Source organism: Camponotus floridanus, unplaced genomic scaffold (genome assembly GCF_003227725.1).
Source record: "Camponotus floridanus strain SB8 unplaced genomic scaffold, Cflo_v7.5 scaffold36, whole genome shotgun sequence".
NCBI lineage: Eukaryota > Metazoa > Arthropoda > Insecta > Hymenoptera > Formicidae > Camponotus > Camponotus floridanus.
In genome coordinates this window covers 2026169-2170347 of record NW_020229503.1, presented here as the reverse complement: position 1 = coordinate 2170347, position 144179 = coordinate 2026169, and the positions used below count along the sequence as shown (strand labels likewise).

The 144179-nt window shown below is 33.6% G+C and overlaps 8 protein-coding genes and 2 long non-coding RNA genes across 16 annotated transcripts; 4 read left to right on the top strand and 6 right to left on the bottom strand.

The window, feature by feature from the left end:
• Window positions 1-55980: 55980 nt before the first annotated feature.
• Window positions 55981-60096, bottom strand: LOC105251737. Of its 3 annotated transcripts, none has more exons than XR_889225.3 (7): window positions 58994-60096; window positions 58505-58899; window positions 58287-58409; window positions 57583-57908; window positions 57179-57308; window positions 56867-57038; window positions 55981-56558 (listed from the first exon to the last, which is right to left on the bottom strand). It is a non-coding gene; the product is annotated as an uncharacterized LOC105251737 (long non-coding RNA). The 3 variants fall into 3 exon arrangements; XR_889226.3 differs by having other exon boundaries at window positions 55982-56558; window positions 57278-57308; XR_889224.3 differs by lacking the exon at window positions 57179-57308 and having other exon boundaries at window positions 55985-56558.
• A 124-nt stretch (window positions 60097-60220) lies between these two features.
• LOC105251738 lies at window positions 60221-73289 on the bottom strand. Its single transcript, XM_011258718.3, has 9 exons — window positions 72946-73289; window positions 72102-72311; window positions 68106-72034; window positions 67891-68037; window positions 67645-67775; window positions 63408-63616; window positions 63129-63320; window positions 60436-60603; window positions 60221-60366 (listed from the first exon to the last, which is right to left on the bottom strand). The coding sequence occupies exons 1-9, from the start codon at window positions 72988-72990 to the stop codon at window positions 60307-60309; spliced, it is 5091 nt and encodes a 1696-aa protein (XP_011257020.1). The 5' UTR covers window positions 72991-73289; the 3' UTR covers window positions 60221-60306.
• A 4351-nt stretch (window positions 73290-77640) lies between these two features.
• LOC105251740 (pentatricopeptide repeat-containing protein PFL1605w-like) lies at window positions 77641-80847 on the top strand. Its single transcript, XM_011258720.2, has 10 exons — window positions 77641-77776; window positions 77893-78023; window positions 78110-78209; window positions 78367-78500; window positions 78630-78767; window positions 78995-79030; window positions 79198-79389; window positions 79646-79862; window positions 80058-80195; window positions 80267-80847. Exons 1-10 carry the CDS (start codon window positions 77641-77643, stop codon window positions 80428-80430), a joined length of 1386 nt encoding a protein of 461 aa, XP_011257022.2. The 3' UTR covers window positions 80431-80847.
• A 2622-nt stretch (window positions 80848-83469) lies between these two features.
• Window positions 83470-84414, bottom strand: LOC105251739 (glycosylphosphatidylinositol anchor biosynthesis protein 11). Its single transcript, XM_011258719.3, has one exon. The coding sequence runs from the start codon at window positions 84247-84249 to the stop codon at window positions 83551-83553; it is 699 nt and encodes a 232-aa protein (XP_011257021.1). The 5' UTR covers window positions 84250-84414; the 3' UTR covers window positions 83470-83550.
• A 1624-nt stretch (window positions 84415-86038) lies between these two features.
• On the top strand, window positions 86039-89788 carry LOC112638742. Its single transcript, XR_003123147.1, has 2 exons — window positions 86039-86356; window positions 89653-89788. It is a non-coding gene; the product is annotated as an uncharacterized LOC112638742 (long non-coding RNA).
• Window positions 88323-90339, bottom strand: LOC112638740. 3 transcript variants are annotated; one of them, XR_003123146.1, is made up of 6 exons: window positions 89872-90339; window positions 89539-89711; window positions 89328-89458; window positions 89086-89241; window positions 88851-88984; window positions 88323-88721 (listed from the first exon to the last, which is right to left on the bottom strand). XR_003123146.1 is itself a non-coding variant. In XM_025410936.1 (6 exons), exons 2-5 carry the CDS (start codon window positions 89708-89710, stop codon window positions 88973-88975), a joined length of 471 nt encoding a protein of 156 aa, XP_025266721.1. In that variant the 5' UTR covers window position 89711; window positions 89819-90339; the 3' UTR covers window positions 88323-88721; window positions 88851-88972. The 3 variants fall into 3 exon arrangements, 2 of the variants coding, with proteins under 2 accessions (XP_025266721.1, XP_025266720.1); XM_025410936.1 differs by having other exon boundaries at window positions 89819-90339; XM_025410935.1 differs by having other exon boundaries at window positions 90058-90339.
• A 235-nt stretch (window positions 90340-90574) lies between these two features.
• LOC112638741 (protein ALP1-like) lies at window positions 90575-91941 on the top strand. Its single transcript, XM_025410937.1, has 2 exons — window positions 90575-91155; window positions 91259-91941. Exons 1-2 carry the CDS (start codon window positions 90984-90986, stop codon window positions 91537-91539), a joined length of 453 nt encoding a protein of 150 aa, XP_025266722.1. The 5' UTR covers window positions 90575-90983; the 3' UTR covers window positions 91540-91941.
• Window positions 91942-92584: 643 nt separating this feature from the next.
• On the bottom strand, window positions 92585-94335 carry LOC105255777. The gene is made up of 4 exons (XM_011265268.3): window positions 93867-94335; window positions 93408-93567; window positions 93109-93263; window positions 92585-93024 (listed from the first exon to the last, which is right to left on the bottom strand). Exons 1-4 carry the CDS (start codon window positions 94027-94029, stop codon window positions 92669-92671), a joined length of 834 nt encoding a protein of 277 aa, XP_011263570.2. The 5' UTR covers window positions 94030-94335; the 3' UTR covers window positions 92585-92668.
• A 17299-nt stretch (window positions 94336-111634) lies between these two features.
• LOC105253461 (coiled-coil domain-containing protein 58) lies at window positions 111635-112976 on the top strand. 2 transcript variants are annotated; one of them, XM_020028177.2, is made up of 2 exons: window positions 111635-111979; window positions 112539-112976. In XM_020028177.2, the coding sequence occupies exons 1-2, from the start codon at window positions 111940-111942 to the stop codon at window positions 112943-112945; spliced, it is 447 nt and encodes a 148-aa protein (XP_019883736.1). In that variant the 5' UTR covers window positions 111635-111939; the 3' UTR covers window positions 112946-112976. The 2 variants fall into 2 exon arrangements, with proteins under 2 accessions (XP_019883736.1, XP_011259824.1); XM_011261522.3 differs by having other exon boundaries at window positions 111649-111984; window positions 112544-112975.
• A 2053-nt stretch (window positions 112977-115029) lies between these two features.
• Window positions 115030-119999, bottom strand: LOC112638749 (UPF0389 protein GA21628-like). 2 transcript variants are annotated; one of them, XM_025410958.1, is made up of 4 exons: window positions 119021-119108; window positions 118276-118424; window positions 116061-116154; window positions 115030-115716 (listed from the first exon to the last, which is right to left on the bottom strand). In XM_025410958.1, the coding sequence occupies exons 2-4, from the start codon at window positions 118421-118423 to the stop codon at window positions 115527-115529; spliced, it is 432 nt and encodes a 143-aa protein (XP_025266743.1). In that variant the 5' UTR covers window position 118424; window positions 119021-119108; the 3' UTR covers window positions 115030-115526. The 2 variants fall into 2 exon arrangements, with proteins under 2 accessions (XP_025266743.1, XP_025266742.1); XM_025410957.1 differs by lacking the exon at window positions 119021-119108 and adding an exon at window positions 119816-119999 and having other exon boundaries at window positions 115031-115716.
• Window positions 120000-144179: the final 24180 nt, after the last annotated feature.

Genomic DNA, 144179 nt, shown 5'->3' with positions numbered 1-144179 from the left:
ATTAAAAATATTCTACAAATATGTCTCATACTGGGGAAATAGATGCGTTGTCTAGACAAATAGGAAACATGAGCGTAGCCAACGATACAAGCGCCAATCATAGACCTAGTATACTGTACCATATGTAAGCTTGCGCGACGCAGCCGAGACAATTCTCCCATTCGATGGAAAAAATATGCCAGTATCACAATTCGCTAACAGCTGCTTACATGCAAAAAATATGGTCTCTCCCGGAGCAGAATATGGTTTGGTACAAATGATTAACAACAAATTAGTAGGACCTGCTTTAAGAGTGACTTTAAGTGAATATAACGATATAGAATCTTTGTTATAAAAACTAGATTTGCACCTGTTTATTCTTCATCATAATTACACGGAGAACTTTCTAAAGTAACACAACATCCAGATGAATCTGTGGTGGATTATGGTAGCCACGTATCAATTCTATTGCAACAATTGAAATCCTGTTATCAGACCGAAAATCCGAACCAAGCGATCCAATTTACTAATTCTGCAGAAGCTAATGCCATCAAAAATTTCTTAACAGGATTAAAAACTGACATATATACTAGACTTTATCCGCGTGAACCTGTCAGTCTAAATCATGCTATTGAAACTGCCATAAAGGCTGAAGCTGAATATAATGAATATGCACAAAGAATGAAAATTACTGAGGGACTTATGCAATTAATACGCTGTAATAATTGTCTGGGATATGGACATAATGCTTATTCATGTAGCACCATTAATCCACTAGCTCAAGTAACTCATGTCCAATGGCAATCTAAAGTTTGTACATTATATAAAAATTCAGGACATACACGTGCAGAATGCAGAACCCCTCAATCAAGAGGCTTAAATTATCGAAACACTCCGATAAACAATATGAATCGAAATATGAATTATAATCAAGTAAATTAACAAAATCATACAGCTTTCAGAAATTTTAATTTAGTATACTGTTATTGTAAAATATCAGGACATAGCATTGAACAGTGCAGAAAAAGATAATAATGATCCACGAAATCAACTAACTCGATCCAACAATCAAGAAATTCGAATTAGAGAAGGTCAGGGAAACAGGGAGCGGATGCAGCGAAATGGCGCAACGCTGAAGGAACGCCCGCGAATGCGCTTAGTGATTCCCGAACAAACTCACGAAGAAGCGCAAGAATAAACCTCGTGTGTAACAAAGTCGGTAAACCACCTTCCGTCATTTTACCCAGCAAAGATTTGATAGAGGAACGTGCTAAATTTATGATAGATACTGGGGTTCTGACATAAATTTGATAAAGAAGAATTCTCTTCATGAGAAGATGTTTATTGATAATAAAGTCGTATTTGAATTACGCGGAATAATAAAAGGTCGAACTCGCACGTTAGGCGTAGTTAAAATACGCATTTTCGGCACCGACACGTTTCATGTAGTTCCAGACGACTTTCCGATTCAACAGAACGGAATCCTGGGCACAGAATTCTTCAAAAATCAACGAGCAACAATCGACTACCCGAAGTAGTTGCCAGTCTAGTTGTAAACGGAATTCCATATTACGTGAGTCGTTTGATAAGTTTGGTAAATTTCCGTGAAATTGCGCCACAATTTTGCAAGTTTTGAGACAATCTATTTTTTCGACAGTTAAAAAATTAGAATCTCGTTGGACCAAGTGTATAGACCTCAATGGAGACTATGTTGAGAAATAACGTAGATTTTGTTTTGCAATGTGTTTTACTTGCTTTTTTATCAAATTTATCAAACGACCCTCGTATTTTCATAGTGATGAAACTGTCATGATCCCAGCACGAACACGGAAACAAATTTTCATACGAGTAGCTAATCCTGAAATAAAAAACGGATATGTTCCGAAATTAGATGCAGGTGTACTTAGATAACGCCGTCGCACAGTGAATGGAACTACGTAAAAATGCGGACATAAGTTCAAAAAAATTTTTTTTTATATCCAGTTTTTAATTGCAAATTTGATTACTTCAAATATCATAGAAATTGTATATAATCTTCATTTTGAAATATATTGTTATAATCGGTGCGTAAAATGACTTGGAACATTACGAGTTTCATGATTCTATGTTTTCATCAATTTAGTTGTCTACTTTCAAGGCAGTATAGTTTTTTCTACTTACTATATTAACATACTAATTTTTATACATCGAATGGACTATTCTTTTACTTAAAAAAAGTCCATATCCGAAAAAAATAATATAATTTAAGGTTTGATAACCAATGTTATTATGTTTCGAAGAAAATTCCGATAGCTAAATTATAAAATAACTTCATGAATCCGCGTCGAGTCTTAACTGCTCCTTTTCTATTACATGTTTTTCTATCACATGATTTCCTATGTTTTATAAAATAACTTTAAAAAAAAATCTTATAATATTGTTATAGTCTCGCAGACTATAACGTATTTAAATATTAGTACCTATATATAATTAAAATAAGTGTCAGCATGAAATATTGTTGGGAAATGCGGCAGCCTGATAGAATCACTGCCTCAGCGATCCAAGCATAAGAACGTTCACCCGGAAGCACGAAAACGCTAACGAAGGAATTCAACTTTGAACTTCCTTCGTTAGCACTTGGACTTTGGACGACCCGGAAAAACCTCCATGACCATACATGGTCATGTCGCCGGGCGATCCCCTCCAAAAATCCCCAAAATTGAGGGAATAAAAGCCGTCCACCGCGGATCCGCGGCGGACAGTCATAAACAGTGAATCTATAGTCAGAGTAGTGCGCAAAGACTAACCATTAAATTGCAACGAGAACCATTGATAAGACACAGTGCGAATCCAAGGGCTAGCCGCCAAACCGTGCTACGAAGCTCCCGACATAATTATTAACCACGAACGATCCAGGAAAGGACGACATTAAGGCTTGAAAAAACCGACTAAAGATAAGGAAAAAACAAGTATATTCTGTATAATAAATTTCTGTTGTTATATAATTGGAGCGATTATTTTCCTTCCCCGGCTACCCCACACCCTGTGCCGCGCCGGGCACATCTTGGTGGCAGCGGTGGGATAGCCGAGATCGAGGACTGTAGTAAAACTCCTTAACTCCTGCAACAGAAAAGAAAACACAGAATTAATAAATCAAATAGAGCCACTGCTATACTAAAGCAGATAGACTTAAACACGGTAACACGTAACATATACGTACGACAGTGATAAAAAAGAAATCACGGCCAAGCAGCTGAAAGGAAACACCAGCGCTCAAGGACCAACGTCGATCAAGGCAACGCAACGCAGACGGACAACGCATCACCGACGGACAACGCGGAACAACAACGATCCAGCAGCGTCAGCAGTCGAGCGACCGAATAGCAACCCGATACGCGACCATGCGAGCCATTGTACTACTAATGTAAGTCAAAATTTACAATTAAATGTCGGAGCCAACAAAGCGAGTTAGGTTTCAAAACCCGCGATTTCTAAGCGAGCCAACGCAATTAGAGAATAGGTCAGGACTTGTACCACCGATACAAGTAGCGAAAGAAGCTGTCCGCGACATACGAGATAGCGTGCGAAAAAATTTAGAAAATTATTATCCGAGTTCTGAGTCACCCGAAGCGCGTAATATTGATCCGAACAAAACGGATCACGCGTTAATCAAGTAACATTCAGAAGAAATTATTCGCCATTATCCGTCGACCTTAGTATTTTAAATCCGGGAGGAAATATGAACCACGAAGCTGTTGAAAGAGAAATCGAGCGCATGCAAGCGCAACAAGCCGAACAAGGTGCTGCCGTGACCCATGAGGATGTCGGCGTCCACCCGGCCGAGGGCACAAGTAATATCTTGTTAGAAGAACTCATACAAAACTTTCGCGAAATGCAGGTAGAAATAATAAACCTACGCGAACAAATGCACAATATGCTTACTAATCGAGGAAATACAAATGAAACACGAGTAAATTCAGACGACGTCCGCCTCGATATAACATACGGCCGCACTGAAAGAGATATAAGAAATAGACGCAGCATCGCCCCGCACTACTTACCATTAAAAGAAGCGCGAATAATGATTCTCGAGTTTGACGGAACATCGCGACATAAATTACAAGAATTTCTGAACGCTTGTACATACGCGGTACAAAACATTAATCCCGCGGATGAAGAGTCATTAATGCAAGCAATTCTGTATACTAAGCTAAAAGGAAAAGCTATGCAAGATTTTGAAACGCGAGACGTACAAACCTTCGAAGAATTGAAGTAACAACTCGAACCTTGTTATCAGGCGAAACAAAGCACGACGCACTTACAGATCGAATTCAACTCTTTGAAACAAAAATCAAGTGACAGTGCTTACGCTTTCGGACAGCGTGTCGATTTAATAGCCATGAAATTATACGAATCCATGGTGGAAGGAGAGGAACGACCCTCTACCTTTAAAAGGGCAATCCAGGAAACGATTAAAAAACAAGCTTTAATAAATTATCAAATTGGACTGCGAGAAGAATTAAAGACTCTCGTATGTTCACAAAGGTATACCACGCTCCAGAAAGCGATAAACGGCGCGAGCATGGAAGAAAAACTCATTGGACCAACAGGCACCCGAGCTTATAATTTCGCAAATAAAAATAAAAATGACAATAAACCAACGCGAGCGAATAGAGATCCGAATATTCAATGCTTTAAATGCGGAAAAAATGGACATTACGGACGCGACTGTCGAAACAGTAAATTTACGTTACCAAAACCAGAAAAAAATTCGCGAGTAAATACCGTGAATAAATTTTGCAAGCATTGTAAAAAGACAGGACACACCCGTGAGGAATGTTGGAATTTGAACGGACATCCTAAAGTAAATAACACTAAAAACCGTGATTCCAAGTCAATTAATAAAATAAAGCATAAAGAAAGCATGCGTGAGCAAAAAACTCCGCATAGACAGAGAAAAAAGAGCACTGACTCCTCAAGCGATAGCGAAGGAGAAGAGGAGGAAGCGAGAAAGAAACAACCGCGACCTGCCTCAGAATATCGCATAACACATGTTAAAAATACGCACACGTCAGCCAAAAATGAGCTGCTGCAAGTATCATTACCGATCCGTGAAGCAAAGGGCGAAACGATAAACATGCTGTACGATTCCGGATCAACAATTTCTCTAATTAAATTAAAAAATTTGAAGGACGATACACCTATATATGAAAAGAAAATTGCGCTCACAGGAATCAGTGGACATAGGATATATACACTAGGGAAAATGTACGCGACAATTATAATCAACAAACGTGCCATCCAGCATGCATTTTATGTCGTAAAGGATGACATAGCAATAGAACATGAAGGAATCCTAGGAATAGATTTTCTTAAAAAACAAACGGCAACCTGCGATTATAAACGAAATCAAATAAAAACAAAGGATAGCATATTAAAATTGCATCCATGCAGAAAAATAACTCTGAAACCACGTAGCGAAACAATTATCAAAGCAGCTGTAAACCAGAATCAAATAGGAATAGTCCGTACAAGCGAAACAGCGCCAGGAGTATATATTGGAAGCTGCCTAGTAGAACCAAACAATTTTGCATGTCCTGTAAGTATAATGAACACAACGGACAATACCATTGAATTGGCAACCCCCATAGTCACACTGGAGGACATGGAGGAAAACATAAAAGAGATAAATACCATAGAGACGGGAAGAAAAATAAAAAATGCTATATCCCGTAAGCAGCAAATTTGACAATTATTGCGAACGCAGCATCTAAACGCAGAAGAGAGGCGGACACTCTTTAAAATCTGCGAGGAATACAGTGACGTTTTCCACTTAGAGGGAGAACCACTGACATGCACCGCGACGGTAGAGCATGAAATAAACACACGTGCTGATACCGCACCGGTAAACGTGAGACTATATCGCTTGCCAGAAAAACATAAGACAGAAGTCAATCAGCAAATAAATGAAATGTTGAAAAACGAAATCATTAGGACTAGCACAAGTCAATGGAATGCACCACTGTTAGTAGTGCCGAAAAAGATGGACGCATCTGGAAAACCGAAACTCCGAGTGGTAATAGATTTCCGGAAGCTAAATGAGCTAACGATAGGCGATTCATTTCCTTTGCCAAACATAACTGACATTCTGGATCAGCTAGGAAATGCGAAATATTTTACTACATTAGATTTAGCATCAGGATATCATCAAATTCCGATGACTGAACGAGATAAAATGAAAACAGCTTTTTCCACTCCCTACGGTCATTACGAATTTAATCGAATGCCGTTCGGATTAAAAAATGCGCCAGCAACATTTCAAAGATTAATGAATTCCGTTCTAACAGGAATACAAGGACTCAGATGCTTAGTTTATCGACGATATCGAGATATACGGATCGAGTCTAGACGATCATAACAAGCGACTTAAAGAAGTGTTGCAACGACTGCGAAAATTTAATTTAAAGCTACAGCCAGATAAATGCGAATTTTTTCGCAAAGAAGTAATTTGCTTGGGACATATTATTTCTGAAAACGGAATAGCTCCAGACCCTTCGAAATTAACAGCAATAAGAGAATTTCCGACGCCAAAAAAAATCAAGGATATTCAATCCTTTATAGGACTAGCAGGATACTATAGGAAATTTATTGAAAGTTTCTCGCGAATCGCTAAGCCACTCACAAAATTAACAAAAAAAACAGAGAAATTCGAGTGGACAATGGAACAGCAAGCAGCATTCGAAACATTAAAGGAAAAATTGATGACTGCACCAGTGCTGAAATATCCTGATTTCGCGGAAGAATTTATTGTGACCACCGATGCATCCGACTATGCGATCGGAGCGGTGTTATCACAAGGAAAAGTGGGCAACGACCGATTGCTTACGCCAGCAGAATACTGGCAAAGGCGGAGCAAAATTATAATACTATAGAAAAGGAATTATTAGCAATCGTATGGGCTGTTAAACATTTTAGACCATACGTATATGGAACGAAATTTAAAATTGTAACCGATCACAAACCACTAATATGGTTATTTAATGTAAACGACCCCGGATCTAGATTGATCCGATGGAGATTGAAACTTGAAGAATATGATTATGAAATAATTCATAAAGCCGGACGAGCGAACGCAAACGCCGACGCGCTAAGTCGCAACGCAATACCCGGAACATCCATAGAAAAGGATGAAGAAATTCTGAAGGTAGAAGAGGAAGAAGAAGAAGCAGATACTGATAATATAAAAATATATACAGAGGAAGAGAAGCAACAAATATTATCAGAATATCATGATGCACCTGTAGGAGGGCATCAGGGAATCGAACGAACAATCAAAAGAATCCGATTAAAACACAATTGGAAAGGTTTAACAAAAGATGTCGAACAATACATCGCAAAGTGCGAATCTTGTCAAAAAAATAAATTATCGAGAAAAAACAAAGTCCCTTTAATAATTACTGACGCCAAGTAAATCATTCGAAAAATGCGCATTAGATATAGTCGGACCATTAACTGTCACTAATAATGGAAATAAATATTTAATGACTTTCCAAGACAATTTAACTAAACTTAGTAAAGCAATTCCGATTCCGAATCAAGAAGCAAACACCATTAGTAAAGAATTTGTTACAAAAATAATACTCGAGCACGGGATACCGGAAAAAATTTTAACAGATCAAGGAACGAATTTCCTTAGCGAAATATTTAAGAATACTTGTAAACTATTGAAAATAAATAAAATACAAACAACTGCGTATCACCCGGAAAGTAACGGCGCATTAGAACGATCGCATCGAACATTAACAGAGTATCTAAGACATTATATAAATGAGGACCAAACTGATTGGGACGAATGGATACCGTTCGCAATGTTCACATATAACACAACGCCGCACACCGCTACAGGGTATACACCCTTCGAGTTAATATACGGACATCAAACAGAAATTCCGACAGCGCTAACTAAACCGCCTAAACCGACGTACAATTACGATGATTACGCGCAAGAATAAAAAGAAAGACTACGTGCAACTAATCAGCTTGCGAAAGAACATTTAAAAGAAGAAAAATTTAAAGCAAAAAAGCAGTATGATAAAAGTACAAAGGAAGCACATTTTAAAATAGGCGACAAAGTATTGATTTACGACGAAACTCTGCGACGAGGAAGATCAAAGAAATTAGAATCGTTATGGACTGGGCCATATATGATCTTAGAAAAAAATTCAGACGTAAATTACACCGTAAAAACGGGAAGAAAAACCGTGCACATAAATAAATTAAAATTATTCATAGAAAATTAAAGGAAAAAATGAATAAAACTTATCGAGAAGGAGGCTGCAGCACATCGCTACGGCCTGCGCAGCGCTTACAGGCCAGCCGCCAAAAGCTGCGACGCTCCAGCTGCCGCTGGAAACGAAGACGGGCCCACAGCCCAGGAAGATCCAATGGTTTCCAGGGCACCTTCAAACGGACCTGTCGAGTGCCGGTGGATAAATCCACCCGCACCGACAAACCATATGGTCCCCGTGAATATACACGGTCACAAGCTTGACCGAAGGGTTCAGGAAGTGATACCCTTTCATCAGCGGGCACTCGCGACGTCAACTCAATAAAATCCAACAGACACTCCTCATTAATAAACTTTTCTAAAATCGTACACATGATAAAAAAAAGAGAGAGAAGCAAAAAATAACCTTTCACGTTGAAATATAACAAGAAAGTGACAGCAAAGAATAAGCTAACCGCGGAGTTAGTCAAGAAAAGTAATAGATAAGAAAGAAGAAAACGCAAGGAAGACATAATATAATACCTAAAATATATAATTACAGAATACTGACGCTGGGAATCAACCCCGTCCGTACCAAGAAAGACGAAACCCGTCTTCCGTTCGAAGTGGCGGAATTTGATAACACGCCAGGAATATATTATGAAAAAATTGGAAACCTGCATCAAACCAACCGAATGTGGAAGCTAATTATTAAATTAGATATAACTGAACTAAATGATAGAACATGGCAAGTAAACCAATACATCGAACAAACAAGCAAAATGTGCACCGAGGCTAATTTCGAAAGAAGCATCCAACGAACTTGCGAGAATCTTAAAAAAATAATTAATAACGATGCTAATACCTTAGCTAAAATAATAAAATTGATAAATACTTTATATAAGGCTCGAACGAATAAACGTAGAGGTCTAATCGATGGAATAGGTTCGATAACGAAAACTTTATTCGGAATTATGGATGCGAACGATAGAAAATTAATAGACGAACAAATACAGTTGTTACAAAATAATCAGCAAACATTGGAACACGCCGCGAAAAATCAAATCAAAGTCCTGAACACCGCTATAATTCATTTAAATAAATTAGAGAATATATTAGATTATATCGGTAAATTAATGAACCACTACATTAGGGAATACACTACGCGCGAGGAAATAGACGAACATTTCACCATAATCATAGCAATGATAAACGATTTAATTAGGGATGCAAAAGACATTTTAGAATATCTTACATATGTACGTAAGGGCACAATACATCCTTTGTTAACGCCGATAAATGAAATTATTCTACATTTAAAAGAAGCGATAGTATAGTTACCGCAAGGAGAATATTTTCCTTTTCAAATAAAAAACGACGAATGGCTAACGATCGAAAATTATATAAAAGTAAGCGCGTATTGCGAGAAAACAAGCATATACACAATCTTAAAATTTCCATTAATTACACAACCAATGTTTGACATCTTAAATGTAATTCCCTTACCGACACCTAACTACGAAAATAATTCTATACATACGGAAGTAGCTAATAAATTGATTGCTGTAAATATTAGGTGTACAACTCTGCTTCCGCCGTTTTTTTTCCGAAATTCGAGGCTTTATTGTAAAAAACTAGTTATACATTTATGATTCAAAGTATTGTCCATCGCTGGCCACTACTTTCTCTCATCTTTCGGGCAGTGTATGAATCTTGCGTCGAAAAAATTGATCATATTTTGAGGCGATCCATGAATCGATCCAATTTTTTACTTCTTCATAAGACTGGAAGTGCTGGTCAGCCAGACCGTGTGCCATTGATCGAAACAAGTGATAATCAGAGAGAGCAACATCTGAACAATACAGCGGGTGGGGTAGGACTTCCCATTTCAACGTTTTCAAGTATGTCTTGACCACTTTCGTAACATGGGGTCGAGCATTGTCATGCTGCAAAATCACTTTATCGTGTCTCTCGTTGTATTGCGGCCGTTTGTCTTTCAATGCTCGGCTCAAACGCATCAATTGCGTTCGATACCGATCGCCTATGATTGTTTCAGTCGGTTTTAACAGCTTAATACAATCTTCTTTCTTCCACCGCTATGTCGGTCTTCGACGTCAAAATCACTGTTCTTGAAGTGTTGAAACCACTCACGACACGTTCTTTCACTAATAGAAGCCTCACCATAAGTATCTGAGAGCATTCGATGAGCCTCAGCCGCAGATTTCTTCATATTGAAGCAGAAAATTAAAACCTCCCGCAAATGACGAGAATTTGGCTCGTACACAGACATTTTCAATTGAGAATAACTTTATGATGGAGACACAAATCGACTAATGTTTCTATGGGGTTATGTTGACAGATGTCCAAGTATATTGTATGACATCTTTGATCTATTTATTTCGACCACCACCTACCGCTAAAGCGATCTAGAAAAAAACGGCGAAAGCAAAGTTGTACACCTAATAAAGAAACACGTACCTATCTAATTCTAAGAAAACAAGATTTAAACGAGTGTACAAATAATAATAATTTATATATATGCGAAAAGAATCAACCGATCTATCATGTTAACGAAAATACACCGTGCGAAGCGAAAATTTATGTACAAGGACAAAACTATCGAAATCAATGTAATATAGGTCATAAGAAAGCGATTCACGCAATATGGATCACATTACAACAGCCGCACTCCTGGTTATATTCGACTTCATTCGAGCAACATATTACGATAAAATGTAATGATCATCCTGAATATAAAAAGATAATAAAAAACACAGGTCGAATTACGTTATATGATAACTGTAAACTAACTACAGACATGACGATACAGACAGAAACGATTACGTATAATACAAATATAGAAACATTTTTACCAGAATTTAATATAACGATCACAGAAATTAACGACACACAAAATCACGATTACGAATTTAAAAAAATTATAAATAATCCATTAGAATTAAAAGGATTAAGTAAAAAACTAGAAGAAATTAATGACAACTTAAATAATAACGACACCTAACTTTTTTAAACAAAAGCAATTTATTTATACAACAGCCTCTAGCGGAATAACTATTTTAATCGTTATAACATTAATAACATGGATAATTATCCAACATAGGAAAAGAAAACCTAAACAACCAGCTGTTATTACCTTAGTAGACGAAATTGACAAATCGTATAGAATGCCTAAACCAATATTGAAAAGAAATAAAAGCACACGGTTTTAAAAACAAAAAGGGTATAAGCTAGATATAAGAAACGATGTTGTAATCAACATTGTAAAACGGGAAAAAAACATTATATCATTCAATCATCATATCATATTCAATTTGTATTATAGAAAAACTTCATTTAAACCTCCGTTTTTCTTTTTTAACGGGGAAAGGATGTTATAGTCTCGCAGACTATAACCTATTTAAATATTAGTACCTATATATAATTAAAATAAGTGTCAGCATGAAATATTGTTGGGAAATGCGGCAGCCTGATAGAATCGCTGCCTCAGCGATGCCAAGCGTAAGAACGTTCACCCGGAAGCGTGAAAACGCTAACGAAGGAATTCAACTTTGAACTTCCTTCACTTAGCACTTGGACTTTGGACGACCCGGAAAAACCTCCATGACCATACATGGTCATGTCGCCGGGCGATCCCCTCCAAAAATCCCCAAAATTGAGGGAATAAAAGCCGTCCACCGCGGATCCGCGGCGGACAGTCATAAACAGTGAATCTATAGTCAGAGTAGTGCGCGAAGACTAACCATTAAATTGTGCAACGAGAACAACCGTTGATAAGACATAGTGCGAATCCGAGGGCTAGCCGCCAAACCGTGCTACGAAGCTCCCAACATAATTACTAATCACGAACGATCCAGGAAAGGACGACATTAAGGCTTGAAAAAACCGACTAAAGATAAGGAAAAAACAAGTATATTCTGTATAATAAATTTCTGTTGTTATATAATTGGAGCGATTATTTTCCTTCCCCGGCTACCCCACACCCTGTGCCGCGCTGGGCACAACAATATCTTAAACTTTGACTTGTCAGATTTGATTAAAGGAGTGTTCTACTTCATGAAATGACATGTTTTAGCTGCTCCTATCTGCTACCTTGAAAGATATATTACAAAAAGAGAGAGGGCACCTCGAGAAAATCTAAAAAAAAAAATGTAACAGACGCGGATAATACTATTGACTACTTTTGTTCTTATTAAATTAATGAATGACCTGATGTTGTGTGAAAATTCAAATCCATCAACTTCATATTAAAATCAATGAACTTAGTATTGTCGATGTCGTCCGATAAAAGTCGAATTCGTTCATGAAAATCCAGAAATTAAAAAAAAAACGAAAGAATACAAAAAGAAACAACAAAACTATTACTCACAAAATGTGATAATATTGTTGTAAATTACGAAATGTTGTTCACTATGGTTGATTGGTAAAATGTGTGTAGCTTTATAAGATATAAATATTATCTTGTTCCATATGTTATCTTTGAGGCAAAATCTTCTAAGATAAATGATATCAACAAAGTACTTCATAAAACTATTGATGTCAATGCATATAATTATGGAATTTCTTCACGGAAGTCTTCACGCAAGACCGTGCAATCTTTTTACGTAATATATTGGTTACCAGTAATGTTGGCGCGATATTTATATAAATTTTTAAAAATTGTTGTTTAATACAATATTGCATTCAATAATTATTTAAATTGGTTAGGTATACACTTCATAATTGTGTGTGCATAATTATTTCAATCTAGTTGTATTTAATTGTTATATCATTATTACAAGTATGATGTCCGCTCTTTCCTATGTTTCAACCCACTGTGCGTCGTATCCAATCATCACGGAATTGCATATCTATATGTTATAAATTCAGATGAGGATATAAAGTTAGCGATCCCTACAGTAAAACTATATCCGTTTGAGGAAACAAAGAATAACAAAGAAATAAAGGAAATCAACGAATCCGAGTCAAGAGAATCTAGAATCACGAGTCAATAAAATATTGCAATTACTACATCTCGATCATTTAAACGAAAAAGAAAGAGTAAATGTCATTAACTTGGTAACGTAAAATAAGGAAAGATTCCATTTACCAGGAGAAGCTTTAGGTCCACTGACGTAGACGTTTGCCGCGGGCCCTCGTGATTCCCTGCTTTATGAACTAAATAGCGATCATTTCGCAAGACTTTCACTACGGTATATGGACCCAAATACCTCGACGAAAATTTCATTCCAGGTCCGGATTGCGTACGCTTGATCGTCCTCGTTATATTTTTTAGATTCTTTGCGCTTTTTGTTAAAATTCTTGCGATTTTCTTGTTGGATCTTCAATATATTCTCCTTCGCTCGCAATCGCAACTCGTCTCTTTCGTCTTGTACAGCGTCCAGTATCTCTGATTCGATTAACTCTCTGATTCGCAAATCGTTCTTCAATCGCATTTGTACGCCGAATAATAACTTGGATGGCGAAAATCCGGTGCTTCTACTCACGGTCGAATTTAAATATTGCTGCGCTGCATCTAACTGCTTAAACCACTCGTCGGGCTTAGGAGCGGCCAACTTAGTCAGCAACGGTATCAAGGTTCGATTTATTCTCTCGACTTGCCCGTTCGCACGCGGTACGCCTGTAGTAATGAGAACATGCTCGATGCCCTCCCGCCTACAATATTCTTCGAAGTCATTCGCGGTAAATGCGGTACCTCTGTCCGAAATTATTCTCCTCGGGTTACCGAACACTGCCGATTGTGTTTTAAGTCGCGCAATTACCTCGGCCGTACCCGTACTTTTCGTAGCATAAAACCATACGAATTTGCTAAACGCATCCACTACGACGAGAATATGCTTATAATTTTTCCTTGTGGAAGGGGTGCGGTTCCAAATGATCTATATGATAACAATCTAGCGGTAAATCTCCCTTCTCTATCGTATGCAGCCAACCCTCCTGTTTTCCTTGCTTACGCTCGGCCAGAACGCAGTCAATACAATTACGAATTACTTTTTCGATTTTCGTACGCATACCTCCAAACCAATAATCCTTTTTCACTAATTGCTCAGTTCTATTAACAGCGAAATGTCCCCTATCGTGTGCGCGTTTTATTATTTGCGACTGCATAGCTTTCGGTACTACCAGCCGCACATCGCCATCGACCTCCTTAAACAATAGTCCGCTTCGCATAACCGTCGATTATTTTCTTTAATCTTTTTTTAACCTTTTCTTAACCTAATAATCACTCCTTCATCGCTCTCGTCTACAATTAAAACAGATCGAATAGGATTACGACTAAGCGTGTCTACATGAACCATGCTCTTTCCCGGACGATGTTCTATTGTATATGTAAATTCTTCCAGGAGTAATGCCCACCTAGCTACCCTAACACACAATTCTTTTTTTTCATCGTTAATGCGAACGCACGACAATCAGTCACAATTTTAAAATGTATTCCGAGTAAATAGACCCTAAATTTTTTCAGCGCTCTAACTATCGCTAAAACTTCTAACTTGTAACTTGAGTACTTTTCCTCCGCCGCCGTCGTTTTACCGCTCATGTAATACACGGGATGCAACAACTGATCCACGCTATCGCGCTGCAATAATATCGCCCCATACCCATGCATCGATGCATCCGTATGCAGCTCGGTCTCACGATCTGAGCGATAAAGTATCAGCACAGGATCAGCACCCAAGGCCGTCTTCAATTGATAAAATGCGGATCTCTCGTCTCTGTCAAATACAAATTTTGCATTCGCCTTTAGCAGGTTCGTCAACGGACGGGCAATCTTAGAATATCCCGCTATAAATTTCCTGAAATATCCCGTCAGACCCAAGAAACTCTGTATTTGCTTAATGTTTCTAGGTTCTGGATATCGCATTACGGCCTTTGTTTTACGCTCCGACGGACGAACCGAACCGTTCTCTATAACATACCCTAAATAATCTACTCGAGTCGTTAAAAAAGAGCATTTATTCCAATTAATAATCAAACCGAATCGAGACGCTATTTCCAACACAATCTTCAGTCGCTCTATTCCGATTTCGCAATTCTCAGATGGAATAATTAGATCGTCCATGTACGTCAATACGATTTTATTTTTAATAAGATCACTGAATATAACGTTAATAAATCTCTGAAATACAGCGGGCGAGTTACATAATCCGAATGGCGCTCTAAGGAATTCGTACTGGCCGTCCGGTATAATGAACGACGTGTATTTGCGACTATCTTTATCCAATAAAACATGGAAAAATCTATTTTTAAGATCGAGTGTTGTAAATATTCTGGCGTCTTGCAACATATCAAGCTGATCCTCAATTAAAGGAAGAGGATACCGGTCTTTTACTATTTTTTTATTAATTTGTCGGTAATCTACGCAAAGTCGCGTCGTTCCGTCTTTCTTTCTCACTAAGACTACCGGACTGGCGTATTTCGATATCCAAGGCTGCACTATACCGTCGCGTACCCACTGTTCCACGTGCGCATTTACTTCGGCCTTTTCCGATGGCGATAAACGTCGCGCTCTCTGATAGACGGGTTCATCGTCTTTAACAATGATAGTCATTTTGATATTTACATCGCACGTTCTTTCGGGATTGTATTTCTCGACAATTCTTTCGACTTCGTGTCTTTGTTCTATATTTATTATGTGTGATACATCGACTCTATTTACCTCGCAATTATAATCAACATGTAGGACTTCAGAAATACTGTTTTGGTTTTGAGTGTTATTGACCTTCGTGATTAAAATATTACCTTCCTTCGCGGATAATTCTACTGTATTTAGGAAATCCGTTCCAATCAACATTTCGTGCTGCAAGAGACTATCTGAAATTACATTAATTTTAATAGGATACGCATATTCGTCAATAACGATGTTAGTACAAAATTTGCCCAATGTTTGATAATTACTTAATCCTACGTCACGAAAATGTATTTCATTTTGCCGCAAGCGCGGCGCATCTATTTTAAGATATTTATCGGCGCGCATTAGACTGAGATCGCTACCCGTATCAATCAGCGCAGTTACCTCGCATCCCTCGATTATTACATTTTTATAATATTTTTTACGAACCGCTTGATTCACCACGCAAGTGTCTCTCACCGATATTTGTTTTTTCGGGCATTGTGACGCGATGTGTCCATATCCATGACATTCAAAACACTTCATGCCCTTGTCTTTTGTCGGGCAATCCACAGCCAGATGAAGCTGTCACTGAGCCACAAGAATGACATCTTTTTTTAACAGCGTCCCCCTTCGCCACATTCTTATGCTCCGTTTCGCCAGCTCTAATAAATCGTCCTTTGCCGCCACTCCTTGCAACCGCGCCGCCATCCGTCCTCTCTCGCGTCGCACCCTTTTTCCGCAGGGTAATTTTTTCAAATGCTTCGAGAAGGGCTGTCGTCGTCTGAAATCTTTGTATTCGTGCTTGATCTCGTAACGAAACGTCTGGGATACCATCGATCAGATAATCGATTACTTCATCGGAGTCGACAGGCACGTGATTTGCAAGAATCATCTTTTTATGGAAATATTCGCTGAACGCCTCCCCTCTCCTCCAAGTGCATTCATCGAACCTCCTTCGCCTCACCGCCTTGCTTAGTCGATGAAAAAACATGCCTCGCAACTGAGAAATCCTCGCGTTAAGAAATCCTCAAATTGTGCGTCTATCAACTCGGGCTTCGAATGAAACCATTCGCTCGCTTTTCCCTTCAGTCTTGAACCCATCAACAACTTCGCCTGGCTATCATCAAGCTTAAAGGCCTTCAACAATCGCATTTGTTTCTCCCATCTCTCATATGATTCGCTGCTCCCGTCGAATTGACCGAGAAGATCCGCTATAGCCAATATACTAACTTGACTGCACCTGACTACTTGTCGATTCACTTGCCACCGACGCCGCCTCCATGCGTTCGTCCTCGATACGGCCCCATTGCTGGGCCTCACGCAACATCTCTATCTCGCGACGTGCCAACGCAAGCTCCCGCTCTCTCAATGCAGCTTCTCTGCGCATCAAATTTAATTCTCGCTCATACTGCGCTTGAAGCTCTCGGGCATTCGTCGTATTAGCCACGTACGAGTCGTCGTCCGTCGCTCGCGTCTCGTGACTCTCCTCCTCGGCGTCCTCCATCCATCCACCGGACGGATCATGCTCTATCAATCGCGTAAACAACTCGGCTTTCGTTCCTGCTGAGTCCATTCCCAACGCCGTCAACTTATCTTTCAATTTTGCAATGTAAAATCACGCGCGGACTTCATTATCCTGACTCTCTCCAATATTATGCCAGTCTACACGAATTAATGCAACACAGCTCAATACCGATCAACGCGAATCGCAATTTCAATAGTTCAAAGAAATTCAAATAATAACGTTCTTTCTCACGGTCACTTGTATTTTATCACTCAATGTCAGCAACCCAAACACTTTCGGCAACTTTTGAAAATTTGACCGATTATGTTCTCTACGCAACGTCTCACTACGCGACTAATTTAATTATTTTTGGCTTACTTAGTTTATCCAAATCCCGGCTGAGCCCTCAAGTTTGTCGACTTCTTCATCGGCATGAGCCGTTTTGAATAATTTTTTGGAGAGGTAACAATCGAATCACTCGAGACTTTTAATTAAACAAATGAATATGTATATATATATTTATAAAGAAAAACGGATCAATTAGTATTATAATTAATGAACAATAATTATCGCGCCTTTAACAACTATCTTACGACACCCTTCAATTTCTTCGCAACTTTACTCGGTCAGGTCTTTGTCTCGACTGACTTATTCGATTCTCGCATCCGCGCTTCTGACCTCGTCTTACCGTTAGATTTTAAAATTATAACAGCCACCGAACTGTTGTCAAAACACACTGCTTGTCGCTAAGACAATTAACGCGTCATCATCGAGCGGGCTTCGGAGGACATTCGCGCAAAATATAATTATTCCACAAGTGTATAAATACTATATTAAATAATGAAAAATATAATTGAAATCTTTTACATGTTCTGATACAAATATATTTCAATTATTTAAATAGAAGTAATAGAGCTCTATACATTTCGATTTACTTCACATTCTTCTCAATGGTTCAAATTAAAAACAAACCAGCTCTTTTTTTGACGTTATTTTTATGTATTAATATTAAACTTATTTTTCGTCTGGTGTTCTACAACTTTTTCATTATAATAAATTTCTAATACAATATCATGTTTTGTTTTATACATCTATGTTATACATTATATAATCGATAAATTTAGGCAAAAAATAAACCATAAATTATGGATGTAATATACAAAAAAGGAACAAAATGTCAGAATTATTAAGATAAATTATCAATTACAAATATACACGCAACGCAAACGTTTCGATCTGTTCCAGATCCTTCTCAATGCTGACATAATAGAAATTACAAAGATATAAATACAAATGTAAAAGATCGCTCGCGAATAATAACGTTCGCAGAATTTGAATCTAAATACAATAACAAAATTCGAATTAATGAAAAAAGTCGGCGCAAATAAAATATTCGTCAGAGTAGCGGAAATTACAATAATAAAATCGGAATACATGGTAGAGAAAATTAAATTTATAACGTTCGGATGGAAAGATATAGATATGGATATGCCCACATGTCGGCATGTTACTCACCAGGTATATACACAGAGATCGCAACTGTGTAAGAAAGAAAGCATTGAAAAACGATGGTATGCGAGTAAAGGACAGAGATCCGCACGCTATCCACACTTTGTATAAAGATTTTTAATTTTGCAAATTAATAAATCCCAAGCAAAGTAAACCTGGAAACTCTGAAAAATAAAAATGAGCAGAGCAACACGCGTTCATGCAATACATATCACATAAAAAGAAAAATTGAAAATTACAAGAGAAGAGAAAAAATTAATGTGAGAAAGCGATAATTGAGGCAAATCAATAGATGCAGCTTATTAAGAAAAATTACATACAAGCAGTAGAGAAGCCCGTCAAATAAACGACAGAAAAAATGAAGGAAAGAGAGCAATTACACTGATCAATTATAAGAAGCATGTAACTCATCCAAGACAACGAGACGTACTGAACTGCGCGATATTGTAGCAAAGCTGCCAGATCTCCGCCGCAAGCAACGTGCAACATCTTGTGGAGGGGATAACGGGGATGTGAGCGTAACGTACGTGTGAGCTCAGCGCTTCTCCGAGCACGTACGTTACGTTCACATCCCCGTTATCCCCTTCACAAGATGTTGCACGTTGCTTGCGGCGGAGATCTGGCAGCTTTGTATTGTAGTGCCTCGGCTCACGATGACGGTAGGAGGGGAGGGGGGAAGGAAATTCAGGAACGGATAATGTATGAGAATAGTAATTTGAAATCGTAGGAAATAAAAGATGATTTATGATCTGAAGGATTTAATAATTGGAAGATAACATTTGTCGAATTTTTCTGTGTCATTTTGAACATTCAAGCCATTGTCTTGTCGTGTAATGTGAATCATTTCTGAAATAATTCTCCTAAGAAATGAAGGATCTTGGTTCAAAATTTTGACATGAAAATTCGTGTCTCTCCAGTCTATGATGGGACAAGACTGATAGATATTTTGTAGATCGATCAATATTCGATCAATGCTCGCGGACGCGAGTCGCCTGCTGGTCTGCCCCACGTAAGAAGCGGAGCAATTATTGCAACAAATTTTGTATACAATATTAAAATGTTTATCTATCGGTAATGGATCCTTATGCGTTTTTATGAAACGATTCAGTTTGTTAGACACGACATAAGCAAGAGATTTATCTAGTTTTGCAGCAATTTCTTTAAAATGCTCGGAGACACCTTTTATGTATGCTATCACAAAGAACGACTTTTTACATTTGTATTTATATCTTTGTAATTTCTATTATGTCAGCATTGAGAAGGATCTGGAACAGATCGAAACGTTTGCGTTGCGTGTATATTTGTAATTGATAATTTATCTTAATAATTCTGACATTTTGTTCCTTTTTTGTATATTACATCCATAATTTGTGGTTTATTTTTTCCTAAATTTATCGATTATATTTCATTTAGATTTTATCTTTAAAACCACTGTATCAATTGATTAATTTTCCTTTATTTTATATATTATAATTTTATACGATAGTGTATCTATAGTTTTTTTATTTTTGTGTCTATTGTGGTTACTTAATCATACTAATAGTTTTTTCATTATTATTATTATTATATTACACAATTATATACACAACGTAATCAATATTTTGTTTCATCATACCAAATGTAAAAGTATTATAATACTTTTCTTACAATTTAAATTATTAAGAAAAAATAGATCGAAATGTCTAGATTTCCATTTTTATTTATTGTAATGTACTATATAGCATGAGGTATCTATTAATTTATGAGTTATTAATTTGTAAAAAATTATATGTTATATGAAAGTTATTACATATAAAAAAATTGAATGATTTTGAGCTGATTATGTATTATATTTATTTCTTATAAGCAGAAATTTATAACTTTTAAATAAAATGTAAAATTTTCCAATATTAAAATTTATATTTGTATAAAATTTTTATATATTCGCTGAACAAATTATTATTATTATTATTGTTACTTTAACAAAATTGTTTTTTTCACATTTAAAAAACAAAAAATTAAATATAAATTTCTTTATGTACATAATTTTTAACAAATTTGTTATTTCGTTGATTACCAAGATAAACTTTTAATGCTTGCCAAGAACGAACTCGCGAAAAAGCAACATAAAGTTGTCCATGATTAAAAACATCTTTGCGAAGATCTAATCCAATTCTATCAAACGTCTGTCCTTATGATTTATTAATCGTCATGGCAAAAGCTAATTTTATTGGAAATTGTCTTCTGGAAAAAGTAAAAGGAAATACATTTTCGTAATATAACGTTATACGATTCAAAAAAACAATGTCTCCCGATTTGTCACCTAAAATCTTACATTTTAATAAATGATCTGTAAGCTCTATAATCATTAATCTAGTGCCATTACAAAGACCTTCATTGATATTTAAATTTCTAATTAACATAATAATACTATTTGATCTTAAACGTAATTCAAGAGGAGGAAGAGACGATGGAGATAAACTATTTAAATATTTTGGTAACAATGTTTCACTCATGTCACCATTGTCATTATTTACAACAGTGTCTACACTTGTATAAATTTGTTCATCATTTATATCTAATAATTCCACAATTTTCTTATTAATTTCATCTACATCAACATTTCTTGCAGAAAGTATGGCACATTTAGACATTTTAACAAACTCTTTTTTTCTTATAAATCACCTTATATATCTTCCACAATTAATAGACGCTATATAACATTCAGAATTTGTATATTATCATTAAGATCATTTAATGTACCATCTCCAACATTCAATAAAAACTTTACAAATTCAATTTCTTCTGAAAGAACTCGCATATTTTGTATTAAAGAGAATTTTACGAAATGCTTCCAAAAAGAACTAAATTTAATAGAATTAATTTAATAGATTTACAATTTCACTTCGAGTAGCATGTACTTTAATAGGCAAAAGTTGTCTAAAATCACCACCTAATAAAACAATTTTTCCACCGAAAGGAATATCATTATTCATAATATCACGTAATGTTCGATCCATTATTTCTAAAGCATATCGTGGTGCCATTGGTGCTTCATTCCAAATAAAAATATCAATTTCTTTTAAATATTGAGCTTCTTTTGATTGGATTTTAATAGTTGATGATGAATCATCAAATAATGGAACTAGTAATCCAAATATCTTATGAACTGTTTTTCCAAAAGATAATAATGTAGCTGTAATACCCGTAAATGCCATTGTACATACACGTTTATTTTTAATTCTAGCTAAATAATAGATAGTTGTGTATATATATGTTTTACCTGATCCATCTGGACCATCAATATAAAAACAATTATTTAAGGTAATATTATTGTTTAATTCATTTAATAATATAAGATCGACGATCTTTCTGCTTATTATTTAATTGTTTATATTGTTTGGTGCCTACCCACACAGCACAAATGACTGTTTGTCGACTAATAGTCGACTTTTTTCAGTCGACTTAAAGTCACCTGTTAAAGTCGACATTCAGCCGACTATTTCCAGGATGATTTTTGTCGACTTTAAATTGTCTGACTTTAAGTCAACAATTTAAAGTCGACAAAAATTATACTAGAAATAGTCGGCTAAATGTCGACTTCGAAAGTCAAAAGTTGACGCGTAGTGCGCGCGTGACATGCGATCGCCGCGATTTCATCCTTTCGATCGTCTCTGTGTGTGTGTGCCCATTGTGCCTCCCGCGTGCCGGCTTTTTGTTCCAACTGTGCAATATTTATCAAGGTAATGTCCTTCTTTCATAATTAATATTATAGCATAAAATATTAAAGGATATCAGAGATATATTGTATATACATATGTAAATTTTATATGTAATAATTCGTGATATGTACAATTATGTACAAGTGAGGTTAGAATCGTCCTCTTTCTTCTCTATTGAGTTTCCGTGTATCTGTAATTAGTAACAGTATTTTTATTTTCAGCTTATCTTGTGCAATAGAGGCGGTGCTAATTCTGCAGTCTTATTGTTAGCCGAAACAAAATATCTGCATGAAGCAGTACGAAAGACGAAGCGCCGGCGAATTTGATTATTGATTATTGAGCGAAGCAGCACGTACGATACATAATCAAGGTAATTTACATTTCTAATTTTTTATTTAAATAATTTGAAAACACAATATAAATAACAAAGTGCCGTAACGGTCATTGCTAGGTCTTAGTGTTGATATTTATTGTGTGATTGTATATACCTTTTTAAGAGTTCACTAAACTGCACGCCAAATATGTTTTTAATCATAACAGCTCCAAGTTGAATTAATAGTAATATCTTTATTTATTTGAAAGTAACTTTATTTATTTGAAAATCAATTTAATAATTAATGATGCTAACTTGCATCGAAATGTGAAAACCCATCCTTCCCCCTAAAAAAAACTGTAAAGAAATTATTGCAAAAAATAATACCTCAGCCAGGAGAAAAATCTATTCGGTGCACAGTTTAATGAACTTGAAAAGATATATATAAAATCACACAATAAATATTACATTATCAAGGAGAATCCTGCAGTAGCTAATTGCCGATTTTATTAAAATTTTAATACAATTTAATGGATTTGATAGTATTCACTAAAACATTTTATTAAGCAGTAAAGCTCCAGGTGCCATTATTCAAGCATTCTCGAGAAAATGAAGATTTCCAGCACCTATATAGTACCGTTATGGAAAAGTGATTGTTGAATCAATGATGTAGCGTTAAAACGTTGATTGTTATGAGCTCGGAGTTCCAGGTTCTGTCCTCGAAAACATTTTGTTTCATTTAAATCTTATATTTTTAAATTGTTATATACAATTTTTTAATCATTTTTAATTATTTAATATAAAATGTTATTTTTTTAAAAATCACGGAATTTAAAGATGTTCTTCTGTTAATAATTAAATTAAAATTTTTTATGAATACAAAAAATATATTTGCTTTACTGTAACAAATGTTTGAATGAATACTACACACCCATAAAATGTTATTAAAATCGGTAATCAGAAACTGCCAAGTTTCCCTTAGATCTAGCTACGACCGTTAAGGCACTTCATTTATATTGTGTTTTCACACTGTCGGTCGAATAAATTCTTTATTTGGTAAGTCGATTGTCCATTTGTTCTATTTTGTATATTTCACGTTTTTGTAAATGAATAATTATTTTAGTTTAATATTTACATTTTTGATAACCATAGATATTTCATCATAAAAAGAAACATCATACATATACATAAAAATTCCCTTTTATTAAATATGCAATAATTCAAAAAATTTATTCATTTAAAAGTTTATGCAACATGAAATAAAAAAGAAATAATCTAATATTCATAGTTGATTCTTATTTCAAGACTATCTTAAATATTTTAAGATGTTAATATAGTTATTATATCAGATTGATTAATGACATCTTTAGATAGTACTTAAGACGGTCTTAAATATAAGAATCGACTGTGAATACTGGCCTGAAAATACATATTTCATATCTGCAAAATGAGCTTAATAGATACTATTTACAAATGTTATTCTTAAAAATAGGAATTATATGTATATATGCATATATGCATATATGTACACACACACACACACACACACACACACACACATATGTAAATAGTATATATTTCCTATTTTTAAGAATTATAATTAATGCAAGTATATGTAACAATTTATATGTAATATATATAATATAAATACCCTATATATATATATATATATATATATATATATATATATAGGGTATTTATATTATATATATATACGGTGGGCCATTTTAATCGATGCACTCGAATATCTCGAAAACAGCACTCTTCAGAAAGAAATGTTTCAAACAAAAATTGTAGGGTGTGAAGGGGGACATAAGATGGTAGCATTGGTTTGACCTTAGAAAGTCATTTGAAGGTCACATAAAAGTCACCTTCAATTTCTTAAATTGAACCCACTATTTTTCATTACATATTCTTGTAGCTTATCTCAAGAGCTTTCCAAAACACTACAGACAAATGTTTTTTCATTAAGTACTTTTTGAGTTATAAGGCTTCAAAGTTTGCAATACTTCGATATAAAATGCAAAATATCTCGTAAAATATTTAGTTTTCGGTAGTCTTACCCTAATACTTTTATGCACAGGATAATGAGACAAAACTATTGGTGCAAAGAAAACGTATGATTGTTTATAATAAAAAATGTATAATTTGCAATGCACTTTGGGTTCAATTTAAGAAATTGAAGGTGACTTTTATGTGACCTTCAAATGACTTTCCAAGGTCAAACCAATGCTACCATCTTATGTCCCCCTTCACACCCTACAATTTTTGTTTGAAACATTTCTTTCTGAAGAGTGCTGTTTTCGAGATATTCGAGTGCATCGATTAAAATGGCCCACCGTGTATATAACAGTAACATTATATCCATCTTAAAATTTTGCAGTAATGTAAATATAACACATATTGTTATATTGATCAGTGTCGATTGGGGTGTGGCTAAAAAAATATTGTCATAATTTTTATATTAATAAAAAGAAATTATTTGTTGAGTTGTTAAATATTGTATTCTAGTTTTTACAATATGTGATTGAACTTTTCGACGTAAAATATAAAACTTCTTGCAAACTATTTTTTTATTTCATTCTTTATTTTTTTTTATGTATAGAAAATGTATCAGTACTTTATTGCAAGCAAATATTTACTTTTTTTTATAAACTTGGTGTAATACTTTTATGATATAACACTTTACCAGAATATGTGTGTTACAGAATCAATTCTATTTTTAAGAAAGCAGACTATGATTTTTATATTATATTGGAAGATACTGTTTTTTCCAAAACCGGATTTTCTATGTGGAACAAAAAAATTATAGACCTCATTTCGGACCGCACTATATTCCAAGTGATTCACTCAGTTCTCCAAAGAATCGAGAACCTTATGCTTACACGATCGAAAAATTCAACATAATATAAATAACATATTATAAAAATAAAATTTGAATATTTTAAGAACAAAACGTTTCTGCCCATTCGGATTTGTGATATTCGACTTCATTTAGTATGTACTATATGTCTGTACTATATATCTGTAAAAAACTGATCAAATTCGGAGATGAATCGCATACGAAAATCTTGCCCAAAGCATCTAATAATATTTTTATTTTTTACATGAAATAATATTATGTGTGCAATGTGCATGTGTACAATAATATCATGTGTGCAATGTGCATGTGTACAATAATATGATGTGTGCAATGTGTATGTGCGCAATAATGTCATGTGTGCAATAATTTCATGTGTGCAATGAGCATGTGTGCAATAAAGTCGTTAGTGGAAAGTGTTAACATGATTTTCTTATTTTATGTGTGCAATAATGTCATGTGTGTAATGTGCATGTGAACAATAATGTCATGTGTGCAATGTGTATGTGTGCAATAATGTCATGTGTGCAATCATATTTTTGTTTCATAATTTTTTTCGTGTGTGCAATAATACATGTAAACAATCAAGATGTAGACAATCGGGAATGTTGGCAAAAGAAGCTGTCGGCAAAATGTTGTGCGCAAACAAAGCAGTTGGCAATCGGGAATGTAGGCAAACGGGACCTTCCCCGCTTGGCGTAGGTTTAAAAAATAATTGCTAGCACTTCTTAATTCTAAAAAAAGTGGCCACCGCTAAAATTAAAAAATTATTTTTAAAAAAATATTTAAAGGCCGGATCTATCGTTAAAACCTATCAAATCGGTGAATACTTTGCGAGAACTGTCTGGAATTCGGAAAAACATAGCAAACTTATCCCTTCCCTAACTTTCCTATTTTCGCGAATTTTCAATATTCTATATTAACAGTCCCAGAGAATACAAACGAAATGAAAGGAGTATAAATGTATATAAATGTATACAAATAATTACGAAGCAACACCTATTTTCAGATTTCGAATATCTTTCAAAATGACAAAAATACCCCTTACTCGAATTTTCAATATTCCGTACTTCCACTCTCAAGAGGATATAAATTAAACAATAGGAATGAAAAATAGAAACTGATAAACTGATGAACGATTACGAAGCAGCATCCGCTTTCGGCTTTCGAAAATCTTTAAAAGTAATAAAATTATCTCTTAGGAGAATTTTCAATGTTTCCATTCCGGAGAGTACAAACGAAACGAAAAATTATATAAACAAGTAGAAACGATGCTTAATCGAAAAACATTTTAAAAATTATATCTCAGAATGGGGTGTTGGTGATTTTTCAATTCCTTATAACTTTCACATCTTTAAGATACAAATGAAACAAAAAACAGTATAAATGAGTACAAACAATATTTAATCGAATGCTTATATTAAATTTTTATTTTGTAAATATCGCTAAGTTCACACATCCTTAGGAAGGAGCGCATTATAGGCCGTTAACGAGATCTGATGCACAAAAAATCATATTTGCCATGCGCGAAGCATTTCTTGATCGGCTGATTGCAAAGGTAATCGTGTATGCTTGTATGGCTTATTGCAACGTTTATCTTGTTATATTGTTACACGCGGGCCCCCTGTTACACGCTCCGTTATCCGGATTCCATTGACAAAAAGAATGTTGATAAACAATGCTAGTTAAAAGTGTTAATTAATTTAACGCGATTAATTAATTTAAGCGATCCTTGAGTGTCGGTAGTCCGCTAATTCGCGCTTCGATAAATTTCGAAGTCCCTCGTCCGGGATGTAACAATATGTTTATGATATATGTACATATATGTATGTACATATGTATATATATGTACATATGTTTTCTTCTATAGAAAAACTGGATTTGAGAAACAGTTAACATTTCTTTTGTCAAATAGAAAAATCTCAAATTTTGCAAACGGAAGCTTCTTGATTTTTAAATTATTTTATTAATTCTTTAAAGGAAAATAAATTTAGCAAATAATTTGAATTTAAATGATTTGAGCACATAATACTATTTAACCGTTTCGAACAAAAAATATATAACAAAAAATCTTCTTCTTCGATGGCTCTACAGCTCATATCGAGCCAAGGCCTCCCTCAACTTCACCTTTCAGACATTACGGTCCCCAGCACACATCTTCCAATCTCCCGTCCGCATCAAAGTCCTCGCGTCCGCCGATACGCCATCATCCCATCTCGCTCTAGGCTTTCCCCTTGGTCGTTGGCCCATAGGTTTTATCTTCATAAGTCTCTTTGGTATACTCTTATCATCCATGCGTTGCCCAGCCCATCTCAGGCGCATAATTTTTATGTGCGTAGATAGCTTAGGTTCTTTATATATTTGGTATATTTCATGGTTGTAGAGTATTCTCCATGTACCCTCTTCCTTGACTGGTCCATAGATTCTTCTTAATATTTTCCTCTCAAAGGCGTCCAAAATATCCATTACTTTCCGTGTCAGCGTCCAAGCCTCTGATCCATACGTAATAACGCTGCGTATCAGGGTCTTACGTAACAGAATCTTTGTTTTTCTATGGACGTTTCTCGATCTTAGTGCTGGCAGCAGAGAGAAGTACGCTCTGTTCGCTGCTTTGATTCTTTCTTTAACATCCCTTGCTTCGTCATTTTCTGCTATTAGGACAGACCTCAGATATTTAAAAGTCTCCACCTTTTCGAAATTTTTTATTGTGGCATTTTGTCTGGATCCTTTGGACTTCCTGCTTTGATACATGATCTTTGTTTTATTCTTGTTTATCTGTAGACCTAGAGGTTTCGCCGCTCTCTCCAATTCCTCTATAATTTCTTTCAGGTGTGAGGGGGATCTGGCTAAACAATTTATGTCGTCCGCGTATGCTGCTATTTGCTTCGACTTATAGATGAGGTTGCCATTTACATCCACATCTATCTTCCTTATCACACCTTCCAATGCCAGATTAAAGAGCATCGGCACAAGACCATCTCCTTGTTTGAGTCCTTTGTTTATTCGAAAATCCTCGCCAAGCTCCCCTTGGACTCTGACTATGTCTTTTGTATTGCACATCGTTGATTTAGTGATCCTTATCAGTTTCGCTGGGACCCCCAGCTCACTCATAAGGTCTCGTATAAGGCATTTCTATTAATGCTATCATAGACTTGTCTGAAATCAACAAAGAGTTGCCACATATGTCAAATTCCCAGCACTTCCGAAGTAGCTGCCTGACTGCAAAAAGTTGATCCATTGTTGATTGCTTGGGGCGGAAGCCTGCTTGGTAATTCCCGATCGTCTTCTCCGCATATGGTTCTAGCCGATTTTTTGTCACTGTTGTGAAAATTTTGTACGCTGTGTTCAACAGTGAGATCCCTCTGTAGTTTTTACAGTCATACTTATCCCCTTTCTTGTATATGGGGCATATTATTGATTCCTCCCATTCTTTTGACATCTTCTCTTCCTTCTAGATTTTTTCTATTATCCCATGTAGTGCCAGAGTCACCGCTCTTCCTCCATGTTTGTAGAATTCGGTTGGGATGTTATTTTTGCCTGGTGCCTTGTTGTTTCTGAGCATTTTCATTGCCCGGTGGACTTCTTCCAGCGTTGGTGGGTCGGTCTCCCTCGGATCTTGGTCTCCTAGAGGTATTTCAAAATCTTGGTCATCTCTCTGAAACGATCCATTAAGCAGCTCCTTGAAAAATTCCCTCCATCTATTCCTGACTTCACTCGTCTCAGCCGTAATCGATCCATCTGCTCTTCTACACATGCTGCTTGTGGGTTTGAAGCCTTTCCGGAAAAAGTTCAGTTCCCTGTACGCTTCTCTCGCTTCATTTCGTGTGAACTTTTCATGCATTAGTAATATGCGATCGTTTGCATGTTGTCGTTTCTTCTTTTGACATATCCTTTTCGCCACTTTTCTGGCTGTTTTGTATGCTTCTTCTCTGCTTCTAGTTGGTCGATCCAGGTATTGTCTCCTGAGCATGTTTCTTCTATCAATTCCCTCTCTGCACTCCTCATCGTACCAGTCATTTTTCTTAGGTGTCCGCTTGTATCCCACTGCTTCCTCTGCCGCCGTTCGTATACTTTCTTTTATATGTCCCCATTCCTTGTCGACCGAGTCTTGGGCATCCACCTGTGGGGTCAATTTTTCTTTTAGTGCGGTTGTGTATCTCTCCTGCACTTCTTCTCCTTTTAATCTGTCCACGTCGAATTTTTTGATCTTAATCATGGGTTGCGGAGAGTTGGTGGATATGCGACTTCTGAATCTGGTCCTAAGTTAGGTCCTCGGTACGACTTCACTTGCATTATGCTAGAGGATCCCTTTTTATCGATTAATACATGGTCTATTTGATTGCACGTTTTTCCATCGGGAGACCTCCATGTATGTTTATGTATATCTTTTCTTGGAAAGCATGTCGAGACAACTACCATATTTCTGCTAGTCGCAAAGTCTATTACCCGTTCCCCGTTGTCATTGGATTCCTTATGCAGACATTCCTTTCCTATGACTACTTGGTGTGTCGTCTCCCGACCTATCTTTGCATTCAGGTCTCCCTATTATTTTTATATCATTCGACGGTGTTGAGTCGTATATGCTTTCTAGGGCGTGATAGAAAGTGTCCCTCTCGTTCTCTTCTTTATCCTCAGTGGGGGAGTGTACGTTTATTAGGGTGAGGTTGAAGAACTTACTTCTCAGTCTTAGAATGCATATTCTGTCATTGATTGGTTAAAATTGCATAACGTGGTCCTGCCATGATTTGTGCACTGCGAAACCGACTCCAAACATGTGCCTGTCTCCTCCACTATAGAAAATCTTGTAGTCCTTCAATCTTATCTCTCCCGAGTCCTTCCATCTAGTTTCCTGTATTGCCAGAATGTGTATTTTGCTTTTGTATATTTCGTTAACCAAATTCTTAGCTGCAGCCATTTCATATAAGCTCCTGACGTTCCATGTGCCAAATTGTAGTTCCATTTTTCGTTGCTCGAGTCTTTGCCTGGTTATCCGCCGTATCCGAGGCTTATTTTATGGTTTCTGAACAAGACATTTTTTACACGTACAGGTTGTTAGCCTGTAGCGCAACCCCCTAATTGGAGGGCCTTTTCTCTCGTCACTTCTTTTGACCCTTCCAATAGAGGTTTAATCTCCATCCTCCGGGTAGGGTACAACAGCGTCACCACGGGCAGGCGAAGTGAGAGTGGATAGGAGAGGTGAAAGGCTTCATTTCCGTAGATTTGCCATTCAGTGCACATCACTACTCACTAGTCGATATTCTGACTGACGCCATATAACAAAAAATAGGAAGAATAATAATAAAATCGTCGGTCAAAATGCAAGAAATATAATTTCCTGTTAGAAAATTATTTAAAAATTAAAAATAAAAAGGGTTAAAAATCCGTATAGTAATAATACAAATTTAGAAAAGAAAGGCTTTCAGACTGTGACGTAGGATGTTAGTACGAAAAAATAATTAACAATTGAAAACGCAAGACAGAGCCACTAAATTAAAAAATGATTTAATAAGCCAAACTTTGTCAGCACAAAAGACTATCAAAATACAATTTAACTGACAGACGCACGTTTCGATCTTCTACAGATCCTTTTCAATGTCATACAAATAATAAAGATATAAATGCTAAAATTAAGACAAAGGAGGTCATGAGGACCTTAATAACGGTTACAAAATATTTGAACGCATGAATTAACGGTCAATATTACGCTTGGTAGAAAACGCAATTTCTGAGAAAAATGTTAAGCAAAAAAATAATAAGAGACATGAAATGCTGTAAGAGAGCACAGCTCACCTCGATATCAAGACAAATGCGCTATAAATGAAAAAGACGTCTGAGTTCTAAACTCCCTCGATGAATCCATCCAAAGAGTAAAAATTAACGAATTAAAGATGTCCATAGAAAAATCATAATGATAAAATTGATAAAAATAATCCATAAAGATAAATCACTCTGTCCAAGGAGTAACAAGAATTGGAACTGATAACAAAGTGGCAGCCTGTAAAAAAGAAAAAAACAAGAAAGAGCAAGCTCAATCGGGACATTTCATGTACAAAAAAGTCACAACAATTTATGTGTCAATTAAAAACAACTGATAAGAATTACATAAAACGTAAAAGAAGTGCATACTGGCCAAAGAGCAGAAATCAAAACGAAAAAGCCAAGTCAAGAAAAATGAGAAGAAGTGGAAATCAAGAAGGCCGAGGACTAGACTGGGTGAGAGACGAGAAGGATATAAGGAGAGAATAAGGGAAGGGTTTTAAAGGAAGAGGGAGGGGAAAAGGAAAGAGAAAGGGAGAATGGAAATAGGAAGAGAAAGGCAAAGGAGCAAGGGGCTTTTTAACAGGTGAGAAAGGGAGGGGAAAGAAGATAAGAAATTAGGAAGAGGAAGGCAAAGGAGCAAGGGGTTTTTTAACAGAGTGACATTTATTAATAATAGAAAGATAAGAATCGTCGAGAAACAAAGTATCATTCTGAATATTTAGACTATCCTGTTGGCAAATATGTAGCATCTCGGAAACTAGCCTTTTCTTGTAAGAAGATTCTTGATCTAAAATTGTCGTATCATCCCAGTTAAAATTATGTCCCAACAATTTATGTATTGAAACCACAGAGAGATTTTCAGACGATTTGTTAATGTTCGACCGGTGTTCTTTTTATCTAGTGATTAAACGTCTGCCCGTCTGTCCTACATATGAAGCGTCACAATCATTACATTCAATTTTATAGACAACGTTCGAATGATAAAATTTAGGAAGTGGGTCTTTATGTAATTTAATGAGCCGTTTAATTTATTATTAATAAAAAAGCCAGCTTGAGACCATTGTTACGCAAAGTACTATGGAACTTTTCAGGAATACCTTTAATAAAAGGAATAACAAAAAACGTGGATTATAGGCAGGAGAGGAGGGGAGCTACAGTTACTATTGGAGGAGGTGAGCTACAGTTACTATTGGAAATCAAAAATTTGAGTCTGCGAAGAATAATCCTGTGTATAAATTGTAAAGGAAAGGAATTTTCAAGAAAGATGTTAATAATATATGAAAAGTTCTTTTAATGAAATTTAGGATGGGAAAGGCTCTATCAACCAAGCCCATGACAATGCCGATTTTATGAGTAATAGGATGGTAGGATAGGAAATTAAGGAATCTTCCCGAGAAAGTAGGTTTGTGGAACCAATTAAATTCTATGCGATTATTGTTCACAATAAGTGTAGTGTCTAAAAAATTGATAGAGTTATTGTTAGAAAATTCAATTGTGAATTGTAATCTCCTATGAAAGGAATTAAACACCTTCAAAATGGAAAAGAAATGTAAGGAAGGAGCCGCCAAAATGATATCATCGACGTATCTAAAATAAAAAGAAGAAGCGACAGGAAGGGAGAAAATGACTTTGACCTCAAGATCCTGCATAATGATATTGACCAAAATCGGAGAGAGTGGAGAGCCCATAGGCGTGCCAAAAATCTGCTTGTAAATAGTGTCATTAAAACTAAAAAAGATAAAATCAAGAACAAGTCGGAGAGCAATTAAAAATTCATTGTATGGAATGTCAATCTTAGATTCCAAATAATGCCACCTCTTTGCTATGTCGCCAATGATTAGATCATGGGGGATGTTGGTGAAAAGATTAACTACATCGAGAGAGATGACATCAATATGGTCATCCAAATAAAAATTCCTGAGTTTACTCACCAATTCATAGCTATTAGAAATGTGGCTACTCGGATTAGGTAAATTGTTGTATAAGATTCTATGGAGATATGTCGCGAAGAAATGTAAAGGACTATTAAGAGAAGAAATAATAATTCGCAAAGGAAAATTCTTCTTATGGATTTTTGGCAGACCGTAGGCACGGGGCAAAGTACCGTCGCTATGTGAGAGACGTTTCGCAGTGTTCGCAGAAATAAATTCCTTTTTTTGCCATCTGTTTAGCAATTCCCTCAGATTACAAATGATCTTATTAGTCGGATCCTTCTCTAACAATAGAATATGTATTAGTGTCACTTAATAAATCGTTCATTTTTTCAAGATAATTGTCCCTGTCTAAAGCTACAATCGTGTTTCCCTTATCAGCTCTCGTGATAATTAAATCTAAGTGGTGCGATAGGAATTTTTTAGTAACAGAAAATTATTTATGTTACAAAAATATTAATTATATATTACTGTTACAAAAAATTATAACTTTTACATTTCAACAGTTTTGATTTACTTTTTATGTGTATTGCATCACAATTCATTATTCTTTGGATATTTGGACATGCAAAAATTCTGAACTAGTGTTTGGCTGTGCACTTAAAGCGCTTTCTAACTTCTCTTTTATTGCAACATTTTCAGTAAACGACATTTGCAAGAATAACTTCCTATTTTTACGTTGCGCGATTCTCTCATTATATTCTTTATACTGCATTTTTTTTTTGCGACATCTGATTTTTTGTCAGCATTTATAGTACATAATTTTAGATTTAGTAGAGTTTCGTAGTATAATCGCAGATAGCACTCACGGGATTAGATAGATAGATTTATTTATTTCTTGCCTTTCGGTATTGAAAAGGGTTTTACATAAAATATACGAGTGGCCTTCACTTGGACACGTTGCAAATAGATACGAAACTTTGCATATGGTTCAATTGGATATAGTGCATTTGGACACAATAATTTTGGACACAGAAGAAAATTCATTTGGACACTGTTCAGTTGAACACATAAAAATGCACACCGTTCAGTTGCACACCGCTCAATTGCACACTGTTAAATTGCACACTGTTTGCTTGGATATTTTACAAAGGCGAACGGTTTACTTAAAAAAATTAGAAATGTGATTTTATTAATGTGATTAGATTTTTGCTGCATATTTAATTTTTTAGAATTTTATTGCATAAATCTTCGCCTTACTAAATACTTGATGTGTCTACATTATACTAAAAATGATAGATACTGAAAAGATTAGCGAGGCTCCTACGCAAGGTAGAGTGTATTATGAATCGCTAATGAAAGCGTCTTGCGTAGGTTTTGTTAATCTTTTCGGTATTTTTAGTATATATATTTGTTTTTATAATAGATGTTAGCTTTATGAAAGATGGGGAAGGGGCTTTGCCTCGTACCCCCTATCCGCCAGCACTCATACTACAAACATTTAAATATTTACAATCATGAAACGCAATAATATAACTGATTATATTTTTCAACTTAGCAATGTGCAACTGAATGGTGTGCATTTTTGTGTTCAACGGTGTCCAAATAAATTTTCTTCTGTAAAAGCTACTGTGTCCAAAATTATTGTATCCAAATGCACTGTACCCAATTGAACCATGCAAAGCTTCATGTCTATTTGCACCGTGTCTATTTGCATTGTGTCCAAGTGAAGGCCACTTTAAAGGACCCCCATGTGCTCCAAAGATTTGATGGTCAGCCGAGGTAGTACACCATGCTGCTTGACCTGCAGCGGAGACTGGCGATTAGGATCACACAGGGGTATAACACCACTTCCTACGAGGCAGCCCTAGCAGTGTGTGTCGGGATCCATTCCATGGGACCTGCCAGCGGAAATGTACGCTCTTTATATGAGTGGCGTACCGTTCTCCGCCAATGAGGTGTTGTTCCAACACCGCAAACGGCAGAAGTTGCTAGACACCAAGCCCGGCAGCTAGCAATATTAAAATGGAAGGCGAAACTGGCTAATGCTGGCCTCCGAGTTGTCGGGGCCGTGCAACGCCGTGTTCTCGGACAAATCGTCGGTGATGATCTCTCGTTCCCGGTCACGGTCAAGGTTGGGAGCGAGAATGCCTGGGGCGCCATGGTCTTCTTCTGCGAAGACGTAATCTCGCGAAAGCAGGTCACGAAATGGTGATGCGTGAGAACGAACCGTTTCCGCTGCCATCTGCAACAGGAGAGAAAGTGCTAGGAAAAGGCATATGTCCGATTACACTAATAGCATCCTACAGGGGACTTTACCTCCGCACACCTTCTAGTGGCGGAGAAGAGAAGAGTTAAATAACTCTCGGTTAGGGACTGCGAGTGACATACTGTTTCAGACGTCCTCATACAGTGTCCACCCCGGAGGAGCGACGAGATAGCGCGGCCGCGTCTAATCGCCATACTTGTTCCAGAATGGGGTGGTTTAGTACACCAACAAGGGACAGGAAATACTCCATTTACATGAGAGGGATCTTGCGTGCGGAGAGGTGTCGCGGGCAAATGCGCAAGGGATTCGGTGACCCTCATAATCGTGCGCGATAAAGGCAAACATGGAGTTATAGCGGAGAGTTGAGAGGACTCCCGTAGTCCTATATAAACCCCGCTATCCTAGGGCAATTCTCCATGTAAAAAAAGGATATCAATTTACTATAACTGTTCAAGTTCTAGTACACTGATATTAGACGTGAACTTGAACGTGACTGGATGCTACGATCTCCCTAATTTTAGAATATTATGAGTCGAAAATATTTAGCTGACATTATTGGAACACTACCGAGTATTCTGTTGCGATTTTACTGATGTTAATAATTCCTAAAGACTCCTTGCGCGTATGCCTGTATCATGGCAAAGCAAAGAATCGTGTCCTCCCGGTCGTAACACATTTACATGATTCTAATCTATCTATTTTATTTCCGTAATAATTACGAATCGTAATAACTTCCTCACGTCTGCCCCTATCTCTCTCTTCATCTCGAACTCATACATTTAATCTTACAATTTATTACCTTAAAAAAAATACATAAATAGCAAAGGCAATATATATAATCAAGATTAAAAAGAACAATATGATAAATTACATTTGTCTACATCATCTGAACAACAAAAGAACAACATAATAAATTACATTTGTTTACTTCGACTATATTTGTCGCATTTTTGTTCTCACGAATGATTTAATCGAATACTTGATTACATTTTACTACTATATTCTTATAATACGTGTTCGTCCGGTATTTTTCCATTTTCCGTTGGGAGCGGCATACATTAGTGTTTGGCAATATATCCGATCCGTATTGTTTTGATTTTTTCCGATTAAATCAAAGAGAAGCATTCTCTTTCTAGACTTAACCACAGCATTTCTTCTTGATCTTGACTTATTTTTTATTAATCTTCTTCGATTTTCGTATTCCGATATGCGTCTCCAGCTACGACTGACCATCGCAGCATACTGAAGAGATGTGCTGTCTAACATCGCTATTATGATGTTTGATATTTCCGGGGGCAGTGCATATATGAAATCAATTTTACTTTCGTCGCATACACCGAAAGTAAAATCGAAGCTTAACATCTTTTTTAACAGTTTCCCCAATGTTTCCATATTTTCTCTATCTTTAGCTAATTCTCCAATCATGCTTGCTTTATATACACTTCGAAAGTGATTTTTCAGTACGGGTAAGTTTTCTGCCACGGAGCCTTCTAGCGGCACGGATGCGCATTAACTGAACAAGCGTATATTAAGTACGCACGTATACTTACAATGTGATAAACAATCTCCATTTTATAATCAAAAATCTAACCAAAAATATTTAAAAACAGATACGAGATCGATACAATTAGCAACAAATGCAATAAAGTATGTACTATTATTTATACTATACTAAAGTATGTATTATTTATTTACACTTGAAATTGTATGAGAATTAAGATTCCTTTAATTTCTAGTCCATCTCCGATATAGTATAAAAAAGGTTCCATCTCCGATATAGTATAAAAAAAGGTTCTACGTAAAATAAAATCGCATAAATAGTCTTTAGATCGAATTTATGAAAACTTGGCGTGTCTGGGTTGTTTATTTCACAAACAAAACATATCTAGATAAAAAAAATGTAAAACTTTAGGCATTATCAAATTGAATGTTTAGTTGACTATGTTTAATTATAATGTAAAAATAATTACCATAAGAGAGGCAATTTAGAAGACATAAGAAAAATTGACCAGCCATAACTTGACCCACTCTATTTAATCATTGATTTCAGCGTTAATTCAGCAGCAATCGAAGGCTTGGTAAACAGCTCTGTGAACTGTTATAAAGACTGGGCTATGCGGCGAAGATGGGAGAATAGATTTCACCTCTGCAGGAGAATAGATTTCACCTCATTCAGCGTCACACTTAAATTAAAATGGTAGTCGAGCAAAAATCGCGAAGACGAGAATAATCGAATACATCTTGACAACGTATCGAAAATAATTGTATTGTGTCCGGTGAAAAATTTTCGTTTCTGTTTTTCGGTTTACGATTTACGTAAAATTTCGAAAGAATTCAACAAATAGAAACTCCCCGTTAGAATTTCTATTCAGTCTTTTCTACCTCACCTTGTGGATATTTAAGAAAGATGTAACAAATCAGAATTTTATTAGATTCGTCCGCAAAAAGAAGAAAACGTCTGCCTTTTGGAAGACAGGATTTTTAGTATTGATGACCATTTGTTCTAATATAATCCATGCCTTTTATTAAGTGCTCGACACATTTGTTAAAAACAATGGGTTGTCTTTTTTCATCATCCTCTTGTGCCTGCGATAAACTGTATGTCGCGACGATCAGACATCGATACATCCAGTCAGTCTTCTGGAGAGCCCATCTTCTTCATACATGTTACAGTTCTTTAGATTCTGTGAAGTTGATTCCGTGATGGTTAGGTATCAATTTACTATAACTGTTCAGACTCTGGTACATTGATATTAGACATGAACTTAGACATGACTGGATGCTACGATCTCTCTAATTTTAGAATATTATGAGTCGAAAGTATTTAGCTGATTTGCTTATTGGAACACTACTGAGTATTCTGTTGCGATTTTACTGACGTTAATAATTCAATTTCCTAAAGACTCCTTGCGCGTGTGCCTGTGTCATGGCAAAGCAAAGAATCGTGTCCCCTGCATCTAGAGAAATGATTTATTTAGAACTAATAAAATTTTAGGTTTTGCTTATTCTGATTGACAGGTACTTTTATCTAATTTATTATGTCTTTCTGATTCAATGATTATTTCATTATAATTTTTGCATGTATTGCGGGGATATATGTTGCTCCGTTATATTTTCTTTTACAGATTTTCATTAAATCTATTGGGATGTGTCTCTTACCATCTTCTTTCTTCCGAGTACTAAAATTTGCATTTTTCTGGAATAAAGCATCTTCAAGAAGACACATTATCTTGAAACATGCCTAACGGATTATATTTTCAACTGCTTTTTTACCAGCCCTGGAAGGCTGGCAGATGAGCAGCACATATCGCCGTTTCGCGAACAAGAGACATTTATTTAATTTTCATTCCTTATAATTACGCGCGCGCCTTTTATTATATCCAATTTTTTCTTTTATAATCTTATATTGTTCTTGTATCTATTTTTTATTCTGTTTGCGTCCGTGAGATCTCTGTTTATATCGACTTTATTGCGACTTTTTGATCTATGTTTTGTTTTTATATTTTTCCGTTAATTTGAATTTTTCCTTTGTTAGACATTGATAATGATCCAAATGGGATCGAAATGTACGTCTATCGTTTTAATTAAGCGTCAACTGATTATTTTTATATATGTTGACTTATTATACAGGGTGTTCAAAAAGTTCCGGTACGGAGGAATAACTCGAAAAGTAAAGGTCGGACAAAGAAACTTTTCTAAAAAAAAACATAATTGTTCCGAAGAAAAAATATGTAATTTGCAATTAACAATTACATATTTTTTCTTAAAAACTGTATGTTTTCTTTACACCAATTGATTCCTCTCATTATTTTGTACATAAAAGTATTAAGGTAAAATAATCGAAAAGTGAATATTTTACAAGATATTTTACGGTTTATGTAAAATTAAGAAATGATTTGAAGCCTCATAACTCGATAAATGCTTGAGGGAAAAATATTTTATTATAGTGTTTTGGAAAGCTCTCGAGGCCAGCTATAAGAATATACAATCAAAAATAGGGGTTCCCATTTAAAAAAAACACTTTGACCTTCAAATAACCTTGAAGGTCAAGCTCAAGGTCAAACTCAAGGTCACGAGATAAAAACTCGGAGTAAGCCCTACAACTTTTGTCGGAAAAGTTTCTTTGTCCGACCCTTACTTTTCGAGTTATTCCCCCGTACCGGGACTTTTTGAACACCCTGTATATTAAAAATTCTTTCTTTTAATTGTAGCATTAACCTAGCGCTGTGGTTTTTTGCCTTCTTTTTCTCTATTTAATTTGATTGCTATCTTATAACCACTTTTATATTCTTATATTTTTAATAAAATTTTGTTCAGATAAATAAATTCTCTTATTGATATATGGGCCTAATAGTACTTTATTAATTTCATTCTTATTTGACTACATATTTCATGTCAACTAAGTGGATTTATTAGTATGCAATAAAATATTTATTTACTGCAACAATATTTTCTTCTTTACATAAAATATATATTTTATTTCCGTATAGGCTTATTTCTTTATGGCTTTATGCAAAAATTAAATAAAAAAAAACATTATTTAAAATTTGTTTATTTTGATTTAAACAAGTACAATGCAGTATAATCACATGATTTTAACAACTAAGCAATTTACAAATTAAAAAAGTAACAAAATATAATATGTCATTAATCCCTCCAAACAATTCAAATTTTTGCAATGCAGGAAGTTGCAATAATTTTTTTCGTGTAATATGGAACCTCTACTTTAACATAACTTTATGCAGGCTATAAAATTTTTGCGAAATGCAATTTTCTTGGCTATAAAATTTTTGCGAAATGCAATTTTCTCGGCGTAATACCGCATGCTGTTTGCTTCTAAGCTTTTTAACATAAAAATTATAACTCCCAAATCAATGAACTTATATGCATGAACACACTCGTTAAAATCTATATTTTTTATTCGTGCATTGCAAAAAGTTGAATTAAAGTAAAAAAAAATTAATTTAGAGTAAAGTTATAGTAAACAAGCAATGGGGTCATTAATGAGAGGTTATTAACTATGTAATTAATATAAAGCAAAAAGATGTGTTGTACGTACAGATATACACATCATACCGATTTCCATATAAATATCTAATTTAAAATGTACATATATGTAATGTCTAGAGACAGTCTTGACGCCAAGTTTTTTTAATTATACGGCATAAGGACCGCTAATATAGTATTTGTTATTTATTTTGCAAATATAAAAATATTGAATCTGGTAAATTATTGACATTAATATATTGATTCTGAATATCAATTTCATTTAGTTTAACAACATATGAATGGCAGTGTTCGTCAAAACTGAGGGTGCGTATATTTTGATACGAAAGCAATATCGTCTCCTGTTTCGCGAATATAGCTGTCACTAATCCGAAATGTGGAAAATCGTCATGTATACCTATGCGTACAATACATTTCCTTGCTTTATATAATCACCCATTATAATCAATCCATTTAACGGGAACAAATTCTTCATCAACTTGACAAATTACAAGTGTAACTCGTGGTCCTTGATTAATTATATTATTTAGGATTTCATCATTCAATAGCCTGTATGCTAAACGCAATTGGTGATCGATTGCAATGGTTTGAGTCAAATTTATTCGATTCGTGGAATTTTTAACCAATTGTAACCCTGCTGCATGCTTTCCTTCGAATCTCATTCACCAAAAGTTACGTAAAGGACCATAATTATGAATAATGCACCAATAATGCACCATAAAATGAAATTTCGGTGTAAGGTGATACTCATTCTGTTCATATAGCACGGAACTAGCTTTCAAGTATCGACGTATAGTTGATGTTCCTCTATGAGAATTTTTAATAAATTTTGCGTACCGATTTGATAAGATGGCACGAGAACAATATCCATTATATTGCACAAAGTAGTATAAATTAACCATACGTTATCACCTTCAGGGATAAGATGCCCAATCACGAATCCAAAATTTCCTACAAAGCACATCATTTCCGCGGCTTTAATGTTAGTATTTCTATTCCTTAACGCATCTCGAGTTATTACTGGCGGCTTATTACCGAATTCGATGTATCCATAATCAAAAGACTGAATACAGACAAGAATTTATGGTCTGTAAAGATATCATACGAACTATCATATAATAATTTATTATAAGAATCATGTCATATTTACATACCCCTTTGAGTAAGTCATGCATTATATCGATAGCATTATTATTAACGATGTGAAATGGGATTTCGTTAAAAATCGAATTTTCTTTTATCCCAGTCAATCTGTAATCACCAACTATAAGATCATCATTATAATTTTCTAAAGTGCGTAGCAAATTTTCATTTTCTTCATATGTCAATAAGTCGCGCTTATGCCTTTTACAGATACAACAGAAAAAATTACTTGAACAACTCGAATAATGAAAAATAGAATTTAAACCAGCGTTATCACCAAGTATCATGACCAATGAAAAATAAATCGTTTGCGATATTTCATTTCCTCAATCAACAGAGATCCCTTCTGATTCCAAAAATATTAATTCTTGAACTAATATGCAAAAAATTTCATTTTCTTCGGACGCAATATCTTGGTAATAAGCAAGCAGTGCTAGAAAAATGTTACTCAATTGAGATTGAAATTCTAACGGGAAACATCGATACATAAACCGCACTTATTTTGTGAATTCCGGTATGAGAACCGATAGGATTATTGCACTCGAATTCATCATTGTAAATATATAAAGGAATTACAAATTTATCTGCAAGGAATTGACGCTGTTTAATTTTCCAAGAAAAGATGTGAATTGTATCATAAATTATATCATCATGATTCTGCTGGTGCATATACGTATATGCGATTTCAAAAAGTTTTGGTGAACTGGAAATAGTTTTGAATAATATCCGTAAAGACTCAAACGTTGGCGACTGACATAGTGACTAGTACTCTCATAATTGTATCATTGATAACTTTGTCATCGATTCTTTGGCGAATGAATATTTTTCTTGGGGGCCACATGAAATCCTACTTTTTTCATCAATTGCATTCTTTTAAACTCTGTTAGGTTATCGGAAATGGACTATAAAAAAAGAGACAATATCTCGAAGATTATTCTGAATATCATCGGTTGCAGTTACATTATTTTCTAACATGGTCCCAACGATAGATAGTAACTCAGAGGCACTTTCGTTAATCCTTTGAATTGTACAGGACAGGCTTTTCAAGATACAATTTTGACAAATATTTGTATGTTATTTTTTTAAATCGATCGTTAATCAGTAAATCGTTAATCGGTTCATTTTTTAGTGATAAGGGTAAGGGGTCTTCAAGTAAGTCGTAATGTTTTTAACTAACTCAACATTAATTAAAGACTGCTCTACATCTGGCGGTCTTACACAAACTTCGGGCAAAGGATTCAATGGTTGAGAATGAATGTTCCTTATGTGACGTTTAAAGATCGTTGAAACGTTCTCTCGCAACCAATATGACCACACGTGTAATTTGTCAAGTTGATGTGATAAATTTGAATATGTAAAAATAATGCTTCTGGGGGATTATAACCGTCTTGGCAATAATCGATTTTTAAATACGCAAAAGTATATTTTTAATATTAGTTTACACGATAATATACAACCAGTTTTAAAATATTTACAGTTAACTTAGAACTTAGAATATGTAAAAGGAAAATCACGAGAGATTCTCTAAACAATGAACTATATATAGAAAAAGGAGTAATAAGCGTCTACTCACGGTCTTTAAAACTCGGAGTACGAAAACATAAAATAAAAGAATGTAACAAAATATAACAAAAATATATGTTCAAAATGTAACAAAAATATATGTATATATTTCGAAGTCTATTATCGAAGAATATTAGAAGTCTTTCAAGTTAATAATGAAAGATTATCAGTTTTTAAAATTGCATATGTACTCGCGTAGTCTCGCACTAAAGCTCGCTGATAAGATCTGTAACACATATCGACACTTTTTCCTCTTGTAAGTATAATTTGTAAAAATACTTCTGAATGAACATCCATGTATTGTATTTTTGAACGATCTCTCATAATATCGATGAGCTTATTTCTTCAGTTAAGCCAGAAGTTCTGAAGTTTTAGTCTTGCTTCCGGAAACAAAACTGTGAAATCTATCGAAATCTATGAAGAAAGTCATTTTAAATACGCGAATTTAAAAAACATTAACATTTTATTATATACATATTTATTTTTTATATACATATCAAAGGGTATCCTAATGGATGTTTGAATACTGGTCATTCCATCAGAATATTGATTATCGAAAGATCTTTGCTCTTGGTTAACTGGATAATCCGATTTGGTGCAGTTTTCGTTCAACGCTCCATTACTTCTGTCCGCGGTTCTGTGTAAGACTTAAGCCACACTTGCGATTCAAGGAGCTGTTACTCGGGCAGTATTACAATAAATTATTATTGGACAAATGATATACTATTCCCAAATTGTTCTATACATACGGACGAAATATAGATGTAAGTAAAAGACATACATTAAGTAATGCGGTAAGCAAGGCTTGAGTATAATTCATAATATGTGAATTACTTACAATTTTCAATCGTTATATTGCTGGAAAAAACTTGCTTGGAAGAAGATTTTGAAACCATTACATCTCTCTCCTTCATAGAAGTCTTAAGGTTTCTATGAAGTTTCTTGTAAGTCAATTTTCCTTTTGACACACTTTGTTTAACACCTTCCGTATGTGGCGATACGTAGTATGTTTTCTAAAATCAACACACCATTTAGTTCCTGAGCCAATGGAGCTTAAGTATAATATTTGTGACAGATGTAGAAATTGATATAGGAATAGATATAGGAATGTTCTGTTGGAAATACTTCAACGATTATTTCTGCCACGGCCTTAAAATGCGAATTTTGTAAGTCCTGTCCATAAACGATCATCAAATGGTCCATGATTATGGTTGTTAGTTTCCGACGTATGACTTCATTGAGTTTTCCATTCTTTTCAAAGGTATTCAGTACAATTCGCTTATCATTACATTTTTAAAAAACCTTCTAACGCCTTTTAAAATCAACATAAATATAAATTATAATGAATGCAAATATTGAATACCTAATTTTTCAATTAATATCATAGTTCTACAGAAGAAAATAACAGCCTCAAGTTTATTGTACAAGTTTATTCTCAACGATCGTAATTTTTAATTTGGTGCTTTTTTTTTAAGATTGCCACAATAATATGTACATGTTTTATATATATATATATATATATATATATATATATATATATATATTGCGACGTTTATTCAATTCAATTCAAATGAATCGCGACACTCCTCGAGATGTTGGATGAGAGCGTGCGCGGGGGAGCGAAAACGCCGTCAAAAAAATATAACGAAATTAATGTACTCACGCTCAGAGGAACAGGGGTGGAGGGCGTTCTCGCGCGAGCCGCGGCGGAGCTGAGGCCGTATCGATATATCGAAAAGTTGGGCGCCAGATGCGGTCTTTCACGCATCAGTTTTCGCGAAAAGCCGAACGACGCTACAAACGATAGCCTGCTTCGCCACGGGCCGACTACCTCGCCTAACGGTAGAGAGGAGAGGTTGTTAGAGAAAGTTAATTGATTATGCGAGTCTTCACGGAACCAACAGACGACAGACAAGACGACAATCGACGACCAAGCGAGATGAACACTTAAATAAATTACGCGATTTAAACAAAGAAACATAACAAGTTTATTACTAGAAAAAGAAAAATAACAATACGAGTGAATAATAAGAAATCAATAATAAGAAGTGGATCAATTTTGAACAATAACTCAACAATCAATAAGAAGCGATAATTCAACTGAGAATAGTAATTCTTTCCAGAAACATTGGTTCGCTATTAATTCCACGAGAAACGAGAACGAATCATACAAATCAAGTTGAAACGACGGTTCATAATAAATTCGAATGAAATACGAAAGCGAAATATACAATACAATTAATCCTGGTACGAATAATGCGACGGTATTCTGAGCAGATATCTGCTCGAAATCGACAACGAAAACGAGAGCGCTAAGACAATCCGGTTGTTTATCCGAGCCCGTTTTTATGACCGGAGTTCGCAGGACTGAGCGAGACTTTACGGAATACCAAGGGTTTTCGGTACGGAAATATTCGCGGATAATATCCACTCAAACGATATCATAATTTCGGTAGCCAGATCGACAACTTATCGCAACGGACTTTTCCTCGCAATTTCCTAGTTCGCAAAACAAAACGACAGCCTAATAATTCGACAACCTAAGTAACCAAAGATCGAAAATACTTAATACTTTTGCGAAGACGGATCACGTATGCGACAGGCGAACGATATTCTCGAATTTCGATAGCCGACGGCGGTCGGAGATTTTTCTCCGCCGACGTTTCGCCCCTTTCTTCCGCGCAAGCAACTCAGGTTTCACTCTCGATACTTTGGCGATTATTTCGCACCGCGACTAATTCGGCAGACACAAATTATCGTTTATTACGCGCTATTCGACGGCGTAATAAACGCGACGAAGACGCAAATATTCTCTTAGCCTTTACTACGCTCTATTCGGCGGCGTAACAAGCGCGAGAAGGATGCAATTACGCAAACGCAATACAATAAAATATCATAAACGCTCATACGCACTCTTAACAATTGACGACGACATACACGCAATCAGACATCAAAAATCGCCCTGAGATACGTCACGGAATATTCTACGCGGCAACGACAGCGGTACGACAACACGGGTGGTATTCGCTTTCGCGATCCTTCGCGCACGCGGTCGATATTCGATGGTCGATAGCTTCGCGTGAAGAACACCCGAAACCCGGAGAGAGACAAACGTTGCCTTATCAATCTAACGTCGACGTTACGATGGTCCTTCCTCGGTCGCTTGCCCCCGGTCGCCCGAAAATTCACCAAATATCACCTGCTCGGCACTGAGCCTGAGCGGTCGCGAAACACGAAAAAGATGGCGACGGCGGCAAAACGGCCGGCACGCGGACGAAATCGCGTACGTGGCTTACAAGGAAAGATGGGCAACCTCACCGACTATGTTTCCTCCTGCTGGGGATGGTCCTCGGCCTCTGCTCGGTCTCTTATTCAGCGACAGACACAACGGGTTTTTCACAAAGCGACAACGACAATCTAGAGCGACTCGTGAGCTCGAGCTCCCGCACCAGAATGATCCTGGGATCTCACGGCCCGAGGTCGATAGTGGCGTCAATGACCGCTTAGTGGGGTGTGCAGCCCCGCGGCCAATCAGGGCACGGCACGCAAGAGGTCCTAGTGCCTCGCGGGTTCCGCGGCGCTTTAGCGCTTCGCGCGCAATTAATTTGATTTAAATTGTTTGCTGACACGGGCCCATTTTCAAGGACCCGTTGGAGACTCCGCTGTCGTTTGTCCTCCTCGGAGAGTAGCGTCGATCGGACTTCCATCCCCCTATCCGGGACGTGGGCGAATTCCCTCGGTATCGTCCTTGGCTAAGTATTTTCCAAGCGCTACTTTATCCTCCGTTCGCTGTCGACGAGCGTCTTGACGCAATCTTCCTTGATGTGCTTCCGGTCCTCCGGATCTTCTCCGGCGAGGTGCCCGTTGTCGTTTATGACAAACAAAAAAAATACCAACATAATTAATAATAAGGCTCACAAAATAACGATAGCGCTCGTCTCTCCGCGGATTTTCGATAACGCTCTCTCGAGGTTGATTCTGGCGCGGTCGCTCGACCCGCGCCCCGTAAAAATTTCGGGGCGGATGGACGCGCTACAGGACGGCAACGTCACAATATATATATATATATATATACAGGGTCTACCAAAAGTGTGGAAACCCCTAAATATCTCGGAAAATATACGTTTTACAGAAAAGTGTTTCAAACAAAAGTTGTAGGGTTTAAGAAGATCTATATACTGATTCTATCAGTTTGACCTTGGATGGCGTCGTCAAGGTCAGGTCAAGGTCACATTGACTTTTTTAAATGACACCCCCTACATTTGATTGCATATTCTTATAGCTTAATTCAAGAGCTTTCCAAAACACTATAATAATGTTCATTTTTATTAAGTACTTTGCGAGTTATGAGGGTTGAATGATAGAGTAGCGCCGGTATTAACATTATCCAAGGTGTACTACATGGAGGTTACTCGCTCGGATTTGCATCTGTTGTGTGTGTGATCCAGCTAACTAAGGCAAGATCGATTCCTCAACATATCCTCATATTTCGCTGAAGTCAAATTGCCAAAAAATTGCTCCATAAAACGTGTATGAAACGTCTCGTTAGTTCCTTCATTTACCGCTATGTGACGCACTACATGCAGTCTAACTCGCATTTAAAATTCAACTAAGAATGTATAAAGCTATCAAAGAACGAGCACCTTCTAACTTCAGCTTTGAGCAAGCAAAAATTAATTGTTATCGTCCAAATACAACGTACGATTAATTAAAATTAAACGTTTTAAAAATGGCTGGCGACTTGTCGGAACGTGAAAGAATCACTATCCTCATGATGCGTGGATGGGGTGATAACGAAAGATCGTTCTCTGATGTCGTTCGATTATTTAATGACACGTATCCGAACCGTCGAATTAATAAGTCCACTGTGTTAAAAACAATAGAACGTTTTAGACAAACTGGTAGCGTAAGAAATCGCTCTAAGTCAGGAAGACCATTGTCTGCAACCAACGAAGAAAAACAACTTGATGTTCTGCAGACATTTATTGAAGATCCCAATTCTAGTGTTCAGAGAGTCGCTCAAACTCACGATATTGCTCCCATGTCGGTTTGGAGAATTTTAAAGAAGAACAAGTTCCATCCATATAAATTGCAATACGTTCAAGAATTGCAAAACGGAGATGAGGAGCGTCGTATACATTTCTGTGAAAGAATGATGGCACTAATAGATGTCCGGCCCATCTTCCCTTATCAAATTGTTTTCACAGACGAGGCAACTTTTACCTTAACGGGAGAAGTTAATAATCAAAATTTTCGTTTCTGGTCAGATGAGAATCCGAATTGGGTGCGGGAAACTCACACACAACATCCACAAAAAATAAATGTATGGTGCGGAATAATAGATGGCTATTTAATAGGGCCGTTTTTTTTTGAAGAATATTTGAACGCTCAAAGGTATGAGAGATTACTTGTTGATCAAATAATTCCAGCCATACAGAATACTTTTCCAAATAATTTCCAAGAAATATGGTTTCAGCATGATGGAGCTCCTGCTCATTTTGGTGCAGGACCACGTCGTATTTTAAATGAGACTTTTCCGCTACGGTGGATAGGAAGAAGGAACGGAAATGAGGGAGGAGAGGATTGGCCACCTCGGTCACCAGATCTAACTCCTCTTGATTATTATCTATGGGGATATCTGAAGAGTAAGGTTTACAGAACAAAACCTAAAACCATTCACGAATTGATACAGCGAATAAGGGATGAAATGGCTTTGATACCTTTTGAAACGAATCGTAAAGTCATTTCTACATTCTACCAAAGATTAGCATATTGTCAGGAAGTAAATGGCAGCCACTTTCAGCATTTACTTTAACACATTGAAACACATTTGCAATCGTTTGGTGCAACCTAACCTGATCTCTGTATACACGCACCGCACGCACGCACACGCACACATTTCGAACAATTATTATGATAAATGAGCATCCACAAATTTATTTACTGTTTACTATGTCGATTGCTTTCCAGGTCTTTAAATGCTCGATTGTAATTTGGTTGGGTCTTTGCTTTTGCTGACTGGATCCACGACCGATCTTGCCTTAGTTAGCTGGATCACACACACAACAGATGCAAATCCGAGCGAGTAACCTCCATGTAGTACACCTTGGATAATGTTAATACCGGCGCTACTCTATCATTCAACCCTCATAACTCGCAAAGTACTTAATAAAAATGAACATTATTATAGTGTTTTGGAAAGCTCTTGAATTAAGCTATAAGAATATGCAATCAAATGTAGGGGGTGTCATTTAAAAAAGTCAATGTGACCTTGACCTGACCTTGACGACGCCATCCAAGGTCAAACTGATAGAATCAGTATATATATCTTCTTAAACCCTACAACTTTTGTTGGAAACACTTTTCTGTAAAACGTATATTTTCCGAGATATTTAGGGGTTTCCACACTTTTGGTAGACCCTGTATATATATATATAATATACATATATATATATTGTATATATATATATTGTATATATATATATATATATATATATATATATATATATGCGTTATTAATTATAATTTATTCATTATTTATTTTATTTTTCAGAAAATAAACAAACGATATATATTTATGTATGTATATATATTTGTGCGTGCGTGCGTGCGTGCGTGCGTGCGTGCGGGCGTGCGGGCGTGCGGGCGTGCGAGCGTGCGGGCGTGCGTGCGTGCGTGCGTGCGTAAAAAAAAGTCAAAGAGATTTCGTCAAAATACCGAAAGTTGCCCAAGTAAGAAATTTGAAATAAGCCTCTTGATATTTATTTTATTAAAAGAATTGATAATTGCATTTTCACAATTGTTACAGTTCATTGATTATCAGGCAATACAGGATCTCGCCTTGACTAGCTGCATTATGCTCGGATCTTGTGTTGACTGACTGTAAGATAAGACTATCGGAAAGTGAATGTTTTACGAAATATTTTGTATTTTTATCAAAATTTTGTAAATTTGGAGCTTTATAACTCGAAAAGTATTTCACAAAAAAACATTTGATTATAGTGTTTTGGAAAGCTCTCGAGATCAGCTACAAGAATATATAATGAAAAATAAGTTGTGCCATTTAAGAAAATTGAGTAGACCTTCACGTAACCTTCAAATGACTCTTCAAAGTCAAATCAATGGTACCATCTTATGGCTCTCTCGAAACCATACAAAATATGTCTGAATCATTTTTCTCTAAAATCAAAAATGAGAGAAATATTTGGGGTGGACACTTAAAATAGAACACTCTGTATATACATAACGGTATCCTCGATTCTCGTGAAACACGATCAAAGTTAGCAATTTAAAGCCACGAACACATACACACATCGACACCACTGTACACTAAAGACATTAATAATACATACATTATAATCAACAATTTGCATATATCTTTCCCGAACCGAACTTTTGGCTCCGACGAGTTATCCGAATTTTAAAAATGAGACAGAAGTGTACGTTATAAGTTTATTAGATTGTCGATTCTTGATAGTTTAGATTTCGTTAATCTTTTTTTAGCGATATTTATTCAGGTGTTTGTGATACAATTTTGTGTCATCAATTTCCTATCCTTCAAAGATTCCGAAATAGGTTATAGAGTTATAGAGTTTGAGTCAGAGATATTTTCTAAATTTTCTCATGATGGATATTTGCGGATTATTAGGCTCGAGATAAAAATGTATTAGTATTGACACATCTTCGCAGAAAGAAGGAAGCGTGGAAGCGGCTGGACGTGACACATATAAAGATAGTTTTATAGGTTTTTAGAGATGTTAATGCCAATTACCATGAAAATTTAAATTCAAAATGGCAAATTGATTATGTTTTTTCTGAATATATACGCACACGTTTGATTCTTAGCATTGTACATTTTTCTCGCAAGGTGCGCATCTGACATGACTCTTTTGGATGCTCGTCGCATGCGTTGTCTTATTTCGTGCACACTTTATTTATATTTACATATAAACTACATTGTATGTTACATATAAACAATTATATTTGTCACAAACGACTTCCGCGTGATTTGCCATCGGATAGTCAGAGTCGGGGTCCGAGTTCGGTAGGCGGTCGAAAATAAACGAGAGCGTTTATGAATAAAAAAGAACGAAAGTTTATTTCGTGTTACAGTGCGGATGTGTATATGTGTGTATGCGTAACGTGTCGCAAGCGCGGGTGTATGTATGTACGCGCCGCGCGTCGCAGGCGCGTATGTATGTGTGTAAACGCAGCGAATTGTGTGTGTCACGTGAGTGCAACGAAGTTGATGCGTGCGCGAAAGGCGTGTATTCGTCCATATGCAAATGGAATTTCGTGATGTTTAGATGTTGCAGCGTTAGGCCACGTTTCAATATATCTCGAAACGTACGTGTAAGACTCGTATACTGCGGTGTTTGCAATTTAGCGCGATCAATGACCGTTTGACGTAGCGCATGTCTCGTTTTTGTCGCGCGTCTGGGCTAGCCCCGTTTTTACGCGGATCATAAGCGTATGTTTTCTCGGAAATTTATGAGTAATTCCTGATTGAGATAAGATGTTTCCGGGAACGTCGTGCCGACGAGAACGTCTCGTCCGAGGTAGCTCTCCTCTCTACCTCGTCGTTATTATGCAACAGTGTTAGGCGGTCGGATATTCGGACCGAGATTTTGAGATCTCTCGATTGAACTCCGGTTCAATCGAGAGATCTCAGTTCGCTCTGGTTCTTTTCTTTCAGTCGGAGAGCGGTCAGAGAGTATCAAGAATTGAGAGAGCTCGATAGAGGAAGAGTTCTCTCCACCTCTGGATCATGAGTGTTGGCTATTTCTTTAGAAGCGGTTTAGGTTTCGGATACGTTTCATTTGCGTGAGCGGAATCAGAAAAGGTGATTAGCTCCAAATGTGTCCTCTTTATACTGGCTAATTGCCCGCGCCGGTGTGTGGCAGTACTACCCCTTCCAAACGGATTTTCGGAAACGGTGCGGTCGGGCCCATTCGGAGGGATTCGGGAGGTGCGCCGAACGCGGGTTTTCGCCGGTTGGCGGTTCGGATCACATCGGTTACGCTCGGCGGTGTTCGGCTAATTTTAGCCTAACGGCTTAAAGCCGTACGTGTCTTTAACTTAAAAAATGTGGGCGCCCCTGTCTATGCCCGGCGGGTGTTCTGCCGGACGACAGCTTTCAACGAATCGCATTGCCGGGAATAACGATGCTTTCGAGGAGGATGCAAGAAGTGTATCGTTACATATTTATCATAATAAAATTATCATATTAAAGTAATCACATTAGCGCATCAATTCCATGGTTTTTCGACATGATATACGGTTATTTTTCACTACCTGTGAAAGTTTGATTTTTTATAAAGTTTATGGCGTTTTCAAATAGTCGGATTTAATCACTCCTGGGTAGTTTACTAGACGTCATTGCCATTCTTAAGAAGAATATAATCATACATTCTTAAAAAAAATAGCTGTGATTAGTCAATAACATCTAGTAAACTTCTCCGGAGTGATTAAACCCGACCACTCGAAAACGCCATTAGATAACTATATTTTATTGCAAATATCAGAGTTAGGTAAGTTATGTTTTTTTAACTAAATTAAATTAAAATTAATAGCCTTGAAAATTTAACTTAGTTAAGATACAAGTTAACCCATAATAAAATTTGTTCAGGATTCGCCCTGAATTTAGAACTAAAATATCACCCCCCGTCATACTGGCGCCATTTTTGAGCCTAAATCGAACTCGCAAATATCTAATTCCGTACGGTTTTTTCGAAATCAGCCAGGATCCGCGTGATCGCGTAAGAATACATGATCCTGGCCAATTAGACACTCGAAACATTACGCGATTTGACGTGACAAACCGTGATAGGTTGAAATCGGATCATCCGATGCGCAATCGATTCCTTATTATTGGGAGAAAGGCTCTCTCCCGCGAAATAATTGCGGAGTCATTGTCGAGTCCTTATCAGAGTCATTACGGAATCATAGAGAGTCTTAGAAAGTGTGACGGACGACTTCCGCGAAAACGGTATCGGATAGTCGCAATCGGGATCAGGATTCGCGATTTCGGATAGGTAAGCTAAATGATCAGGCGCGGTGTTCAGAGAAAAAGAAAATGTCTCTATTAAAAAAAAGAGAAAAAGAATACAAAGATGTGGGCGCAGTATAAATGAATAAATTCAGGAGCGTGTGTGTATAATTGCCAGAACGTGTGCGCAAATGTGAGAACGTATATTTATAAGTGCGAGAATACATGTGTATAAACGCGAGAACCTGTGTACGCAAATGCGAGAACGCGTGCAGCGTGATTTTCGGTATGATTTTTGCGCGTGAGAATCAATCGAGGGCAACGGTATCCGGGGTACAATCGGTAGCTCGGTATTGTTTATATAAAAACGGTAGCTCGGTAACGTTTATGCGGTAATTCGGTATCGTTAGTATAGTAGTTCGGTAGAACGGTATCGTTTATATGTAATGCGGTAATATCGTCAATATATCGCAAAGTTCGGGAATCGGAATGCGTTTAAAGCCCGTCGTATATATCAGCGCGTCAGCTGTCTTGTTATTTTGATTGAGGACAATCCCTCACGAGTCGTGTATCTCGGCTCGTATAACGGTCTATTTGGAGATATTCGGATTTCGCTTTGGTTTAAATTAATCGTTTTCTAAACTTTTTTGCGGGGAATGGATGTCGCGGGATTCCGCCGTGCGAACGAGAACACTCGTCGGAGGCAGCTCGGCTCTCTACCTCCTGATATTTTGCAACGGCGGTATGGTGACGGGATGTGTTGCCGGGGTCGAGATTTCTCGACGGTGCCGGAGTACTCTCCAGCGCGGTTTTCCTTAGGCAGAGTAGTTTGAGTCTAGGAAGCGCGGCCCTAAGTCCGAAACTGAGAAAATCCAGCTGAGGCAGAGTACTCTCTACCTTTTGTTCGGGGCTCGGCTGGCTTTGCTTCTAGGAATTGATCGTGATCTGGATTATTGGCTTGGAGTAAGCGGAATCGGGATCTGTCCGTAGATTTACTCGAGGGCCCTTTTTATACCCCGGCTAATTAGTCTCGCGCCGGCGTACAAAACAGGTGCCCCCCACCGAGAAATTAAAAACGGTAACGGTACGAGATTTTTATCCGAGGTAAATCGGGCGCCTTCGGCTTTCCTCGATTCGGTTTTAATCCGTTCGAAATGTTTGAACTCTAACGGAAATTCGGCGCGGTGCGCCTCTGCCTTTGCTCGGCGGATCTTTTCCCGGGCGGTAGCTTCCAGGAATTCGTAACGTGCACTGGGGGTGCATCGTTACAAAAGTACAAGCAATCGAGAGCGAATCGGAAGTGAAAAGTTCGAGAATTTTCTAAGTATATTGCAAGTGAGACGTTAAAGTCGCGAGTGCATAAACTGGCTAGTCATTGTATAAAGTATCATGAATAATCAATTCGAATTCAGTTGAACCAATCGATTCCGTATCACATGTGAATATTCTGAGCACGAGTGCCGGGATTCATCGGAGCGCCTCCACTCTGAGTGAGAGGTGGAGCCTCTTTCTCATTGAGCCTCCGCTCATTCGTGTGTTCGTAACATAACGCGGTCTCGCTCACTCTCACAGATAGCCCGATAGAGCGCTGTCTCTCTCTATCTCACGCGAACCGTAGATAGTGCGGTCTCGCTCAATCTCGCGGACGGCCGCAATAACGCCGTCTCGCTCGCTCTCACGCAAACCGTGAATAGTGCGGTCGCGCTCAATCGCGGACGGCAGCAATAACGCCGTCTCGCTCGCTCTCACGCGAACCGTGAATAGTGCGGTCGCGCTCAATCTCGCGGACGGCAGCAATAACGCCGTCTCGCTCGCTCTTACGCGAATCGTGAATAGTGCGGTCGCGCTCAATCTCGCGGACGACCGCAATAACGCCGTCTCGCTCGCTCTCACGCGAACCATGAATAGTGCGGTCTCGTTCGCTCTCACAGACAGCCCGATAGAACGCTGTCTCTCTCTGTTTCGCGTCGAACCGTGGAAAGTGCAGTCTCATTCGCTCTCATAGACAGTCCGATAGAGCACTGTCTCTCTCAATTTCGTGCGTGCACCCGTGAACAGTGCGGTCTCGCTCGATCTCGCGAACGGCCGATAGAGCGCCGTCTCGCTCGCTCTCGCAGATAGCCGATGGAACGCTGTCTCTCTCAATTTCGTGCGTGCAACCGTGAATAGTGCGGTCTCGCTCGCTCTCACGCGGACGGCCGATAGAGCGCCGTCTCGCTCGCTCTCACGCGAACAACTGATAACGCGCTGTATCGCTTATATCAAGTGAACAATTGTATAGTGCGATCTCGTCAAACCGAGTACGAATCTCGACGTGCTCAAATAACGTCGAGAGCTCACAAATCTTGTACATATCGTGTATTTTTGCGCAATAAACTTATCGCCACTCGTGTGTGGATGTCACTGTGTTATAATCAAAGGAGCAATTTTACTTTATTTCATCCCATCACTCATGCGCAATCACGTGATTTACAAACTCGCGATACCCACTCGTGTGTGTACCGGCATTACGCTAGCAACTCTCAAAGTTGCGATCCTGAACAAAATTAATTGAATTAAAAGTTAAGTTAACTATGAAAAGTAATTAAAAAGTTAAAAGTTAAATTTGTTTTATTTCATGATTTTATTTCAGGATTTCACAGTCTTACAAATAGCGGAAATAACAAACATCACTTTATTTATTATACTTATACACTTTATTTAGAAACATACTTTATATTTTATTTACAAATACTTATTAAATTTAAGTAATAAAGCCATTTCGAAATTCTTATCAGACATTTTTCCTCGAAGATTATCGAAAACGAGCCCTCCTGCACTGAATAACCGTTCAACGTGAGCTGAAGATGGTATCGAAGTATTATATTTTATAAAAGCACATTTGAGTGCCTTAGGGAAATCTTTTTCCGTCGCAAATGTATCAATTGACAAGTAGGTTTGAATAATATGATCAGTTATTATCGCGTTTTCGTTTCGGTTCTGGTCCGGCGTGTTATGAAATATAAAAAAATCGTCGGTTTTGCGTAAGACCTTCTGTTCTTTGAGTATACTTGTATGAACTTCTGCATCTTTGAAATTAAACTTTTGAACAATCGATTTTAAAAGTTCGGTAACCTCTTTTTTTCGTTTTTATCTTGTATTCAGCACAATTTAAAATCTGGTATCAAACAGGCAACAATCCTCAGATCATTAGACTGATAGAGATAGTGAAATCTGAAAAAATATTAATATATTTTTTATGTTATATAGTCTGAAGAGGGGAATAACAATCAAATTAATCAGTGACGTATTTGATAATTTTTTATATGAATAGTTTTACAAATATGTCAATTAAAAATCAGTTTGGTGACAGATTCGCGGAACTTTAAATTGAAATATTATAAATATGAAAGTTTCATGATGAAACTATCGATTAGGTAAAAATTGACCAAATGTCATCGCTTAATTTTCTAAATCCATTGAAGCACACATTTGCTCTATACTATTCTTTGTCTAATTATTTTATAATCGTTACAACAAACCTTTTGTAAATACCTTTCAGGAGAGCATTTACTAATGGTTTTACATGAAACACCTCAGTTAGCTTTTGATTTAAATGTTCTTCGATTGATACTAACGTAGGCAATAAATATCCCATAAAAATATGTTTATCTCCTTGTAAGATATCTAAACCTTTGGCAACGGTCTCATTACCTAGAATGTGAGTCGAAATTAGCACATTGTTTTTAGTTTTTATATAAAAAAAATTATTTTAACTTTTGATAAAATAAATATTAGGACATAATAAATTATTTATACATTATTAACATAAATTTAAAAAAAAGCAAAATTACCGTGCAGTATTCTTTAAAAAAGTCAATTTCGTTAGGAGTTAAAGTGGGAATATTTAAGGAAGAAGCTAGGGCGTTCACTTGTTTAATATTGTTTGTTACCTCCACTATAGCACCATAGAATGAATTCCATCTAAATTACATGCAAATAAAAAGTAAAAATCAAAACCATGCACAACAATTAACAACAAACCAAAAACCAAAAAGCTTTCATAAATTGTTTATACATAGAACACATAGAACATAATTGTCAATTTTATATAACATAAACACAACATATATGTATTAGAGTGGTCGAAAAAACATGGAAAAAAATGAAAAAAATATTCCCATAAAAAACAATATAAAATTCCAAGACACGTATTAATATTAACCAATCGGGCTCATTTTATGCATATTTCTATTACCTTGTAGCGTTTGGAACTTTTAAATATTTTCCAAGACATTTTTTAACCATATCTGCTGCAACAGACGATTGATTTTGCTTGTTGAAGATAGCTTGACATTTTGCGAATGCCCTTCTGCTAATTTCTTTGTAATTATTGTAATATCTGCCTCAGCACAAGTTGTATCGATGGTACTAACTAAATTTAGTGTATGAGAAGTACATTTTTATTGAGGTGGTAGTCTATAACTTTCTCCGTTAGTGGTTAAAATTTCCGATATTTCTACCGATTCTAGATGTTTTCCACGTTCATTTTCTGTTTTAGCATCTTCAATCTCACTATACACTCTGTAAATATTAATATTATATAATAATATTTCCACAATATTAACTATTAAACCCCTTTAAATTACAAAATTGCAATTTTTTATTTATTTTCTAACTTTCCGTTAAAGGTGAATGTATATGTATAACTATGTAATTAAGGCTAGGTCTACAATAGGTAACTTAAGCCTTAAGAAATTGATCAATCACAGTCAAGTATGAGGAGAATACTCGATTGCGATTAGTTAATTTCTTAAGGCTTAGAGCTTAAAGTGCCTATTGTAAACCTGGCCTAAGTTCACGAGACACTAAATTTGTTTACTTGAAAGCTTTTTCAAAATTTCTAGCATTATCTGTTACAATGCATGTTGTCTTATCTTGGATATTAAATTCAATTAATACCATCTCAATTTCCCTTGCAATAACATCGTATGTATGTCTCCCTTCAAGTCGATGGCACACATGATTGATTTTCTCTCCAGAGTATCATGATCCAACCAGTGTATTGTCATGCCCAAGTAGGATCTTACAATAAAAATATAATTCGATCATTGATCAATAACCGTGAATAAAGAGACAATTTATAATAAAATTGTTTATAAAAATAGATCGGTGACTACCTTCTAAATGCCGTCCAGCAATCTGCCGTTACACACACCTATTCCACTTTCTTTAGTTCTTCGATCAGTTCCATTTTCATTTTTTCGAATGTTTTATCAATATGCGTCATAAGAGTTTTGCAAGTCATAGGCATTTGCTGAATTGTTTCACAAAACTCGATAAATGCTTCGTGCTCGACAAGTGAAAATGCAGACGCAGTATTGATAATAAGCTTTAAAGTAATTTGATCAAACTTTTGTTTAGTTAAAAATTTATTTTTTCTGAAATGATCCAACTTCCTTTGTTTTGAATCTGGTTTTTGCTCATCAGATTTTCGTGTGCTAAATTTCTTTTAACTGCTAGTGTATTTTTCGAAGCTTTGTTAAAATCGTCTAATTTACTAGGATGTATAATGCTGAAAAACAAGAAATCAGTTATATTTTATATTAAAAACATAACTTAATGTTTTTTTATGTTTTACATATTTATTATATTAACAATAAACTTACTTTGATGTGCGTTTTCAAATTCGAGTTTGAAGACACTGATGCCGAGAGACACCTCCGATTAGACACAGTACAATTGGACACAACTGGCTTTAATTGGCTAATCGTGCTTGATCGTGCTGGTTACCCTAGGCATCGGTCTATATGATTGGCTGTGTCTAATCGTACTGTGTCTAATCGAGCAATCCGCGATGCCGATATGTATTTTTTCTTGGGTTTACATAAGAAGCATTTCCGATTTTTTGATCGTGAGTGTCGAACTCAAAAAAATCGCGAAAGTGAGACCACATGCATAGCACGCTTTTGCGATCGACTGTAGATTGCGACAAATCACCCCAATCAAAATCTTTTTCAGTCGACATAGACGAATCAAATTCGTCAACGTTAACACTCATTGCGTTTTTTACACAAAATCTACTTGCGATCACGTAAATTGCGTTAATTTTACGACCAGCGTTTGGGGAAAAGAGGAAGCCAAATCGACTAGTACTGCAACCTGTGACTTATAATGTAGAATCACTTGTAGGCAAGCGCGCGGCATCTCGCGACGCCTTTATTTATGGCATAGTTAACTTCAAAAGAGTAACATAAAAAGTTATAAGTTATCGATAAAATGTAACTAAATTAAGTTAAAAGTTAAGAGTCTAGGAATGTAACTAAGTTAAGTTAAAGTTATTTAATTTTTTAACTTAACTTTTATCTTTTTAACTAGACATTACCCAGCCCTGGCAAATATATTTCAAAGTGCGCGATTTTTGTACATGTAGCTTAAACTTTCTTCTTTAAAATAAGCTTATCGACCTTTCCCTTGGGAAAGGTCGATAAGCTTATTTGTTTAAAAGTCATGATTTTTTTCGTAGGTGAAACATATGTCCCGGAGGTATGAAAGAATTAAATGCTTATAACGGACAGCACAAGAGCATCTATCTAGATGTATCTATCTGTTCATTCAGTGATAAATCATAAAACGGGTAAATCTATTCAAACTGTATTAATAATAATGCGTCCATTCTCTCGATCAGGTCAGATTAAAAACGAGGCTTTAAAAACAAGTTCGCACCGTGAAGAATATTCGCAGTTAATATGATTGTATTTTATAATTGTAATTTATAATTTGTTGCTGTATAATATATATTATTATCGTTGATATTTCTTCTTAATTCTTAATAAAAATTAATTTTTATATATACGTCATAATTATAATTTTATATATATATTTATATATTTATTTCATATCATTCTCTTTATCTTGCATTAATTTTAATTTATTTTAAATTATCAATATTCCTTCTGCACATGAATATTTTCAAATTAAATTAAAATACATTTCTGCAAATCGGGCAAGTAGATTTTTGACTTGTATTGAACCATTTGTACTGAAAAAGAAAATGACACAAATATAATAATATTAAATAAATTTCCTTAAATTAACGATATATACTTACCAAGCAGAGAGTATGAAATTTTTTACGACAAGTATGACATGATAATTTTGGTATTTGATATGTGTTAATATGAAAAACACTAAAACATATGTAACACTCCTCGACGCCTGCAAATTTCTTATCCAAATTACGTTTCCACATTATAAGACCATCCCAAATAGAACCATTCTGCAAATAAAAAATATATTATTTGGATGTTATATCTTTGTCGAGTTGAGAAGTTGATTTTATTTTTATGAAAAAAAAGCAATAAATAGAAGAAATACTTTTGGATACAAATAGAATATATATACAGAGTGATTCTAAACAAACATTTGTCTTTAAAATATCGAATTAGTTAGTGAATTTGAAGACGATATTTCCTTTTGCAAAATTTTGTCTGGAGCTTAGTTTTTAACTATATAAGGGAAAATAGTAAACTAATTATGGAACGAGTAATATGAATAATATAAGAGATAGGAATGGCACGCATCGATATTGGCGATTACTTGGGTGCTCGCCGCGATCAGCTAATTCCTCTGTGTGTGTGTGTGTGTGTGTGTGTGTGTGTGTGTGTGGGCGCGCGCGCGCGAGAGAGAGAGAGAGAGAGAGAGAGAGAGAGAGAGAGAGAGAGAGAGAGAAATATTGAGAGAATGTGCACATGTATACACACATACACGTTAATTCTCTCTCTCTCTCCCCCACCCCCCTCTCTCTCCCTCCCTCTCTCCCTCCCCCCCTCTCTGTCAACGCACGCACGCACAAATAAAAGTATGAAACTTTAAAAGCGCATATCTCAGAAACGAAAAGAGACCGCCACACAATTTAAACGTTATATTAGGTATCCTCTACAACATATGTAAAAATAAAAATTTTTCGAGCTGTGTAATCTAAAGTAAACATTTACCAAAATTATTTTTGTATTTATTTTCATCCTTTTTCAGCCTCTCCAAAGCTATTTGAGTCCGACCCTTATATATATATATATATATATATATATATATATATATATATATATATATATATATACAAAATTACTCGGGAAGATTTTCCCTATAACATATTTAAAAATAAAGCAAATCGGAGAGGAGATCTCTTTTATGCGTAAATTTTTTATATAGTTGACTTAGTTTTCTTTATCTTTGTGAAGTTTTTCTTTAGTGGGAGTATAGTTAGTTTTTATAAAATGTATTTAATTATATATTTATATTATTATATTTAAATAAAGTATAAATAATTATATAATACATTATTGTACATATTTAAATATAATAAATTAATACAATAATATATTAATATAAATAAATATAAAATAAATATAATAAAATAAATATAAAAATATAAATAAATATAAATTTTATAATTTATAAATATAAAAATATAAATAAATATAAATATTATAATTTATTATATCTTATAAAAAGACAATTTGCATCAATGCATTGATACATCATAGATAAAAATAGTTGTTGAATGATAGCTCCAATTGACTAAATAATCTTTCATATCTTATAAATGTTATGAACAAATCTTTACAATCATAAATTATTGTATAACGCTGCGAATGTCATTAGAAACAAAATCTTTGCATATGTACGTACGAACATATATGCGTGAGTCTAAAAATTGAAGAATTGAAATCACAATTGAATCACAATTCTGATACGCTTATTATACCTCAGAATTGATTACACCAATTTTATTCGAGTTGGTCACAATCGAAAGCTTGCATTTACATTATATTTAAAAAATGCTGTTAGATTTTTTATTACGGCTTTAGTTTCTGAGGTATTTTAATCGAAAATTTATTTGAAATACGTAAAATTCTGGATAAGCTAGTGCGCTCGACATATCAAAAACAATGATTCCCAATGATCGGATCCAGTTCTTTTATGTACTTATCATGATATTATCGCATTGCTTGACTTTATATTTTAGAAACTGACACGTTGTTTAATAAAATAATTAATTTCAAATTTCATTTAAATGAATAATAAAGAATAGTAAAGAAAATAGTAACAGATAAATTTTATGTCCATGTACTGCATTCTTATAAGTTTACAAGGAAAGGACATTGCAAGAATATATGAATCAATTTATTCTTTTCCTGGCAACAACATTTTATCAATTGATATGCACTTGTATGATATATGTGCGTCAATTTAAATTTTAAATAAGATTATTTTAATCTATGTGATTCTAAACGAATTTCCAGAAATCTTTAAAAACACGAAAAAAAACTCACAAAACAGAAGTTATTTGGCAAGTTATTTCCAATTGCTTTCCAAAAAAGTTTTTAAATTAAAAAGGAGAAAAAATATGTGCTACATGAACTAAATAAAAATTTCAAAAACATATTTGTACACTTAATAGAATAATAATGGTAATAAAGGTGATAATGGTGATAATGATGACAATAATGATAATGATGTTATTAATGATAATAATAATAGTGATAATAATAATAATGATAATAATAATAACGATAATAACAAAATAATAATAATAAATAATAATAATATGTAATTATAGTAAAATATTAAAATAGCAAAAATATTAATTTATACAAATGTGTTTTATATATTTATACCAACTATGTTTCTCATTTGACCTATTATAATTATTATGTACTTAGTATCAAGTACATTAATTATAGTTTTTTAATACTAAGTATATTTCATATTTTCTTTAATAACAAATATATTAATACTTACTTGATGTGTGAGAAATATAGATAATTGCATATGACAGTTTCTCCAATTTGCTGTACTACCAGCATGTTGCCCAGATTCTACCTTTACTGTACCTAAAGGATAATTTGACGGTAACACTACACTTAATTCCAGTTTTGTGTCATCCATTTGATACAAAGCTATTACTTCTCTTGTTGTTGGATGCACCTTTATCTATAAAAATATCATACATAAAATTAAATTACGAAATTATTAAAAATATATAAAAAGAATTCTCTATGTAAATTTTAATGAAAATACCTGCATATTTTCAACATTCAATAATCTGTTATTAAGCTCTTCTTGACAAAGCATAGGGCTGATATAATGATTTGTAATCTTGTCTATTATTGCACTGACTTTACTATCAGCTGTACTCAGCCATTGTCTCACTAATACTGGTAAATGCCGTAAACAATTTGTATATAACCAACATACAATATGATCTACTTTCCATTCTGTCCAACTTTCTGTTACAACAATAAAATTGGGAAAAAATTATACATACATATATACAGGGTGGGCCATTTTAATACGTCCATGGAAATATCTCCTCAAGTAGGGGCGACAGCCCTTAAAATGCCTCAGACAAAAGTTGTATACTTTGAAGGCGGCCATAAGATGGTGTCATTGATTTGACATTGAATAGTTACTTGAAGATCACGTGAAGGTCACCTTAAATTTTTTAAATGAAACCCCCTATTTTTTATTGCATATTCTTGCAGCTCATCTCGAGGGCTTTCCAAAACACTATAATAAAATATTTTTCTCTCAAGTACTTTTTGAGTTATAAAGCTTGAAATAATTTCTTAATTTTACATAAACTATAAAATATCTTGTAAAATATTCATTTTTTTATTATCTTATCTTAATCCTTTTATGTACAAAATAATGAGAGGAATTAATTGATGTAAAGAAAACACAGTTGTTTTTAAGAAAAAATATGTTGTTAATTGTAATGTAAAATTAAGAAATGATTTCAAGCCTCATAACTCGAAAAGTGCTTAATGAAAACTAACTTAATTATAGCGTTTTGGAAAGCTCTCGAAATGAGCTACAAGAATATGTAAAAGCATATAGGGTGTCCCATTTAAAAAGTTGGAGGTGACTTTTACGTGACCCTTACCCTTCAGGTGACTCTTCGAGGTCAAACTAATGACTTCGTTTTATGTCCTCCTTAAAACCATACAACTTTTGTCTGAAACGTTTTTCTCTAAATTGCTTCGTTTCCGAGATATAAATGTTTGTAGAATATACAGGGTGTCCCATTTTAATCCATCCAGTCGAATATCCCGAAAACCAAGTCCGAGAGAGAAAAATGTTTCAGACAAAAGTTGTATGGTTTCAAGGGTGCCATAAGAGGGTATCATTGATTTGACCCTGAAGAGTCATTTGAAGGTCATGCAAAGGTTACTTTGATTTTTTAAAATCGAACACCCTATATATTTTTGCATATTCTTGTAGTTCATCTGAAGAGCTTTCCAAAACACTATAATTAAGTTAGTTTTCATTAAGTACTTTCCAAGTTATGAGGCTTGAAATCATTTTTTAATTTTACATAAACCATAAAATATCTAGTAAAATATTCATTTTCCGATTATCTTACCTTAATACTTTTATATACAAAATAATGAGAGGTATCAATTGGTGTAAAGAAAACATACAGTTGTTTTTAACAAAAAATATGGAATTGTTAATTGCAAATTCCATATTTTTTCTTAAAAACAACTGTATGTTTTCTTTACATCAATTGATTCCTCTCATTATTTTGTACATAAAAGTATTAAGGTAAGATAATCGAAAAATAAATATTTTATTAGATATTTTATGGTTTATGTAAAATTGAAAAATTATTTCAAGCCTCATAACTCGGAAAGTATTCAATGAAAAAATACTTTATTATAGTGTTTTGGAAAGCTCTTGAGGCAAGCTACAAGAATATGTAAAAATATGTAGCGTGTCCCATTTAAAAAGTTGGAGATGACTTTCACGTGACTCTTCAAGGTCAAACTAATGGCACCATCTTATGTCCCCTTTCAAGCAATGCAACTTTTGTCTGAAACATTTTTGTCTGAAACATTTTTGTCTCAAACTTATGGATTTTGAGATATTTCAGTGCGTAGATTAAAATGGCCTACCGTATATTGCCCGGAGCTTAGTTTTTAAACTATAAAGGAAAATAATTAACTAATTATACGGAGCGAGTACGAGAGGTAGGCAGGGACACGATATAGGCGATTATATGGGGCACTCGCCGCGATCAGCTGATTACTATACGTGATGAGTGTAGCAATCAGTGTGTGTGTGAGAATGTGCACGCACACACATACACTGATTACACTCATCGCGTATAGCAATCAACTGATCGCGACGAACACTCTACGTAATCGCCTATTGCGCTGTCCCTGCTTATCTCTTATACTCGTTCCTTAATTAATTAACTATTTTCCTTTATAATTTAAAAACTAAGCTCTGGGCTAAATTTTGCAAGAGGAAAAATCGTCTCAGAATTCATTCAAAAATTTGATATTTTAAAGACAAATGTTTATTCATAATCACCCTGTATAAAACGATCTATTTTTGAAAGATCATGTGTATTAATGATGACAAAATAAAAAATTAGTTAAAATGATATAGTATTTTAATTTGGAAAAACAACAAAATATTATCTTACTTAATAATTAATTTTTTTAGTTTCAATAACTTTTTGTAGTTTTCTTGATATATTTTAAATTGATTTTTACAAATGCTATAAATTCAGATTGTCGCATATTAATTGTAGCGTCTTAAAATAAAAATTACACATGACAATAAAATTCGAATGATTGAAAGTAAAATGTTATTTCCTATGTAATTTTTTGCGCTGAATCCGAATCCGATCTCTAAATTTTTCCAGCATGTCTAGGATTCCGAGATAAACCAGATTAAAGGTGTATCTAAAATAGATTTTGATGATATTGAGTACTTGTAAAAAGCAATTATCTTAGAATAATTTAGTTGGTTAAGTCAGAAAGTTATTATCTCCACCTTCAAAATCAATTATGATACGTCCATATCTGATATTTTGTCGCCAAGATACTATTTTGAATATACACATTTTTTGATACATGATAGGTTATAAATCATGATTAGAAAGATCGTCTCCATATTGCCTTCTGAACAATGCTTCAAGCAGAATGATCTTCAATTTCTAAAATTTAGGTATTTGTGATTAAGGCCCGATTGCACCAACGTTGTCTATCTTTATCTTTCTTTCTAAATAATTAAAGACAGACATATATTTAAGTCTCGCTTAAAGCTGAAATAACGTTAGTGCAATTGGACCTAAACGATCTGGAATTAAAGTGTCCAAGGTTTATCAGGTTAGATTCAGAATCGAAAGATAAAGGATTGAAGGACTTGGGGATTAAGGGTCTGAGATTCAAAGGCTTTTATTTGAAAGAATGTTAAGAATTTGCATTAAAGTCTTGTGTTTAAATATCTGAAACTTATAGACATGCATGAAAATTCTTTGGTCTTAAAAATGATGTATCTCAGCGACAAAATATAAAATATCGTATTAGAACAAATCAAAATAGATTTTGAAAGTGAATAATGGTACATTCTAGTCAACTAAATTACTTTGAGACAATTGCTATTCCAGCAGCTGTTATTTGAATATATTTGAATATCAAAGTCATCATTTTTTTTATCCCGTTAGCCTCATTTATCTCGAAATCCTGATGTATTAAGAAAATTTGGACGTCAGATTTGTATTCAGTGCTAAAAATCATAGAATATAACTTTTCATTGTAAATCATCCTTCATAACCCTTATTTGCAGACCTGTTATTATTATTAAAATTTGTTAATTTTATTATCCAGAAATGTTTATAGATATTCAATTAAGCTCATATTTAAAAACTACGACGATCTAGAACATACAGCAAAATTCATGTCAAGAAAAGTCACTTTTCTTTCTTCCTGTGAAATCAAATAGCTCGAATATCTTTGCAATCTTCAGATTTAAAACCAACCGAACTTTTAAGTATAAACCAAACTTATAAGTAATTCTACATAATAGAATTGACAAACCTAAAATTCTATTTTAAAGCGTTCTAACTAGCATGAAAAAAATCTAAACTTATATATAATTATATTTATAAAATTTAGTTCAAAATATGCCAAAATTTCAAAAAATTATTAACATTACAATAAATTATATTAAATGTTAATTACAGAATAATATAATCATATATTAAAATATTATATTACTATAACTGGTTTTTTTATTTTATCATTCTTAAATGCGTTTACAAATAGTGTATTATGCATTAAATAAAAAAATTGATTTTCTTTAAATTAAAAGTGTTTAGTAAATTTAATTATAGTGAAAAAATATTTATATACATATATACTTTCTTTCTATAAATAATATTTTAAAATAAATTTTCATAAATTAAATTTTTTTGTTGTTGTATTGTTATCTATGATATTTGTAAATTTGTAATCAATAATACCTTCAAAATTAAACGATGGAACAGTGGTAAATGCTTCCAGTAACTTTGCAGTTTTTTTCTTGTTATCTTGTAATACTTCCACAGGCATTAATTTAAAAATATTATTTAACAGACAAGGAAAAAAATCATTTCTAAAATTTATAACGTATAAGTTAAAAATACATATAAATATCATGTAAGCTGTTAATAATAAAATTCAAATTTGTGTAAATTATGGAAATAAATAGTACACATGAATATACTTACTTCAATATTTCAGCATATTGATACCGTAAATCACTATGAGCATATCCACACATATCTAGCACAATTGTCCACACTAGTAAATATTCTAATGTATATGTATAAGAATCTGTAAACGGTTGGATTGTGCAGCTTGTTGTGTCACATAATCTAAAAAAATAATATAATAAAGAATATCTTATTATAAATTATTAAAGCAATTTATTAAAAGAACTTACTTGAATTCCATAAGCATTGTATTCACAATATTTTGTGTACTTGATAGTACTGCTATGAATCTTTTAATATTGAAATTGTTTGGCTCAAAGTTGTCGGATTCGATAAGAACTTTATCACATTGTACAAGTTCTGATACCATATGTTTCAATGCATGATAGGCACTCAATTGAATATTAAGTATAGGAGAATGTAATAATTTCAGACATAATTTTAACATCTCATTGAAATTAATTGTTTCAGAGGGTTTGTCATATTTTTTGAATAATATATTTTTGTCAAGAATACTAATTGATTTTCCTAAGCAATCTAATGGTATGATATATTTTAAAGTAACTGTATCTTTATTATATAAATTCATACAAAATATCCAAGTTTTCACAATATCACTATTTATACAACTAGCAAATACATTTATCCATTCATCCAAGAGAGTAGGAGGCAATTCTGGTATTCGTTCTTGCTCATGTTTATTCATTAAAGTTTGGACTGCATAGTATAATTGATTAATTGCTATCATTAATGCTATTATTTTAATATCAGTATAATTCAATTCGAAATTAGTAAGTAACTGTTGCCATGTAGTAAGAGCTATCAAAATAAAATCCCAATGTTCATTTTGTAATTTTGATGGAACTTTTTGGACGAGTGCTGTAAGTAATCTTATAACTTCTAGCAGTAAACACAATTGATTCCATGAAATATTAGAAATATCGTGATCTAAAAATGCAATATCTTTTTTATTATATAACATAATCTTTTCTATAATTGTAGTATAAACTGAACTGTCATTTTTGATAGTTGCAACTCTAGTGACAATTAATGTATGAATATCGTTATTCATTAATAACGGAATATTTTCTGGCATCCAATAATCGTTTAAAATTTGAATTGCTTGAACATATGTTTCATCATCATGTTCTCCTTCATTATTTTTGCAATTTTCATAATATTTTACAGGATTATCACTTATTTTAAATTCAGTATAATGTACACGAATTATATATGGTAGCATAAATCCATAATTTGATTGATTTTTTTGTATATGAGATAATACATCATTATGGATATTCTTCTGAAAATATTTTTCCAAATTGACAAAATTACTTTTTAATGAATCATAAAGTTTATTAACATCATTATAATGTTTAGAAACTTTATAATGTTTATTGTATATTTCAGCTATACTAGTCACATGCATAATATTTATCAATATCTCTGTAATTCCTGGTAAATTTAATTCATATAATTCAAAGTTTTCACTTGAATCTGAAAATGTATTAACATGTATAGAATTTCTTAATCTCTTATACAAATTATTGAGCAAATCTGTAACAAATAAGGCCCATGATAAACAATTAGTCATATTATCCGAAATTATATCATTTGTTATATCAATAGACATATAATGCTCAAAAATTTTTATCTTGTTTTCAACATTTGATATATATAAATTGCCTGTTATTATTTCGCCATATATTGCAATAGTAGTTGCTTCTGCAATCCATGATTTTATATCAGATGCTGTTAAAAATAATAGAATAGTTTCATTAATGCAATGAGAATTTATATTATTATTATTAATTATAATTTCTAAAACATCTGTTGCCAAATTTACTAATATATCCTTAATATGACATGTATTATATACTTTGCTCCAAATAATAATTGCACATCTTTTAACAAGATCATTAAATTCCGAACCAGATAATATCTCATTACTTCTTACAAGTCCTTCTTTCCAACTATTGTGCACAATATGAGCAATTGAATCATCATATTCTCGAGTGCATAATTCAAAAAATGTTTCCAATATCTGTACAGCACTTAATATTATTTGTTTTTGACTCCATATTAAAGTCGTTAACTTTGTAATAAATGTAATAAATTGCATAGAACAATTGTCATTTGTTTCATTTAAGGAATTGCAAAGTATTGATACAATCTCATTTGCTTCTTCGTCATTTATTAATAAATCTCCGGTTGCCAAAGCTTCAAAAGCTAACAAAATCAGATTCTGATTTTTTTCTAAATTATTGTGTCCAGGTGAAGCAATTTCTTTGGCTACACCTATTAATAACTTAGTTACATTAGTTTGTATATACCATTTCTTTATTATAGGATCATTTCTATTTCTTTCAGATAAACTGCAATATATTACATTCTTTGTTACTGCAATGTCATTTAATTCAATTAATGATTTTAAAACTTCGTTCTTTTTGGTATCACTTGTATATTTAATAAAATAGAATATTAATTCAATAACTTCTTCCATTATTTCCGAATTTTTCAATAACATGGATCTCAAGTTATTATTGTAAAATTCAAAGAAATCTTTGTCAAACTTAAATGATTTTGAAAGCGCAACGAATAATTCTTGACTTGCGAAATATTTTATAAGTTTATTCAGTTGTTTGACATATTTAATAGACTGCTGGTTTTTAATGTTATTAAAATAAACTATACAAAGTTCATTTACAAACTCACAAAGTTCTGCATTAAAGACTGTATCGGTATAAATATCGATTTTTACTTTTGATTGGCTCGCAATAGGACTTGAATCAGAAAATCTTACTTTTAATTTCTTATGGTTGCGATCTGGTAAATTCTTTAAAGTTAATAAGAATTCGATTTGAGAATCTTTTGTATCTATAGTATGTGATGTTACAATTTCTTTTGATATATTTATAAGCCTGATAAACAATAATCTCAATTCAATCCAAAATTGCTGCATTAAAGAAATGTATGCTATATACCCTTCATTAATACGATTTTTACTCCAATATCGTATTAAATGTGCTACTTCAACAAAACAAAATTGTTTCATAGAAATGCTATCTGTCATACATGCTTCTATAACAAACATAAGTTGTTCTTTGAGGAGACGCATGCATAACTCTATATTTTCAACATTTATAAGAATTGAATAACGCAGGCATTCAATAAAAGAGCTCACTATAGCAAGTGTTTCTGAACGACTTATTTGAACACTTTTGACAAAAAACCCTTGACGCATGTTATCAAAGAAATTCATGTAAAGATCATTGATATTAACATTCAGCTTCGAAAACTGACTGATAAAAGGTAGTAAATTTGGATAAACAGTGCTTGCGCAGCATTGGCCGCCAGACCGTAAAACATGCCATAATTTCGGTAGTACAAATTTATCGATATTTACAACAAGATACCAATCATCAATTTTAGTTATAGCTATGAGCATTGATTCCCAAACAGCTGATAAAATTCCAGGCTCTGTTTCATCAAGATTATTCGTAATAGTAGTCAATGTCCTTTTCTTTTCATTTTGTAACAATTTTTCTGCATTTTCCATTATTGATGTCAATACATTAAAGAAAGCTATTTTTATTGACAGAGTATCATGCTTAGCTAATTTCCAAAATTGTGAACTGCTTAAAATTTTGTTATGAATTTCTAAGGTTTTTTCTATTTCATGAAGTGGAACTTTTTTGAAATAATAACTATATCCTTGCAGATTTGTTGCCAATACTCTCTGATATTTGGCTTCCATTTCTTCTTTAGTAAGAGATTTTTGAACTGATAATGTTTGAGCCGTATGTATAGTGATATTGTTATTAATATATATTAAAATTTCATGTTGATAATGAACAATTGCATCAATTATCTTGCAAGGTGGAAAAGTATTATTGAAGGAATTGATAGCAGCTGAAGCTGCTGGAGGATATGTATCATATTGAGAAATAAACCAAGCACCAATCAATTGTTTTAAATATATCACTATGCCTTTACCTACACGCTTGGCAACTGCTGCATGTGCTAACTGTGCAGCTTCTCTTACTCTATGATCTATATCAATTGATAGAGTACAGTATAGTCGTGGCCAAAAAGACAATACACTTTCTATTATTGATAATTCAGCTTCTTGACATAAAGTTGCAAATTCTTGCAATGCCTATATATCCATATTCTTATCAGTTTGTAAAATGTATACAAATTAATCAATAAATCAAAATAATTACCTTATATTTTGTTGTAGCATCTTTTTTACTCATTTTTTTTAATATTACTTGAAAATTAGAATCCACATTGTTTATTTCTCCCTCATTTAAGTAACATAAAGATAAACCAGGTAAAACAGGAACATATCCTCCATCCTTAATTGCTGAGAAGCCAACATAATTGGGCATTGCTGTACCCAAAAGTTCTGCACTGCGGCTACTATTTGATGGCTAGAAAATAATTTTTTTTTTAAACCTTGCATGATATTTTAGTTGTAAAATAATATAAAAGATTAATATAAAATTGTATATTATTAATATTATTAATAACATTAATATATATAATTATATATATTAATGTAATATATATTAATAATATACAATTTTATATTATTAATCTTTTATATTATTTTACAACTAAAATATCATGCAAGGCTTAAAAAAAAAATTATTTTCTATCCATCAAATAGTATATGTATAAATATATATAAATATATATATATATATATATATATATATATATAAAGTATATATAAATATATATATATATATATATATAAAGTATATATAAATATATATATATATATATATATATAAATTATATATATATATATAAATTATACATATATATAAATTATACATATATATATATATAAATTTATATTATTAATAATCTAGAAGTACAAATATTGTCATAAACAAACTATATATTCTATTAATAATTATTGTTTGAATAATATGTCATATACAATAATGAATATTTAAATAATGTATCTACAAGTAATATATTATTATTTTTATGTACTGATATTTCATTATGCTTATAAAAAATCATGCGTATAATTTATATAACATTTCTATTCACCCGTGCATTATTCTTGATTCGTTGTGTTTGTTTATTTTTACCCATATTAAAAACTTGAAATGACAAGATAACTTAATAACTTTCAATGACTATATTAGTATCTTTCTTTTTTTTTTTCTTAATAATGATCCACATTCAGCAGACTCAACAATTGGACACACTAAACTATGGCCAGTCTCTGCTATGGCTGTGTTCCGATATAAAATATAAACTGCCAGTATTGAAAATCTATAGTATACGTGACGTAGGTGAAAGTATATACAGGCTGCGTTCTAATATTCACTGCCAGTACTGAAAATTTATAGTTTACGTGACGTACACTATAGATTTTCAGTACTGAGTGAATATTGGAACACAGCCACAGTAGCGCAACTCTCTGTAGCATCGTCTACAATGGCAGTAGGATTAATGAATTAAAGCTGTAACTCAAGAAATTGACCAATCACAGTAACCAATCGAGTATTCTCTTAGGCCCAGTTCCACAATCCAGTTAATCTGAGTTTAAGTAGCGAATGGACCAATCAGGACCCAGTTTAACGTATTAAACTGGGTCCTGATTGGTCTCGGATACTCGGATTAACTCGAGTTATGGAACCGGGCCTTAATGCTTGATTGTGATTGTAGACACAGGATGCAATTCCTTAAGTTACAGCTTTAATCCATTAATCCTACTGCCATTGTAGACGATGTGTGTCGGCATCTTTGATGTTAGCGTGGGTAAAAATGAACTGCACATGCGCGGAGTTGGTAGGTAACCAATCACAGCAGTGACCTTTTGTCTCGCTTGCTCTTTCTTTGTCTCTTTTTCTAACCTATTATACACACACTATACATGGCGAGACATCTGACATCGAAACATACACTATATTGAGTGATTGATCTAAAATTGTATATTTCAAATGAGTCATCCAGTATAGTAAGTATGTTTCAGGGTCGCATCGCTACAGAAGCGATGCGACTGTAGCGCTACATAAGCGTGTTTCACGTTATTAAAGCGCTATAGTACCCAGACAGCACACATGTCCAAAAAACATTTAAAAGACGACTTAAAAACGTCTTAAAGTCCTCTAGACATCTTTAAGACATCTTTTAACCTTTTTGTGCTGTCTGGATAGCGCTAAAAAGTACGTTTCAGGACTTTCTGCTACAATTGTAGCGATCGCCATTTTTTCTGCTACAATTGTAGCAAAAAAGCTGTAGCGCTACTGTAGCGATGCGACTCCGAACACATCCAGTGTATGTTCTGATGTCAGATGTCTTGCTCTGTATAGTGTGTGTATAGGTTAGAATAAGAGACAAAGAGAGAGCAAGCGAGACAGAAGGTCACTGCCGTGATTGGTTACCTACGAAGTGTGCGCATGTGCAGTTCATTTTTGCCTACGCTGAAATTGCCAGAGTGCTACTGTATATACTGTGATAATACACATACATCAGCGTTTCTTCCGCCAAAAATTGGATTCGGCGTAACAATAATAGTGTAAAATGACTAAGCGAAAGCTGATACTTAAATGAAACGATGTAATTGATCGGCGCAAGTTACGCTTACGTAAGAGCCAGGGCACAAACATTGAGTATGTTTACACGGCGAGACACCTCCGATTAGACACAGTACAATTGGACACAACTGGCTTTGATTGGCTAATCGTACTGGTTACCCTAGGCATCGGTCGATATGATTGGCTGTGTCTAATCGTACTGTGTCTAATCGGGCAATTCCCTACACGGCAATGTTAATCAGGTTTAGTAACAACCGCTGTTGTAACTACTGGTGTTATATGCTGTGTAAACTGTGCTTTACTGCTGATGTTATTACATCAGTTGTAGTAACGTTACTCCTGCTGAGGAAAAGGAGTAGACTTACAAATCTGGCTTTAAGGCCCAGTTCCACAATCCAGTTAATCCGAGTTTAAGTAGCAAATGGACCAATCAGGACCCAGTTTAACGTATTAAACTCGGATTAACTCGAGTTGTGGAACAGGGCCTTAAGTCTGCTTGGAGGTTGACTTAGGCCGGTATTCATAGTCCAATTTTATATTTAAGATTGTCTTAAGTCTGGTCCGAGGTTGACTTAAGACCTCATTCAACCAATGAAATAGCTGCGTAGCGTTTCAAGCTCGAACTTAAGACAATCTCAAATATAAAATCGGACTATGAATATCGGCCATTGTCGTAGCGCCTTACGCCATCTAAAGGCTTTCGCACATGAATTGCCATAACCATAAACGTAAAACGTAAACTGAAGAACCAATCAGAATATTGCTTCAGCTTTATGTATCCTAGAAGACGATAGAAATGATGATAAAGGCTATAGCACACACTTTCCATAAGACATAACAGTAAGGTTTCGACTAATCGCGTTGCTTAATTTGGTTACGGACGGTCAAATTGAGCAACGCGATTGGTCGAAACCTTACTGTTATGTCTTATGGAAACTGTATGCTATAGCCTTAAGGTGCAATTTCATTGACGCTACTTTTTAGTAGACGTTAAATTGCACCTTTAAAGGGCATCACACACGAAATTGCATAGATGCATATGCATAACATAAGACTATATGGACCAATGAGCATCGAATATTATGTTATGTAAGTCAATATGGCAACTACATAACATAATACTCAATGCTCATTGGTCCTTATGATCTTATGTTATGCATATGCACCCATAGACATAGGCCCGTTTCTACCAACGCCGCTTAACTTTAATCTTAGCTTAACTCATTCTTTGTCTCCTTTTAACTGTTCTTTTAGAAAGAGACAAAGAATGAGTTAAGCTAAGATTAAAGTTAAGCGGCGTTGGTAGAAACGGGCCATAGTAAGTATAGACCGAGCATCCATTGTATAAGCGTTAAGCATACGAAAAGAAAGACAAAAGATGTAAGATGAGTTTCTTTCTCTTTTTAATGCCGAAGAAGTGGGGAGCATTTCTCCTCATCTCCTCGCCCCTCCATGACGAACCGGCGCGAGAAGATGTGGAGAAGTGCTCCCCACTTCTCCGGCATTGAAAAGAGAAAGAAACTCATCTTACATCTTTTGTCTTTCTTTTCGTATGCTTAAGGGCCTATTCAGACAAACTTGCATAGGTGCATATGCATAACATAAGACCATATGGACCAATGAGCATCGAGTATTAAATCGCTATATTGACTTACATAACATAATACTCGATGCTCATTAGTCCATATGGTCTTATGTTATGCATATGCACCTATGCAAGTTTGTCTGGATAGGCTCTAAAGGCCGCAGCACACACTTTTGCATAAGCGCATAACCAGAAGCATAAGGAAATTGATTGGTCCCCAAGTATATGCATAAGAAAATGAACCAATCAATTTTTGTATGCTTATGGTTATGCGCTTATGCAAAAGTGTGTGCTGCGGCCTTCACTTATGACTATATATGCACCTATGCAAGTTTGTCTGGATAGGCCCTAAGAAGTCCGATTGATCGATTTCCTTACTGATTACGTTTTGCTGCTTCCCATACAGCACAGAAGCTTGCATCGACATTGCTGCAATGTTACAACATTGCACATAGCAGTGTAATGCTGCAGAAATATTGCAGAGACATTATTTTGTAATATTACTTTAGTAATGTTGCAGCAACATTTTAATATAGCGAAAATGTATAACATATGTTTCTTTACTTGTCGCTATGTGCGAAACCAAACTTAACTAACTCGTAAACTTAACTAACTTAACTAACTTCGAATTTTCATCTAAAGTGGATATACCCTGCTGGAAATATGGGATTAAAGTCGATAAAAGTGAACTGAAAATTAATCGACTTTAATATACTTTGATCAATTTAATCGATGTTTCCAAAAATGTCGATTAAAATTTAATCGATTTCAATCGTTTTTCTTGTTTATCGTCTTCAATATCACTAATGAGTATTAATTTTAATCGATATGAATTGACTTTAGATGACAAAGATTTTTAATGTCTTTTAGTACGAAAATTTACAGTAAGAATTAATCGAACCTTATCGACTTTAATCCTTTGATAGTTTAATAGAATTTAATATTAATAAATGTAATTGAATTTTGTCGACTCCTATGCTAATATTACTAATTAAAATCGAATACATTTTTATCAGGAAATTTTGTACAAATATTAACTAGATTTTAATACATTTCAATCGCAATCACTGTTTTATCGACTTTAATGCCAATGATTGTCAAATATTGTAATCGACTTTTAGACACACTCTTTGTAATCAAATTTAATCGATGTCTATCGCGAAGTTTTATACAAATATTAAATGTACTTTAACACATTTTAATCCGAAATGCTTTTTTATCGACTATATTGCTACATATTGTGGTTCAAATCAACCCGATTTTACAGGTTTTTATAACTTCTAATTGAATGAACTTTAATGACAATAATTGTCATGTATTTTAATCGACTTTTATGGCAAGTGAATTGAAATGCAATCAATCCACTATACTACTGTGAATAGTGTCGCATGAATTTGTTTCGTGTGCGGGACTTACACTAAGCTATTGCATTGCATCAGATTTTTCTGCGCGTGTATGTAGTGTTTGTTCTTGTAATCAGTATATATTTTCTTTTTTTAGTAAAAGGTAAAGAAATAGAGTTCATTTTCAACATAATTATTGACATAGTGCACTTGTGATGATTTATTAAAACATTTGGCGAAAGGTTTGACATTTTTTTTAACCTATTTCAGAATGTACGCATACATAAAATTTCTGGACGGCCCGGTCCAGGGCAACAAGTACAGAGCACCTGCGAACAAAATCGATTTCTCTTTTACTGACGCAACATTTGATGAAAATAAAAAATATTTTGCTTATCACAAGGATGGTAACAAATGCAAAAGTCAAATAATATTTTTGACTGGTTGGTGTTTCATTGAAATATGATTATTCCCGGTTAGTATGTATACATTAATAAATAAATGTTAATCTTTTTAATTTCAGATACAGAAAAGGAGCTGGATCATCTGATAAATGCTAATAAAAGACAGAGAATCGTTCCAGTAAATAAATTAGACACTGCTAGCGAAAAATCAGATGCTAACGATGGAAAAAACTGTATTTCAAATCCTTCTGTAATTTGATTTGTTTATTTTCATGTATTTCTATTTTTCATTTTTTTTTTATATGCAATACACATACATAAATTGATGTTTTTTAGACACCATCTCGCAAAGAAATGTATGATAAATTGATGTCAATTAAAATAGAAAAGCTGGATATGTCGAAAACCAAACCGAAGGATGTAACATTAGATAATGGTGCAGATGAGTCGAGCACATTAAAGAAGAAAATTGACGACACGCCAAATAAAAAGGTTACTCATAATCATTTGTGTTTATTATCAATAAAATTAATTAGATAAAATCTTAAACTACTGATAAAATTTACTAAAATACAAAATTTTTTTAAATTCAGAAAAAAACCTAGCTTCATTTGGAAAAATTATTGGTATAAAACCAGATGATTTGGAGAACATTGTTAATGGTTCTAGCCAATTGAATCGTGGACAAGAACTTCATATAAATAATTTCAACAGTGAAGAAGAAAAGGTATACGCAATAATATTTATAACATGTGTAGATTCTGCAAACATAATAGTTAAAGCAATGTATTCATGATATTATTAGTCTTATTAATTATATGATAAATAATTGTATGGAATCTAAAAATAATTTCAGGCGAAATCATCCCTTAAATACAAGGAACGAGTGATAACTGACAACTCATTGGACGATGAAAACATATCTAATAACTCTAACCAGACAGATGATAAAGTGGATGTCGATGGAGACAATAAAAAAGCTGAAAATGAAAAGGTTTGAAGTATAATTTTGCAACATATTGATGTCTGTATGCATAACTCGGATTTATAAATATATTAAAAATTCATAATTTGACAAAGCATGTTAGATTTGCTGTAAACCAAATTTTTTTTCATTGATTGACTTATATTTTTATTTTTAATTTTTTTTTTGCATATAATTCGTAAGTTTATTTACATTTTAAATTTATATTTGTTACTTACTTTTACATTAATTGGTAGGCCTTGCAGAACAAAGAAAATATCAATCGTTTGAAGGTAATCTTAATTATAAATTAAATAATTTTTTTCATAAAACACGATACAAATAATTAATTACTTTCTATCTTTCGTTTTCTTAATACATACACTTCAACAGTTAAAATATTTTCCCTTTATTAAAACTAAATTATGATACTAAATTTTTTGTATATACATATTTATAGGTGAAAGTTTATACTAAACTTGAAGGGGACAACAAAATAAAGTATGTCAATGTGAATAAAGAATTGAACCAAGCAAAGAAAGATTTGGCTAAAGTTAAAAAGGAAAATATAAAGTTAGAGAAAAAGATAGAATGTTTGAAACAGAAATGTCAAGAGGCAACGACAGAAGCGGAGAAATATAGACTGCTAAATGTACGATTACAAGAAATACTTTTGGAAAAAAACGATGAGGAAAAGAGTAATTAATTTAAACCTAACTTGTTTTTATTGTAAAATAGTTTAAAGCATATATTTAATGTATAGTATAAATTATTTAATTATTTTACAATCATGCTCATTTTTGAGATACTGCTATATAGCAGTAATGTATATATATAGTAAGGTAATAAGCAATTGAAAAACGTGCAATATAAAAGTTTGAAAAATAAAATATTATTAAAAATTGTAGGTACACATTGGACGAAATCAATGGTTAGACGAAAAAGTGTATAACAATGTGAACAACAAATCAAAAAATCCCAAACAGTTTGTGGGAAATGTACTTGTTGCAGTTTTTGGATCTGAAATCCTACAAAAAAGTACAATAACCGGTAGAGCTTCCAATAAAATGAATTCGAAGGAAAAGTTTAACCAACTAGATCCTACTGTTGCAGCTGCTTGCAAAGGTATGAATATATTGTTTCATGCGTAATATTAAAAAAAATTTTTTTACTAGTAATGAAAATACATTTTTTTATATATTTATAAATTTATAGAACCATCAATGTTTAATTACTCTTATGAATGTAAAAACTGAAAATACATTATTCTAAATGGTTTGAAAAGCTGCAAGTAAAAATAATCAAAATTTTTATTTTCAGATGCATATGCACATTGGCTTGAAACATTATATGCTAAAATATTCCCCGACTATCATCATGAACTTGAGTTTGCCAATTTTAATGAGTATGCCTCTAAAAAAATATCCTACTTAAAACGACCACCTAAAGAAGTAACAAGTAAGACCGAAAATAATTCTAGACAATAAAAATTAGACAGTAACATTTTTTAAATAATATTTATTGTTTAGAACAACGAAACAAGACCAGTGAAGAAGAGCAGACTGAAAGTACATCAAAACGTCAGAAAATGAATGTGACACCCGATCAAACTAATAACTCAGAAAATTATATTGAAAACGAAGATAAAGCTGATGAAAATGCTGAAGAAGGGGAGCTCAATCAAATTCGCTAATGATGGCGAACTATCTTCTGATGTTGACGATTTGTCTCCTGTCGAATTTGAATCGTAGATGCTTTTAGATAATTTTTATTTCCATTAATAATTATTAATATTTAAAGTAACTTATTATTTATTTAAATATTCTTATAACATTAGAGTTAAATTAAAGTGTGTTTCTATTAAGAGCAACAAGTACAAATGAATACCAAAGACGAATAATTTTGATACGTTATTTGTTATAAAATATAACTTTCGACCGATTCGTGCAATATTTCCTCAACGTGCAATTGGATCTCCACAACTTTTTTATTGCATGGTTACAAAATGTGAGGTTGTTAGAATATTACTTTGATATAATTCAAATACATTATAAAGTCATGTCATGAAATCGGTCCCTAATTTTTCTTTACAAAAATTCTAAATTCGAAAATTAACCCATTGCTTTCAATCTTTTAATTTTCTAAGCTTTGTACAAAAAAAATGAATAAAAAATTTTTTACTCAAGTTTCACTAATTTGTTTTAATTCGGTGGCACCTGTACTTTATTTTCAAGGGTTTAAAATATGTTTAAGTTTTTATTAATATCGTACGGAAACAATTTTGTTAAAGTCGATTAAACTCGATTTGTTACTTATATAAATGGGTTAAAAGCGATTGTTATCGTTTAATTCGAAAAAGCCGATTAAACCCGATAAGTTAGTTAAACAAACGGACTAAAAGCTATTAAAAGTTATTTTTACAATTAAAGTCGATTAAGTTCTATAATGTAGAAATCAATGTTAAAATTCGCCATTCAATTCGATATAATTTTTAATCGACTTGAATTGTATTGTTTATCAGGGATTCCTTAGTTTAATCTAGTGTAATGTACTTTTTGTAATAAAATTATTAAAATCGATTTAAGTCGATTAAATAATTCGCTGATTTCTATCCTATTTAATCCGACATATTTTAATCGAGTTCAATAAAGTTTAATGCAACATGAAAATTTAATACATTCCTATGGTAAAAATTGGGTGAAGGATTCACATGTTAAATCGATTAAATTTTTTTTATCGACTTTAATCCGATATTTCTAGCAGGGTAAGGCCTACAAAGGACTAATGTAGTAATTATATTTCTTGTCTTGTATCAGTTAAATTTCTGATAAACTGACTTGATTTATTTAATATTCTGAATCCTAATAAGAGACCTAGATTATTAAACAAATAATTTGTTTAATAATCTGAATCCTTCGTCGGGATTCAAAATATTAAACAGATTTTTCTTCATTGAATATATATATTATTTTATTATCTTATAGAACATTTTATTTCATATTTTATTTTTATTTTTCTGTACATTATTTCTATGTATTTTTCACATACACATATATGTGAATGGATCTTAACAATTTTTAAATAAAAATATGTAATGAATTCTAATTATTATTCATGTTTGTTCTTTTATATTATTGTAAGAGTATATAAAAACATAAATTTAAAAACTTGATATAAATAAATGTTTGCAATGATTTTATTCAAGATAACATATTATAAAGTCATATCTAAATATATATATATATACCTAAATATATCTAAATATATATATATTTAGATATGACTTTACAATATATTATTTTAAATAAAATCATTGGAAGAAATAGTTTTTGATAGATGAATCTTGAAAGTTTATAAAAACATAAAATAAAAAATCTTGATGCAAATAAGTTTGTAATGATTGTATTCAAGATAAGATATTGTAAAGTCATATCTAAATATATATATTTAGATATAATAAAATCTATATATATTTAAATCTGACTTTAAAATATATTATCTTGAATACAATCATTACAAATTTTTATTTATATCAAGATTTTTTTATTTTATATGTTTCCTATAAACTTCCAAGAATCATATATCAAGAATGATTTCGAAAAAATGTTTTATATGCAATATTACTACATTATTACAGCAACGTTGCATTTTTTCAAATATATTGCAATATTGCTGCGACATTTCGTTATAATATTACAAAAAGCGGACATCTTAACTTTGCCGCAACTTTACAGCAATGTTGCAGCAAAGTTTCGCAACCGATTTACAATATTGCAATGTTTCAATGAAATTATTCTACAATATATTTGCAATCTTTCTGTACTGTATGGATGATGCCAATCTGTCATAATCTGACTGAATCTATTAACAGATTACTAGTATTTTGCTTACTGAGCAAGAAATCAAAAAAATTTTTTATTACATATTCTTTGGTATATAAAAATAATATTATCAACATATAAAAATCTCTAATGCATTTACAATTTAATAAAGTACAAGAAATTTATAAGTAACTGCAATAAAGGAAAATAAAATTAGTGTAGTAAAATATTATACAAGCTATGTGCTTTTTAATAGAGAAAATGTATATTTGTAGCCATTGGAAGCAATCAATATGTAATACAAGATCGTTTAAGATCATTCAAATTCAAAAAGAGCGCAAATGTTTTAAATTTTCAATTCTTATTAAATAATTTTCTTTTTCCAGAAAAAAACTTTATACCAAAGGGCATTTTTCAGCTAGCGACACAGAGGACACAGTGTAATACAATGAATCATTTCATCCTTGTTTAAATTCGGCAATTAACAAGGATGAAATGATACACTGTGTCCTCTGTGTCACTAGCTGGAAAACGCCCAAAGATTTTACATTGTTTTTTATTTATTCTTGTATAACCTTTTTTAGTATTATGTTTCTTTTGTCTTATATTCTTTATTACATATCTTCATAAATTATATCTTTATTTAGTTTTACACATATATGAATATATGGAAAAATAAACTAAATTTTGAAAAATTTGATTATAAATACTATTATTCTATGTAACTTATAAGATTCATTATTTGTATTATTCGATTATCACTCATTTATACATACATCACAATCAACAAATTATAATATAATAAATTTATACAGAGATATTATATTAAGATCAGAAATAATGTATTAATGCATTCATAATTATCTTTAATATATCTTGATATATTTTAAAATGTAATATAATCAGTTTACATCATTATTTGTTAATTTAAAAAATAATTTTTACTTGCAAAATTGCAATACTCCTTAATAAGTCTGCATAAGCTTCTATTATCATCGATGAACTTTTCTATGTAATTTGGGTGTAGGAAGTATCTTGAGAAGAATAACAAAGTGAGCGATTAAATACCCAAGTAATGCACCAATTATACAAGGAATTGGCCAAGCTTGCCAAGGACGATCCCAATCCAAAGGATTCACAATAGCACCTAGCCATGTGCCTAATATTGTTGCTTGTATAATGGTCCTTAAAGCATCTGCAAGGATATTGTTTTTTTGAGAATAAATTCCCATTAAGATATCCAATGCATTATCCACTCCTACATGTAGACTGGTAGCAACAAAAGTTAAAATAATCAATGTAAATACAAGCATTGTTGTTTCTTCATGATCAGTCAATACAGGTGCACCAAACAAAATAATTATTATGTAATAAACTATTGACAATATAAATGCAGTAAGTAAGAATTTAAGAATCTCTTTCAAATTCTTCATCCAGGATTTCTTGGCTTTTGGTGAATTTCGTTGTTCATTCTTAATAATAATAGATGTCTCCGTTTGAAGCATAGGAAACAGTAATTTAATTGTTTCAGCGAACATTAATATTAATAGTACAGGTAAAAATTTGTATTTACCGACATTGCATAAATTATCATTGAATTTGACTAATATCAAAATTCCAGAAAGATAAATGCAAGTAAAGGAACAATAAGACAGTAATAATCTCTGTTCCGTTTTGTTTCCGATACCCATTTAGTTGCAATATTCGTGGAATTTGTTAGATTAATCCTTGTTTAGGCTCCACTTATGACTTTTTTTTATATAAAAAATGCTTTCAATTCAAAAAAGTTATAAGAAAACTGTATACTGTTATATGTTTTATCGAACGTATTATAAGGTCTGTTCTTTTCAGCTGCACTGCTGCACTAGTGCAATTAGTTAAGATGCGGCCTCATTGACGCTAAAAAGTAGCGTCAACCATTGGTTGAACAATGAAGCAACTATATTTACCTCCTTGTTCAACCAATGATTGACGCTACTTTTTAGCGTCAATGAGGCCGCACCTTTAAGCGGCCTTTTTATTGACGCTAAAAAGTAACGTCAACCATTGGTTGAATAAAGAAGTAAGTAGTTGCTTCATTGTTCAACCAATGGTTGACGCTACTTTTTAGCGTCAATGAAATTGCACCTTTAGAGTGAAAGAAAGCATATTTGTCTCTTTCTAACTTATTGCACTAGTACAGCAGTGCAGCTGAAAAGAACAGACCTATAGAATATAGCAGAGACACCTCTGATTAGACACAGTACAATTGGACACAACTGGCTTTGATTGGCTAATCGTGCTTGATCGTGCTGGTTTACCTTAGGCATCGGTCGATATAATTGGCTGTGTCTAATCGTACTGTGTCTAATCGGGTAATTCCCATATAGGATGATGAAAGAAAACAAGAGCTGTGATCTGATAGAAAGAAGCCTAGGGTGCAGTCCCATGGAGCGTATCGTGCGTATCGCTGATTGCGCGTATTGAAAATCTGACCAATCGCAGACGTCCCGCTATTTTTGATACGCGACAGTTTTGTTTCTATGGTCCCATGGAGCGGAATTAGCGTAAGCGGAACAGTAGTTCGCCAATCACAAGACTGTTCAGTTGAAAAAAAATAACGAAAATCGTTTCGTGATTGACTATATTCGTATTGAGTTGACCGACAGTCAACGTTTTCTGAAAAAAATTCTTTATGGAATCGTTTGTATTTCGTATGAAGATGTTTGAAGCAATTAAAAAGATTTGTGAGTCATCCTTATAATTTTAATTAATTAATATTTTTTATTGTGTAATTAGCCGACATAGATAAAGATAAAAAAATTTTTACATAAAACCGTTTGTATTTCGTTTGAAGAGTTTTGAAATGTAATTGAAAAGGTTTGTGAGTTATTAGATTAATTGTAATTAAATATTTGTGGACTGTGAACCGAGCCGGAAGCTACATAAATATGGATGCTTCCATGTTTGATTGCGATTGATCGATTTATTATGGTTACAACTGAAATTCTTTCATGACTAGAGACCCTATAAAGAGAGACTCGCCAACTCATTCTGGACTCTGATTGGCTGGAGTTTTCATCGTCCAGGAAGTGCACATAGTGCCGTCCATGTTACACCATTTGTGCACCGTTTGTATTATAAAATCATACCAAGACATATAGGGTCTGTTCTTTTCAGCTGTACTGCTGCACTAATGCAATTAGTTAGAGTGAGGGCTCGTCCCGATGGAGAAAGAAATAGCGGAACGGAATAGTAACGGAAAGATGACTAGACCAATCAGATTGATTCCGTTCCGTTTCTTCGCGGCCCGATTCCCCATGGCATGGAACTATTAGGCCTGTTCTACAATACGTCGTATGTCGGCGTCGGATATCGTTTGTCGTTTGTCGTACGTTGATTGTCGGATCTGAATACGACTTGTCATTCTACAATAGTCGTAAGTCGGTGCAACAACAAATATAAAAATGGAAAGTAGAATGATGAGAAATTATTTAAATCTATTACACTAATTATAATACTAATATAATACTAATTTTGTTACATATAACAAAAATTAGATTATGTTTAAGAAAAAGATGCAAAATAACAAGAAGGTGGTGGGTAAAACCACATATTTCAAGAAATATGAGACAAACTCATGGTGCTCATCGAACATTATTTACATATTTTCGGACGAATGATCATGAGGAGTTTTTTAAACTTACAAGGATGTCAGTGCAACAATTCGATCACTTACATGATCTCTTAAAATTTAAATTAAAAAAAAAGTCGTAGAGAACCTTTGCCAACAGAGATACGTATTGCAGTGACTTTGAGGTTAGTTTATTGATTATATTTTGTTGCAAATATTAATATAGTTCATTTATATTTTATTCTAAACAATATGAAATTTTATCATAAATTTAAATTTATTTTTAGTTTTCTTGCTCATGCCCTGCTAGAAATATCGGATTAAAGTCGATAAAAAAAATTTAATCGATTTAACATGTGAATCCTTCACCCAATTTTTACCATAGGAATGTATTAAATTTTCATGTTGCATTAAACTTTATTGAACTCGATTAAAATATGTCGGATTAAATAGGATAGAAATCAGCGAATTATTTAATCGACTTAAATCGATTTTAATAATTTTATGACAAAAAGTACATTACACTAGATTAAACTAAGGAATCCCTGATAAACAATACAATTCAAGTCGATTAAAAATTATATCGAATTGAATGGCGAATTTTAACATTGATTTCTACATTATAGAACTTAATCGACTTTAATTGTAAAAATAACTTTTAATAGCTTTTAGTCCGTTTGTTCAACTAACTTATCGGGTTTAATCGGCTTTTTCGAATTAAACGATAACAATCGCTTTTAACCCATTTATATAAGTAACAAATCGAGTTTAATCGACTTTAACGAAATTGTTTCCGTAGAAAGATATTAATAAAAACTTAAACATATTTTAAACCCTTGAAAATAAAGTACAGGTGCCACCGAATTAAAACAAATTAGTGAAACTTGAGTAAAAAATTTTTTATTCATTTTTTTTTGTACAAAGCTTAGAAAATTAAAAGATTGAAAGCAATGGGTTAATTTTCGAATTTAGAATTTTTTGTAAAGAAAAATTAGGGACCGATTTCATGACATGACTTTATAATGTATTTGAATTATATCAAAGTAATATTCTAACAACCTCACATTTTGTAACCATGCAATAAAAAAGTTGTGGAGATCCAATTGCACGTTGAGGAAAATGCACAATTAAAAATATAGAAACTTTTGGTAGATGTGCCACATACTGTAAGTGCATTTATAAAAATACTGTTTATCACAGTCTATGTAATAATCGCGCGAAAACAACAGATGACACAGTTGTGAGACTAAAAACGGGTCAATTTTGTAGGATAAATGATATTATTTCATATAATAACAAATGTTTCCTTTCATTATCATTATTTTCGATTTTTGAAGATTTACCTTTTAAAGGTGTTTCTTATTTGTTTTTGGTACAAAGTGAAAATGTGGAAAATAGATTATTAAAACCAATAGATGCCGTGGAACAAAAAGTTGCTATTATTGATAGTAAAACTGGTAGATACTTAAGTTTATTTTGTAACAATATTGAAATTCAATAATAAAAAAAGAAACAAATATTAAAAATTTGATGAAATTTCATTTATTACCCTTCAAAAATAATGTAATATATGACAATCAACATAAATAGTTTAAATAATATAGTAATTGAAATTGTATACTTAAATTGTATACTTAAATTGTATACTTAAATGTACTGTAAATTTATTCAAAATTATACACTGTTGTATAATGTAGGTAAAGACGAAAAGTTTTACAATCTATTATTGGATTGATTGCATTTCAATTCACTTGCCATAAAAGTCGATTAAAATACATGACAATTATTGTCATTAAAGTTCATTCAATTAGAAGTTATAAAAACCTGTAAAATCGGGTTGATTTGAACCACAATATGTAGCAATATAGTCGATAAAAAAACATTTCGGATTAAAATGTGTTGAAGTACATTTAATATTTGTATAAAACTTCCCGATAGACATCGATTAAATTTGATTACAAAGAGTGTGTCTAAAAGTCGATTACAATATTTGACAATCATTGGCATTAAAGTCGATAAAACAGTGATTGCGATTGAAATGCATTAAAGTCTAGTTAATATTTGTACAAAATTTCCTGATAAAAATGTATTCGATTTTAATTAGTAATATTAGCATAGGAGTCGACAAAATTCAATTACATTTATTAATATTAAATTCTATTAAACTATCAAAGGATTAAAGTCGATAAGGTTCGATTAATTCTTACTGTAAATTTTCGTACTAAAAGACATTAAAAATCTTTGTCATCTAAAGTCAATTCATATCGATTAAAATTAATACTCATTAGTGATATTGAAGACGATAAACAAGAAAAACGATTGAAATCGATTAAATTTTAATCGACATTTTTGGAAACATCGATTAAATTGATCAAAGTATATTAAAGTCGATTAATTTTCAATTCACTTTTATCGACTTTAATCCAATATTTCCAGCAGGGCATCGACATCCACTTTATCATCTGTCTGGTTAGAGTTATTAGATATGTTTTCATCGTCCAATGAGTTGTCAGTTATCACTCGTTCCTTGTATTTAAGGGATGATTTCGCCTGAAATTATTTTTAGATTCCATACAATTATTTATCATATAATTAATAAGACTAATAATATCATGAATACATTGCTTTAACTATTATGTTTGCAGAATCTACACATGTTATAAATATTATTGCGTATACCTTTTCTTCTTCACTGTTGAAATTATTTATATGAAGTTCTTGTCCACGATTCAATTGGCTAGAACCATTAACAATGTTCTCCAAATCATCTGGTTTTATACCAATAATTTTTCCAAATGAAGCTAGGTTTTTTTCTGAATTTAAAAAAATTTTGTATTTTAGTAAATTTTATCAGTAGTTTAAGATTTTATCTAATTAATTTTATTGATAATAAACACAAATGATTATGAGTAACCTTTTTATTTGGCGTGTCGTCAATTTTCTTCTTTAATGTGCTCGACTCATCTGCACCATTATCTAATGTTACATCCTTCGGTTTGGTTTTCGACATATCCAGCTTTTCTATTTTAATTGACATCAATTTATCATACATTTCTTTGCGAGATGGTGTCTAAAAAACATCAATTTATGTATGTGTATTGCATATAAAAAAAAAATGAAAAATAGAAATACATGAAAATAAACAAATCAAATTACAGAAGGATTTGAAATACAGTTTTTTCCATCGTTAGCATCTGATTTTTCGCTAGCAGTGTCTAATTTATTTATTGGAACGATTCTCTCTCTTTTATTAGCATTTATCAGATGATCCAGCTCCTTTTCTGTATCTGAAATTAAAAAGATTAACATTTATTTATTAATGTATACATACTAACCGGGAATAATCATATTTCAATGAAACACCAACCAGTCAAAAATATTATTTGACTTTTGCATTTGTTACCATCCTTGTGATAAGCAAAATATTTTTTATTTTCATCAAATGTTGCGTCAGTAAAAGAGAAATCGATTTTGTTCGCAGGTGCTCTGTACTTGTTGCCCTGGACCGGGCCGTCCAGAAATTTTATGTATGCGTACATTCTGAAATAGGTTAAAAAAAATGTCAAACCTTTCGCCAAATGTTTTAATAAATCATCACAAGTGCACTATGTCAATAATTATGTTGAAAATGAACTCTATTTCTTTACCTTTTACTAAAAAAAGAAAATATATACTGATTACAAGAACAAACACTACATACACGCGCAGAAAAATCTGATGCAATGCAATAGCTTAGTGTAAGTCCCGCACACGAAACAAATTCATGCGACACTATTCACAGTAGTATAGTGGATTGATTGCATTTCAATTCACTTGCCATAAAAGTCGATTAAAATACATGACAATTATTGTCATTAAAGTTCATTCAATTAGAAGTTATAAAAACCTGTAAAATCGGGTTGATTTGAACCACAATATGTAGCAATATAGTCGATAAAAAAGCATTTCGGATTAAAATGTGTTAAAGTACATTTAATATTTGTATAAAACTTCGCGATAGACATCGATTAAATTTGATTACAAAGAGTGTGTCTAAAAGTCGATTACAATATTTGACAATCATTGGCATTAAAGTCGATAAAACAGTGATTGCGATTGAAATGCATTAAAGTCTATTAAATATTTGTATAAAACATCCCGATAGAAATCGATTGTATTTGATTACAAAAGTGTGTCTAAAAGTCGATTAAAATATTTGACAATCATTGGCATTAAAGTCGATAAAACAGTGATTGCGATTGAAATGTATTAAAATCTAGTTAATATTGTACAAAATTTCCTGATAAAATGTATTCGATTTAATTAGTAATATTAGCATAGGAGTCGACAAAATTCAATTACATTTATTAATATTAAATTCTATTAAACTATCAAAGGATTAAAGTCGATAAGGTTCGATTAATTCTTACTGTAAATTTTCGTACTAAAAGACATTAAAAATCTTTGTCATCTAAAGTCAATTCATATCGATTAAAATTAATACTCATTAGTGATATTGAAGACGATAAACAAGAAAAACGATTGAAATCGATTAAATTTTAAGCGACATTTTTGGAAACATCGATTAAATTGATCAAAGTATATTAAAGTCGATTAATTTTCAGTTCACTTTTATCGACTTTAATCCCATATTTCCAGCAGGGTGGAGACAGTGTATTGACCACTTCTTTACATTTTCGGATAGGAAAATCAACTGTATATAATATTATTCCTGAAGTGTGTAATGCAATATGGGAGGTATTGCAAGAGACATATCTTCGATATCCACAAGAAGAGAAGGAATGGCTAAAAATCGCAGATGAGTTCAATAATATGTGGGATTTTCCAAATTATATCGGGGCAATTGATGGGAAGCATTGTCGAATACAAGCTCCACCAAATTCACATAGCGCTTTTCACAATTACAAGGGTTTTTTTAGTCTTATACTAATGGCTATTGTGGATGCTCATTACCGTTTCATTTGGGTGGACATTGGAGATTACGGTAAATTTATAAAATATTAATTTATAAATTATATAATCATTACAAATAAAATTTATTTTAAAGAGAAAAGAGCTGTGAGTAATATATACATGCTATATTATAGGTTCCCTGAATGACGCTGGAATCTGGTCACATACTACAATGAAGCAAGCATTTGAAAACAATATGTTATTTATACCAGAAGTTCGTTCGTTACCTAATACAAATGATCTATTGCCATTTTCTATTGTTGGAGACGAAGGCTTTCCACTCAAAACATATTTAATGCGTCCATATGCAAAGAAAAATTTACAAAGTAACGAGCAAAAAGTGTTCAATTATCGGTTGTCAAGAGCACGTCGAGTCGTCGAAAATGCTTTTGGTATTCTTGTGGCACGATGGTGAATACTACATAAACCTATAGCTCTGAAATTAAGTACTGTGGAGAAAATAGTGCAAGCTGTAACTTGTTTGCATAATTATATTATAAGTACCAATGTACAAAATAATTTTTATTTTAATGAAAGAATGGTAGATCGAGAAGAAGCTAATGGTGAAATAGTACCAGGGAATTGGCGAAATGAAATAGAAGAAAATAGTTTTATTCATCCTTTAGGGCGAGATGGTGCCAACATTAGTACAGCTGCTGCTATGAGACAACGCGAAACTCTTGCTCGATATTTTGTCTCAGAAGAAGGAAGCATTCCATATCAATGGCAACGCATATAAATATTTTGTAGGATTAATAAAAATTACGTGTAAAGTTTTTGTAATTTCTTCCTTTATTAATAATAATATTAATTGCACATAAAACTTTATAATTTCTTAAGCTTTGTATAACTTTGTAACCACAGTTATATTGTCTTATCTCAATCTTATTAATACATATTAATTTTATCAGTCTTATTAATCTCATCAATATCAGTCTTATTAATACATAAAAAATATTTAATAAAATAATATTGTTTATAAAATATCAATTTTTTAAACGGCATACATGTAATAAGAAGTAGTACTATAAAAAGTAATATTTGTACTATTTAATTTGTACTATTTAATTGAAACTTAAAATATATATATATTTCATTAGTATTATTTAATTGAAACTAAAAATATAAAATATAAGAGCTTATCCAGACAAACTTGCATAATCACATAAACATATACATAAGAAAATTGATTGGTCCATTTCTTTATGCATTTGCTTATAGAACAATCAATTTCCTTATGCATATGTTTATGCGATTTGTAAGTTTGTCTGAAGAGGTCCTAACAGAAGCTTTAAATAACTTTAAACATAAAAAAATAAAAGAAACTTTATAAAGATAATATAACTGTATGCAAATCTTGCATCTTTTTATATCTTTTTTAAAACAAATATAGAGAACAGCATATAAAATTAAAAAAATTTCTTTATGTAAAATTAAACGATAAAACTAAAATTATTGCCTTTCCTCATATTTTTGAATAATTTGGAGAACTTCTATAAGACATTGTGTCTTATTTTTAGAAGAAATATACTTCAATCCCTCTTCTATGGCAAACATCTATGGTAACCATCTTTGAAATGCTTATCATAATGCATTTGAGATGATACTTCTTTTATAGCAGCTGATATTTCTCTACTTGTTTCTGCTAAATCGCGATCAATTTTATCATCTTTGCTCCTCCGACGTCTTGCAAATTCATCCATTTCTGGCATTATCTTTTTAAGAGGCTTTAATATTAATGGAGTTTTTAAGTTTACCGAATTGGAACTCGTACTTGTCTCCGAAAATAGGATACTAGCACTACTACTGTTAGAAAGTGTACTGGCAGGCCTATTTAAAATCTCGTTATCATCTGTCATAATTATTTCCTCATTTTCAATATTTAATGACGGTTTATTCTCTGAAAATAATTTATGCTATCAATATCAAATTTAAAAATTATACTTATTTTTGAAATTATACTTCTTTAATATATCTTAATAACCTTCAATTGATTGAACAGATCCACTGTAACTGTGATCATATAAAGAAATATTGGAAGATTGCTTGAATTTTTTTAAAGGTAAAAAAGTATTTCTTGTATTTGTTTCAAGTAATGAAGTTTGTAATTGATTCTGTTGAACAAATGATGTTTTTGTTCTGTAAATAAAATTATTAAATTAACTGTAAGAATTAAAATAAAATTATAAAATAAATATTGACAAGTAAAATACAAAATAAGTACAAATAAATATAAAACAATCCACAATAAATTAAGAAATGTTATAAAAACTAAAGACTTACTTTCTGTGAGCTACATGAGGAGTTAAAAATGACATATTTTTATATAACTCCCATTCCTTTACAGGTTCATATCCAGAACCAGAAAGTGGTAATGCTTGTCGTCTTTTCTCTCTACCAAACATGTCTCTTAAAGATGACCATCGTTTTTCAACTTCTTCAGCTACAAGATATAATTTTACATTATATATATATATATATGTATTGATATTATGAATTGTAAAACATTATGAATTGTTTTTCCAAACAACATGTATGTCTTGTTGAAGATATCATGTATATATTAAAGAAACACACAAAATAACAGTAAGATAACATTAATGTTATACATTGTATTATTTTGTGTTTGCTGAGAAAACGTTTTTTAGATGTCTTTAAAATATACGTTATCAGGGTTTTTATGTTATATATATAATAATTTTAATATTTTACAAATAATAATTTAAAAAACAAAATATTTACCTGACATATTTACCCCATATACATTTTGCAAAGTTTCGGAAATTTTTTTCCACACATCCTTCTTTTTCCTAATATTTTTAAAATCCACATTACATTTATCATATAAACAATAATTTTCACGCACAAAATCAATAATTATTTCGTCTAAATTTGTATGTTCCATGATAAAAATGAAGAAAAATAAAGAGGTTAAAATAGAGGTTATATTATATTTGCATCCAGTCGTAAGGCCTATCGGAAGTCGGAAGCCGGAAAAGATGAGAGTTGACCACAAAGCTGCCAGATCTCCGCCGCAAGCAACATGCAACACGGCGTGGAGGGGGTAATGAGGATGTGAGCGTAAGCGTACGTGTGAGCTCGGCGCTTCGGCTAGCTTCGGATAGTAGAAGAGGACAGAATACAGTCTTCTGTCTCCTTCCTACCGAAAGACGGGCAATACGCGACACGTCACGCTCCTCGATATTTCGATATGCGCTCAATGTTTCTTTTACAGCATTTTTATATAATGTGTTTAGAATATGTATCTGTATATATATATGTATACACATACATATTATAAACATATTATAAAGAATATTTAAATAATTATATTTGTATTATATATATATATATATATATATATATATATAATATTTAATATATTTATAATATATATATATATATATAATATTTAATATATTTATAATATATATATATATATATATATATATGTGTATATATATATATATTTATAAATATATTTATAATGTATATATATATATATATATATTTATATATATATATATATACCGTACAAATATAAATATGTACTAATTATATTACAAAAATATATTATAAAACTATTTAGTTTTTTATAATAATTTAACACTTGTTTTCTCTCTCTCTCTCTCTCTCTCTCTATATATATATATATATATATATATATATATATATATATACATTTCAAATAATAAAATAAAAAAATTTAATGAGAGTGGCGATTTTCCACACCATCCACGGGGTATCACCAATGGCGCGTTAGATTTTTTTATGTGGATCTTCGCCTAAAGCCCTATTATACCACATTGCATTATTTTATCATTTACAAGTATGATGTCTGTTACACAGACAAGATGATTTTAATATTTTTACTTTCCACAAATATGATGTCTGTTACACAGACAAGATGATTTTAATACTTTTACTTTACACAAATATGATGTCTGTTACACAGACAAGATGATTTTAATACTTTTACTTTCCACAAATATGATGTCTGTTACACAGACAAGATGATTTTAATACTTTTACTTTCCACAAATATGATGTCTGTTATATAGACAAGAATATTCTTAATACTCCTACTTTTTACAAATATGATATTTGTAACAGACGAGATGTTTTTCACGTATTTATCTTTTACAAGCGTAATGTTTGTAATAAATTTATTATTTATGAGATGAGGGGCCAGCTATGTCAATGGTATCTGCAGCATGTAATCTTACTTTTATTTTTTTTAGCAACGGTAGCATATAACTTATCTGCTGATATAAGAGACAAATGCTTTTCATCAATTTTCATTTTGATAGCTGTCTCGCCTCTCGTTTTAATGCAGATTTAAATACACAAATAGCATTAACAGTAGCTGACGAAAAACTATTACGTTTTTTTGTTTTTAAATTATTTAAAAGAGAAAACATTCTCTCTGAATCGGCATTTGAATTTGGAAGAGATCGAATAGTACTTATAATATTTGTTAAATTGGAATATTTAGCGAGATTGTTGTCTCGATTTTGTGAAATTTTTTTCCACATGCTGTCGAAATTTAATTTAGAAAAGTTTTGTTTTTCTTCTATTGTAAAATCTGATGGTAAGGCTATCCATTCCTTCTTTAAATCATTTTCATCAAAACCGCCGATAGTTTTAGCTATAAAAGAAACATCATTGAATGATGTTTCTCTATTGTTATCAAATAAACTTATATATGGTCGAAAAACTTGTAACTTTGATAAAAATATATTATTTAGAGGTAATCTTTTACGAATTTCTTCTGCAGCAGTCACATAAAATAATAAACAATTCTCTCGAACAATTGTAACTATGTTTATGTGACCTTTCAGCGTTAATTCGTTTAGATATTCCTCACATTCTGATCCCAAAATAATTTCATTAATAGGTTTTTGATTTTCTTTTAATGAAAATATAATATTTGAAGAAAATGGTTTTAAATATTCTTCTTTTATAAAATTTCGACAGATTTGGAAAAGAAAGTTTAAAGATTTTGGATATAATAAATGAATCCTTGTTTCTAATGCTTGAAAAAATGCATTAAATGCATTAAAAAAATTCAAAACATATTTTAAAAATAGAAAATAAGCTTTTATCTCTACGTTGTCCATCATAGACAAGAGATATTCTCCAGAATTTGTTTTTTCGCTCACAACCATTTCAGTAAGAAAGTATTTAATTGTATCCCAAGATTCAAGAAGTCTTTCGATACATAAATAATGCGAAAGCCAGCGCGTATCACATAATTTCAATATTTTGCGATTTGTTTCTTGGAAACATTCACAAAATTCACGAAAAATAGCCGTACGTTTTGGACTGCTATTGAGATAAGTAGCAATTTTTTTTAGAAATTCTTCGCAATATGCAGGCATTTTAGAACATGCAGCGTGCGCTGCTAATGCGGAGGAATGACATGGGCATGAAAACGTTAATAAATGTGGACATATTTCTTCTAATTTTTTTTTAAACGATAAATGTTTTCCTGTCATAACAGATGCATTGTCACATGATAAAGCTACGATATTTAAAAATGGAATCTGTAATTTCCACATTTCACATTTAAATGCCTCAAACAACTTTTCTGCACTTGAATCTTTGGCATCAATATCAATTAATTTAACTAATTGTGAGCGAATATCTAATGTCTCTGGATCAACGTATCGAACAAGAAAAGTCATCCATTTATCATTAGTTATATCAGATGTTTCGTCAATAAAAATTGAAAATTTTGTATTCTGAATTTTATTGACGACACGATCTGTTTCAACTGGGCATAAAACATTTGTAATAATGCTTTTACATTTTGTTCGGCCCATACTCATGCTTTTTAACACATTAGGGTCTTTTCCAATATGTTGAAAAAAGTTGAGAATTTCTTTTGCAGTTTGATGCGAAATATTTTTATCAGCAATTAATGCAGCATATCGAATTTCTGCTATTTTTTTTCGCTCTTCAAACGACAAAAGTGAATCATCTGTTATGTTTATATTTTCGTTTGTATTCTTTGTTTCTGTTTTAATTTTACATATTTCTATATGCGCTTTGGATTCTGCGTGACGATAAATTTTCGATAAATCATCTCTCATTGATTTATCACAAAATGAACAAAAAAATAAATTTTCATCATGTGATACTTTGCGTAACCATGGCTTAAATAATTCTATTTCTAGCCATTGTTCTTGAAATTTATATTCTTCGGATATTTTTTTATCTGAATTTTTATTATTATTTTCACACACATTATTAGTATTTAAAGTTAAATTATTTTCTTTAATATTATTTTTATGACACGCAGAATCCGCATGTCTTAAAATATGTGTATTGCACGAAAAATTTTTATTGCATATACTACAATAATAAAGACTATCGTCGGATGGTACTTTGCGTATCCAAGATTTATATCGATCATCATTGAGCCAAGCATCTGAAAAGCTTCGCTTAAATTTTTTTTTCAATTCATCACTCATTTTTGTGAAACAAAAAATAGACAGAAACAAAGAATTAAAGAAGCTAAAGATGAAAAATGATATATATATATATATATATATATATATATATATATATATATATATACAGGGTCTACCAAAAGTGTGGAAACCCCTAAATATCTCGGAAAATATACGTTTTACAGAAAAGTGTTTCCAACAAAAGTTGTAGGGTTTAAGAAGATCTATATACTGATTCTATCAGTTTGACCTTGGATGGCGTCGTCAAGGTCAGGTCAAGGTCACATTGACTTTTTTAAATGACACCCCCTACATTTGATTGCATATTCTTATAGCTTAATTCAAGAGCTTTCCAAAACACTATAATAATGTTCATTTTTATTAAGTACTTTGCGAGTTATGAGGGTTGAATGATAGAGTAGCGCCGGTATTAACATTATCCAAGGTGTACTACATGGAGGTTACTCGTTCGGATTTGCATCTGTTGTGTGTGTGATCCAGCTAACTAAGGCAAGATCGATTCCTCAACATATCCTCATATTTCGCTGAAGTCAAATTGCCAAAAAATTGCTCCATAAAACGTGTATGAAACGTCTCGTTAGTTCCTTCATTTACCGCTATGTGACGCACTACATGCAGTCTAACTCGCATTTAAAATTCAACTAAGAATGTATAAAGCTATCAAAGAACGAGCACCTTCTAACTTCAGCTTTGAGCAAGCAGAAATTAATTGTTATCGTCCAAATACAACGTACGATTAATTAAAATTAAACGTTTTAAAAATGGCTGGCGACTTGTCGGAACGTGAAAGAATCACTATCCTCATGATGCGTGGATGGGGTGATAACGAAAGATCGTTCTCTGATGTCGTTCGATTATTTAATGACACGTATCCGAACCGTCGAATTAATAAGTCCACTGTGTTAAAAACAATAGAACGTTTTAGACAAACTGGTAGCGTAAGAAATCGCTCTAAGTCAGGAAGACCATTGTCTGCAACCAACGAAGAAAAACAACTTGATGTTCTGCAGACATTTATTGAAGATCCCAATTCTAGTGTTCAGAGAGTCGCTCAAACTCACGATATTGCTCCCATGTCGGTTTGGAGAATTTTAAAGAAGAACAAGTTCCATCCATATAAATTGCAATACGTTCAAGAATTGCAAAACGGAGATGAGGAGCGTCGTATACATTTCTGTGAAAGAATGATGGCACTAATAGATGTCCGGCCCATCTTCCCTTATCAAATTGTTTTCACAGACGAGGCAACTTTTACCTTAACGGGAGAAGTTAATAATCAAAATTTTCGTTTCTGGTCAGATGAGAATCCGAATTGGGTGCGGGAAACTCACACACAACATCCACAAAAAATAAATGTATGGTGCGGAATAATAGATGGCTATTTAATAGGGCCGTTTTTTTTTGAAGAATATTTGAACGCTCAAAGGTATGAGAGATTACTTGTTGATCAAATAATTCCAGCCATACAGAATACTTTTCCAAATAATTTCCAAGAAATATGGTTTCAGCATGATGGAGCTCCTGCTCATTTTGGTGCAGGACCACGTCGTATTTTAAATGAGACTTTTCCGCTACGGTGGATAGGAAGAAGGAACGGAAATGAGGGAGGAGAGGATTGGCCACCTCGGTCACCAGATCTAACTCCTCTTGATTATTATCTATGGGGATATCTGAAGAGTAAGGTTTACAGAACAAAACCTAAAACCATTCACGAATTGATACAGCGAATAAGGGATGAAATGGCTTTGATACCTTTTGAAACGAATCGTAAAGTCATTTCTACACTCTACCAAAGATTAGATATATTGTCAGGAAGTAAATGGCAGCCACTTTCAGCATTTACTTTAACACATTGAAACACATTTGCAATCGTTTGGTGCAACCTAACCTGATCTCTGTATACACGCACCGCACGCACGCACACGCACACATTTCGAACAATTATTATGATAAATGAGCATCCACAAATTTATTTACTGTTTACTATGTCGATTGCTTTCCAGGTCTTTAAATGCTCGATTGTAATTTGGTTGGGTCTTTGCTTTTGCTGACTGGATCCACGACCGATCTTGCCTTAGTTAGCTGGATCACACACACAACAGATGCAAATCCGAGCGAGTAACCTCCATGTAGTACACCTTGGATAATGTTAATACCGGCGCTACTCTATCATTCAACCCTCATAACTCGCAAAGTACTTAATAAAAATGAACATTATTATAGTGTTTTGGAAAGCTCTTGAATTAAGCTATAAGAATATGCAATCAAATGTAGGGGGTGTCATTTAAAAAAGTCAATGTGACCTTGACCTGACCTTGACGACGCCATCCAAGGTCAAACTGATAGAATCAGTATATAGATCTTCTTAAACCCTACAACTTTTGTTGGAAACACTTTTCTGTAAAACGTATATTTTCCGAGATATTTAGGGGTTTCCACACTTTTGGTAGACCCTGTATATATATATATATATATATATATATATATATATATATATAATATAATCAAACTAAAGATAGAAAACCATCCCTTTTTATGCTAGTATTAATAAAATAAGATAAAAAACAATGACTTTCTCTCTCCTCAATATCATTGTCCGAAAAGTATGCGAGTTTTTATTTTTCTATATTGCTTATAATTATTTTACGCTTTTTAAGCCTTTGCTGAACGTTCGAAACTTCAAATATATAAAGTTACAACATTAGTATAGCTCCTAATAAAGTATTCCTTTATTTGGTTGTATGGTTAAATTACAAGCTAACATATTCCACTATTTATATATTTGCTTTTTTTTGATAGTAATATTTTTCATTGCATTCGTAAAATTATTTTGAAATAGTAATATCGCAACATGTGAAGAATGTAATATTTTTGTGAATATTTTTTGTGATGCTATATTATACCTACGGCAATCTCAAGCATGCTTTTGTAAATTTTCTTCTATATTGTCATGGACGTATACATGCATGCAAAAATGATATCGATGCTATAAATTAAATTTTCTATATACAGCTTTTTGATACATATTGACTGGCTGAGTCATGTCGAAGGAGACAAAACAAAAGCGCTATATTCGGAAATATGAACGAAGACTTGCACAGAAAGCAATACGCGACATAGAAGACTATCTACATGCAAGCAACGAAATCGGATATTCATCACATTCGGATGTTCGCTATAGTTGCGATAGCTCTCTTTCAAAGGAATATAATGATGAAAGAGTAGACATTTTGTCTGAAGAATGTTTCGCTGGAGAAGAAATGCAAGAAATTTTTCAAAATGAGGAAGTTCTAGAAATTTTGCAAGAAGAAAGATTCAGTGAAGAATTAATATCGTCGGATGAATATGATAGTGATCCTTCTTTGGAATCGGAGAATGAAGATAATCATATCAATATTAATCGATTGCGGCAAAATCTTGTAAAGTGGACCCATAAGAATAATATTTGTAAATGTGCAGTTACCGAGTTATTACAGGTATTTCGGGCAAAGAGGAGAGATGAGATTTTTTATTTGGATGATGAAAGTAGCTTTTTTTTCATGAAAGGCTTGCCATAGATGTTAAATATGCAAATTTTAACTGTAAAATATCTCAACTTTTTAATATTCTGATAAAAATTAGTAAATTATTATGATTTTTAGTTAGTTTATATGAAACTTTACCTCAGTGCAATTTAGAGGATCAAGCAGTTCAAATTAAGAAATTGGATGTTCAACTTACTAAAGGAATTGAAACGTGAAAAAATGAAAATGAAAAAAAATCCCAATATACTGGACAGTCAGGTATTATGTTACTGTTCTGACTTACGTGATCATATTTTTTATATATAAATATTTTTATTTCAAAGTTATATGTATATTTTATAATTATAATTTTTTAAATAGAATTCGAGAAACAAGTAGTCCGTGATCTGACAATGATGAAATTTGAATTGCGTAGAATAGCGGAAATGATTACTAATTTATCTCTTAACTTGTCTGACAAACAAGAAGTCATCCCTATCAAACAAAATGAGAAACCGTCAGATGACAATATTCTGCCAGTGTTCCCACTGCAAAACTGGCAACATTTCTGTGATTTAGAAAACTTACTGCATTCAAATTAAGTTGCTAATACACAACTTGTAAGTATATGCAGCATATTTCAGTTAATAGATGTTAATTATCATTGTGACAGTTTATTTCTATTTTCACAGAGCAAATACAAGTTATAGTTCTAAATAATTGTTTAAAAAAAATTAAATTGTTATAAACAATTATAATTTATAATACAATTATACATTAATAATTTTTTAAAGCAATTATTTCAAATTATAATTTCAGTAAGCAAATATCAACCTTTCATATCAAAACCTTTGTTTATTTTTTTATGTAAGGAAAAAATGCTATTTAAGCGTGGGGGACGAGACCCGAGCGAGTTCATTCGATGCATCCTGTCAAAGCTGTTTTCCAACGAATTAGCGGTTGGAGTTTCGTGGCTTGGGCGAAAACAGAATAAGAGGCTGGAAGGTACTATAGTGGCGCGTACAATATTTGGTAAATTACATAAATATTTTTCTATGGCTTGATTTTTCTCGTTATTGTTATTAATTTCAGTTATTATTTTCACTATTAATATTTTTGTTTAAAAAATATTTATACTTAAATGTAAGAAGAGTAATTATTATGTATTTTTAATATGTGATTTTCTATTTACAGCTGTTATAAAACTGCGCTACAAAAATTATGACGCTCGAGACATTGAAACAAAAATTATCGATTGGTTCAGGCGAGCAAATAATCGCATTCCAAAAAACCGAAATATTAATGACTGAATAGATTTTAATACATTGCTTTAATACATTGTTTATCTGACAAATATATCATCAGTGAATTATATTTTTGAAATATAATTTCTTAATTCAAGTAACTAATAATAAAAACTGCTTGTAAAATAATTCCTGTTTTTTTTGACAATATATTTATGCATGATTCAAAACTTGTTTAGTTAGTAAAGTTAGTAAAAAATGATATTCTACGTAAAAGTAGTATTATTTATGTTCTTGTACAGGCATTATTCGAGAATATTAACACTACTTTTACTGTGACAAATATTATTTTTTACTAAACAAATTCTTAATCGCGCAGTGCACAATATATATCCAAACAATGTCCATAAAAAGTACATTTTATGTACTGTCCAGACGTTTTAATAATGTCCATTGGACATCTAAAGGCGGTACATTGTACGTCCAAAAGACGTTTGCTAGACGTCCTCGGGACATCTTTGGTACGTCATCAGGACGTCAGAGCATGCCGAACGAGACGTCCTATGGATGCCCGAAGGACATACATGTGTTATGTGGGTATATATATACAGGGTGGGGAAAAAGTATGGAAGCAAACAATTATTTCCGAAACTATTCATTTTTCGACAAAATGTCTTAGACATCATTTTTATGGTATGAAAAGATGTATTATGTGGCATAGACGGCATGACCTTGAAATGACCCTTACGAGCTGCATACAAATAACGTAAAAAATTTCAAATGGAACTCGTCAGTTTTTGTTACAGATTCTTGTGGCTGATGTCGAAACGTTTACAAAACACTGCATATGAGCCCCATTCCCTTAAAAACACTCCCAGTTACGAAACAATTGTGATACAAACAATTTGTATGCACATTGACATTGCTTACTGATTTCGCATCATGACGTTCAGTTGCGTCCACTAATAACATGTAATTGTACCTGTTGTCATATGATACACTGTCTATGAGTATTCATAGAATTTTTTTGATTTCTTGATCATCGCTACCTTATTTATTATTATCATTTATTTTATCCTTAAAAAAGTAGTCTATTTCTATTTCTATCTGTCTATTTTCAATTTCGTCGATACGAATTATCACAATTGTTTCGTAACTGGGAGTGTTTTTAAGGGAATGGGGCTCATATGCAGTGTTTTGTAAACGTTTCGACATCAGCTACAAGAATCTGTAACAAAAACTGACGAGTTCCATTTGAAATTTTTTACGTTATTTGTATGCAGCTCGTAAGAGTCATTTCAAGGTCATGCCGTCTATGCCACATAATACATCTTTTCATACCATAAAAATTATGTCTAAGACATTTTGTCGAAAAATGAATAGTTTCGGAAATAATTGTTTGCTTCCATACTTTTTCCCCACCCTGTATATATATATATATATGTATAGTATATACAGGGTGTCAATTAAGTCCCGGGACGGCTGAATATTTTCTCATGTAAGGTATTTTTGAAAAAGGTCAAGGTCATTTCTGAAGTAATTTTCAACGAGGAATTCAACGGTGACCTTCAATTTGACCTTGAGCTTGACCTTCAAGGTTATTTGAAGGTCAAAGTGTTTTTTTTAAATAGGAATCCCTATTTTTGATTGTATATTCTTATAGCTGACCTCGAGAGCTTTCCAAAACACTATAATAAAATATTTTTCCCTCAAGCATTTATTGAGTTATGATGTTTCAAATCATTTCTTAATTTTACATAAACCGTAAAATATCTTGTAAAATATTCACTTTTCGATTATTTTACCTTAATACTTTTATGTACAAAATAATGAGAGGAATCAATTGGTGTAAAGAAAAGACATAGTTATATTTAAGAAAAAATATGTAATTGTTAATTGCAAATTATATATTTTTTTTCGAAACAACTATATGTTTTCTTTACGCCAATTGATTCCTCTCATTATTTTGTACATAAAAGTATTAAGGTAAAATAATCGAAAAGTGAATATTTTACAAGATATTTTACGGTTTATGTAAAATTAAGAAATGATTTGAAACATCATAACTCAATAAATGCTTGAGGGAAAAATATTTTATTATAGTGTTTTGGAAAGCTCTCGAGGTCAGCTATAAGAATATACAATCAAAAATAGGGATTCCTATTTAAAAAAAACACTTTGACCTTCAAATAACCTTGAAGGTCAAGCTCAAGGTCAAATTGAAGGTCACCGTTGAATTCCTCGTTGAAAATTACTTCAGAAATGACCTTGACCTTTTTCAAAAATACCTTACATGAGAAAATATTCAGCCGTCCCGGGACTTAATTGACACCCTGTATATGTCATATTTTATTGGTACATAACATATACATACAGGGTGAGGCATCTAAAACAGGCCACCTGAATAACTCCGTTGGTAAGCTGAATACAAAAAAATTGTTCAGACAAAAGTTATATGGTTTCAAGGGGGACATATGATGGTGTCATTAGTTTAATCTTGAAGAGCCACCCGAAGGTCACGTGAAGGTCAGCTCCAACTTTTTAAATGGAACACCTTATATGCTTTTGCATATTCTTGTAGCTCATCTCAAGAGCTTTCCAAAACACTACAATTATGTTAGTTTTCATTAAATACTTTCCAAGTTATGAGGCTTGAAATCATTTTTTAATTTTACATAAACCGTAAAATATCTTGTAAAATATTCATTTTTCGATTATTTTACCTTAATACTTTTATGTACAAAATAATGAGAAGAATCAATTGGTGTAAAGAAAACACATAATTGCTTCGAACAAAAAAATGTAATTTGCAATTAACAATTACATTTTTTTGTTCGAAGCAATTATGTGTTTTCTTTACACCAATTGATTCTTCTCATTATTTTGTACATAAAAGTATTAAGGTAAAATAATCGAAAAATGAATATTTTACAAGATATTTTACGGTTTATGTAAAATTAAAAAATGATTTCAAGCCTCATAACTTGGAAAGTATTTAATGAAAACTAACATAATTGTAGTGTTTTGGAAAGCTCTTGAGATGAGCTACAAGAATATGCAAAAGCATATAAGGTGTTCCATTTAAAAAGTTGGAGCTGACCTTCACGTGACCTTCGGGTGGCTCTTCAAGATTAAACTAATGACACCATCATATGTCCCCCTTGAAACCATATAACTTTTGTCTGAACAATTTTTTTGTATTCGACTTACCAACGGAGTTATTCAGGTGGCCTGTTTTAGATGCCTCACCCTGTATATATAAGTGTATAAAATGACCGTATGTTCGTGCTAGATTTATTAATTATTGTGAATCTCAAAATAAAGTATGAAACATTATTGCGTATGATCTTTTTTTCATTTTGGTAATATTTATTATTGGAGTAATATACACATATATATTTTATTAAAATACTTTTATTGAAATTATTAAAACATTAAATTTTATGTGAAATAAAATAAGCATTTTAATTTTATATATATTATACACGCATATACATGTATATTACTTCATAATATATGTTAAAGTGAAAAAAGATCACGCGCTGTTAATAATATGTAATAAAAATTAATAAATGTATGATATGTTTCGTATTTTTGAGATCCACAATTATGGATCTAGCACGGACATGAACCAATCGGTCGTTTTACCGTGGCAGCGAAAAGTGGATCCGGCCACGTAATACCGTCAGCCGTAAAATGGATCCAGTTAGCGCCACTTTATGGCGGGAAAAAACATTCCCTGAAAAAGGGCAGCGTGACCCTTCTCAGTTTTCTCTCTGCCTATAGTGTAACCAAGTATAATCTGTTTACGAGTGTTCATGTACATATGTATGTACACTGATATGTATAATTATAATTTCATATTGATATTTATATTGTGAACATTCATATTGTGGTAAGTTAATTATCACATCTAAGTAAGATTATAAAAAAGTTAATTATCACATCTAAGTAAGATTATAAAAAAATTTTGAATTAATAAAATGTAAAGACGCTCTATAATTAAATAAATAATAGGTAAGTTAGAGAGATACTTTTTTTCATCAATAATATTCTTATCATAGATTTGAATTTTACAATTTGCAATGCCGTATATTTGCTGCGCACCGAGATGCTTTAATAAACCTGATGAAGGATATGCGTTGGTTCGGTTTTCAAAAGAGCAGCATCAAAAAACATGGTTAAATGTTGTTTTGGCAAGAACGCCTTAAAACGTTCTTTGGAAAATTTTAGATTGTGTGAAGTAAGCATACATCATAAGAATGTTATACAGGATTATTCAAATAAAAGTAGTTTTAAAAATGTTTATTTTCAGGTACACTTTGACAAATCTGATTTATTAGTAGTGGGTCGCCGGAAAGAAATAAAAAAAGGTGCAATACCATCACGGTTTTGTCAATGTCCCTCTGTGGATTTTTGTGACAAATCGCAAACTAAGCAAAGCAAGCGAAAGAAAAAAGGAACTCATGTGCGTAATGTTAAAAAAAAATTGGATTCAGAGAATTTAAATCAACAATATATAGAACATTCTTATAGCAAATTGTAATCTAAGACACAGAAAAGAGAAAAAACTCTTGTGCATAATATTAAAACAAGACTTGATAATCACATTTGTCAAGCAGGTAATACAACCGAGCATCCCTGTACCTCTATAAGAAATGTAGCTTGTCCAATAATCAATCATACAATAGAAAATACTGCACAGTTTTCCAAGAAGCAAGTGCGTATGATAAATCATTACTATAATTGTCCATTTACTACACTTACGTTATCAATTAATGAAATTGAAAAAAGATGTTCTATAGAGAAAAATGACATGTCAAATTCTGAAAACATCTATTTGTCTTCAGATCCTACAGGGCACAAAGACGTCTAAAAGACGATTAAAACTGGACATATTTTCGTCAAAGACGTCTTTTAGTTAGAGACAATAGTCGACGAAAAGTTGACTAAAAGTCGGCTCATGAATTTAGTCACTAATCTGTCAAGCCAAAAAATGACTAAAAGATGATTAAAAGACGATTAAATCATATCATAATTTTTAAACGAAACATATATATTTCAATCCCTAAATAATAATATAATTTATCTATTTCATATAAAATTTTACATAAAAATTTTGTATAAAAATTTTATTTATAATTTATACTTGCATATTGCACTTTACATCTTAAATAGGTAATGAAAAATTATTTTCGTTTATTCACCGGACATTTACTTGTCCGACTTATAAAATCAATTTAATATCTGAAACCCGTGCTTTAGATCAGAAATTAAATTGGACAATACATTTTTAATCTTATTTGTTATCTTTTGCAAATTTTATATAATTCTCATAACTGAAACTTAAATGCGAGAAAGATAGCGCATCGCATGTCGCGTAGCGGTAAACGAACGAACTAATACATGCTTGCATGCTTGCGAGAAACTTTGACCTCCAAGACCGGACATCCAAATTGTGGACGTCCAAATATTGACCATTAACGGATGTCTTAAATCGGATATATAGACGTTTATTTTATGTCTATGGACGTACGGACGTAAACTGGACATAAAATGCATGTCCATAGAATGTCCTGTGTTGTCTGGGTTTGGACGTACAAATTCTAGACTTTAAAAGGTCGACGAAAGGACGTCTTATTTTAGTCGTCTTTTCGACATGACGAAAAGACATCTATAAGACGTCTTTTTCGCCATGTCCAAAAGTCGACTTAGAAAAGACATCTTTTCGTCGTCTTTTAGTATTTTGTGCCCTGTGGGATGTTTCTTCTATTAAAAGAACTGTGCGAAAACTTAAAAAAGAAAATGAAATGTTAAGGAATGTTAGAAATGTTATGGAACTAATTCTGCAGAATAAGTTTAAATTTTATTGAATTTAAATCATATTTTTTATAATAGTTGTAAAATATTTTTATATAATAAAATGTCAAATTTTTGTAAGCTATTATTAATCGTTTAATGTGTGTAAGATACTATATTAATAAAGGATAATAAAAATAAACTTTATCAGAATATATTTATATTTATTTTATTACTATATCACATATTATATTATCATATAAATACTATATTATATATGTAACATACCTTACTATATATCACAAACAAATTATTACATATTATATCACAAAAAATAACATAATTAAAGATGCTCATTTATTATTACAGTACGTAAACAATATGATTTTAAAAAAAATTAAACTTTAAAAGAATATTAACAAACGATGTTAACTCTTTGGCATTCATATTTGGTACAATATTTCATTGCAATATATGTAAATATATATATATATATATATATATATATATATATATATGTATGTATCAGAAAGTATCAAAAATCTATGAAACCTCTAATCAAAACAAAAGATAAAAGTAATATATAAAAAGTAATAATGAAAAAACATAAATATTAAGCAATTTAATCCAATCATTAAAAGTAAAGGCATGAGAAAAAATAATTAAGTTTTCTTAATAATTTTTTTGCTAATACTTGGATTAAAATTGTCTGCCAATAATCTGGATCCCATGCTTTTACTTCCAAAAGCAGATGACTTACTTTGATCTGAGCGAATAAGACTTAAATTTGCAGATAATTGGTTTAATCTCATTCTTATACATTTTTTAAATAGCTGTGGCCGAATATCATGACAAGTAGAAAGACTGAGATGTGATAAAACTGTGTGTATATGATTCTGGATTTGCAATTTAATGGATGATTTTATATTTTTCAACTGAGGTTTTATAGCTTGTAAAATAACTTCAACACTTTTAAACAATTGAAATATTTCATCTGATACTTTTACCAAAGCATCATTTACTAATTCTGACGCTAAAGTGAAGCCCGCTCTTGGATGCGGAACATCTTCTGAATGAAGAAGTTTTAAGTAGCAATCGACACATTTTATATGCTTCAATTTGTAGACCACGTGTCTACATATCTTATACAAAATTTCTTCTTTTTCTATACTTATTTCTTTACAATTATTTAAATGTGGAAATATTATATTTGACTCGATGAAAGACGGATTTGTACTTTCTTCTTTTTTTATAAATGAATGTATAAGATTCAAAGAGTCATCGAAATTATAACTGGTACTATCAATAAATCAGATTGGTCAAAGTGTACCTGAAAATAAACATTTTTAAAACTACTTTTATTTGAATAATCTTGTATAATATTCTTATGATGTATGCTTACTTCACACAATCTAAAATTTTCCAAAGAACGTTTTAACGCTTTCTTGCCAAAAACAGCATTTAACTATGTTTTTTGATGCTGCTCTTCTTTTGGAAACCGCACCAACGCATATCTTTCATCAGATTTATTAAAGCACCTCGGTGCGCAGCAAGTATACGGCATTGCAAATTGTAAAATTCAAATCTATGATAAGAATATTATTGATGAAAAAAAGTATCTCTCTAACTTACCTATTTTTTATACCTTATTTATTTAATTATAGAGCGTCTTTACATTTTATTAATTCAAAATTTTTTTATAATCTTACTTGTAATCTTTCTATAATCCTACTTAGATGTGATAATTAACTTACGCGAGAGAGGAGCCACGGAACGAATCGTTGTCGTGCAGTGTACATACATGAACACTCGTAAATAGATTATACTTGGTTATACTATATGTCTTGGTATGACTCATGGACGTAAGAAATACAGGACAGAGCATAAAGTACTCTTTTAGACGAAGGGTGTGAAGCCTGAGGGGTAAAAGGGATTTATTGTCGGGGCCATCTTAGATGCATCAGATTTAGCTTCTAATTTCACGTCGCACGGACGTAAATCGAATAAAATATGAGAGATTCCGTGAAATCATCTATCATCTGAAATCGCTGTGTTATTCCGAATCATTTCTGAATATTAAGAAATTCAAAAATATCACACTCCGTGAAATTAATATCCGTCGCCATCTTACATGCCTCATATTCACAGACTTAGGAAACTATAGACGGAGCGTAAGTCTGCGGGATAGGTAATAAACGCGGTAAGGGGAAATAACAGGTAATTTCAGCTATTTCCGTACGATTCGGATATGTTCGACGTTATGAGAAGGATGTATGTATCTCAACCAGTGGCTTTCTAATTTGATGATATGTATAAAAATTTTTTAAGAAATTAATTATAAAATACATACTTTAATGTACAAATAACATGATAAGAAAACTAGCGTCTACGAGCCACAGTGGATGGTAATGCCTAAAAATTCTTTTTAATTGTACGCGAAATTTAAATGAAAACACGGCATATGCATATATTTTACTTGGTGCATTAATGTACAAAAAAATTACAGGACTTGTTTTTTATTATGTTATAAAGTGAAATAGGAATAATTTGAAAACTTTAAAAGTTTAGAATCAGAACATTATATACTTACACGATATTACAATAAGAGGAAATTGAGAACCTATGATAAATGTTCGCACTAGTATTATTAATATTTCTACATTAAAATAGTTTATATTTTATGCTTTTTAGAATAATATTTAGAGAAAGGTATAATATATATAATAAAATGAACTAAAAAATGTTAATTATAGTAACGCAAATGCAATGAAAGGAATTAGGAAAATATATATAATTTCTTGCAAAAACATGTTTTATTCTCCTTTAAATAATATAAGTTTATTATATTTGTGTCTTTCGCTTAAACGCTTTGTTTTAACATGTGACAGTTTTGTTTTCGAATATAACATAATCGTACCACGTAATAAATTATTTCCGGTACAGTACGAGTACGCAAGAATACTCTTCAGATAACTATACAGAAAATAGTAGATTAAAATAGATCGATATGTGAATACATCATTAAGTAGAGATAAGTTTATTCGCATATATATGTATATATAATATAGCCATACAGCACACATGTTCAGAATATATCTAAAGGATATACAGAAGATCTTGTTAAAAACAAACTCGGGATATCCTCTGGATCCTCGAGATATCTTATGGATATGCTGTGCTATCTGAGTATATATATATATATATATATATATATATATATATATATAATTTTTTTCAATTATTTACAAATGGAACAGCATTTGCTTCAAGTCTTCGACGCATATTATTTGTTTCATAATCCGTTTCCTTAAAATGGGCAGAACATATAGCACCCCATCGTTTTAAGTTCGAGCTTGAAATGCTACGCAGCTATTTGATTGGTTGAATGAGGTATTAAGTCAACCTCGAAGCAGACTTAAGACAATCTTAAATATAAGATCGGACTATGAATACCAGCTTTTAGTTTCCTAAGTCTATGCTCATATTCCGTTGCAGTAGACATTTCTTTCTCCTCACCCTTTGAGCTTCACCCCCGCAGCAATACACTCTGTCCAGTATCTCTTATGTCCATGAGAGCAACTAATAAAATTTTGCTTTGACGGATTCGAAGCGAAAATAGTATTAAATAGAACGAATTAAGGATCTGTTCTTTTCAGCTGCACTGCTACACTAGTGGAATAAGTTAGAAAGAGACAAACATACTTTCTTTAACTCTAACTAATTGCACTAGTACAGTAGTGCAGCTGAAAAGAACAAACTCTAATTCAACGTTCATACCATTTCTAACCTAAAAATGACAGCCACGAGTGTGGAGTGTGGCGATTTTTTAGAATTTCAGGTATTTCTTCGAAAGTAAAGTTTAAGTAATATTCACGTACTCCTACACTGCATTATACAAATATAACAAACAAATATATATTTGATAGTATTCAAATTATTAAAAAATAATATTAAAGATTTTTATATACTTAATGTCAAGGCTAATACCTTATATATTTATTATACATTATATGAAAGAAATATGTAATGTGTATAATATGAAAAGGTAATTTTGATTTAATAATAAAATCTTGTGTGTGTATATGTACACATAGGACTTTTTCTGAGGTTAAAAAAATAAATAATTGTAACTGCAGATGTACATGAAAACATGCAAAAATGTATGTAAACATATAATGCAAATATATATATATATATATATATATATATATATATATATGTGTGTGTGTGTGTGTGTATGTGTGTGGGTAAGATATATATATAAAATTAAACTCAAATATAAAAGATACACATACACACATATATAAAATACATTTTTACATCATTTTAAAATACATAATATAAAAATATAAACTTCATTATTTAAATATGAATATAAAAATCATATTGTATTTCAGGATACATTAAAAAAAATGCGATTGTTAGATGACAAAATAATTTACACATTGAACACTGCAATTCCTACTGAATCCTTCAAAGGTCAAGTGGATTCTATTGAGCAATGTAAAGATTTATTCCAACAAATAAAATCCATACATTTACAAAGAGAACAAGCAATTACAAAGTGTTTGAATGTTACTAAAGGAAGAGTAATGCAATTAAAAAATTTGAGAGACAATGGTGATGAAAGACCAACATTAATAAAAAATTTGAGAAATGAACAAACTACATTGAGACTATTACAAGCTGAGCTTAATATAGAAGAAGTTCTAAAAAGACGTACAGTACAAGTTTATTATGAAAGATGCCGTGGATTTTATAAACCATCACATGTCAACACAGAAGTAATAAATAAATAAAATTGATAGTATATTGATATATGGTTATGTAATATAATATTTCAATTGTTACAATATAATTATATAATTAATTTGTTTATGTTCAGAATCATTGTTATTTTGTAATGAAGATATACAATATATATCAATTTTTTTATAAGCAAGAATTCTCTACTGTATCATTTATAAGAATAAATAAAAATATCTACATGTAAATCATATAATGAAGAGATTGTATATTCATTGTTATCCATTTTGTATATAACTAATTTACATACTCATTTAAGAGAATCAAGTATTCATAATATATACAAGATGACAACTAGGAAATAGCTAGAACTTTTTTATATTTGCTCTATATCATTTTAAACATATATTATCAGTTTTATGAATTAAAGTATCAATTTTATTCTAACAATCATCAAAATCATTGTATATTATCAGTCATGTGTGTACTGTCCAAAGACTTTTATATATTATACCTAGCAGTTATTGAAAGATAGCCATTTACACTTGGATAAAATATATAGGTTGAATTAATATACTAACTTACTATACTAACTATATTTTAACATAAAATGTTATTTAATTTGTTGGCAATTGCTAAAATATAAGTTATTTTTGTATATAGGTATTGATTGATATTCTGTTCATTAATGCAGTAATTAAATTTTATTCAATTGCAAATGATTGATTCTAGCTTCACTGTTAGTAGTTTAGTATAATATATAGAAGTTCTGTAGTGCTATTACAGTGCAGAAAAAGGTTTGTCTTTATTTTAATCAAATGCTATTATATTAAAGATAAATCATATACAAATGTATCATAATTTTCATAGTAAATATAAAACAAAACGAATTTTATTCAAAAACACTTTTAAGAGATGAGTTTCAACTTTTTTATATTTATGATAATTAGAAAGTTGTTGGAATTACTTGGTTGTTAAAGAGATAAAAGAGATTAGAGAGATAAGTAGATCAAAATTAAAAATCAAATTGTTTTAAATATAAAGAAATTGTCATTTAACATACTATATGAAAATAATTTATAAAAAAATTTAATAACCAAATTTTACATTCTCAAAAAATAAAGATCAATTGTAGACAAAATTTAATTAACAAATTTCAAATTACTTTATATAATTTTTGTATTATATATTAGCAAAATTCACAGATGTACTCAAAATAGTTTGATTTAGAAATTTTTAGCTATTTGTTCCCAAATAACATCCAAGGTTCAGCAACTTCCTAATTTTGTCACCTATAAACCAAAATATTCTGTAGATAAATATATATAATTTTACAACAGATGCGCATATATATGCGTGTGCACATGTATAATGATGTAATGTAGCTTATTTTATTTCATTGAAAAGAAATACCACGTTTTAGAACATCTATTATTTATTACAAATGTAAATAATTAAATATTTATAAAAAAATCGAAGACCATTAGAAAATGAACTTTCAATAGTTTGCAAAATAAGACAAAAAACAAGAAAAACATTTCATTCGTTCTTTGGTATATTGCCCCTCCTGTTAGGATCAAAATTAGAATTAAATATTCCGGCATCAACTGGTAGTAAAATAAAAGTATATTAATAGAGTATCATAAATTAGGGAAGAAGAAAGAATAAGGATAACGAAGATGGAGTGGCTATATCATGTATAATTTCAAGTATATTTTATCAGAATCCGAATTCGGGATTTTTCACACGGCAGGTAATCACTCTGCTATCTCAGAGCGGCATCTATCTACGTGAAAAACATATCATTTTAAAAATTACATATATATATACTACTTTTCGTCATAATTGCTTTTTGAATTGAAGCACTAGTTGTAACAAACTTTACATTTTATTTTTATGCTTTCATCAAAGTACAATGCTACATTATGATGTGCTTTAATTTGATAATGATTTAATGACGATTATGTTAAAAAGTAATACATATAAGTAACTTTTGTATATGATAAAATGTTTTTCTTATTTTTCATTTTGCAAACTTGCTAGAGGTTAATAATCCAAATAAATCTGGTTTGTGAAAAACATTTTAAAATAATGATAAATAACAATAAAATTGTAATAACAGTCGAATAATACGATTTATTATATTTGTATCTTTCAAAAAAATTTACTTCATGTATATACATACATATATACAGGGTGTTTTATAAGTAATGGGCAAAATTTCAGGAATGGATTCCTCATGCTTAGAGATGAAAAAAAAAGTTAATCAATATAGGTCCGGAAATGATTAATTTTTGAGTTATTAAGATTTTTGTAATACAAAATTTTGTCTTATTTCTCGTCTTAGAAGTTCTTTTATAGGCATCAACAATGTTGCCGAACTTGAAAAACATTGTTGAGGCCTGTAAAAGGATTTCTAAGATGAGAAATGAGACAAAATTTTGTATTACAAAAATCTTAATAACTCAAAAACTAATCATTTCCGGACCTATGTTGATTAACTTTTTTTTCTTCTTTAAGCAAGAGGAATCCATTCCTGAAATTTTGCCCACTACTTATGAAACACTCTGTATGTATACACACACACACACCATTTCTAATTTATATTCTCTACATTTTTCTACATTTACATATTTATTTATTTTTCTCCTGCGCTAATATTTCCTTAAGCCAATCCTCTCTTTGTTTACCTAAAGTTTCTCCTCTTGCAGCTTGTTTTTTTCCAAGTATTACAGCACATATACAACCAATTAAAGTAGCAATAATCATATAATTACAGGTCTTAATTCGTGCTTTACTCCTTGCAGTAAGTAAACAATCCACTCTGTTTAAAAAAATATCTATCAAATGATAATTATATAAAAAGTTTAATTAATAAATATTAATAAAATATAAATTATAAATAATATATTAATAAATATAATATAAATTATGAATACGTTTTTTAACAAACTAACAATTTTTGATAGAAATCATTTATTAAATTTCTTATAAATTGGTAATTATCAATATTAAAATCTCTGCTAAAAAGAAACAATTAATTTTAAACTTATTTAAATTTATATTTTATGTTATTAAGTAATTTTAATCAAATTTATATTTTTCAAAAATGTTTGTATTTTTATTAAACAAATACAAATAATAAAGAAATGTAAATGTAATACATACGTAACATCTTCAGGAACATCTGCAATACTTGGATATCGTTTCACCCAAACTAGTACTCTCTTATCAAAATTAGTCACACGATGCATACGTGATCCTAAAATATAAATATTATGGAAATATATGGTAAGTGTAATATATATGATGTAATATATGATATATATAAAAAACTATATTATTACATTGTTATTAATATACTATTAATAAAATAATTTCTCTTAATAACTTTAATCAATAGCTATTTATTCTATAAAGTATTTATTTTAAAACTTAATTCTCTATTGATAAATGCTAAATCATTCATGACTCATATCTTAATAATGTTTTATAAAATTCTTATAATAATTGAAACAAATACATCGTAATAAAATATACATTGTAATATACATTGTAATAAAATATACATCGTAATATACATTGTAAAAAAATATCAATAATTTTGTTTAAAAAATATTTTTTTTAATCATTTACAAATAATATTTTAAGAATATTATATGTGTGTGTGTATGTGTGTATATATATATATATATATATATATATATATATATACAGGATGACCCATTTTAAAAGTTCCACCCTCATAATTTTTTTAATTTTGATTGTAGAAAAAAATGTTTCAGATAAAAGTTGTATGGCTTGAAGGGGGACATAAGATGATGTCATTAGTTCGACATTGAAGAGTCACCTGAAGGTCACATGAAGGTCACATCCAACTTTTTAAACGGGACATCCTATATGTTTTTGCATATTCTTATAGTTCATCTTGAGAGCTTTCCAAAACACTATAATTAAGTTCGTTTTCATTAAGTACTTTCCGAGTTATGAGGTTTAAAATCATTTCTTAATTTTACATAAACCATAAAATATCTAGTAAAATATTCATTTTTCGATTATCCTACCTTAATACTTTTATGTACAAAATGATGAGAGGAATCAATTGGTGTAAAGAAAATACACAATTGTTTCGAAGAAAAAATATGTAATTTACAATTAACAATTTTATATTTTTTCTTTGAAATAATTATGTGTTTTCTTTACACCAATTGATTCTTCTCATTATTTTATACAGAAAAGTACTAAGGTAGGATAATCGAAAAATGATTATTTTACTACATATTTTACGGTTTATGTAAAATTAAGAAATGATTTCAAGCCTTATAACTTGGAAAGTACTTAATGAAAACTAACTTATATTATAGTGTTTCGGAAAGCTCTCGAGATGAATTACAAGAATATGCAAAAACATATAGGGTGTCTCGTTTAAAAAGTTCGTGACCTTTACGTGATCTTCAGGTCACTCTTCAATGTCAAACTAATGACACCATCTTATATCCCCCTTCAAACCATACAACTTTTGTCTGAAACATTTTTTTCTACAATCAAAATTAAAAAAGTTATGAGGGTGGAACTTTTAAAATGAGACACCCTGTATATATATATATATATATATATATATATATATATATATATGTATGTATACAGGGTGGGGAAAAAGTATGGAAGCAAACAATTATTTCCGAAACTATTCATTTTTCGACAAAATGTCTTAGACATAATTTTTATGAAAAGATGTATTATGTGGCATAGACGGCATGACCTTGAAATGACCCTTACGAGCTGCATACAAATAACATAAAAACTTTCAAATGGAACTCGTCAGTTTTTGTTATAGATTCTTGTAGCTGATGTCGAAACGTTTACAAAACACTGCATATGAGCCCCATTCCCTTAAAAACACTCCCAGTTACGAAACAATTGTGATACAAACAATTTGTATGCACATTGACATTGCTTACTGATTTCGCATCATGACGTTCAGTTGCGTCCACTAATAACATGTAATTGTACCTGTTGTCATATGATACACTGTCTATGAGTATTCATAGAATTTTTTTGACTTTTTTAAGGATAAAATAAATGATAATAATAAATAAGATAGCGATGGTCAAGAAATCAAATTATATATATATTATATATATATATATATATATATATATATATATATATATAATTATATATATATATATATATATATATATATATGTGTGTGTGTGTGTGTGTGTGTGTGTGTGTGTGTAACTAAAGTCTATTATAAAATTTTAATTTGAGATACATATTAAAGAAATTTTACTATGAATGACAAAATTGAATCCATTTCGTATGCAGTTGTCTGTTGATAAAGAATTAATTCAGGAAAATGAATTTTTAAACTGTTTACCCAAAACATTATTAGTTTTTTTGACATTTTCAGTGTTCCTTTGTGCAGCAATTTTGTCCATTTTAGTTTCTTGTGTAATACTGCTACAAGTAAACCATCGCGCTGTAGCATGCGACTTGATGCTATTAGCAATTTGTTTCAACAACATTCTGTGAAAAAATATATTATTAAAAGAATAAAATAAGATATATTTAAAAATTTAATCCTAATTGCTATATAATTATCACATATTTTCAGAACATCTAATAAACATAAGACTTTTTATTACAAAACTTATTATACCAAGTCAAACAGATTAAATTATAGAAACATAACGTATGAAGTGAAAAAAGTTTGAGCAAGTTTAACTTTTTGAAATAAGTTTTTTGTTCTTACATATATTTTTTAGCACTTTTTACTTGGATGAAGAAAAAATATAGAGCTTCTTAAATTTTAAATATTAGATTTGTAAATGTACTAAAAAAACTAAATAATTTCTGTAAGATTAGTATTTTCTACTTTCATAAAATTTTTATCTTTTATTATTAAAAATTACATTAAAGAGTTGTATTTTATATTCAATATTTTGTTCACATTTCGAAGAAATGTAATTAAATTTAGATAAGAAATTATAACAAATATAGATATATATTTATATTTTCAAATATAATTCACTTGGCTTCTTAATTGTTTACAATATAAAAGCAAAATTATCAAAAGAGATCTTTTTTAAAGAAATTTTCTGCGTTCTAACAAAATTTTATACCAATTTCTTCACTTTTCCAGGTACAAAGAAATCCCTTAGAATTCCAGACTTTTCATGTTTTTACAGAGAGTGTATATATATTATAATAGTATAGTGGCATTGTAAATCTGATGATGTGTTATGCAGTATTATGTATGTATATATTTATTATTCTATTGATATGATTCTTAAAGAAGAGATATATTTTATATGTATTTTAATATATATGTCTATATATATAGACATTCTATTATATACATTAAAATATAACCTATTAAAATACGTATAAAACATGTATCCTCTTTAAGAACCACATCAATAGAATAATAAATATATATATAAATATATATATATATATATATATATATATATATATATATATATATACATAATACTGCATAACACATAGATTTACAATGTCACTATTATAATTACTTACTATTATACTATTATAATTATTATCACAATTATAACTATTATAACTATTATAATTATTAATATCACAAAATTATATTTTTCAAACTAAGCGGACATGATTATTTAAAATTAAGTTCAGAATTATCATATATCAATTATTCCATTTTTTGTCATATTTTTAATTACGTATTAAAAAAAATATTTATAAAATTATGATGCATCTGATCGTATCTTTCGACAACTGATTTTACTCTATCCTATATATATGAATTGTATGCAAGTCACATTTATTTATAATTTAATTTTAATTAAATCATAATTTTATATTTTTGACAATATTTATGTCACATTATTATGAAATTTTTTAATGTAATGTAACATATAATACTATGTACACACTTTTTATTATTCTCACAGATAGTTTATAATAAATAAATCAGTCGCAATTTTGTCTTATATATAAGATTAGTTCTTTTTAGCTGAATTGGCTGAACTAGTTCAGAAAGTGTACACTGAAGGTTTGTTTACAGAGAAGACACAAGGTTTGTTCGCGTCGCATGCTCCGATGTACTCCAGAGAGCACTTGGATCACACGTAAGATGGCGGTTAGAGCAGAGTTCATGTAAAGTCACTAGATTAACAAAATACTGCAATTTTGATCTTGTGACGTCCCGCCATTTTAAAAATTACTAGATTTAGTTACTATTCGCTTATCCATCTTGCTTCTTTATTATAACCACGGAGTAAGAACGAATATTCGATTTTATTAATTATAATCCGAATTTATTCATTATTATTATAGATTTTAATTTTAATATATGAATTATAACATTCAACACTTGCTTACCGTTCCTATTATACACGGTTATTTAACCTGCTAATTAACTATGTACCCCTTAATCAATACATAAGAACCTTTTATGATAAATTTAAATATTAGATTTAAATAAATGCGACCAAAATAGATAATTACGTAAATAAGGTATTTCAAGGAAATTATTGGATTAATTTTAAATGAATAACTACCAAACCATTTCAACTCTTTGAAATGCTTTATTTAAACTCATTATTAATTCACAACCAGTGTAAATAATTTCCTTTATATGCTGTAACTTAAATTTGATTATTTTATCTAAATTGAATTATATTTCTAAATCTTTTCTAAAATATAAGGAAAGTTATACATATAACGATTCTATAATCTCAATACCATTGCGTTAGACATTAGTATTAAAATTAAGAACGAATAACTTTTGCGCGAGGTAATCAAAGAGGAAGTCATAAATATGTCAAACATCGACTTTTCGGAGACGTCAACCGACACCTCCGATGAAATTCACGCGTTACCCTTTGATCACCGCCGCGTTTCGATGAAAAGATATCTATGTCTAAACAATTGATAAGAAATTCGGTGGTGCTTCCGAGAACGACGTGGTCCGATGAAGAGATCACCTTACTCGAGAATTCCTTTAGCAAAAGATCATGCAAGTAACAAAGGAATTACCAGTATATAAACCCCGGATTTCGGGCGCGAAACACAGTAGTAATAATAACCATTCAGTAGAAAGAACTTGCTACCAGTCGTTTTGTCAAGTGTCGCTATTATTCGTATATCCTAACTATTAATAATAATTAAGTTAACTTTTGTCAATTTGCTATTCCTCTCGGTGGACTTCGAATAAAGAGCTATAATTGTGCATATCTACCGTGTCCATTTTTTTTTGGAAAGACCCAGACCTCCCGTATACGAAGGCGACTAGAATCAACAGAATTTCATCTCGGAGTGGTAAGTACCAGATTCTTTTATATACTTTATTTTAATCTCTCGTTTTCAAACTCAATTGTTCGTTCACCTTCCTTGCATTCATTATTATACCTCCTGAAACAAGAAATAGAAGATTAAATAAATAAATAATAATACTGTCAAGCACCGGCATGCTGCTGATAGTATTCCTTTCCTAATCAGTATAAAATCGCAATACCTTATCATTTTATTCTGGCAAGCGTCAAGATAATCATTAATTAAAATTATATAGCTCTCATCCGTTAAGCATCGAGTGCCTCCTTCCATTAAGATCTCTCCAGGCATCCTCTGTCATGCCGGAGACTTCTGCATTCTCCTGTTTTTACTCCAAAAGGATTCATTATTAGTTTGGCCGACCCCAGATTTCCATCGTTTCCGGGCATCCTCTGTTATGCCGGAGACATCCTAATTTCCTAAATTGATTCGTTAACCGGCGCTTCACGGAATATATAAACGAAATTTGAAATTTACTGCATTCAACTCAAACGTCTTTCCTCATACAGGGAAATAGCATCTTCTCGGTGCCGCCTGAAAACCTTCTTGTTCTTTCTCCCTTATTCTGTCGCTTCCGGGCATCCTCTGTCATGCCGGATGCATCTTAATTTCCTTACTCTTATGCAACTCCGTCATCCTAACGTTACTCCACCTTAAGAGTCCCGTCGTCTCCGGGCATCCTCTGTCATGCCGGAGACATCCATATCCTTGTAAGTTATTGACGTTTTAGTTGAACTAAATAAAAAGAAATATATCTTTTTCTTTATTGCAAAATTCAATCACTTGAGCTGACGCTAATCAGATAACAACATCAGCAAAAGTGAATATCCACTAATTTCCTCAACCAATGGTGAACTCACAACTAAACTCTAAAAGAAACGGCACAGAGCGAGTAAAATAACCAGAGAGTATCGCGATATCTCTCGATTCCGTCGATATCAAAGAATAAAGGCAAACTCAAATCCTAGTTACGTAAAATCAGATAGAAGGGTCTTCTTCCCTGAAAGTTTTATATCTGCTCTAAAAAACAAAGCTAAATTTCTCTTTTATTTACCTCTAAATTTTATATCACAGAAATATTGTCAATCTATTACTACAAACATAGAGTTTGACTCTTTCTACAACTATTACCTAGAGATCATCAAATATAAGGATATCACTGAAAGCCCATCCTCCGAACAAGGAGATCTAATAAATCAATTAAAATATCAGCTACCGGAAAGCCAGTACGAAATAGAGAATTACTTACAGACTCTCCAATGAAGCCTTCTTGTAATGATAAAGATTTTTTCACACTAACAACCGACGAACAAACTCAAATCCTCGAAATCTTATTAGAGTTTATAGCTCAATATATCTCGGGTGATATTGATATCGACCAATTAATGGATTTGATAGAGAATCTTGAAATTCCATTCTAATAGATATTTATTATACACGTATATAATCTCATCTTACTCAATCAATTTATCTCATCTTAAAGTTTCGCGGCTTCTACAATTTTTTCCGTTATCGATAAGTCAGATCCTCGCTCTCGGTATCCCCAAGGTATAGCCGGTGTAAGCAGGTTGTCTTGAAAATAAAGAGAGCGCACTTTACTCTAGAACCGAGGTACCTAGAGGAAAAGTAAGTCACTGAGACGTGACACAACAATCGCAGCCTATATCTACACTATCGGACGCCATTTTTGCTCCAGCTTATCTTAATGAGATCAAAATTGCGGTACTTTGATAATCTAGTGACTTTAAGTTCATGTACACCAACGGTTGCTGACACGAACGGAGGCACTTTCCCTTCTTTTTTTGCTTCCAACCAATCACACATTACTGACAACATCTTGATGCTTTTACTGATTTCAATATTATAATTAATATTATAATTGATAATATTAATGATGAATTTGTAGAACAAAATCTATTACTTTTGGCTATTAATAATTTTGAAAACGATGACGAAATAGAAAGTGAGTATTAAGAAGATATACCGTTCTAATATTGTGTTAATAGTTTCTAAAGATTGGTTTTATTTTAAATTCACCTTTTTTTTAGTTGTTGTGCATTTTTATTGAATTTTATATAATTTATATTTGCAGATATTGCTGTTAATGCAATTACTGAAATGAAGGTTTCATCCGACGACCTAGAACATGCATAACCGACTATGTTGAACATACATACAGTGCCAATATATACAGATAGAGAATTTGTTATTCATTTTCGTTTAAAGAATTTATCCATCAATTCATATTTTATATATTAAGCATGCGCGCACATTTGCCCCAACTGCACTACCATCGAAGGTCAGGCACATGGAGCATGCTCCTAATTGCTCCTTAAGGTTTGTTCGTGTCGCATGCTCCAATGTACTCCAGAACATTTGGATCACAAGTAAGATGGCGGTTAGAGCAGATGAGTTCATGTGCACCAACGTTTGGTGACACGAATGGACTTGAGGCACTTTCCCTTCTTTTTTTGCTTCCAACCAATCGCACATTACTGACAATCTCTTGATGCTTTTATTGATTTCAATATTATAATTAATAATATTATAATTGATAATATTAATGAAGAATTTGTAGAACAAAATCTATTACCCTTGGCTATTAATAATTTTGAAAATGAAAACGATGACGAAATAGAAAGTATTAAGATGTAGCGTTCTAATCTTGTGTTAATATACCCAGTAAGCAAAATGTTAGCAGTCTGCCAGCAGCATGCGAGCAGATTCAAACAGAATATTGCGGCAAATTGGCATCAACTGCGTCTGCATTAAGCTTGGGTTCTGCTAGCAGAATCTGTCAACATAAACCGACAGCAGATTGACAGCAGAAATCGAGCAGGATCTGCGCGTGCAATTTGATGTTAGATTGTCAGCAGAAACCGAGCAGAATCTGCGCATGCAACCTGATGGCAAATTGACAGCAGAAACAGCACAAGATTTGCGCTTACTTTTATTAATGTTATATAAATGCAACAAAATTGATTATTACAAGTGCTAAATAACAATATTATCGGCAAGTTAATTAGAATTTTCTTAGAAAATAACATATATGTAATATGTTATATCGTAGTTATATCTCATATAGCGAAGGACTAATTCAATTTAATTAAATTAATAATAAAGTAAATGATGAAAGTAAACGTAACTTGTAACGATGCACCCCGTGCACCCCCTAAGCCCTAATCGTTATTCCCGGCATGCGATCCGCCGGAAGCTGCCGCCCGGCAGAACATCCGCCGGGTAAGAGCAAGGGCGCGGTGCGCCCACATTTTTAAACGTCTAAAAACTCGAACGGCGTTAGGCCATTAAGGCTCCGGAGTACTCACCGTGAAACTCTGAGTTGACGGTGGCGACATAGGTTGAGAGTGCGATAGGAATAAGAACTATATGCAACGACTTACCAGTGATCATATGGTAAGTCGTTCTACAGTTCTTTCATAATAATAGGTGTTTTCCATTTATATCAAAACTCAGATAAATCTCACTTCTGTCTTTCTTTAACATTAATGTTGAAGAAAAACAGAAGTGATATTTATTTGAGTTTTGATGTAAAAGGAAAGCACCTAATGACAGAGAAATGATGATAATATTTTTTAATATTTTAATATTTTTTAATATTTTTATTATTTATGCAATTAAAAATAATCCGATTTATGTCGTGTTTGGTGTTATTTTAATCGTAAAAATCTCATTACTCCATTACAATTATTTTCGGATCAATAAAATGCGAAATGTAAAAATTGTATTTTCTGCGGAAAGATGAAATATAATACGAAAGACTGGAGATAAAGGAAGGCTCGCGAGCGAGACTTCGGAACTCTTTCATGTTGTTCATCTCGCTTACTCCTTACTTGGTCGCTCCCTCACTTTCGACAACTCACCAGTCTCGCGAAGATCTTATCTTATCTATAATATAAACATTTTAGAAAATAAAAATTGAAACATTTATTTCGCATTTTATCGGTTTGAAAATAATTTTAATGGATTAATGAGAATTTTCTGATTACAATGACATCAAACACGACATAAATCGGATGATTTTTAATTAATCAATAATCAAAAAATTAATTATTTATGTAATTAAAAATAATCCGATTTATGTCGTGTTTGGTGTTATTTTAATCATAAATATCTCATAACAATTACTTTCAAAAAATGTGCAATAAAAAAATATAATTTTTTATAGTAAGATGACATATAATACGAAAATTGTAGTATTTTCGACAATCTTACATCTTACCACAAATGTTTATTTATCTACAAATAAATTAATTAGTTTTTAGAGAAATAAATATTTGTAAAATTACATAAAAAATATAAATACAATAAAGCCTGATACGAGCTAAACTGTGGATGATAGGTCAGTTAAAAAAACAAAAGATTAAAAAAGAATGTCAATAAGTCGCATTTATTAAGAGAGCGACAAAAAAGTGAGACGTTTCGATGCTTACTTGCATCTCTTCAGTCACGAAGTGTTAAGATTCAAAAATATGGTCGCATCTCGAATATAAAGTCAACGTGTGTTGTGTAACAGCTTGGTTTCTGATAAAAAATTACATACGCAAAATTAGATACATGAAACATAAAAGATTAAACAAAGAAAAAATAGCGTGAAACTTAAGGAAACCGTTACAATTAAAATAGATCAATTGTAAAAAATCTCACCAAATCTCCTAAAATTTGAAACCTCCACACAGACTCAAGTCTTAGTATTAAATATTAAAAACATTGTTGCGGCAACGGTAGACAGTAAGACAATGTGAAAGTGTGTTATTCTCACCGCAATATAAATAGATCAGGATCGGCAAGTACAATGCGAGACAAACAAACCATCATAACGAATCTGGAAACGAATAGTGGAAAATACATATTATTTAAAGCTGATAAATCCTCAATTTTATTTAATCCATTTTTTTGTTTTTTGATGAAAATCATTTCCGAAATCAATCTTTTAAAGTAATGGGGTTCATGGTCCAGTATTTTAATTCCCATCCTATAGAGTGATTTTCATTAATAATATGGTCAGTGATAACAGATGGTTTAAAAGGCTGTCCAGCATTATTCTTGTGCTCCCTCAATCTAGTTTCAAGATGTCTCTTGGATTAAATAAAATTGAGGATTTATCAGCTTTAAATAATATGTATTTTCCACTATTAGATTCGTTATGATGGTTTGTTTGTCTCGCATTGTACTTGCCGATCCTGATCTATTTATATTGCGGTGAGAATAACACACTTTCACATTGTCTTACTGTCTACCGTTGCCGCAACAATGTTTTTAATTTTTAATACTAAGACTCGAGTCTGTGTGGAGGTTTCAAATTTTAGGAGATTTGGTGAGATTTTTTACAATTGATCTATTTTAATTGTAACGGTTTCCTTAAGTTTCACGCTATTTTTTCTTTGTTTAATCTTTTATGTTTCATGTATCTAATTTTGCGTATGTAATTTTGTAACGTTCCGTTTTCCGGAGATTCGATTGCGGATAAACTCGTCGGATTCGGGGTAATGAATGGTGAGCGAATGTGTGATGTAAAAGTACAGAAAGTATTTATTCGAATTAAGGCGTGTATACAAGTCGGGTGTGTATCTCGCTGCGATTATAATTGCGAGCGTGTTCGAGTGTATAAATTGTTTGCTTACGCGTGCAGAATGCAAGTCAGAATGCGCCGATATAATCGTGGCGCGTATGTTCGATAATCCGCTGGTATAATACGCGTGTATAAAAACGTTGTGTTGACGCGTGCGGATATGCGCTCGGAATCGGTCGAAAACCTCGCGTTGTTGTGACGGTGTTTTTGTCGCGTTTCTTGCACGGGGAATCCCGTCGTTCCGGGAATCCTGTGTACAACGAAAAAGCCGGTGGATTCCGAGAAACGATGCGTTATTTTCGCGAAATAATATGTGGTTGCCGCGAATTGAAATATCGTGCCGATAAATTGGAATCGCGTTTTAAAACAGCTGGCCTCGAGAACTCTCGATCGGGGCGGCTCTGAACTCCACCTTCCGTGGGTTTTGCCAGCCGGGATGTGGAGGAGCGGATGGAGGCAGTACCCCGCGCGATAACGAGAACTCTCGGCTTAGGCTGAGCACGCTCAACCTAATTGATCGGGGCGGTAGTGCCGGTTTTCAGGTATCTGATAAATTCTCTTGAGCGTACAGCTTAGAGCGGAACAGGAGAATGTGTGTTTTAGCCGAAACACGGCCTTTTTATACCGGCTAATTACCCGCGTCGGCGCGCGGCGGTTTACCCCTTCCGAACGGGTTAATTGCGGTACGGTACGGTCGGGCCCGTTCGGAGGGATTCGGATTTTGCGCCGAGCGCGGGTTTTCGCCGGTCGGTCGGTCGGGCCGCGTCGGCTTCGCTCGGCAATTCTCGGCCGTTTTTTGAATTTACAACGGCCCCGGTTTGTAATAAGTATTAAAAATGTGGGCGCACCGCGCCCCTGCCTCTGCCCGGCGGGTGTTCTACCGGGCGGCAGCTTCCGGCGATGTTGTTGCCGGGAATTCGGAACGGTGCATCGGAGTGCACCGTTACATCACCCCCCATGTCAAATATGCCCGAATCGGGCATCCGCTTCGGTCGGTCGGTCGGTTGGGCGGGTGGATGCCTGGTCGACGGCTCTGTTTACAAAATAAACATTCGTTTTCCATGGTTTATTAGGCCGCGCGTGGTGGAATGCGGCGGCAATAGCGCACCCTGCCATCGCGGGTGAATCTGATGATCCACCGTCCGGCAGGCGTTCGCGCCTTGTATCGGTGCGATACATAAACTGCGAAATGAGGGACCTCCACGGTGATCCCTGGCTCGACTTCCACGAGGATCGGTGGTGGCGGCAGCGGACCCATTGGTCGCAGGATGGTCGGCGGCTCGGCTGGCGCGTCCCCTCGGTTGACTGGCCGGGGTGGTCTTTCGTATGGCCGCTGGGCTCTTCGCTGCGGTGGTGGCGGTGGCGGCGTCAGGAGAGCCTCCTGCTTCTGCCGGTTGACTCGGTCGGACCGCTGGATGGTGGTGCCGACTCGAGGTGGCCGCGGCGGTGGTGGTGCGGCAATGCGGGGCGGCGCGGGTTCTTCGGTCCGCGTCGCGAGATTGCTCGCCTCGTACTCCTGCAGTAGAGCGGTGATCTTGTCCAGGATTTCTCGGTTCTGCTCCATCTTCTACGAAGTCTGGCTCAGTTGTGAGCCTTATCGAAAAACGAGGTATCAGGCTCGTGATCGATGTCCTCGCTGGGGGGGATAAGGTTGACATTGTTGTTGTTTTGGTGAGCCGCTTTTAAATCCTGGATATGTACATGCCTTATCCGTTTTCCCCTCTTGCTCTTGAGATCCACAATAACGGGTGAGACGATTTTCTGGATCTCGTATGGCCCGCTGAACTTGGGCGCCAACTTGGCGTTGTACGCTTCGCTTTTCTTAGAAAGAGGGTGGTCGCGCTTCCACACCCACTCCCCGACGTTCGGTTTCCAAGGCCGACGCCGGAGATCGTAATGGCGTTTCTGGCGCTGGAAAGCTTGCGCCATATGAAGCTTCACCACTTCGTACGCCTCGGTGAGCTTGTTTCGGATGACGTCAGGCGCGTCCGGTGCTGCTGTCTGCGGGTCGGTGTCTTCCGGGGCCTGTATTTCGCGCCCGTAATTTAGGAAAGCCGGCGTGTATCCGGTCGCGTCGTGGAGTGCCGTATTATAGGCGAATTGCAAGGCCGGTATGTGCTCGTCCCAGGCTCGATGATCTTTTTCGATGTACTGGGTGATCATTGTTTTGACGGTGCGGTTCGTTCTCTCGACCGGATTGCAATGCGGCGAATAAGCGGGTATCGTGATATGCCGGACATTCCACGCTTGCAGACGCTCCTCCAGCTGGGTGGATCTTAATTGTGTCCCGTTGTCCGATAGCACGGACTCGGGTCGGCCGTGGCGCAGGAGAATGCGCTCGGTCAGTGCCTTGGTGACGGCGGCAGCGGTAGCTCGGCGCAACGGCACAAGCTCTACCCATTTTGTGAACCGGTCTTGGAGGACGAACAGCCACGTATGTCCCTGGTGCGAACGTGGTAGTGGGCCGACGAGGTCCAGCGTCACTTGTTCCCAGGGTCGGCCGACGTACGTAGAGTGCAGTGCCCCGGCCGGTCGTTGCTGAGCGACCTTGTGGGCCTGGCAGTTCTGGCAGGCTCGTACGTAACCGGCAATCTCGCGCAACATCCCCGGCCAGTAGTACCTCTTGGCGATCCGGGCGATGGTTTTCGCGATGCCCAGGTGCCCGGCGGTGGGGGCGTCGTGGTATTCCCGCAATATCTTCCTCCGGTCCTCCTTGGGTAGGCAGCGTTTCCACTGCTCGTCCGGGTGGCTGTCCTTGAAGTCCAGGCTATGGTATATGAGGCGGTGCAGCTGTCCATCCTGGATGCGGTAATCGGGATACGCGGCGGGGTCATTCTGGACCCCTTCCCGCGTGCGGCGGTACCAGGAGCATTCCTGGCGTCTGGCAGCGCAGGTAGCCGGGTGACGCGACAGTGCGTCTGCGACCCGGTTTAATACCCCGCGACGGTATCGTACGTCGAAATCGTACTGCTGGAGCTCGAACACCCAGCGTCCGAGGCGTCCGGTTGGCGCCTCCATCTTTTGAAGCCATCGTAGGGCCTGATGGTCGGTTACGACGGTAAACGAGTAACCCTCGAGGTAACTCTTCATGCGGCGGATGCCCCAGACGATGGCTAGGCATTCGAGCTCCGTCGCACTGTAATTCCGTTCGGCTGAATTCAAAGTGCGACTCGCGTAGGCGATCACGCGCTCGCCTTCTTCAAACTGTTGCGTTAAGACGGCTCCGAGCCCGGTCGTGCTAGCATCGGTCTGCAGCGAGAAACGGCGGTTGAAATCGGGGCAGGCCAGAACCGGCGCGGAAATCAGCGCTTGTTTTAACCGATCGAACGCGGTGGATTCTTCCGGGCCCCACCTCCAACGGGCGTGCTTCTTAGTTAACTGGGTGAGCGGCGCGGCGATTGTAGAAAAACTCGGAATAAACCGTCGGTACCATGACGCCATCCCCACGAACTGACGGATCTGTTTCACGGTCTGCGGTTCTGGCCAACCGGCCACGGCGCGAATTTTCTCAGGATCGGTGCGAATTCCCTCGCGGTCGATGACGTGCCCGAGGTATATAAGGCGGTCTACACAAAACCGACACTTCTCCGGGTTCAGGCGGAGGCGCGCGTTACGTAGACGGCGGAAGGTCTCCCTGAGCAGCTCGAGATGTTTTTCAAATGTTCGGCTAATTATGATGATGTCGTCCAAGTAGACGAAAACGTGCGGTTCTAACTCGGGCCCGAGAACCGAGTCTAACAGTCGTTGAAAAGTGGCGGGCGCGGAGTGTAGTCCGAATGGCATCACCGTGAACTGGTAGAGCCCTTTACCCGGTATGGTGAAAGCGGTAACGGGTCGACTTCCCGGGGTCAGCGGCACCTGCCAATAACCGTCCTTTAAATCCAGGGTGGACAGATACCGGGCCCCCCTCAACTTGTCTAGAGTCGCGGTAATTTGCGGCAGCGGGTAAGCGTCCTTATGGGTCACCTCGTTGACCCGTCGGAAATCGATGCAAAACCGCTGCCGGCCGTCTTTCTTTTTTACGACGACGATGGGCGAACTCCACGGGCTATGTGAGGGTTCGATAACCCCTCGGGCCAGCATCGCCGGATTGCGGGGCCGATACCGTTGTTTGATGGGAGTATCGTCTCTCAATCGGATAGAATGCTGTGCCCGGTCCGTAGGCCCTTTCACCTCCCCGAATTTTCCGAGCTCGTTGTGCAAAAATTCTCGTAGGCGCTCGCTCTCGGCGGGGGTCTTCCCGGCCAAATCCCCGGTGGTGCAACATCGCCCTCGTGCTCGAATCACGTGCCGAGGAGGGGCCGGCGTGCCCAGACGCAACTTGGCCTGGAGGTCTACTCCGATGAAGACTTCACCGGAGAGACGCGGCATAATTGCGAACGTGTGTGTAGTCTTTCGTCCCGACACCTTGACCGGCAAGGTGATTGCCCCCGCGGTGGTGGCTTCCTGGTCATCGGCCAGCTGGATCTGGCTCTCTTCGGAGGTGACCTTGAAACCTCGTTGTTGGAGGGTCTCGGCGATTTCGTCGTTGATGAGCGACGTTTCGGATCCGGTATCGATCAGGGCGTCGCACGTCAGGTTCCCGATCGTAACCCGTATATGCGGTCGCGGCGTGAAACTTATGCGGGGCTGGGAGTGGCGTCGACCTGTGTTCCTCCCGCCCCGTTGCCTTTTCCCGCCGGTGGATGGCATTGCGAAGTGAGCACCCCGTCCCGTCCGCACTGGGAACAGAATTTCTTCGCTGGCCGCTTGCACTGGCGGCGGGTATGCCCACGTTGTTTGCACCGCCAGCAGCACTCGGTTTTGCTATACGCGGCGGCCACCACGGGCTTTACTTCGGCCTTCTCCCTCTTCGCGGCCTCCTGCCGTTCTTTCACCAAATCCTCGTGCTCGCGGGCTCGCGCCTGTAGCTCGGCGATGCTACCGAAATCCGCGCTCCGGATATAAAATTTATACTCTGGGTGCATGTGGCTGTACAAGTATTCGAGCTGCTCAAACGGAGAGAAACCGCCCAAACGGCGCATCAGCGTCATCATCACCGTGGAGTACTGTGCGAACGTCTCGTGGGCCCCCTGGTGCTTATTCTCAATTTCGCGACGCAAAGAAGCTACGTAACGATGGGGCAGGAACTGCAGTCGGAACGCGGCCTCAAAGTCCTGCCACGTGAGCCAGCTGCCTCGATGGTTACGATACCATAAAAGGGCATCCCCCCGTAGCAACTCCGATAAACCTCGCAGAATTTGCTCCGCTGTGATCTGATAGTTATCGCGGAGCTCGGCCAGGCGTTCTAAGAACGCGGCGGGGTCACGGCCGTCGAAGTGACAACCGCTCTTCCGCAGCTGGTTGATTACCCGATTATCAGGCAAGGCCGGCGCTGCCCCGTCGACAGGCGCGTCGCGGACGATAGGAGACGGGGCCGATACAATGACCTGGGGGTATGCAGAAGAAGGTGCCCCATGGTCATGAGGATCGGTCGTAAAATCATCCGGATTCGCGTCCGCGTACTCCCGCATGCGTCGGCGAATTTCATCGAGAGTGCCCGTGCTCTCTATGCCGTAACCTGCGGCTAGCACGGCCAGTTGCTCCTTCGGGAGCGCATACAACCACGACTTCATACTGAAATATTCGTACAACTCGCTTTTACACCTGTCGAAAGCTCACGCAAACGGTCCCTGTTCGGGCGCCAATGTAACGTTCCGTTTTCCGGAGATTCGATTGCGGATAAACTCGTCGGATTCGGGGTAATGAATGGTGAGCGAATGTGTGATGTAAAAGTACAGAAAGTATTTATTCGAATTAAGGCGTGTATACAAGTCGGGTGTGTATCTCGCTGCGATTATAATTGCGAGCGTGTTCGAGTGTATAAATTGTTTGCTTACGCGTGCAGAATGCAAGTCAGAATGCGCCGATATAATCGTGGCGCGTATGTTCGATAATCCGCTGGTATAATACGCGTGTATAAAAACGTTGTGTTGACGCGTGCGGATATGCGCTCGGTATCGGTCGAAAACCTCGCGTTGTTGTGACGGTGTTTTTGTCGCGTTTCTTGCACGGGGAATCCCGTCGTTCCGGGAATCCCGTGTACAACGAAAAAGCCGGTGGATTCCGAGAAACGATGCGTTATTTTCGCGAAATAATATGTGGTTGCCGCGAATTGAAATATCGTGCCGATAAATTGGAATCGCGTTTTAAAACAGCTGGCCTCGAGAACTCTCGATCGGGGCGGCTCTGAACTCCACCTTCCGTGGGTTTTGCCAGCCGGGATGTGGAGGAGCGGATGGAGGCAGTACCCCGCGCGATAACGAGAACTCTCGGCTTAGGCTGAGCACGCTCAACCTAATTGATCGGGGCGGTAGTGCCGGTTTTCAGGTATCTGGTAAATTCTCTTGAGCGTACAGCTTAGAGCGGAACAGGAGAATGTGTGTTTTAGCCGAAACACGGCCTTTTTATACCGGCTAATTACCCGCGTCGGCGCGCGGCGGTTTACCCCTTCCGAACGGGTTAATTGCGGTACGGTACGGTCGGGCCCGTTCGGAGGGATTCGGATTTTGCGCCGAGCGCGGGTTTTCGCCGGTCGGTCGGTCGGGCCGCGTCGGCTTCGCTCGGCAATTCTCGGCCGTTTTTTGAATTTACAACGGCCCCGGTTTGTAATAAGTATTAAAAATGTGGGCGCACCGCGCCCCTGCCTCTGCCCGGCGGGTGTTCTACCGGGCGGCAGCTTCCGGCGATGTTGTTGCCGGGAATTCGGAACGGTGCATCGGAGTGCACCGTTACAATTTTTTATCAGAAACCAAGCTGTCACACAACACACGTTGACTTTATATTCGTGATGCGACTATATTTTTGAATCTTAACACTTCGTGACTGAAGAGATGCAAGTAAGCATCGAAACGTCTCACTTTTTTGTCACTCTCTTAATAAATGCGACTTATTGACATTCTTTTTTAATCTTTTGTTTTTTTAACTGACCTACCATCCACAGTTTAGCTCTTAGCAATTATATTTTTTATTAAAATACTTTAATAATAAAGCTCGTTAATACGAATTAAGAAACATAAATACAATAAACAGCCTCGTATCAGGCTGTTTATTGTATTTATGTTTCTTAATTCGTATTAACGAGCTTTATTATTAAAGTATTTTAATAAAAAATATAATTTAAAAAAACGAAAAACATTGGAGAGACGGAAACCGAATCCTACTGGATAGTAGACCTACTGTACATACGGATTGCAATCATATCTACCCATTAGAGAATTGATAATTGCAACTCTAACGGCAAGATATAAATGCACTCATATGTATATATGGGTAATTAGCACGATTTATTATATATTTTTTCATTTTAGATTTTCACTGCGCTCAACGCAGAATGCAAGTACATAAGCAGAATTGCACATATATTTCATTTGTCTATGATTAATTGCGCCCAGCGCAGAATGCATTTTGATATTGATACTACGCCCAGCGCAGAATGCATTATTTTGACGGTAATCACTGCGCGTAGCGCAGAATGCATTATTTTGACAGTAATCACTGCGCCCAGCGCAGAATGCATTATTTTGACAGTAATCACTGCGCCTAGCGCAGAATGCATTATTTTAATGGTAATCACTGCGCCCAGCACAGAATGCATTGTCATATATTTATTTCTTTTTCTAATGCAATGCTTATCTGTGTATCTGTCTTTTTTTCAATTTTTCCACGTAAATCTATTTATTCATCTTTTCTTTTTCCATAATTTTTTGTCTTTTTGCTTCAATTATATAATCTGGGTCACGAATTGCCATATTTCTTTCCAGTCTTGGATCAAATAATTCTGGTAAAACAGTCTTCATAAAATTGCGCCAGTTTATTAACCATATTTTCTGACCAGAAAATATCATCACGTTTAATTTGTTCCATTTTTAATCCAAATGGTGTCCATAATGCAAAGATGCAGTATCTCGTTGTGTAATATGTAATTGTCCTTGTATTTGATAATAGTAAACGTGACTGCGTTTCATTTCTTTATCTGTTGCATTCTTGTATAACGATTGCAGATTCGACATATTTGCTGCAATCGCATCTTTTGGTGTTAAAAATCGTGCTGCAAAAGGACATTTTATTTCTACAATTCCATTATCTCCTATTAATCCATCTGGCGAAGCGCCTAAAAATGGTATTTCTTTATCTATAAATAATCCGCAACGTTTAATGTTAATATTCAGTGCACTTTCGATACTTTTGCGTGCAATATCTTCGTATTTTGTTCCGTGTTCCACTGATTCCACATTTAATTGTTGTGGATATATTATTGATATATATTATTGATTTAACTCTTGACACGCAAGAAGTACTTTTTCTCATTTTACATATATGTCCAAAGTGAGAAGCGGTTATTATTTTTGTGCGATAATATCGCCAAATGCCGCTTGCTGCTTGTTCTTTAGTTTCTTCTTCTATTGTTACTCGCTTTAATTGCCAATCTCGTAGCATATGCATGTGTTGCGCTTTTCTGAATTCAATTTCGGCTGATGTTGCATCAGGTTTATCAGCCTGCGGCCCATAATCTTTGTCACTTATTGCACGTTTTACATAACGTTGCGGTGTTGATCGTTTTCTCATATAATGTGTACTTGTTTTTTTCTTTTCTTCTAAATGCACTGCTATTTCCCCTGGTTTTGTTCCCAGAACATTACTTAATCGACTTATAGGCTTGCCAGTGTTAAATGTGACTGCTGCAGCATTACAACGCGTTTCATACGATCCTCTTAGACCATAATTAACTCTTTTTCCACCAGTACATTTTGCTATTACAGAGTTAAAAGTTTCTACTCTATTACTGTCTTTATTTTGTAATAAACTTTTGGCATTCCAACTTATATATTTTAATGCATTTTGAAGCTTTTCATATAGTCCACATCTTTTTAATTCTAGAATATAATTTTCTTCGTTTTCTTTTTGCGATCCATCGCAGAAATATTCTATTCTTGCACATCCATTATGTTCGCCAAAAACGTGATTTATTATATTATCCACGTCTATTTTGAGAGCTTTAATTTTTTCTTGCATTGTACTTTCCTCCTCCAAACGATATTCTACAGCTTTCGTTACAGCTGTTCTAATTCGAAGTATCCGATTACCAATAACATTTCTTAATTTGCCAAAACGTCCTTTTGTTTTTGCTATTTCCTTTATTTTTGATGCCAAGTTGCGCAATAAATGATTTCGACATTCTATTTTTTCTATAAAAACATTTGGATATGGATTTGCTTGTATTATTTTTTTATATACACTGCTATCTCCGTCTGCTATAAATGTGGAATAAATTAGTCCGCGCTTTTCTATACTTCTCTTAAATCCTTCTACAATCGCTTCTGCTTCCATATTTGTTGAACTACAATTTCTACCCCAATTTTTATAACATTTATGATTTGTAGGTTCTTTTTTAAACTTCTCTACTGTAACACAAACTGCACAATATTTATTTTTTACAGACATGTGCAGTACTTTGCCTGTTCGTGCATCAATTATTGTGCCTACACCTGATAAAGAATCATACCGTCCTGTTCTGTATGATCTTTTCATCCAGCTTCCGTCACCTTTTACTGCTATATGTGATATTCCATTTATTATTTCATTGCGTTGTAATGCCAAATCATGTTCTTCATTCGCAGCAGCATTCATGCTTTCTTCCGCAATTTTTGCAAATGCTTCAGCAATAGTTTCATGGGCCTTTTCGTAAGTTTTCTTTGTCATGCACTTAATATTCATAGCAGCGCAACTTTCTTGTAACTGTGTATATCCTGTACCAGTTAGTATTGTGCCAGCCACTGCCTATATTTACATGTAGACTTTTGTCAGGGGGCGGCTCACTCCAGACGAAGCTTTCAAAATGGCACATTCCGCATTTGAAAAAGAATTTATTTTTTAGTCCATACGCTCTGGCACCAATAAATATTAAGTCACGAAAACTACATTCTATTCCGTGACTATGGTTATTAAATTTTTCATGTAATTGTTCAAAAAGATAGACAAAATCTACGATACATTTTCCTGGCATAGTATTACTTTCTAGGCGGTATGCATCTATATTGTTATCTGTTATTAAAGTGTCACTTTCTTCAGTCTCACTGTCCTCTAATATTTTTCCCAATTCATTATCATTTAATGTATGTGTCGTTATTTCCTTGTCTGTATCTATTTCGAGACCCATTGCAGCTAATTTGCCATGCATAATTCTATCTTGGTGAAAAATTAGCTCATTACTATCTAATGTGTCATTGTGCTCTTGTGTCAATTTTTCCTCATCTATATTTATTTCGATATCCATTGCAACTAAATTATCATGCATAATTACATCATCCTGAAAAGTATGCTTATTTTGCTCTACTTGCATTATTTCTTTATTTAATACATTAATTTCTTTATTCAATATATCTATTTTTTTCAATTTTTCTTTTCTCCTATAAATTAATGAAATGAGTTGATGAAAATAATGCGCGAATATCTCAGATTAATAAAACGTTTGCATATTGTTTTTTATAGTAATTAAATTGCAATAAACTATACACTTTAGAAAGAAATGTTTCACACAAAAGTTGTATGGTTTGAAGGGGGCCATCAGATAGTGGCAATGATTTGGGAGAGTCATTTGAAAGTCACGTGCAGATCACCGTCAATTTCTTAAATGGAACTCCCTATTTTTTATTAAATATTCTGGTAGCTCACGTCGAGATCTTTCCAAAACACTATAATTTAGTTAGTTTTTATTAAGTACTTTCCGAATTATGAGGCTTAAAATCATTTCTTAATTTTACATAAACCGTTAAATATCTTGCAAAATATTCATTTTTCGAAAATCTTACCTTTATGTACAAAATAATGGGAGGAATTAATGTAAGGTGTAAAGAAAAAACATAGTTGTTTTTAAGAAAAAAATATGTAATTTGCAATTAACAATTACATATTTTTTTTTTAAACAACTATGTGTTTTCTTTACACCAATTGATTCCTGTCATTATTTTGTACGTAAAAATATTAAATACTTTATTATAGTGTTTTGGAAAGCTCTCGATATAAGCTCGACATAAGCTATAAGAATATGCAATAAAAAATAGGTGGTTCCGTTTAAGAAATTAAAGGTGTCCTTGACCTGACCTTAACGATGCCATCCAAGGTCAAACCAATGACACCATCTTATGTTTCCCTCAAAACCATCCAATTTTTGTCGAAAACGTTTTTCTTTAAAATGCTTAGATTTTGAAAGAAAAGGGGTGTACGTGTGGTGTAGGACACCCTGTATATATATATGTATATATATATATATATATATATATATATATATATATAAATTTAATTAGCTTTTTTTATAGTATAATACTTTATTAGAGGAGTACTGCAGTATAGCAAAAAGATGAAACGCTCAACCGTTTTTGAGAACATTTATTTAATAAATACAGCATTCCTTATGTATCAGTAACTCTGCACCATTCACCATTAAGGCAGTGTAGCGCGAGCACTTGAATACGAAAATATCACGCTACGAAGGGGTTCGATTCCTATTTCCGATTTTTTTTCAAATTTTTTTAACATATAATTGAGCCTCAAATTGTGTTTATTGATTTAAAAACAAATTAATGTTGAATTATATAAAATTATTTTGACTAACATAATTCTTTTAAGAAAAAAACAGAAAAACAATTAATAATACCAAAAAATCAACAAAAAATAATATAAACAAATAAAAAAAAATAAAATAATATGAAATAATTTTGTTTTGAACCAATAAAATATATATGTAATTTTGTTTAAAATAAATAAAATACATTATAAATAAGAAAAATTGTTTTACTCTTTTAAAAACCGCATATTTGTTACTTCAATTTATTTATTTTTAATAAATAATCATTAATTTTGTTTTTCATAAATAACCATAATTTGTGACTCAGTTACATGCAACATAAGACATAAAAACAAACATTTAAAAAATTTGAAAAAAAATTGAACAGATTGAAATCGAACCCTAGTTTGCAGCGTGATACTTCCGGATTTAAGTGCACGTGCAATGCCGTCTTCATACTAAATGGTGCAGAGTCAACGGCAGATAAAGAGTGCTATATTCAATAAAAAAATTTTTTACACAATGTCTGATAATGAGCTTTGCTTTCTATTGCTTCACTCGGGTACGTTTCTAATAAGGTACTGATAGTACCCGCCCTAGTTACGGTACTGACAGTACTACATTATAAAAAAAGTTCATCCGTGATAAAATCCGTGATACCAAGATTAATTACCATGATTGATGTACACTGGCTTTCATTACTTTGGCTATATAACGAACAGTGTGCACGGTAATTTTTCTATTTTCTTTTCTACTAATAAAATAATGTTAGCTTTTATTTATTGACGATTTTCGTCTGCTTAGCCGCTTGCATGATAATCGGTACTTTTTTGTATTGCGCCTTCTCCCATAAATTCGTTCATTATCTTCGTCGCACATTTTTTCACTAATTTCACGCGTTTCCATAATATCACTTTATGAAAGTAATGAAAACTTGAGCTGTCTATTAGATCGCTTGATTGTTAAAGTACTTAGCACACTAAGATGTAATAAGATATCGCGCGCGACGAAAACAAAAAACTAGCGAAAAAAGCGGCGAGAAGCGGCGAGTATTGTTAATGTAAACCAGTCCATGCTTTACTGCGGTGCAAGCAACATGTGAGTATATATATATATATATATATATATATATATATATACGTAAATATTATAATAATAATTTATAATAAATACTTGTATAATAATTATAATTCTTTTAATATTATAATAGAAAATCATTCGGAATATACTGTAATAAAAAATAACGTGAAGTAGTGACGTATATATAATATTTATACATTAATTTTATTTATTATATAAATAGATCCAGCCGAAAAGAAAAATGATGAGAAAAGAAACCGAGAGGATGAAAGATGACAAAAGGATGAAGAAAGATGAGGAAGATAGAAGAAGGAATGAAGTTGAGAGAAGGAAAGAGGAAGAGAGAAGAGAGAGAAAGAAGAAGGAAGAGAAGGAACAAGAATTAAGAAAAAAAAGGTTTGTGTGTTATTATATATATATTATATATATTATATATATATATATATATATATACATATATATATATATATACATATATGTATACATATATATATATGTGCAGTGTTGTGCAAGGTACTTTATTTTCAGTACCTACGTACAGCCCAGGTAGCAAGATGACGTCTAAAGACGTCTTAAAGACGTCTATGACGTCATTAAGACGTTATTAAGACGTCATTTGACGTCATTCTGCTACTAGGGAGGTACAGGTATTCTGGAAAAAATGTATCGACGTACAGATACAGGTACTCTGCAAAAAATGTACCGAGGCAGAGGTATTTCATATTATGAAATACCTCTGCCTCGGTACATTTTTTCCAGAGTACCTGTACCTGTACCTGTACCTCAGTGCTGAAAATAAAATACCTTGCACAACACTGTATATGTGTGTGTGTATATATATAAAATAATCTAAAAAGAAAACAATACATGTTATTTATATATATATATATATATATATATATATATATAACATATATTGTTTTCTTTTTAGATTATTTTCTTTTTTTGTTAGAGTATTCTTTAAATTAAAGTCCTGTAAATAAAACATTTAATAAACGACATGATTGAATTTGCAGATTGGAAAAAGATTTAAGAAAAGAAGAAAGAAGAAAGGATGAGGACAAAAGTGAGATGAGTGTAGAAGAATCAACTGATGAAGAAAATGAAAGAAAAGAGAAGGAAAAGAAGAAGAAAAGAGGAGGAAGAACATTAAAGGAGAGAAATAAAAAGTATGTATTTTTAAATATATACAAAAAGTTTTAAAATTATTTCTATTTTGTACATTTAATTTAATTTTTTAATTGCTACGTTTTCTGTGTTCATTAGTTATTATTCAACAAGAGCGAAAAGAGGAGGATGGAGAGGAGGATGGAGAGGAAACTAGAGAAGAGACGATACAAGAGACTGGAGAGGAGGATGGAGAGGTGGAAGATGGAGAGGAGGAAGAGGAGGATGAAGAGGAGGAAGAGGAGGCTGGAGAGGACGAGGATCTGGCTCTGGATCTGGGCCAGTTTTTATTTTCAATTATTGTTGAGGAAATATAAAAAAATTAAAAAAAAATATATATAATAATAAATAATAATAAATATAATGATAATATATATGTATTAAAAAATAATAATATTAATAAAAAAACATATGAGATCTGACATGAAGATTTGAATATTAATTTTATTTATTATAATAAATAATATCTTTCCTCTCTTTCCTATATTCTTTCCTATTCCTATTTTTCTTGTTTGCCATTTTTCAAGGGTCATTATGTCTAAATATTTCTACGTTACCTACATGGTATCGACATATTACTCACACGTTACCTACATGTCAAAATTCTCATGCAGCGCCTCACTGCTATAAATCGGTGAACTATAAGGCGTGAAAAATGGCCTCGTAAGCGAGAAATGACAGCCCAATTTACGTTGCGTCCCATTTCATAATTATTTGCTTTGTGCTAGTGTTGTGGTGTGCAATGTATTAAGAAAACTTGTAAAAATGGACGGATACTAAGCTGTATAAGGAACAAACTTTAGAAAGTAACATTTTCCTCTCCTTTCGACAGCTGTCAAATCGCGTGTTTTTTCGCATTTTCAAGGCTTCATTTGGCTCAATTTACGGCTATTTATAAAATGTCAGAAAGGATTAGTATCCGTCCATTTTTATAGGTGTGCTGAAGAGATTGGTAGTCTTATTTCATTCAAATATGTTTTTATTTAGATGTCAGTCGCAATATAAATCTGGGTGTCCTTTCTCGCTTATGACGTCACGATTTCAAGATGGCCGCGGTGACTACTCCGGAGCCTTAATTGTCGAGCCGGAAAACACTGGAGATTGCCAAGGTGCTCCGAATCGCCGACCGACGAAAGCCCGCGTTCGGCGCAACACCCGAACTCCTCCGAACGGGCCCGATCGTACCGTTTTCCCGAAACCCATTCGGAAGGGGTAAATCCGCCGCGCGCCGACGCGCGGGTAATTAGCCGGTATAAAAAGGGCATACTCGGCAATCTAATCACCTTTTTCCGATTCCGATCACGCAAGTGAAACGTCTCGCAACCTAGACCGCTCCTAGCAAAAGCCGAATTTAAAACAGAGGTAGAGAGCACTCTTCCTCTATCGAGAACTCTCGATTACAATCCGGCAATTCCATCCAGCCGCTTTTCCGACCGCAAAACGAACCCGAGTGCACTCCGGTTCGGCCGAGAGATCTCGGTAATACAGTCCAGCATCCGACCGCCTAACGTTGCATCATACCTCGAGGCAGAGAGGAAAGCTGCCTCGGACGAATATTTCTCGTCGGCACAACGCTTCCCAGAAACCTTCCAGCAATACCGGGAATTACAGATATATTCCCACGTAAGACACGTACCTCGAATTTAACCGGCGATTTGCGGAAACGCCCGCGAAAAGAAATACGCGAAGAAACACACACATTTATAAAAACAACCTAGACCGACCGCCCAGACACGCGCACGTACAAAAACGCGACGCACACCGTCAACGGTCATTCACCGCGCCCAAACGTAAACACGCGCGTCGTGCGAAACATTATAATCGCGAAAAGTATTGTTGCGCTTCCGAAAATAACCGCTGCATTTGTGTTACGCGACACTGAACAATTATATAAATATATATATCAATATTTGTGCGACTCAACATCGTCCGGAGTGCAATCGGCTAAAACGCGATCTCCTCGCAGCGAAAATCTTTAACACGTATCGCACTTCGCACAATTAAACACCCACGCTCACACACACACATACACACACATTGTAAGTCACGCACACACAGGCACACTTATACGCACACACACACACACACACACACACTGTATTATAGAGACATAATAAACACCTATTCTTACATGTACACGCTCTCGCTCTCATTATACCTGTCAAACGAATCTTGATCCCGACTCCGACTATCCGACGGCGATTCACGCGGAATCCGCCCGTGACAAACTTGTAAAACTTGAGATGTAATTTATTATATTTAGAATTAAATTCTTGCTTTATACCTCAAATAGGCAGTACATGAATAATTTTTCATTTATCATATTGATTCTAATCAGTTTAATATTATGACTCTCATTTGCTTGTATCAGATATTAGAAATTAAAGTGATAGAAATTAGGAATATTCTTGTTACTAATGTTAATCAACCATCCAGTTTTGTCAATATTGTTAAAAGGATTCAAAGCGGTCATACTTAAAGGTCAAATTATTAAATTTTTTAATTAAATTAGATTTTATTCTGTTGTTGATTTTTAAAAAACTACGTTCATTAAGCTCATAAAATTTTCTTAGCAAATCACGTGGTAGACCTTTCATAAGACCTCCTTCAATCCTTGCAACTTTAGCGCGCAAATAATTTAGGTTAAAATTAAGATCCTTGATTTCAAAGTTCAATAATGTATAATGGAATTTCTTCGTGGTTTTTTATTAAATATAAAAGTGCGGTTGACGCTACTACTATAAAACGTGATGTTAATCTTTAACTTATTGATGTGTGACGAAATTAAATCATATCTTCTGCATCGGAGTAAGAAGATGAGTTGTTGATTGGTCATGCAGATCTTCCTTTTATTGTTAATCCATGACTTCAACAAGGTCATGTAACTTTTGCCGAACCGATTAGTAATCATTTGACTTAGCATTTACGCATGAAACCGAGTCTGATTCTTGTATCAGTTTTCTTGATACGATTGTTATCCGATCGGATGGTCGTCTTTTGACTGACTGGTACAGAAAACCTCACCTGTTCCAATAGATATACTAATTTTTATTCTAAACATCCGTTCCAATATAAAATGAACACCATTTACAATCTTGTTGACCACGTCATTTTATTGGCAGACACTCGATTTCATTCCAAAAATATTGATATCGTTAAACAGATTCTTTCCAACAATTGCTTTCCAAATCATATTATTAACTGCTATGTACAAAAAAGATTATATTTTTTAAAACACCGTGATAACGCGAATATGGACAATGAATCTGACAATGCTGTTACATCTTCGTACATTTCCTTGCCGTTTGTGGAGGGCTTGAGTAGTGAAATTGGTCGCGTTTTTAAAAATGTAGGTCTTAATGTCGTCTACAATGTGCCTAAAAAACTCAACGCATTAATTAAACGTGGTAAAGATAGGCTGCCTACTAATAACATGACTGAAGTCGTTTACAAATTAGACTGCAAAAATTGTAACAAGTCATATATTGGCCAAACAAAAAGACATGTAAGCACTCGTGTAAAA

What these genes read in the sequence shown, in the direction of transcription:
- LOC105251738 (XM_011258718.3), bottom strand. Translation starts at nt 72,990, where the DNA reads ATGGGTAAAAATAAACAAACACAACGAATCAAGAATAATGCACGG. An exon ending in ATGCTACAACAAAATATAAG is followed by an intron (nt 72,035 to 72,101) that starts GTAATTATTTTG and finishes ATGGATATATAG; the next exon opens with GCATTGCAAGAATTTGCAAC. An exon ending in CTATATTTCTCACACATCAA is followed by an intron (nt 60,604 to 63,128) that starts GTAAGTATTAAT and finishes TTTTATTTGCAG; the next exon opens with AATGGTTCTATTTGGGATGG.
- LOC105251740 (XM_011258720.2), top strand. Translation starts at nt 77,641, where the DNA reads ATGTACGCATACATAAAATTTCTGGACGGCCCGGTCCAGGGCAACAAG. An exon ending in GGATGTAACATTAGATAATG is followed by an intron (nt 78,210 to 78,366) that starts GTGCAGATGAGT and finishes TTTTAAATTCAG; the next exon opens with AAAAAAACCTAGCTTCATTT. An exon ending in AAAAAGCTGAAAATGAAAAG is followed by an intron (nt 78,768 to 78,994) that starts GTTTGAAGTATA and finishes ATTAATTGGTAG; the next exon opens with GCCTTGCAGAACAAAGAAAA.
- LOC105255777 (XM_011265268.3), bottom strand. Translation starts at nt 94,029, where the DNA reads ATGGAACATACAAATTTAGACGAAATAATTATTGATTTTGTGCGTGAA. An exon ending in ATATGGGGTAAATATGTCAG is followed by an intron (nt 93,568 to 93,866) that starts GTAAATATTTTG and finishes TATATCTTGTAG; the next exon opens with CTGAAGAAGTTGAAAAACGA. An exon ending in ATCTGTTCAATCAATTGAAG is followed by an intron (nt 93,025 to 93,108) that starts GTTATTAAGATA and finishes AATTATTTTCAG; the next exon opens with AGAATAAACCGTCATTAAAT.
- LOC105253461 (XM_020028177.2), top strand. Translation starts at nt 111,940, where the DNA reads ATGACAGCCACGAGTGTGGAGTGTGGCGATTTTTTAGAAT. An exon ending in GTGTGGCGATTTTTTAGAAT is followed by an intron (nt 111,980 to 112,538) that starts TTCAGGTATTTC and finishes ATCATATTGTAT; the next exon opens with TTCAGGATACATTAAAAAAA.
- LOC105251739 (XM_011258719.3), bottom strand. Translation starts at nt 84,249, where the DNA reads ATGGGTATCGGAAACAAAACGGAACAGAGATTATTACTGTCTTATTGT.
- LOC112638740 (XM_025410935.1), bottom strand. Translation starts at nt 90,116, where the DNA reads ATGCTTTTTTATCGACTATATTGCTACATATTGTGGTTCAAATCAACC. An exon ending in AAATCAACCCGATTTTACAG is followed by an intron (nt 89,712 to 90,057) that starts GTTTTTATAACT and finishes AACCTATTTCAG; the next exon opens with AATGTACGCATACATAAAAT. An exon ending in TCAAATAATATTTTTGACTG is followed by an intron (nt 89,459 to 89,538) that starts GTTGGTGTTTCA and finishes TTTTAATTTCAG; the next exon opens with ATACAGAAAAGGAGCTGGAT.
- LOC112638741 (XM_025410937.1), top strand. Translation starts at nt 90,984, where the DNA reads ATGTGGGATTTTCCAAATTATATCGGGGCAATTGATGGGAAGCATTGT. An exon ending in GGTGGACATTGGAGATTACG is followed by an intron (nt 91,156 to 91,258) that starts GTAAATTTATAA and finishes GCTATATTATAG; the next exon opens with GTTCCCTGAATGACGCTGGA.
- LOC112638749 (XM_025410957.1), bottom strand. Translation starts at nt 118,423, where the DNA reads ATGTTGTTGAAACAAATTGCTAATAGCATCAAGTCGCATGCTACAGCG. An exon ending in AAAAACTAATAATGTTTTGG is followed by an intron (nt 116,155 to 118,275) that starts GTAAACAGTTTA and finishes TTTATATTTTAG; the next exon opens with GATCACGTATGCATCGTGTG. An exon ending in GATGTTCCTGAAGATGTTAC is followed by an intron (nt 115,717 to 116,060) that starts GTATGTATTACA and finishes TTTTTTAAACAG; the next exon opens with AGTGGATTGTTTACTTACTG.